Below are 119,360 nucleotides of genomic sequence, written 5' to 3' on the forward strand. Positions count from 1 at the left end.
ATTTTTGCCTTTCTCTTTGAAAATGTTTTTGAATTGCTGGAGAAAAAGACTTTTCATCGGAGCTCCGGAGACCCATTCGAATCAGCTCGACGAGATCGGAAAATGTTATTCATTTTCACGTTTTATTTTAATTTTTTTCGTATGGTGAAAAAGAAAGGTAAGACAGATAATTGTTTTTGATAAATTTCCCATGGAAGGTAATTATTTTAGATTACTTTAAAAAAATCTTTGCCCTTGCGAGCGGCCTTCCGGCAGTTGATCGCAACATTCGTCATTGCGAACGAAAACATGCTTTTGAGTTCTTTCTTCGTTTTATTTATCAATTCTTACTCAGTTATTGCGATCACTAGTAGTGGGCCGACGCCAGATTCGGCCAGAACACCGCGTCTTCGTCCTTATGACATTTCTTGATGAACGACGCAACTTTCCCTTTGCCACTGCCTGCAGATCCGAAACCAGTGGACACGACTTCCGTTTTCTGACATGTATGTTCATGTACCCCTATTCCCTCAGTTTTCCTCTTCAGTTTTCTTTAAAGCTTCTTGTCGCTCAGGGTCGTCGGTCATCCGGAACTGTTTCCTCACTATTTTTTCTATCACGATTAGAGTTCGACTGATAGAGCTGTTAAATTTTGTCTGTTGACTCATTGGTTTACAATTTGTGCTGCATGGGTAGTTTCATCAGCTCTGGTGAAACCCATGAAAAATTAACATTTTTTGTCAATTCTGTGTCAGTCTGTGGAACAAGTTCTTCGAGAAACTTTTGGTAACTTGGAAAGCACAAGCACAGACTAACAGACAGGAATTACCTGTAATGTATTGATTTGTATACGTCCATGCAAATTTCATGCAGGATACAGATTTAATACATATTGCCAAAACTATATACAGAATTGTGCTTACTTCTCATCCTCCAACGCAATACAAAATCGAACCCGTTTTGTTACAATATTTACTTGCTTCTTGTCTGCCGCCACTTAATTTCGGGTGAAAATTACCAACACAATAAAAAATAATCTAGATGAGCAACGTTGGGAAAAATTAATGGTTACCTTCCTACATCGCTAAAAAGTTAAATATATTATCAACGTAATCCAATAATTTATTATGACGATTCATTTTCAAATATTATGATGAAATCAAGCATCACTGCAAGCAGCTGATCGGTGTTGACAAACGAGGGAGAACCAACTAGTAAAAAAATTTTTACATAACACAAGGGGTGTACTGATAATAAATAGTTTGCGCAGTACAATATAGGTGGAACCAGTGCATCACGAAAAATTATTTTTTTAAGAATTTACTCATACTGTCATGTCTGTTAGTCTGTTACACAATATTCGAGCGAACTATCTCGTTGCAATCAACGCAATTGCGTGGTAATCGTTATCATTATCTGGCCACCTATAGGATGGTTTGCTCACCCGGTAGCAATTTTATCTGGGGAAATTGGGATCCCAAAGTTTAAGAGAGTCCCGAGTTGGCAAAGCTTTGTTTCGTGTATAACATTTTTTTGTATGGGAAAAATGGTTGAAATTGAGAAAAACTAGTGAGACTCGGATCCGTTTTTTTCTCCTATTCGGAGAAAATGGGTGATGTTTCAGAACATGTATAAATTCGTTTGATGAAACTTATTCATTTTATAATTGACTTCAATGTTTAATATTTTAAAATTCACCTAAATATTTAAAGAGAAAAGTTTTTATTATATAATATTTTTTTAGTTTCGGAGGGGGTTTGAACCGCTAAAACACCCCTCTGAACTGAACGGTTTAAAGCTTGCTTCATTTAGAATTGGAACAAACTTTTGCCTATATTGTGGCGCTCCTGGTGGAAGTTCTAGGCGCCCACGTATCGGGAATTTTGTCAGCTTCACGTATGATTTTTGACATTCCGCAAATCGATTGTACTTTGTAAATAATCAACATGGAAGCCGAAAGAAGGGAAAAAATTGTGCACAGTTATTTGGAAAATCCATTGTGGTCTGCATCTACGCTAGCTAAACAGCTAAAATTGCCCAGAAATACCGTATGGCGCGTTATCAAACGGTATAAGGAAACATTGACGACGATTCGGAAGCCTCAAGCCAATCGTCGGAGTGGAACTGTCGACTGGAAACTGCGTGGTAAAATTTAGAAGACGATTAGGAGGAATCCTAATCTGTCGGATCGTGATTTGGCCAGAAAATTCGGTGCTGCTCATAGTACTGTGAGGAGAACTCGACTCCGGGAAGGAATCAAGTCGTATCGAGCTAGCAAACAGCCAAATCGGACCAAAAAACAGAATAGAAAATTTTATTTGGCAACGGCTCGGGGGATGTTCCAGCCAAAATTAAATTTGTTTTTGCCGACAAATTTGCAAGACAATTTATGGTTTGGCAGGGTACCATCTCTGAAAGTACCTTAAATAACCGTGAACTCTAAAGTGGAACTTACTTCGACATATCATGAAATGTTCAGTCGATTTTCACACTTTTAGATTCAAATTCGATCCAATTTGCGGGTTCGACATTACAGAGTAATGAGTGATTAAAATCTTAAATTGCCACTTAAAACGACAGTCATTAGAATAATGGCCTGAAAACTGAAACACCGAAGAATATTTATGCAAAAAAAAATATGCGGATTGATAAAAAAAGGTATCATCTCACTGATAGGTTAAAATTAAATTTATGTTAGGTTAATGATAGTAGTTGTATAGTAATAGTCTGTGCGACAATTTTATTTTAATCGAAGACAAATTTAAATAAATAAAAATGTTTTCAAATTTTCAATAATCAGAATCAATAAATATACACACTTAAATTTTCTTGCTGAATCTCGGCAAAAACATGCCGAGATTTGCACAGTCGAGTGCTCGATAATCGTCTCGCAAAATGTATAACCACAGACTAACAGACAGGACACTCAAATTAGATTCTTCAACCATTTTAACGGTCATTTTGAATATTCCTTTATTTGGGACAGTACTCACAAGTGTCATGATGGCGCCACGTTACCCTATCAAAAACATCCTGTCTGTCATCTAGACTGTGTTTATTTTTTTCATTTACCAACAGAGTTGCCATTCATACAGAATTACCTGTAATGTATTGATTTATATACGTCCATGCGAATTTCATGCAGGATACAGATTTAATACATATTGTCAAAACTATATACATAATTTTGCCTACTTCTCATCATCCAACGCAATACAAAATCGAACCCGCTTTGTTACAATATTTACTTGCTTCTGGTCTGCCGCCACTTAATTTCGGTTGAAAACTACCAACACAATAAAAAATAGTCTAGATGAACAACGTTGAGTCAAATAAATGGTTACCTTCCAACGTCGCGAAAAAGTTAAATATATTATCAACATAATATAATAATTTATTGTGACGATTTATTTTCAAATATTTTGATGAAATCAGGCATCCCTGCAAGCAGCTGATCGGTGTTGACAAACGAGGGGAATCCAACTAGTAAAAAAAACTTTTACATAACACAAGGGGTGTACAGATAGTGAATAGTTCGCGCAGTACAATATAGGTGGAACTAGTGCATCACGAAAAATTATTTTTATAAGAAATTACTCATACAGTCATGTCTGTTAGTCTGTGGTATAACTACTGAGAATCTCGGCCTTCCAAAATTTGTTAACTGTTAATTATTGCCAAACTTGTCAGTAGACCTTTTGCTGTCAGCTCGGCAAAGCTAAGTCGCTGTTTGAAATTTTGGCAAACGGTTTTGCTGATATCAGTATATTTGTTGTTTACTGACACGTTCAGTATAATATTTTGCCAAACTTCAGTAAACGAACGCACTTTACCGAAATATCAGCGTATTACTTTAACGATTTTCGGAAAAGAGCATGTTAATTACTGAATAGTCAGTAAAATTTTGTGTTGCCGATATAATTCGACATTTCATTATGCCGAGCTCTAGAATCGGTTTTAAGTGTGTAGTTTTATTTTCAAATATTTTCAAAATGTTGAATTGGTAAATTGATGTGGGATTTCAGTGCTCAACTTCAAATACTAGCACCATTTTAAGATATTCGATATCAATTTGTGGTTCGCATATAGTTTACGAAAAATTTATCTCGTCACTATTACCAAAAGCGGCCTTCACACGAGGCAATACTATTGTCAATACAAGGAGTATTGTCAATACTATTGATCGTGTAGTGGAAACCTAATCGGATTGATGAAAATATTGTCAAAAAATCATTATCAAATCATCAGCAATTGCTCATCAATCCAACACTACTTTCTCTCCAGAGTGGAAACTGTTTAATGTTTGCAAGATTTTAATATTCAGTACAATATTTAAAGCTTCAAAAGCTAGATTTTTTCGAAAAATGCGAACACAAATTCAAATGACTAAAATATGTTTGCGGCCATAAAGTCGTAAATTCGTTTTCGCCTGAGACGTCAGGATAGACATAGCACTTCGGTGTAAATAAGTGCATTGTAAATAGCAATGACTTTACGTCTGCTTAACGGATTATGCTGATCCGCGAGGTGGCATTAGCAGTCAACATAAACTGCTAATGCACTGATGAGCTGAATGCGAAACGTAAAACAATCAGAACACAAATTACCAATCCAGTTGGATGACGGTATTTACAATACTTTAGATTGAGAGTAATATTGTCACGTATAAGGGCCGCAAAGAGAGCTGAGTCGAAAAAAAAATTGTTTTTTCCAGTTTTTTTTTTTGAAATCTGTATAAATCTGTATTGAGTTTAGGAAATCTTTACAAAATCTGTATCCTGTATGAAAACTGTATGCGTATGTAAAAATCTGTATAATACAGATATATCTGTATAAATGGCATCTCTGCTCGCATCCATCAACCGACAGCGTAGAATGTGAACACAGCCGGTTTGCGTACAAGTGTCAAATCGCGTGCGTTTACACGAAGAGCGCAGATTCTCGCCTTCTCTCGCTCACAACGCCTCAAACGGGTCTTGTAGTTCCCACGGTTGCTGCATGTAGTGGTTAGCGGCTACAACCGTATTTTCACAAAGCAGACGCAGCGCAACGTTTCATTCATCGATTCGTAGTGGTTCGCTTCGGCTCGGGTGCTGGGAGCACATTTTAGCAGTTTTCCTGAGTTTTTTCGTGCATGTTTTCGGTGCTGAATCTCGTGACACACGTCTCGTGTATCTTGGTTTCCTTGTGAAGTGAAGGCAGGAAGCTACGTTCTTCGATTAGTGTACAGTGACGACCTGGCATTATCCGATCGCCGCTCGACCAAATTATCGACCCGTCCTGTAATAATGGTCATAGTTCCGCATATGTCCCTTAAAGTTTGATTTTTGTGTTCGTCCAACCATTTTCGGTAGCCATTGGGATAGTGTGTGAGCGAACGTAGCAAAGATTGTCGGCACGTTTCGATTCTAAGGTCGGTTCCCAAGCTCGGTTTGTACGAGTGAGTACGAGTATGAAGTTGTGAATAATACTGCAACCCAGCCGCTGGAGTCTGGAATTTTGAGCCATTTTTTTTTGTTACACCTGTATTTTTTAATTTTTTTGCGAAAGCCATTACCTATTTTTGCACGATCAATCATATAAGGAACTTGTTAAGGTAAGTGATGGTTGCTCATAACCCATTATTTTATACGTAAAATACCAACCGTTCAATTATAGTTTCGAGAGGAAATAAACCTTCAAATCAACTCTTACACCATGCGGTTTTTTTTGGCATAAGGCTTGATAACATTACTAATTACCATTTCTCGTATCATCGATGCGTGACTACAAAGCACTTATACTTACGCAAATTCCCCGCTTCAGCAAAAATGAGCTGCACTGGTTGTCATTCAAGCGAATGTGCAAAAAATGAAACAAGATGTCCTGAAAAATCATGTCTTTCGTTTGGGTTGGGTATATTAGTATAATAGTTTTTTTTTAATATTTCTCAATGTTCTATATGAATAATACCAATGGTAATAAATGTTATCTTCTTTTATCAAATTCTAACTCTATTGGAAGAAACGTTTTTAGCAATAGGTCCGATATGCAAATGATAGCTTTCCATTTCGATTTCATTGTTCCGTTCTCTAATCGCACTTTTTCCACTTTCAAGCAGAAAGTGCAAAATAATCACCGTATTCCATTGACACGATTTCAAAACAAAACTAACACCCTGCTGCAGCGTAAGGAAGGAAAACTGTTTCTTTTGAATATTATGGTGTCATCATAAACTATCACCTTGGTTTTTCAGTGCGATAGTGCTTTTGTTTTAGCATATTGCGTAAATAATGTTTATGATGACATCATTGTACTCATCATTCAGTCAGTAAAAACCATTCAAGCGAAGAGGTTGTGTTTCGATTGTACTGGCTCGTGAGTTAACGGCTGCTACCGAGACAATTCTAAGCTTCAGGTAGTTAAACTGCCCATAGCAAACGCAATATTCGGGGCGTTTCCCGACTGGAAAGCTAGCAACGAAGGCCATCCCGTTCATACGCACAGAGGTGTAGAGACACAGAGGTGCGAGAGCATAGAAGTGACGAGTCACAGAGGTGCCATCGCATAAAGGTGCGAAGACGAAGGGGTGCAAAGGCACAGAGGTGCTAAAGCAACCCAGTGCTGATCTACCAGGTACCAGAATTTGTACGCTGCGTAGGATCAAAAGAGACGGCATATATCGCGAGGTGCTACACTGCAAGCATCGCATTTGATCGCCACCAAGAGCAAAAGCACTGTACCTGGGGTCAGGTACAGCAAGTGCAGTGGTGTTCACAACGACGGCAGAGCAACTGAGATAGCAGTAAACGACAGAAGACTGCCAATTGGAAACAGCAAAAGACTGCCAATTGGAAATCGTTGGAAGAGCTTCACGTCGTTCTTCACGATAAAGGAACAGAGACATCAGCTACAAGGTAGATTTAATTTAATTTATTTTTTATTTCTTATATCTGAAATTTTACTAAACATAAGTTTTTATTTTGGTATTATTAATTTACAAAAAAAATTTAATGTAATGGATGATCTCATGGAAGATCATCCGAATCCGATTCCGGATACTAGTAAAAGTTTAAATACTCCGAGGGCTAAACATTATCCACAGGGTACCACTGGGCCATGGATAGTCTATCTTCGAAAAAAAGAAAAGATTTTAAACTTGATGCAAATTACAAAGGATTTGACATCACATTTCTCTGAAGTTAAAGAAATCTGTAAGGTTAATAGAGATAAAATTCGAGTTGTAGTTAACGACTTGAAACAGGCAAACGATATTGTAACCTGTAAATTATTTGCTATTGAATATCGAGTTTACATTCCATCGAAGGAGGTAGAAATTGACGGTGTTGTGACTGAAGCAAGTCTGACAGCAGATGATTTACTTAAAAATGGAGTTGGCCGTTTTAAAAACTCCATGCTTGAGGGAGTTAAGATACTCGAGTGCAAACAATTGTACTCAGCATCTATTGTCGATGGAAAAAAGTCTTATCGTCCCTCAGATTCGTTTCGCGTAACATTTGCCGGATCTGCATTGCCTAGCCATGTCTATATCGATAAAATTCGTCTTCCTGTTCGGCTTTTCGTACCGCATGTTATGAATTGCACGAACTGTAAAAAATTCGGACATACAGCTACTTACTGTAGTAATAAGTCCAAATGTATCAAATGTCAAGGGCCTCATAAGGATAATCTTTGCGATAAAGATGTTGAAAAATGTGTTTATTGTGGGGAAAGCCCTCATGATGATCTTTCAGTGTGCGCTGCATTTAAGCTGCGTAAAGACAAAATGAAGCTTTCTTTAAAAGCACGGTCTAAGCGCACATATGCAGAAATGCTCAAAACGGTCATACATGTCTCCCCTTTGGAAACCGAAAACGGTTTTTCAAATCTTGCGGAGCCAGAGGAATCTGACTCTGACGGAAATAGTGAAGATACCTCGTTTGTCACTCCTCAAGGGTCTGTTAAGAGGAGATTAACAAACCACAAAATACCAAAAAAGACACCTAAAATTATACCTTCAAAAAAAGATCCCCGTGTTAAAGCTAAAAAGCCAAATTTAAAACCAAAAACTGTGCCTCCTGGTTTGTCAAATTCACAAACCAATCCAGGAACTAGCTCAAGAAAAGACAATAATCCAGTGGGCTCCATTTCACATTCACCAACAGGATTACTGAAATTTTCGGAAATTGTAGAATGGATTTTCGCTGCATTCAATATTTCTGAACCTCTAAAGACCATCATAACAGCATTCCTTCCAATAGCTAGAACTTTTTTGAAACAGTTATCAGCTCAATGGCCAGCTCTTACAGGTTTTGTATCATTTGATGGATAATTTATCATCCGCCGCAAATGATTCAATCACTGTCCTGCAGTGGAATTGTCGAAGCATCATGCCAAAACTTGATTCATTTAAAGTTTTGTTGCATAGTCAAAAATGTGATGTATTTGCTTTGTGCGAAACATGGCTTACATCAAACATAGCCTTAAATTTTAATGACTTTAACATTATACGTCTCGACAGAGACTCCCCGTATGGTGGAGTGCTTTTAGGAATTAAGAAATGTTATTCCTTTTATAGATTAAACATTCCTTCGACTTCTAGTATAGAAGTTGTTGCTTGTCAAATAAACATTAAAGGAAAGGACATTTGCATTGCTTCGGTATATATTCCTCCAAGAGCTCAAGTTGGACAACGACAGCTTAATGAAATTGTCGAAGCCCTTCCTGCTCCACGTTTGATTTTAGGAGATTTCAATTCGCACGGAATGATGTGGGGTTCCGTTTACAATGATAGCAGATCATCTCTAATATATAATATTTGCGACAATTTTAGCATGACGGTACTAAATATGGGTAGCATGACACGGATCCCAAGACCTCCTGCACGTCCAAGTGCATTAGATTTATCTCTTTGTTCGACTTCAATTCGACTAGATTGCACCTGGAAAGTATTTCCTGATTTACATGGTAGCGATCATTTACCAATCATCATCTCAATTAGCAGTAACAAAGGCATTGCTAATTCAGTTAATATTCCATATGATTTGACAAAAAATATTGACTGGATTAAATACCAAAGTAATATTTCAAGTGTCTTAACTTCAATGGAAGAGCTTCCCCCACTTGAAGAATATGACTTCCTCGTTTGTTCGATTCTGGAGGCCGCAGAACAAGCCCAAACCAAACGATTTCTTGGTCCATCGTCTAACAGAAGACCTCCAAATCCTTGGTGGGACAAAGAGTGCTCAGATGCTAAACACGCGAAACAAAATGCTTTCAAGACGTTTTTAAAACGAGGAGGAGGAACTCCTCAGAATTTTGAAAAATTCTTGGTTTTAGAAACCAAGTACAAGAACATACTTCGGGTTAAGAAATGCAGCTATTGGAGACATTTTGTGGAAGGTTTGTCAAGAGAAACCTCAATGAGCACTCTTTGGAATACGGCCAGACGAATGAGGAATCGTAACGTAGGAAATGAGAGTGAGGAGTACTCGAATCGATGGATATTTGATTTTGCGAGGAAAGTTTGTCCAGATTCCGTTCCTACGCATAGCATTGTTAGGGAGTCTTCTTCAAATGATGATTCCATTGATAGCCCCTTTTCAATGATGGAATTTTCCATAGCACTCATGTCTTGTAACAATAACGCTCCTGGATTGGACAGAATTAAATTCAACTTGGTGAAGAATCTGCCCGACCTCGCAAAAAGACGTTTGTTGGAATTGTTCAACAAGTTTCTTGAGCAAAATATTGTTCCACCTGACTGGAGACAAGTGAAAGTTATCGCCATTCAAAAGCCGGGGAAACCAGCTTCCAATCACAACTCATATAGACCCATTGCGATGTTGTCCTGCATCAGAAAATTGTTCGAAAAAATTATTCTACGACGTCTCGACACTTGGGTCGAGACGAACGGTTTGTTGTCAGATACTCAGTTTGGCTTCCGTAGAAATAAAGGGACGAATGATTGCCTTGCATTACTTTCGTCTGACATCCAAATTGCCTTCGCTCAAAAGCAACAAATGGCATCTGTATTTTTAGACATTAAAGGAGCATTTGATTCAGTTTCCATTGATGTTCTTTCAGACAAGCTCCACCAACATGGACTCCCAGCGGTTATAAATAATTATTTGCACAACCTTTTGTCAGAGAAACGCATGCATTTTTCACATGGCGATTTGGCAACAATCAGAATTAGCTACATGGGTCTCCCGCAAGGCTCATGCCTCAGTCCGCTCCTCTATAATTTTTACGTGAATGACATTGACAGCTGTCTAGTAACCCCATGTACACTAAGACAATTGGCAGATGATGGCGTGGTTTCAGTTACTGGATCCAAAGCTATTGATCTGCAAAAACCATTGCAAGATACCTTAGATAAATTGTCCGTTTGGGCTGTTCATCTTGGTATCGAATTCTCTGCGGAGAAAACAGAGCTGGTCGTCTTTTCAAAAAAGCATGATCCCGCGCAACTTCAGCTTCATATGATGGGAAGAATAATCGAACAGGTTTTGACTTTCAAATACCTCGGGGTGTGGTTTGATTCCAAATGCACGTGGGGAGGACACATTAGGTATCTGATAACGAAATGCCAACAAAGAGTAAATTTTCTTCGAACAATAACAGGGTCTTGGTGGGGTGCTCATCCGCAAGATCTAATAAAATTGTATCAGACAACGATACTTTCAGTGATGGAATATGGATGCGTTTGTTTTCGTTCCGCTGCAAATTCTCATATTATCAAACTTGAGCGAATTCAGTACCGTTGTTTGCGAATTGCTTTAGGCTGCATGCATTCGACACATACAATGAGTCTTGAAGTTCTGGCGGGAGTTCTTCCATTAAAAGATCGATTTTGGGAGCTTTCATCACGCCTGCTAATAAGATGTGATGTGCTGAATCCCATGGTAATTAATAATTTCGAACGACTAGTCGAGCTTCGATCTCAAACAAAATTCATGACAGTATATTTTAACCATATGTCACAGGAAATCAACCCTTCAAGATATATTCCTATCCGTGTCAGCCTCCTAAATGTACCTGACTCAACTTTATTTTTCGACACATCCATGCAGCGCGAAGTGCGTGGAATCCCGGACCACCTACGCTCTATGGAAATCCCAAAAATATTTTCAAGTAAGTTCAGGCATATTAACTCTGAGAAAATGTTTTACACGGACGGATCGCGAATGGAAGAAGCGACAGGGTTTGGTATGTTCAACAATAATGTTTCGGCCTCATTCAAGCTTCAAGAACCTGCATCTGTTTATATAGCAGAGTTAGCAGCAGTTCATTATAGCTTGAATGTAATCGTCACATTATCTCCAAACCATTATTTCCTCTTCACAGATAGTCTGAGTGCAATTGAAGCCATTCGCTCAAACGCTGCTGGCAAAAATGAACCGTTTTTCTTGGGTAAAATAAAACAGTGTCTGAACGACATATTGAATAATAATTATCTAATCACAATAGTTTGGGTTCCGGCTCATTGCTCCATTCCAGGCAATGAAAGAGCCGATATTTTAGCCAAACGTGGTGCTATTGAGGGTGAAATTTATGAGAGACCGATTGCTTTCAACGAATTCTATAGCGCGTCTCGCCAAAGAACACTTGCCAGCTGGCAAGCTTCTTGGGATAAAGATGATCTGGGTCGGTGGATGCACTCAATTATTCCTAAAATATCGACAAAGGCATGGTTCAGGGGACTGGATGTGAGTAGAGATTTCATTCGTGTGATGTCCAGACTCATGTCCAATCACTACACGTTAGATGCACATCTCCTTCGAATTGGACTTTCCGAGACTAATCATTGTGCTTGCGGCGAAGGTTACCGCGATATTGACCATGTTGTTTGGACATGCGTGGAGTATCGTGATGTCAGATCTCAACTAATAAATTCCTTGCGTACCCAAGGTAGACTATCCAATGTCCCAGTTCGCGACATTCTTGCTTGTCGTGACCTTCCATACATGAAACTTCTTTATCATTTCATTAAATCCATTGGAGTTCCAATTTAAATTTTATTTTATGTTAAACTGTTTTCTCTTCCATGAGTTCAACCAATAGCCAACTATAGGATATTGAATATAAGTGGTGAACTGATACAAACAATCCTGAAATAGTTATAAGATCATGTACAAAATAAATGTATTTTATTTAATGTAATTTAAAATAGCAACTCGCTTGATAAAAACAGTGTTTAGATTAACTAATGAGTACCAACATACTAATATGATATTCGAAATGTATTAGGTTTAAACTACTATGTATTGTGGATGCCACGGCGAAGAAAAACTTATGTATATTGCCTATGAAATAAACGTATTTATGAAAAAAAAAAAAAAAATCATTGTACTCATAAACAAAGTGAGTTTCTCACATTCTGTAAAGACCTTTTGGGGGAAAAAAACTCGTATCGAACGAAACTAAATAAAAACAAATGAAATACCAAATATCAGATAATCTATGGCAACTTTTCATTATACTAAAAACAAAAACAGAATTTCATGATTAAGATACTTGCATTGCTCTACATTTGATCTAGATGACTAGCCAGTCTATTTTTACTATGGAACAAAATTAAACGAGTTTGCTTGAAATTTTGTGCTTCAAATGGCTACGGAATCTTTAAAAATGTTGCAGAAGTGTTTTGAGGAGTCTACTCATTCAAAGAGGGTCGTGAGATCGTAGAAAATTTGCCTCATGCTCATGCTCGCCAATCCATCTCTATTAACTACAATAACATAAAAAAGTGAAGGAAATTGTACTTGAAAATCGTCGTGTTAGAATTAAAGAGATAGCAGAGGATCTTGGTATCTCTCATGGATCGACTAAGCACATTTTGATAAATGTTTTGGGAATGAAACGCATCGATGCCAAGCTCGTACCGAAAGAATTGAACGCGCCGTCGCATTTCAGTATGATTGTGACTGAATTTTTAGCTAAACACGAAACGAAAGTCATCGCGCTCAATCATCGTATTCGCCAGATTTGCCCCCCCTGTGACTTTTTCCTATTTCCAAAACTAAAATATCCACTCCGGGGAACGACTCCATCGAGGACATAAAAAGTAAATCTTAGAAAAAACTGCAGGGATCAGCCCAATGGGGTGGTTGTTCGAGCTATCGATGTGGAACAAGGCAAAAGAATTTCTAATGATTGATATTTTCAATCAAACAGTTCAATCGATCGTCATACTTTTGAGTGCGCAATCGCACGAGAGTTTCCTTTCCTTAGATTGACACATATTAGGAACCAACATCGAACACGCAAACCCAGAACATAGACTCTGTTTGCCTTGATTTGCATTTGTCTTGTATCCGACGAAATTATATCAATTATATCATGATTTTCATTGCCTATCTTGTATTCAATATTGCATGCATGCAGTTAGTTTTATAGCATTAAGTTTTCAAATGTTCGGTATGAGCGAACATTAAGGTGAAATTCAGTGCCAAAATAAGGTGCGCAAAATTCCAAACACATGATTTGAACGAATCATCGCATAGAGAGTAGCGTGCAAAACCAACACATAGAAATATGAAATATTTCCAATGTTTGAGTGCAGTGGGCTTACGACCTGTTTTGTTTGCTAGTAAAACAGACACGTGAGTATTTTTAATTGACTGATTGATGAGGAAGACATATTTTTGCATGTTGTTTAACACGGTCAATTTAGTGCTTCAATTTATAACCAAAAATTATATAGTTGATTTCTTCACCTTTTGCCAAATTGTTCATTTTTGTCATAGATCGAAACCTTTGGCATGATACAGAATACTGCACCTAACTGATTTCAATCATGCATCATTTTACAAAAGAACTTAATAATATTCAAACAAGAATTTTTATAAATGGAATTTCAACTGGCTTGTAAAATGTTCATTAAAATATCTAGTTTGTGAAGTGCATATTATATCAATATATAAATGAATAATATTTTCTCATTTCTCATGACTTTTTGAAGGAATTATAAGAATCATAATTTTTGTCCACGCTTATTGAGTGTATATTAATAATTTGTAGTTTAGAATTCATAAAACCGAAGACGACGGTTTTCGGTTTGTGGATATCAAGTCGCCTAAAAATTTGTATATTCAAGACGGTTTTAATAGAAATTAATGTTATATTAGTCAGTGGCGTCTCGTGACAAAATTTACGGATTGTGCACGGCTTATGTGGTATGAAATCAGTTGTAACAGTTCGCTGTAAGTGAAAACTAAAAATTGAAGAATGGATATTCGCTTGTGTTTTTAATTACAATAAAATAATATACTTTCGAACGGGAATTTTCTATTAAACTTATTTTGTATCATCAATGCAATAGATAATTCAGCTCTGTGCATGTCGAGCAAATCTGGCAATAACTTCATCAATAAAACCGCTTCGATGTCGAAACTGAGACAGCAATTTGTTTTCAACTGCCATAAGCATAAGCCAGTGATTCCTCTCCTGAAGGTGTGCATACAAGTTACTCGCGCTCAGCTTGAGTAATTTCTTCTTTTCTTGAATCTGTGCAGTAACTCATGTGCATGGAAAGTACACTAACACAGTGACAAGAGGTACTTGAAATTTTAAGTTGGATGAGATGAGTGTAAATATAAATTTAAGTGCACAAGACGAAGTGCTGCGATATGAATAGATCGTTTGGCAGTCATTGACCAGCAAATACGAGTTGCTTAATGTGAATTTGTGCATATTATACTGTGGAATCGCTCATTATTTTATATTCGGTACCTAAAATCTGAAAATCAACAAAATTATTGAATGCGGATATGGGTGCAGTTAATTCCTTTGATTTGGCCGATTGTGCAGTGCACGAGGTACACATGAGGACGAGACGCCTCTGATATTAATTCTTAACTTACATTTTGAAATCTTAGATGGCTAAAAAAATTTGTGTGGGATTTTTCAATTTATGAAGAAATTTGAACATGTTTCGTAAATGGGGGGGACAACCCTACACAACACCGTAATTTTTTGCATTCGTGTGCTCCGCCTTATAATTGTACCGTTATAATTAAGCAAGTGACGCATTGAAAGCTTGCAAAATTCACACAACCAATCAACTAGTACAGGCGATTATCATTATTCGGATGTGTGGAAAAAGCATGTCACTTTTATTCGTAATCACATGATCCAGAGATGTCTCTGACATTACCCACCAACTTTTTCTGCCTAAGAATCTATTTAATTCATCGATGTAATTCTTCAAGAGTACTACAATCATTACCACGCTTCTCGACGTCGTACTTGTAGAAGAATTGATCCTGTGCCTCAAATTTGATTTCACATTCAGCAATTGCTTCTTCATTTGAGTTGAATTTCTTACCGGCTAGCGTTTTTTTTAGTTCAGCCGATAGCTAGTAGTAACTGGGAGCCAGATCTGGGATGTATGGTGGATGAAGAAGCAATTCGAAGTGTAAAATTCGTTCAATTCAACCATCGATGCAGTCGATTTGTGAATCGGTGCTTTGTCTTGTTTAAAAAGTGTTTTTTTATTCGACATGTGAGGTCATTTTTCCTTAATTTTTACATTCAAACGATTTAGCAACGTTATGTAGTATTCGCTATAGTTTGGTTTTCCTATCTCAAGATAGTCTATAAAGATTATACCACGTACATCCCAAAATATTGAAACCATAACCTTCCCAGCTGACTGTGGTGCCTTTAGACTCAGACTTCGAATGTAGTTCGCTGATTAGTGTCCATTCAGATGATGATCGTTTTGATTCCGGAGTGAACTGATCGATCCATGTTTCATCCATTGTCACATATCTTCGCAAAAAATCTGATTCATTACTTGTAAACATGTCTAAATACTACTCTGAATCATCAACACGTTGTTGTTTTTGATCGACTGTGAGTAAACACGGATTCACTTTGAAAAACGCTTTCTCATGGTCAAATGTTCATGCATAACACACTGCACTCTGATATCACTACGGCCTCACGCAATTTCAATTTATGATTAGATATAACCAATTTGTGGACTCTTTTTAGGTTTTCTAGAGTAATAACCTTATCAATTGGATTATCGGTGTCTGTACGACCACGTTTATGGTTTTTTTCAATGTTGCAAATATTCTTCGTGTAACTAATTCATTCACGCATCCTTGCTGTGATTATACTGCCTTCGAATATGCCAGTCTCGAACAACGATGAACTATTCACTGCTCGAAAGAGAGAAGGGTGCAAAAGGAATTAGGTTTTTTATCGTGACGACACAAATGAACAAGTATTCATCCTTGACAGTTCAGCGGTACTGTTTACAAACAAACTTAAACAAAAATCGAAGAGCACATCTAAAACAATCATCTTTACACTTTGCAACTAGTCACTTTTATTTAATAAATATTAAAAACGAACCGTATTCAATCGTGAACAAATGTTTTAAAACTTTATTTAGGCGATACGGACCGTAAATGGTCTGATCCAATTTGTCAATAAACAAACAAAAGAAATTTCTGTTTACAAACAGTACTGCTGAACTGTCAAAATGTGTTCATCCGATTGAGGTTAGCAGTGACGGTAAAAAACCTAATAAGCAATAATCGTAGAGAACCCGAATATACTAATCCATTCTTCGCTGCTGGTATACATCGTGCATGTTCGTTTTATACATTCGTTTGTCATTCGTTCATTTATTTTATTCTTCGAATTGGTTCGAATAGCGTCACGGCGAAGATCGTTGGTTTCCATTCTTCGCGAAGCATTTTTCATCTAATAAATTCATCATATCTCGTTCGATAGCAGTAATGGGAGAATGCTGGAATATGGTTCATCACATACACATAAGACTATGGTAATAGTGCGGGGGGAAACATCTTAATTTGCATGTTTCAAAGACAGCACGAACGATCATCGCGATTTAGGTTTGGCGATGATCGCTGTATGAATATTCATTCGATATTCGCGTTGAGTCATTCGGGGGTATGTCCAATGCGAATAACAACTGCAAGGAATAGATATTCGTGCAAGTAACGAAGCAGCGTCGGCTTCGTTCGCGCCCGAATATACGGACAAGTCCGAATTAGGTTTTGCACGATGACGACACAAATGAACTGCCGATGAATCAAGTTCATCTTTGACAGTTGCCGTGTACTTGTTTTGTTTTGCGACTGCAAGTTAAAAATTGAAAAAATGACGAAAAAGTGCCTGTTAAAAACGTATTCCACAGTGAAAATAACTAAAAAGATTGCCCTGTGTGTGTTTCCAGCATCAAGGAGCGATAAATGTATGAATCTGTTGAGTGTGAGGCGACTTGCAATTTTTACATTCGAACGATGAAGTTCTGATGAAATTTTAAACTGTAAACAAGTACACGTCGACTGTCAAAAAAAGTTCATTCTGTTCATTTTTGTGAGGTTATGTCATGTTCGTGCAACACCTAATACCAGAACGATTATCGAACAAAGGCGAAGGAAAGCGAGCGATGATTATTGAACAATCCAATCAGCGTGGTCACCACGAGATAGCGTTATGGTGATTGTTTTGACATATCCCATGTATTTAGAAAAATTTTTGACGAATTTTTCAATTTACTTGAGTTTACAAGAATGCAGATGGCAAAACCTTACAAATATGGTAAAATGTTCATTAAAATATCTAGTTTGTGAAGTGCATATTATATCAATATATAAATGAATAATATTTTCTCATTTCTCATGACTTTTTGAAGGAATTATAAGAATCATAATTTTTGTCCACGCTTATTGAGTGTATATTAATAATTTGTAGTTTAGAATTCATAAAACCGAAGACGACGGTTTTCGGTTTGTGGATATCAAGTCGCCTAAAAATTTGTATATTCAAGACGGTTTTAATAGAAATTAATGTTATATTAGTCAGTGGCGTCTCGTGACAAAATTTACGGATTGTGCACGGCTTATGTGGTATGAAATCAGTTGTAACAGTTCGCTGTAAGTGAAAACTAAAAATTGAAGAATGGATATTCGCTTGTGTTTTTAATTACAATAAAATAATATACTTTCGAACGGGAATTTTCTATTAAACTTATTTTGTATCATCAATGCAATAGATAATTCAGCTCTGTGCATGTCGAGCAAATCTGGCAATAACTTCATCAATAAAACCGCTTCGATGTCGAAACTGAGACAGCAATTTGTTTTCAACTGCCATAAGCATAAGCCAGTGATTCCTCTCCTGAAGGTGTGCATACAAGTTACTCGCGCTCAGCTTGAGTAATTTCTTCTTTTCTTGAATCTGTGCAGTAACTCATGTGCATGGAAAGTACACTAACACAGTGACAAGAGGTACTTGAAATTTTAAGTTGGATGAGATGAGTGTAAATATAAATTTAAGTGCACAAGACGAAGTGCTGCGATATGAATAGATCGTTTGGCAGTCATTGACCAGCAAATACGAGTTGCTTAATGTGAATTTGTGCATATTATACTGTGGAATCGCTCATTATTTTATATTCGGTACCTAAAATCTGAAAATCAACAAAATTATTGAATGCGGATATGGGTGCAGTTAATTCCTTTGATTTGGCCGATTGTGCAGTGCACGAGGTACACATGAGGACGAGACGCCTCTGATATTAATTCTTAACTTACATTTTGAAATCTTAGATGGCTAAAAAAATTTGTGTGGGATTTTTCAATTTATGAAGAAATTTGAACATGTTTCGTAAATGGGGGGGACAACCCTACACAACACCGTAATTTTTTGCATTCGTGTGCTCCGCCTTATAATTGTACCGTTATAATTAAGCAAGTGACGCATTGAAAGCTTGCAAAATTCACACAACCAATCAACTAGTACAGGCGATTATCATTATTCGGATGTGTGGAAAAAGCATGTCACTTTTATTCGTAATCACATGATCCAGAGATGTCTCTGACATTACCCACCAACTTTTTCTGCCTAAGAATCTATTTAATTCATCGATGTAATTCTTCAAGAGTACTACAATCATTACCACGCTTCTCGACGTCGTACTTGTAGAAGAATTGATCCTGTGCCTCAAATTTGATTTCACATTCAGCAATTGCTTCTTCATTTGAGTTGAATTTCTTACCGGCTAGCGTTTTTTTTAGTTCAGCCGATAGCTAGTAGTAACTGGGAGCCAGATCTGGGATGTATGGTGGATGAAGAAGCAATTCGAAGTGTAAAATTCGTTCAATTCAACCATCGATGCAGTCGATTTGTGAATCGGTGCTTTGTCTTGTTTAAAAAGTGTTTTTTTATTCGACATGTGAGGTCATTTTTCCTTAATTTTTACATTCAAACGATTTAGCAACGTTATGTAGTATTCGCTATAGTTTGGTTTTCCTATCTCAAGATAGTCTATAAAGATTATACCACGTACATCCCAAAATATTGAAACCATAACCTTCCCAGCTGACTGTGGTGCCTTTAGACTCAGACTTCGAATGTAGTTCGCTGATTAGTGTCCATTCAGATGATGATCGTTTTGATTCCGGAGTGAACTGATCGATCCATGTTTCATCCATTGTCACATATCTTCGCAAAAAATCTGATTCATTACTTGTAAACATGTCTAAATACTACTCTGAATCATCAACACGTTGTTGTTTTTGATCGACTGTGAGTAAACACGGATTCACTTTGAAAAACGCTTTCTCATGGTCAAATGTTCATGCATAACACACTGCACTCTGATATCACTACGGCCTCACGCAATTTCAATTTATGATTAGATATAACCAATTTGTGGACTCTTTTTAGGTTTTCTAGAGTAATAACCTTATCAATTGGATTATCGGTGTCTGTACGACCACGTTTATGGTTTTTTTCAATGTTGCAAATATTCTTCGTGTAACTAATTCATTCACGCATCCTTGCTGTGATTATACTGCCTTCGAATATGCCAGTCTCGAACAACGATGAACTATTCACTGCTCGAAAGAGAGAAGGGTGCAAAAGGAATTAGGTTTTTTATCGTGACGACACAAATGAACAAGTATTCATCCTTGACAGTTCAGCGGTACTGTTTACAAACAAACTTAAACAAAAATCGAAGAGCACATCTAAAACAATCATCTTTACACTTTGCAACTAGTCACTTTTATTTAATAAATATTAAAAACGAACCGTATTCAATCGTGAACAAATGTTTTAAAACTTTATTTAGGCGATACGGACCGTAAATGGTCTGATCCAATTTGTCAATAAACAAACAAAAGAAATTTCTGTTTACAAACAGTACTGCTGAACTGTCAAAATGTGTTCATCCGATTGAGGTTAGCAGTGACGGTAAAAAACCTAATAAGCAATAATCGTAGAGAACCCGAATATACTAATCCATTCTTCGCTGCTGGTATACATCGTGCATGTTCGTTTTATACATTCGTTTGTCATTCGTTCATTTATTTTATTCTTCGAATTGGTTCGAATAGCGTCACGGCGAAGATCGTTGGTTTCCATTCTTCGCGAAGCATTTTTCATCTAATAAATTCATCATATCTCGTTCGATAGCAGTAATGGGAGAATGCTGGAATATGGTTCATCACATACACATAAGACTATGGTAATAGTGCGGGGGGAAACATCTTAATTTGCATGTTTCAAAGACAGCACGAACGATCATCGCGATTTAGGTTTGGCGATGATCGCTGTATGAATATTCATTCGATATTCGCGTTGAGTCATTCGGGGGTATGTCCAATGCGAATAACAACTGCAAGGAATAGATATTCGTGCAAGTAACGAAGCAGCGTCGGCTTCGTTCGCGCCCGAATATACGGACAAGTCCGAATTAGGTTTTGCACGATGACGACACAAATGAACTGCCGATGAATCAAGTTCATCTTTGACAGTTGCCGTGTACTTGTTTTGTTTTGCGACTGCAAGTTAAAAATTGAAAAAATGACGAAAAAGTGCCTGTTAAAAACGTATTCCACAGTGAAAATAACTAAAAAGATTGCCCTGTGTGTGTTTCCAGCATCAAGGAGCGATAAATGTATGAATCTGTTGAGTGTGAGGCGACTTGCAATTTTTACATTCGAACGATGAAGTTCTGATGAAATTTTAAACTGTAAACAAGTACACGTCGACTGTCAAAAAAAGTTCATTCTGTTCATTTTTGTGAGGTTATGTCATGTTCGTGCAACACCTAATACCAGAACGATTATCGAACAAAGGCGAAGGAAAGCGAGCGATGATTATTGAACAATCCAATCAGCGTGGTCACCACGAGATAGCGTTATGGTGATTGTTTTGACATATCCCATGTATTTAGAAAAATTTTTGACGAATTTTTCAATTTACTTGAGTTTACAAGAATGCAGATGGCAAAACCTTACAAATATGGGTAAGAAAAACGATTATTCACGTGTTGTCATCAAATATATGATTTCAAATTGTCCTATACTCTTGACAAACTCGGATGAAATTCGAAATTTTCAGTTCACATACAGATTTGATTCAGATGATAAAACATGAGTAAATAGACTAGTCATAAAACTTTTTATCATAATTTATCAATTATTATCAAAATTCAACCCAAAAAACGAAGAATATCCCAGATATAAAAACAGTACCCAACCTCACTTCTTCGAATTTGGTATTTCATGTTACGATTTCTCCATAAATATCAATCAAACATACCACGGAAAGTTACTGAATCATTATTGATCGATTTTTTTACCAAATTTTCACACGTTTTGTATGTTAGTATTCGATTCATAAGAAAAAAAATGAAAACCCTGCATTTTGTTCGAATCTTCAAGCAAAATCTAAAAATTATCACCATCGCTTAGTACAAAGCTTGCCACTCGAGCAGCGCAGCGATCGCAAAAGAGTTGGTTGGATTCTTCAATAGACATTCGTTGTATTTTTGATATTCGAGCAACATTGGTTTTTTTTTCGATGGATAGTCTTCGACTCATCAGTGCATTAGCAGTTTATGTTGAACTGCCAACGGAAACCGCTGAGCAGACTTAAACTAAATGCATACGTAATTTGTACAATTCACGACATGCGTCGTAGTCAATACAAAGGTGAAATTTTTACAACAACGTAAATCCGGAAATACTAATTCAATTAGTATTGTATGACGTGTCGTAATTATTGTATGCTTGTAAATTACTAAAACAAATCTGACGGCTGGTTTCACACCGATTTCACACCCTTCGTGAACTACTTTTCTCTACTGTACGCTGCATATGAATGGTTCCAAGGCCGTCCCTGTAAAAACCGCCATACGGTAGTCGTGATCCATCAAGTCTGTCTGTGTCGGTTCAATGGCCTTTGGACCATTCTGGATTTCATCGAAATTCACAGCGTCCAGCTTCCCGTGTGCGGTTCGCGTCGGTAGATTCTAACGGAAGGTGATTTGTTTTTGCGCGATTTTTTTCCCAACTGTCGGTTGATTTATTTTGTTGTAGTTTGTAATTCGTACCTTCGAGCCATTGAGCTACGGATTTCTGTCCTTGAAAGCAAGCAAATAAAATGGATGAATAAGGCGTCTCGTCTGTTATCAGGCCTGTGTATCCACGTGATTCCGTTCGCCTCGTGGTGTCGCATTAAGTGTTTGGATTGTTCACGTGGGTTCCACGATCAGGAATTCCAGACAAGTTTTCAAATCCGTTATGATGAACGAGATTTTCTACTTCTTTATTATTACATTTTTTTGTGAAAAAAAACTTCGACTTACTAGCCAATTGCAGTGGGTTTCAGAATACTGACGCAAACGTAGAAGCTATTTAAAATTGGACGCTTCTGTTCTGTGGAGTGGTCAAAATGTTGAACGCCCTTGACGGTAATCAAACCACACACTACAAATAGTGGGGACTTCATCGTACGAGTGGTTTGTTTATCAAGCACCGTAGACTAATTGACTCGACCGTTTCTCTGTGTATTTATCAACATCGGTTCCCATTGGAATTGCTATGCTCATCTACAGCCACGTGCTCGAGCGGTTCGACAGCTCGGACTGCCCAGTTGAAAAGTTGTACTTGAATTAAGCTCTAATATATGTAATATAATAATTTCAGTATAACGCAAAAGTTTCATTTTCAGTATGGTTTCATGCTAAAAAATTAAAAAAAGACAGTATTAGGTCTGTTTGTCTGTGATTTTGTTATTGTCATTCGTCAATAATAAATAATGCAATTCAAGTCCACTATCATTAGGCTATAATGGACACAAAGTAGTTATCTCAGTCATAGTAATTTGTGATATATCACGGTGATAAATTGGAACACTTCAATAAAATCTTGAAAAGGAAAGGAGAGCTTTGTACTTGAAACAATAGTTTAAATTATTATCTGAATCGCGTTTAAAGAAATTCCATTTAATTCCTCTATATTAAAATTTCTTTACTGAATGGTAATTTTTTAAGAGGAATAGGATTTGATTTTCAAAAAAAAACAACAAATTTAAAAATTTAGCACTAAGCAGTTCAATTTGAACTGCTCTGCACTGATGAGTCAAAGACGAAACGTAAAAATAATAAAAACGGTTATGTGCCCTAGCACAAAATTTGGCTAACCCCTAAATGAAAAAAATGAATAAATTGATGAAATCTTTATTTTAATCGATTTTGGAATGCATTGGTAGCTCTTGCAATGCTTCACTCCACATACGGCAATTTTGCTTGTTGACGTATCCACTCAACCAGAAATGAGCTTCGTCGCTTCCTCCAACTTTGGCAACGCCCATTCATGATTAAATTATAAACCAAACGACGGTTCATGATTAAACGATAGACCACACTGAACAAGTTTAACAGTGGCACAATATACGATTCACGCGTGATCTGTCGAAGACAGTGTTGCCAAACCCTCTATTTCATCATCATTTTTTTCCAAATAAAAAAAGACAGATACTTGTATTTCGGTATGTTTTTAATATTTCTTTTGTAAATATAAAAAATAGGTATAGAATTCGCTCAAACTTTAGAAAAAATTCTGTGGCCCGAAGGTGTGTGCATGTGTGTTGTCAACAAAGCGGTCGAGATTTTGATCAAACTAGCTATTGAATAGTTTTGATGTCGGATGTTTACTTTTTCATGACGTTTCGATTTTAGCACGGTTCGTTTTTGGCAACATAATCGTTCGAACATGACATATGTATTAGAAAGATGGCAGTATTTTCAAATACAAAGCAATTTCAGATTTATATTGATTTATTCTGCTTGCAGCAATAATCGCTGGAAGAACACAACTTCTCACACCCTCATACCATTCGAAGAAGTTCGGCCTGATAAGCAAATTTGTGTGTGAAAAAAAATTTCATTAAATTTTCTCGGAAATGGCTTAACTGATTTCGACAAAATAAGACTCATATGAACAGTCTCATGCTCCCATATAAGGTTTCTGAATTTCATTTGGATCTGACTTCTGGTTCCGGAACTACAGAATGATATACATATGTAATGAATTCAAAATAATGTCACTCATTTCTCTCGTAGATGGCTCAACCGATTCCGTCCATCTAAGATTCTAATGAAAGGTCTTAAGATCCCATAAATACTTCTTGTCAGATCCGACTTCCGGTTCAGGAGATACAGGGTGATTAGTGTAAAAATTTCACATAAATTCGATTTACGTTTTACGGGTTTACGGGTTCATAGATTTTGAGAGTCTACGACCAAATAAACTTATTTCAGTTTTACCGGTATTCGGTTTTCGATCCCGGAAGGTATCCAAAAATTTTATGTGGAACACACTACGATTTCTCTAAGATAGCTACACTGATTTTCAAAAATTTCGAATCTAATGAAATGATTAACAATCCATTATGCGAATTCAACTTACTTCGGCTACACCGATCTCAGAATTCCGTTTCCGAACGTATAGAGAAATAGAATAGAAGAATGGAAGAAGAAATAGAGAAGCTAAATGAAGACCAAAACGAATTTAATAAACGAAAATTCAAATTAAAATGAACTTATGGTCCCATTCAAAATAGGTGAATTTTACCCGGCTCCGTCTTCCAATTTTGGAATTACAGAGTGACAAGTTTTTAAAACTCAAACAGTCGTAGAACATGACGATACAGCAAATTTTCAAAGTTGGGCTCAAAACTATTTCAATTTTTTAGTTATGCTGGTCTCTGAATACCCTTTCTGGAAGTATCAAAAATAATGACAAAAACTTTAAAGAGGAATTCACTTCTACATCTGATGGAATGCTTAATCGATTATCACACGTTTAGATTCAAAGAAATAATTTTAAGGTTTCATACAAATTCTATCTTCGATTCGTCTTGCAGTTGAAAATTTTAATTAAGTCGACAGTTATTAGAATAAATTCATGAAAACTAAGCACAACGAAGAATATTCCCACGAAAAACACATGCTGATTGAAAAAAAAAGTATCGCCTTACTACTAGGTGGATTAAGCACGTTTTTCAACTTTCATCAGTGTATCAGTTTGAAGTCAGACTTTTCTTTATTACCTGAAATTGGAAATGGTGTTCATCTCCATAGTTCGTAGATGAATACGAATTATAAATAAAACGATATTATTTCTAGAACTTCCGAAAAAAGTGGAATCCACACATAAATCCGATATAATACCAGGTGTACCGGCTAATAATGTGGGATTTTTTGGAACAGAAAGCAATGGTGAAATTGGATTGGTCCACCATCCCCCGTATTCTCCAGATCTGACTCCCAGCGACTATTATCTATTTCCAAACCTGAAAAGATTTCTCCAGGGAAAGAAGTTTTTGTCGAATTCTGAGGTCATTGCAGAGACGGAAATCTATTTTGAATGCCTTCATAAATCTTTTTTTTTTTAAAGGTCATCGAAGTGTTGGAGGACCGATGGGTTAGATGTATCGATATAGATGGAGATTATACTGAAGAATAAAAAAGTTTTCACGGTAAAAAATCGACTTTTTCTTTGTTAGTAGTATTTTGTCCAACGCTATACTGTTATCTTTTGAAGTGATAGAGTCGCAAAGTAGTCATACAGTGAAGTACTTCTCAGCAATGATAGTCGGAAGGGGCGGACTCTGGGGAGTATGGCAGAAAGGAACAAAAATTCCCATCTGTGTTATTAAATTATGTTTTTAACTGCTTCCGCAATATGTGCGAAGATATTGTCATGCTACAAAATGGTTTTGTGATATTTTGAAGAGAATTTTGGTCGTTTTTCGAGCAATACTTGGTTCAATTTCATCATTTTCTTCTGGTTTGAGGAACACAATACACCTTTTTGATACCACAAAACGCAGATCGTGGTTTTCTTTCCGAAGCGACGATTGACCAAGATCGACCCATACTTTTGTGCGCTTAGAATTTTCAAAATGAATCCATTTCTCATCTTCAAGGTGAAGGAAACCTCTTGTTTCATGCCAAGAAAGCATCATTTTGCTTTCCTTGTTGGCTATCGTTCAGCTCATGAGGAACCCGTTTTCCTTCTGAATCTTCCCCATGACATGCGAACGATCATATATGGCATGGAGACTAACGTTTAACCTCTCCACCATTTGTGTTTGAGTTATAATAACACCTGGTAATATTCAGTAACCTGGAAGATACCATTTAGATTACCAAATATCTTCTAACTTGGTACGTAAACGAGGCAATCTATTACATTAGCGGGTGTTTCCTTTTATCCTAAAAACGCTTGGGAAAATCGTCTCAACTAAGGTTCGAAAAGTGTAAGGGTTTGCGGTTCGATAGGAGATTAATTCCGGACAGGACCAGCCTGAAGGCCGTGGTAATAAAACATAATCTAGAATAGATCCACTGGGTTCCTGCTTCCATGTCGGAAAAGGCGACAATTGCAGGAGTTGTTTTTTCTCCGTTGAACAAACAGTTTTTCTCATAATTGTACGACAGAATGATTTTTGATTTATCACAATCTAGATTCTGAAAAAGTTTTGTTTGGTATTTTTTCCTTCTTGTCTTTCAAGATTATGAATTTAAATATCGCGAAAATTCGTTAATATTACTATGCTAATAACACAGATAACATAGATCGCTATTTTGTATAAATATTAGGAAAATACTTGTTTGTTTGATCACCTAGCTCCTGATAATCGATAAGAGAGGGTATGCATCACACTCCGGATTAAAAGTAAATAAATTAATATTGTTTTCTCGGCAGCCGGCTGCACAGATCAAACAATATGATCAATTAACCATTTTTTGTTGTAAATAGTAATAATATAGTGGAAACAATAATCGTGAGACCAGGAAAACCAGGAAATAATTTCAATTCAGAAACAGATATTTGACCTTTACTTGGATCTGGACCTAGACTAGAACCTGAACCCCAAAAGAACCTGGACCTGGATTCGGATTCTGCACCTGAATTCTATTTAATGACAAAATCAAGACATGGGTTTGTTTTGCCAACGCTCTGCGATTGAAAATTCACTTTCTCCCGTGAACTGACTAATGTATGTGATTACTGTGATGTGATTGTTTGTATCGTTTCGTATTTCAAACGTTCTCACTGTGTACCTCCCTATTATACTAAATTAGTATATTTTCAACGGATAGCACAAAGCGCATGTGCGGCATCGATCCAAACATTTGACTGGGGAAGCAATCGAGCATGCCGTACTTTGTTTACAATCACGAGTAAAGAAAGTAATGTAGGTCAGGCGGGGGTCACACAGCCAGCATCAGCAATTGGAACATTTACGTACTACCCGTCGCTCTGGATACCTGTTCAACAGCGGCATGGTGACCCATTATCGCTTGCGATTGGTCGCCAGCAGGTCAGAACTTTCTGTCAGAAATCTTTGGGATTTTTTTTAGAATGTATTAGAATAAAAAAGATTCGTAATTACTATGGAATTTTGTTTGATAGCTGATAATATGAATGCTTTTCACACGATCTTTTCTCTACATATTTCTCATATATGTATTATGGAAATAAATCGAAAGTTTTAAAAAAGCATGTAACATATTAAATGAAAAAGGTCTCCAATAAAATGTCCTAAACGCTACCATTTTATCGAGATACAGTGGTTTTAAAATTGAAATAAATATTCACTCCAGAACTCCAAGAACAAAGTATGAAGGAACCGAACGTTTTCGGCAAACGCATTTTCTGATTTCGGAATAATTAAAAAACACCGACGAGTTTAGCACAATCACAATTGTGTTATCCGGAAAAAAATTTTTTTTTAATTCGACTCCCTTGGACTTGAAACAATTTTGAGATTAGACTAAATCGAAATTTTTTGTTGTAGTCAAATCTGGCATAAAAAAAATCGATTTAAGAAATCTCAAAGTCCCAGAGAGTCAAATAAAAAATCGAGAATAACACTAGATCTAGACGTTTCAGACAATTCTAAGGCATTCGACATCAAATTTTTTTTTCGATTTTGGAAAACTCGACGTTGCATGCAATTCTAAGACTTTTTGTGATTTCGGAAATGGTGATTTTTCAAGATCGAAAATATTCAAATTTACCTCTTACTCATATCCGATTTAGCTGAAATTTTGCATAGAGAGCTTTTTTAAAGTTGCTTAAATTTTCGAGCACTACCGCTTTACGAAATTACAGATGACCCTTAAATATTAGCACTGTCACGAAATGTTTTCGGAGCAAAAGACAGACCGGTTTCCAATCCTTTAACCCAATATATTTATCAACGCCCGTGCGAAGGGTTAAAAAAATCCTAGCAAGAAAATGTAGTTGTTTACAATTTGAAACTTATTCAGGAACATTTACTTACGTTTAGTGTTTTTCTATTTGCTCTTACTTCTAAATCGTTGCACTATCGTACGCTGAAGGGCTTTAGCAGCTTTTATAAATTCAATCCGTAACTACTATTAAATAAGAAATACACTGTTTGCCTAGCTTCTACCTAGCTGTTAAGATGACTTCCACTTTAGGTTAAGATTTAGCAACTGAACTACTATGTCTTCCACTAATCTTACTGTCGTTCTTTTATCTTATAAGCAATCAAATGTGCCTACTCATGCAGCTGACATTTCAGACCAAGATGTATGATTCAAAGGTATATATATCCGTAGCTCAAGGTTTTCAAATGGAGGTTCACCGCAACCAAGTTTGCGACAAGCACCCTAGTGTATATATTCTTGAATATTACTAAGAGATTTATCAAACAACCGTTCATTCAATGTTGAATAAAAATAAGAATAAAGTGAATTCCGTTTTCGAAGTTTTCGACCCTTGTTTCCGACACTTCAAGAACCGGAAACCCTAGGATATAGCCAAAATCGTTTGACCAACAACTAAAACAGATTTGAATTTGAAACAGTTTCGAGCCAAATTTAGAAGAACTTTTCCGTAATTTGTATCGTCGATGTAAATGACGGTATGAGATTGTAAACACATTTTACGCTGTAATTCCATTCCGGAAACGGAATCGGTTTTTTTACCGCTATTTCCGATACTTCCGGAACAGGGAACCGATTTACCGAATATCAACTGTTTTGGCCATCAACTATAAAAACACATACAAAAAACCTTTTTCAATCCACCTAGTGGTGTAATGATACCTTTTTCGTATTATTTATGTTCTGACAAGATTTTTTTTCAAACTTGAATAAAATCAAAAACTTTCTTTGGTAAAAACTACTATCTTCTTTTCAATTTGTAAACAGCTATGGCAAGTTGTCCCGGGTTGGCGGTTCAATGCATAGGACGCTGGTCTTACAAGCCAGCTGTCGTATGTTCGAGCCCCGACCTGGAAGGATTCTTAGTGTCAGTAGGATCCATACTACTAGCCATGCAATGATTCTGTACGCTAAGAATCGGCTGCGAAGTCTGTTGAAACAGAAAGGCCAAATTCCATGAAAGGAATGTAATGCCAAGACTTTGCTTTTTTGTGGCAAGTTAATATTGATTTAAATGTGGCAACACTGCACGCTATACAAAATTGAACATAGCACGCTGTGTGTTAGGCGGGTTCGTTTTCTTCTTCCGTACCAGCACGTACCGATACATACCGATTTTGCATAATTTTGTATGACAGTTTGAAAGTTTTGATACTTATTGCCCTAAAACTTCGGAACCGGAAGTCGGATCTGGATGAAATTGCACAAGTGTCTTTTAAGACACTAACAGCTTTAATTTGAATCATGATTTGTGAAAATCGGTTTAACCGTAGCTGAGAAATCGAAGTGAGTTCCGGTTTTGAAGCTTTTCTTCACTATTACCGGTGCGTTTGGAAGGAGAAACCGGGGACTAATAGTCCCAAAGTAGATTTATATATCCACCAACTAACAAGGTCTGCCAACTAGATGAATTAACCAGTAATTTAAAAAAAAAATATGCACCTCGTTTCGCCATCGCTTGTGAAAAAATACACTAATCGCACTGTAACTGCGGAACAGGAAGTCGGATCTGGATCAACATCTCGGGGACTTTTTAAACAATTTCAAGACCTTTCATTTGCATCTTAGTGTGTAAAAATCGGTTGAGAAATTTCCGAGAAAATTGAATGCGCATTTTCTCATAAATTTGTACATATTACCTTGTAATTCCGAAACTGGAAGTTGGATCGGAATAAAATTCAACAGCGATCTATGGGATCATAAGATCTTTCGTTTAAATCTAAGTTTGTGAAAATCGGTCACGCCATCTCTGAGAAAAGTGAGTGACAATTTTTTTTCATTTTTTCGGTGCATATCACTGTAATTTCGGAACCGGAAGTCGGATCGGGATAGAATTCAATAGCAATCTATGGGACCGTAAGACCTTTCATTTGAATCTGAGTTTGTGAAAATCTGAGAGCCATTTCTGAGAAAATCGAATGAAATTATTTGCCACATACTCGCACACACGCACACACACACATACAGAGAGAGAGAGAAACATTTACTGATATATGGCATTCGTCGGTTCAAAAGTCGGTTTTCACAGTGATTGCATAACCTTTCTATATAAGAAAGGCAAAAAGGATTTTATGGCTAGCTCAAATAATTTTATTCGATGATTACTTAACACCTTGCAATTCCGGAACCGGAAGTCGTATCAAAATAAAAATTTATAGAGTTCTATGGTATCTTTCATTTGAATATTAGTTGAAATTTGTTAAAATCGTTACAGCTTTCACTGACAAGATTGAGCTCATATTTTTTGCAATTTTCTACACATATCACCCTGTAATCCAGTAATCGGGTGTCAGATTTAAATTTGGAAATAATCGGTTCAACCAGGAAAATCAAGCGCATACCCACTTGACAGACATTTTGCGATCTCGACGAACTGAGTCGGAGATCGAGCATCGATTTAAAAGTCGGTTTTCTCTGTGATTGCATATTCTTTCTATACGGGAAAGGCAAAACCATTTGAAAGTTTGAATCATTTCCACAAAGTTCGGCTGTTCATTCATCAAGCATAAATATGGGGCTCCTTTTAAAAATTTACTCTGTTCAAGAATGGGCAGACCTTAATCATGAGTATCTTTTGTTGTGAATAATGCAGCAACATTTTTTTTGTTCATATCATCGGAAATATGTTCAGCAATTAATGATGAAACTTTCAGTGGGATGTGATAACCACAAGTAACTTAAAATTGAAGTTTGCTTAAATGTTTGGTATGAACGAGCATTAAGGCGAAATTTAGTGCCAAACTAAGGCGAGCAAAATGTGAACCGCATGAATTGAACGAATCTTCGCACAAAGCGGATCGTGCAAAATCGATACATAAAAATACGGAACATATTCAGTGATTGAGCTCAGTGGGCTTACGACACGTTTTTTTCGCTAGTGAAACAGGCACTTATAAATCATGGTTATAAAACATGAGTGTTTTAATTGACTTATATGAGAGAGACACATTGATGCATGTTGTGTAAGACGGTCAATTTAGTAATTCAATTTATAATCAAAGCGCTCTTATAATTAATTTTCTCGCCTGAATTCTGAACTTAATTTCAGATTTAGAGTTTAGTTAAAATGGAAGGTTCAAAATTTAAAACTAAGTTTCTGGAACTAAATTTTCGGAACTGAACAGAGCTCTTATTTAGGAAACAAAATTCAGGATATGAATTTTAGATCTGGATTCTGGAATTAATTGTTAGATATGAATTCCGAAACTGAGCTTTGGACTTCTGAACCAGAATTTAATTTCCTGAATTCGTATTCAATTTCATAATTTAACTGCTGAGTTTCAAGAATTCAAGATTCAAATCTGCTGCATGCAGTAACCAAACTTGGATTCTGGAACTTGAAATTTGGAACTAAATACATTTAAGGCAAGGAATGGAAAAAAGTACACAACAGTTGTATCGTATAAATTTCGCAAATCGGTTCTTTGTCATAGAACCAAAAGAATATTACCAACAAATTTATACCAGTTTTATTTGTATTCACGTTCACCAGTTATGTCTATTACATTACCCACCCCTTTTTTTAAAACAAACTTCATATATCTAATAGCATTAGCATAGCTATTTTCGGTCTTCCTTTTTTGACTTTGGCGAATTTCGCGCTAACTCGAACAAATGTTGGCAGCACCCAGTCAGATTTTAATGAACCTTGCTATACATGAAGACTTAGTCTGAAAAAAAGTAAAGTGATAAACTCGGTGCACTGCAATCTCGGATACACGGATCTATGGCATACGTACCAAATAAAATGTACGTAATACACAATTTACCAACACAAGTTAACTTGGTTTACTCTTGATCCTTAATATATCAGGTGTACAACTTTGCTTCCGCCGTTTTCCGATAGATGGCTGTACCGGCTGAGGCTGGTCAAAATACATAGATGATAATGCCTTTGAAGTGAGTGTGTACAGTGCCTAACGAATTGTCATCGCCATTTCAGTGACAGTTGTTCTTGTTTTCGTATTATTCACGCTCGAAAATGTCTGTTTAGGTGTCCAATTCTCGCCATTTGCGGGAGTTTTTATTTTTCTGTTACAATTCGAAAAAAATGCAACTGAAGCGCATCGAATGCTCTCAGAAACTTACGGTGATGCTGCTCTGAGTAAAAGAACGTGTCGGGAGTGGTTTCAACGTTTTAAAAATGGTGATTTCGATGTGGAAGACAAACGTGGTGGTGGAAGAGAAAAAACTTTCAAAGATGAACAACTAGAAGCATTGCTTGATGAAGATTCGTGCCAAACCCAAAAGAGCTTGCCGAATCGTTGGTAGTGAGTCAGCAAGCTATTTCAAAACGTCTTAAGGCCCTGGGCATAATTCAGAGAGAAGGAAACTGGGTGCCGTACGAGTTGAAACCGAGGGACATCGAGTGCATGTAAGCAACTTCTTCAAAGACAAAATCGTAAGGGGTTTTTACATCGAATCGTAACCGGTGATAAAAAGTGGGTTCGATACGATAATCCTAAACGCAGAAAATCACAACCACAATATCAAGAGCGACATGACAAAGTCATCCTCCAACACGACAATGCTCGGCCTCACGTCGCAAAAGTGGTCAAATAGTACCTGGAAACGCTGAAATGGGAAGTCTTATCCCACCCTCCGTATTCCTCAGATGTCGCCCCTTCTGACTTCCACCTATTCCGTTCGATGGCACACGGCCTGGCAGATCAACATTTTCAATCCTTCGAAGAGTAGGAAAAATGGATTGCTTCATGGATAGTGTCAAAAGAGGACTCCTTTTTTCGAGCCTGGATCCGAAAATTGCCGGAAAGATGGGAGAAAGTTGTCGCTAACAACGGACAATACTTTGAATAACACATCTGTAAGCACTTTTTCGCAATAAAGCTTATAATTTTGGAAAAAAAACGGCGGAAGCAAAGTTGTACACCTGATACAATTCTAGGTCAAGATCATTCCACACGTGCTTCTGAAATGTCTACCTACATATACTTATTGAATCAGGACACATTGTCAAGCAATCAATCTCTGTATTGTTACAGCTAAAGATTGAACTTTTTATGGTTTTATATCAGCTTTACAGTAGCATATCGGACTGATGAGTCTTTAATGACATTTCTGTATTTGCTTGAAAAGGTGAAGTTTATATCTCTCGTTTAATACAGAAAATGGGAAAATGATTCAATTCCATTGAATTAAAAAGCATCGTCGTCGTTCGAATGCTACATGTTTTGTAATGTTTTTGAAATGTTTACTTATTATATGTGGAACATTGAAGATTGTACAGGCCATGACCAGAACTCTTATTTTTGACAGTCATTCACGGTGAGCATGATATAAAAAAGCATTAAAGCAAATTTTCGCCAAATTCTTCGTTCACTGACCAGCTATAGTTATGGGAACTAAATCTAAGAAATCGATTCGCAGTTTTTCATTTTTTGTTATATCGTGGTCATCCCAAATAACTACAATAAAACATGTTGGAGCAGGGGTCGTACAATCGTCAATTTTCACGGAACGTTCACAAAAATTTCACCAACACAACAAAAAATGTACCAGAATAATCAATATTTACTTCTTTTCTCGAGTCGGAAAAAAGAAATAGTCAGTTGCTTTTAAAACATAAACTAAAATGTTTCTAAGAGACCATAAACGTTTGATACATTTGTTAGATATTTTTTGGGTGACTCTTCAATTTTAGAGTAAGTTTCAGTTGCTACAATCCACACTATCTTCAACCTGAACCATTAGCAGTGAATTTATCGAAGAGAAAGAAATCGCTGGAGAATACTGATAATGACAGAGTAACAATTTTATAGTACCTTTAGTGTATGCAGTACTTATTCTCCGAGAGCAATAGATACCATCGGAACTGTCATTGACGTCACAGTTTTTTTCTTCTTATGGTTAACCTCAAGTCAACACACTATAAATCATAATAAAGGAAGCCATGGCGAATCGTGTCATGAGTAGTGCTTTTGAACCGAGTGAAATTTTGATCTATCGTTAAAAATTTCATGATTGTTATTACAATTTACTTGCGTAGTTGCTGCAGTTTTGTTTTTGTTTTTTTTCCTCCAACTGCACTTTGGAACATCCTGTCGAATGTCGATTACTGTGAGACCAGTGGTTATCACAACACGAACCATGTCGCGATGAGATGGCCGCCCGCCAGCAAAATTGCAAGTGCAACAAATACGATGCGATACGACGATGCTGGTGCTAGCAGATGAGAGGATCGCGTCCATCGGCAGTGCAGCAGTCGGTGAGCGGAAACCCGACCGCGGCTTGGTTCATCTGCCTGCAAAATAAAACTTTCTCATTCAGTGTTTATCAGCCGTGTGGAAAGCATCCAGTCTCGGTTCGGAGGGCGGTTTTGAATTTGATTGGGTGTGTTTTTTATCTGGAAATTTAAGCAAGGCTTCAGATCGATAATTTTATGTTCTTTCATACAAAATTATCAGAAGATTGAAGTGTTTTTTTTTATCCCGCTATATTATATCCAGTTTCCAGCGGTGGAGCTTTGCGCTTGGTTACTGTGACGAAACGTCTAGACTTTTGTGTGTGAATAAACAGACAGTGCAAGCGTCTGTGGCGTGAGGTGGACAAGCTGGAATCAATTCGAATAAATAGTAATAAGAATTGTTGCGCATTCTAGCAATCCTTTGTGGACCAGTTGTATGGAGAATCACAGCGTAAGTCTATCGATATACGTTTTTTATAATCTCTGTATTCTCTAATTTGACAAGGAATTTTGAGGTTATTTACTTTCAATGCATGTTTTATTCCAATCTCAACCTGGAGCTTGAAATAATGGAATCTCTGTTCGTCTATCGAATATCATAATTATGGTATGGATATTTACGTATAAGAATTTTGATAAGTAAATTGATTTTTTTGTCTGCTTAAGGGCTTAACTTATTTTGCTAAGTTGCATTAGAAGCTTAAGATAAAACGTAGAAAGATTGAGTAAAATCATTATCTAATTTTCAAGATTTAATTTGTCACTCGCCTTATCGGAAGAAACGATCTCCAGCGTTTACATTAAAAGTAACTTCCATGATGTACTATTCGATTCAGTGCACATTGCAAAATAAATACTGAATCGTGTATTCGTAAGGTTTTATAAGCAGTAAATATAGATAACTCAAGGAATGAATGCATCAACTTAGATATCTATCTTAGATATATCTCTAGCGATTCAGTGTTTTATTGAAGTTCAAAAAACTATGCTTGAAAACGGAACATAAAGTATATGGGGCATTCCAAGCAAAATCAGCCTCCCAAAAAAATTTTTTTCAACTAACTATTTTGTTCGGTAAAGAACTCGAAAATCTTCGAAACGTTTTTTTTTTATTTCAATATGGTACGTGAAATTTTCGAGATACGAGGTCTGTTCAAAAAGTTCCCGGAATTTTTTAATTGCGCGCGTCTGGAGAGTCCGGAGGTCAAAATTTTTTTTATTGTGTTGGTACATATGTCCCTAATGTATGGTGAAATTTTCAGCTGTATTCATTGTTCACGTTCTGTCTTGTAGCGGCTGGTATAGACGTGTTTTTTTGAGCTCGGCGATTTTTGTTAGTTTAAACAATGGAAGAATTGAAGAGTCAAAGAATTTGTATTAAATTTTGCGTGAAAAATGAAATAAAGTGTAACCAAGTGTGCGAAATGTTACTGGTGATGAAACATGGGTGTACGGTTATGATGTCGAAACAAAAGCACAATCGTCCACGTGGAAGCACCCAACGTCACCAAGAGTGAAAATAGCACGTCAAGTTCGATCAAATGTCAAGGTTTTGCTTACTGTTTTCTTCGATTATAATGGCATATTGCATAAAGAATTTTTGCCAAAAGATCAAACCGTCAATAAGGAGTATTACCTTGAAGTAATGCGACGTTTGCGTTAAGCAATTCGAAAAAAAAACGCCCCGATTTATGGAAAAACAATTCATGGGTTTTGCACCACGATAACGCACCTGCTCATTCATCGTTGCTTATTCGTGATTTTTTGGCTAAAAACAAGACTTTAATCATGCCCCAACCTCTTTATTCACCAGATATCGCTCCGTGTGGTTTTTTCCTGTTCCCAAAGTTGAAGAGACCCATGAAAGGACAGCGTTTTTCATCGATTGAAGAGATAAAGGCAGAATCGCTGAGAGTGCTACAGAGCATTACAAAAAGTGACTATCAGGGGTGTTTCGAAGACTGGAAAAAAACACTGGCATAAGTGTATTATATCTAGGGGGGATTACTTTGAAGGGGACCATATAGATGTAGACGAATAAATAAATATTTTTTTTAGAAAAATGAGAATTCCGGGTACTTTTTGAACAGACCTCGTATGATTTTTTGAAGTTTCGCGTTTTCGAAAAAGCAACTTTTTGCAACAGCCCCTTTACTGTAAAATTTAATAAAGATACAAAAATTCGTCCAAGACATGAAATGTGCGTCTTTTCCTTAGATTTCAAATAAGCGATTCCATAAAACAACCTTTAAAGGTAGTTTCTTGAAAAAAGTTAAAAATTAATAAACAAGTAAAAAAATTTCAAACGTGGGTCTCATTTTTTTTTTCTTTTTTTGGTTTTAAAAATAAGCTTTTGGGGCTTAACTCAAGGGTTATGATACGATCAGTGGCGCGACATGTGTCGACATGTTAAGCTCGTATTCGAGTGAGTTGCACTGCGGTACACTTCGCGCGTGCGGGTCGTGATTGAAAAATTCACTGCTCCGAAAGTATTAATCTTTCCACTCTGAAACTTTGCCAAGATTGAGTTAAGCCCCAAAATTTCCTTTTTCAACTAAAAAAAGAAGAACAATTAGGCCCAAGTTTGTTTTTTTTTATTTGTTTAATAATTTTTAACTTTTTTCATTAAATAAACTGTAAAAGTTGTTTTATTAAATCTCTTATTTGAAAGCTAAGGAAAAGACGCACATTTATTAGATTTTCCAGTACAGGCTGTTGAAAAAAGGCTCTTATTTGAAAACGCGAAACTTCAAAAAATCATATCTCGAAAATTCCACATACCATATTGAAATAAAAAAAAAGGTAAAAATACGTGAGCAATTTGGATGAAACTTTGCACATAGCTTCAGTATGGCAAACCATAAGTTTTGAACCAATGGAGAGGTCAATCCGACTCACGACTGATTTTTGAAAAGGGCGTATGTATTTTTGCATTTCACAAAAATTGTCTTTTTCAAATCGTTGTAACTTGGAAACCGTTAATTGCACAAAAATGGCGTTCAGGAAGGAGTTGTAGGGAATCGATTGGGCACTCTAAAAAAAATATACACTGAAAAAAAAATTTTAATTTTTTCTCAATAATTACAAAATAATCCGTAAAAGTTAAATAAAAAAGGCATGGTTTTAATTTTTTTTGATAATTTTTATTTTAAAGCTGTTATTAAAACCTACAGATTGATGGCTATCCCATCCGTGCCTTGCGAAAAATGAATAAGTTACAGCCCCAGAAAGTATGGACGCACTTTGATTTCCCTGCAAATAATTCACAAGTGTTAGATATTCAAATTTTATTCGATATACTGATAATATTAGACTACAACAACAGAACATTATTCTCAATATTCGCTACTTGGCCATTGTAGAATAGCTGGCGCACCTTCTTGCGAACGTTCCTCATTAAATTCCGTACAGACTTCTTGGCGACAAGTTTTGACACTTTTTTCCTATCTTTTTCGAACTGTTGAATGGCTTCGGCTGCCGAGACATGTTTCCTAGGATGTGCCTTCGTTAATGCCCAAATTTCCTCAATTGATCGAAGTTGTGGGCAATTTGGTGGATTCATGTCTTATGGGACGAAAGTGACATTTTTGGTAGTATACCATTCTACCGTTGATTTCGAGTAGAGGCAAGAAGCAAGATCTGGCCAGAAGACAACAGGATCCTTGTGGCTTCTAATCATGGGTAGAAGTCGTTTTTGTAAACATTCCTTGATGTATATTTCGCTGTTCATTGAAGTAGTGATGATGAAGAATTCCGAAATCTTACCGCAGCCACAAATTGCTTGCCAGACCATAGCTTTCTTACCAAATTTTTCGACTTCAATCGATGTCTCGGACTGGTTTAACACTTGCCCTTCTTGCACCGTATAATATTGTGGTCCCGGAAAGGATTTGTAATCGAGTTTCACGTAGGTTTCGTCGTCCATGATTATGCAGTTCAAATTTCCTGCAAGAATCGTATTGTACAGCTTTCGAACCCTTGGCCTGATCGATGATTCTTGTTTCGGACTACGTTTTGGTTGTTTCTGCTTCTTATAGGTTCGATGATTCAAACGTTCTTTAGCACGAAGAACATTTGACTTCGAAGTGCCCACTTTTTTGGCCACATCCCGAACGGAAACCTCCTTCTTTTGCTCGAACGCCTTCAGTATACGTTTATCCAACTGAGGGTTAGCAGGACCTTTTTCTCGACCCGTTTTCGGTTTATCCTCAAAGGTGTTATCCTCACCGAACTTCCTGATTGCATTTCGCACGGATTTTTCATCTACTCCTTCCATTTTTGCTATCTTTCTCAGTGACAGTCCGCGTTCTGTGCACCATTTGTACACAATTTTTTGACGTTGTTCTGTTGAAAGTCCACGCATTTCGAAACAAACTAATGAAAACGAATAAACAATTGCACAAGTGGTTAGAGAAGAGTGTAAACAACATGACGCAGCCATAAAAATTGACAGATTCTGAACCATTGCAAAATGGCAGCGGTTTTTGGTTGCGTCCATACTTTCTAGGACAGTCTTTAGCTTCGAAAATCCGGGTATCATTGGAAATCCGTGTAAAGAAAACGAGTAACTTCGAAAATCCGCGTAAAAACTGAAGAAATTTGTTAATGCCAAATATCTTAGAAATGCATGAAACGTCCAGATCTGGTGCAATCTCAAAAAAAAAAAACATTTGAAAAAATCTTTGGGACTTGAGATTTTTGGAATTGAAATTTTGTATGCTTAATGTATTAGTAATCCAAACAATTTTTTTAAAAATTGGATATTTTCTAAGCACCAGAGAGTTAACCTAAAAAAAAATCGGGATAACACCAGATCTCAAGATTTCATGTATTTCTAAGACAAAACAAAAAAAAACCGTATAACTCTGTAAAATCGCGTAAAAAGAACCACGTAACTTTGGAAATTCGCGCTACTTCGGAGATCCGCGGGAAAAAAACGTGTAACTTCCGAAACCTGCGTAAAAAAATCACGTAACTTCGGAAATCCGCGTTAAAAAAGCCGCGTAAAACGCATAATAAACCGCGTGTTAAAAGACCTCAGTGTAGTATTTTGCTCATTAAAGACAGTGATGTCAGAAGGATGTATCAATTGAACGCTAGAGAGATTTTCAATTGGTGGCGCTTCAGACCGGGGACTTCATAACCGACGTGTTACGTAATAATCGGTAACATGGTTGTCATTCTCAGATGACAATGAAATTAAACTCGGTACTGAATATGTATAATTTAATATTAAGTTTTGTTGAGTAAGGAGTGTATCGAAAATAAGCTATCCACATACATTTGTATTGTACGCATGTATTTGTGATGGTTTTTTATGCTCAGATCACAGTTTGTGCGGTTGAAATTCTGCGTTTTCAAAATGTCGCGTATTGAAAAGGAAGTGAAAATTAAGGTTCTGGATACATGGCTAAGTGAGAAGGGTATTGCTATGCGAAAATTGGCGAAGCGGTTTGTAATTCATCATGCCAGTGTTAGAACCATCCTTAATAATTTTGGGGAACACTATTACTTGGATGATCTACCAGGAAGAGACAGAAAACCCGGTTCTTCAAACCCGAAACTGGACCAGAAAGTGGTATCTCTAATCATGAAGAACAAATCGATGTCAATACGTGATTTGGCCAAAAAAGCAGGATCGAGTGTCGGAATGATCCAGCGTATCAAGAGGGGAAATCACCTGGAGACCTACAAGAAGCAGAAAATCTAGAAACAAAGTGTAGAACAGAAGAAGCGAACAGCAACAAGGGCTCGGAAATTGTATTCGCGTCTTTTGCAGTGTCCGGATGCATGCGTTTTAATGGACGATGAGACTTATGTAAAAAAGGACTCAAAAACCCTTCCAGTTCCACAATACTTTACTGTCGTCGTTGGGGAGGATGTGATCGATGCGGACAGGTCGATTCAAGTAGAGAAATTCGGTCGAACTGTACTGGCATGGCAAGCAATATGTTCCTGTGGTTTGAAGTCAACCATTTTTTTACACTACCGAAACTATAAATGCAGAAATCTATCGATCTGAGTGTCTCCAGAAGAGATTGCTGCCGTTATATAAGAAGCATAGTACACCTACACTGTTTTGGCCGGATTTAGCGTTGGCTCACTATGCCAAAACCACTCTCAATTGGCTTGCGGAAAAGGGTATAAATTTCGTTGGGAAAAATATTATTACTGGGCAATCGTGAAGAGAGTCTTCAAGAAGACTGGTAAGGCAGCTGGGAACATGCAGAAGTTAAAGAAAAATATGGACTGAAGCGTCCAAAAAATGCGTTGCAACACTTGTCCGGATCTTGATGAAGAGCGTTCGATCAAAAGTTCGGAAATTCGTGAAGAAATAACTCAAATTCCATCCGGTTTTCATTATGCTCAAGTTTAACATCGTACAATAAAGAATCAATTTCTAGTTTGAATAAAATATCGTTTTTCATCATAATTTGAAGGAAAAATTTGGGGATAGCTTATTTTCGATATACACCTTATTTGGAATCCGGACAAATTGGCTTAAGTAGCACGTTCCTCGTCAATAGAATTGTAGCGCCAGCCATGCAATGGTTCTGTACACTCTGAATCGGCTGCGAAGTCTGTTGAAACAGAAGGTCAAATTCCACTACAGGAATGTAATACCAAAGCTTTATCACGTTCCTTTGATTATTTTAGGAATTATGATAGGTCATAGTTAATATAAGGAACGCGCTGCTTGAGCCAACTGAATTTGAATTTTCATATAAACGATTTTTACATTTCCTTTATACGTTCGACCTAAGAAACTATTGCATCTACACACATTTCGAAAAAAACATGTGATTTTACATCTTATTAGATGCTCATAAATGGAGCGTCGTAGTTCATGCAAATTTACGTGGAAGAACATTCAATTTTGTGTCTTAAATTTTATGGCTTGAAACTTACTGAAATAAAAAAAATGAATTCGGATAGCGACCACCGCGACTTGAACCGAGAATCATTGGATCACAAAGTACGTCTCTTAATCGACTGGGCTACAGAAACTCATCCGCTTGACTGGTAAAAGGTGCATTTGAATGCATACAGTCGCACCCGCTAGCTGAATGCACATTACAGTCGAAACCAGTGAAATTCATGCCAATCTAACATGAAGTTATCACAAATGAAATTTTCCGTCATTTGACAAATTAGGTCTTTATGAATTACATCGTATGAGGGATTCAGTCACCTGTAAAATTCTTTTTTTTTGTGTGTAGTTAGCGGTTAAACGAGCCAATTTTGCTCTACATACATAACCAATTTGAATTTCTCGTGTTCGACACGTTCTGTTGCAGTGATCGTTCTATTAATTGTATTTGAATATGAATTTGAAACCAATATTTGATAAGTAATATTCAGGTAAAAAATCGACAGACATACTGAAATCTACTCTAGAGTGTTTACGGGTTCTACGTTTAAATAAGTAAAAATCAAAACGGAATTGATTGTCCAATTCTATTGAAACTAACAACATGAACTCTGAAATACGATGTTTTAATGAATGGTGTTAAAACTTTCAATTTAAATTTAAACTCTTAAGTTTTTCATAGCCTAAGCAATGTGTAATAATTTTATTTTGATCTATTTTGCAGGTCCGGTTAAACGTCGCCATTTTTGCATCCAGCCGTTTTCTTTGATACCGTCAAAATTCTACCCACCAGGAAAATGCGTCCGCGTATCGAGAGCTCAATTGGCGGTAAGTTTCCATTCGTGATGTTGTTGTTGTTGTTGTTATTGCTGATATTTGCCCATGGACAATTCGGGCTCAACAAATTGTACTGTAAATGGTATTTGAATCTAAAAACAAACATCGGCACGAGCCCCCGCCGTCGCGAGGATTTATTTTGGCAGAAGTGTGCTTCCTCCGAACGACGCGATCTGGCACAGAAAATTTAGTGTTCTATTTATTTACATACCGGCATACGAGATATCGCTTATCCACGACCCGTCGCCGTTGATCTAGCGTAAACCTTTCAAACGGAATCGGACGGGAATACCGACGGGATCGGAGTGTTATTTTTACGATTCCTCCGAAGCACGAGGTGCGGTTGAACGGAAGCGAAAATAAACTTCATCCTAAATATTGCTAGATACGAACTGGGAAGAACGACGTTCCCCGGCGGATCAGGACCATGGGGGAGGGAAGGGAGAGAAACTAGCTGCTAAAGTCACCTGTCGCGCTAGAATCGCGCTACTGCTTAATCGGTCGTGGAAGTCAATTTTGTGAACAAAGAACTGATTGACAGGTTTGATGGATGACTGACCCTGAGAATTTTTGTCTCTGCTATCCGACCGACATATGACTTTGTTTCCGTAAAAGCGTTCATCGATGACGGACTGCTGTTTTCTTCTTCGACGTTGGAATTCAGTTTACAGTACAGGCTTAAGTTAATCGTGCCAATTCGGTTACACGACTCCGCGAATCACGATGGTACGTACCGTGGGATACGGTCGGTGAATGTAAACAAAGTAGAAGGTGTATCGGCTAATCTAAACAGTGACTGCACGTGCGTGTGTGTATTTTTTGTTGTTTCACTGATCAAAATTGACAGAAGTCTGGTTTAGGAATCGACAACGCGCGCCCATTACAGGAATAATGATGGAGACGCACGGTGATTGAATGTGGGTTTCGAGAACCAGTGCATCATATTGGGAATATTCCAATGATTCACAGCTAGAAGCAAGCTCTTTTTTTTCGGGAAAATTATTCCACTTGGATGTAAAACAAATCCTCTTGACATAGTTTTATGTGTCACTACTACCCGTTCGTTCGAGTACGATTCGGTTCGCGTGCTCTCCACTTCTCCGAGAAGCACCCTGTACGGTGACGGAAACAATGCATGAAAATTTGTCGGACACAATGTTTTCATAAATCAACGCCTGTCATACCGTTGAACGGGCTACTCACGCAAGGCATGTCGAGAGGTATTTGTAGAATTTGTACTGTGAATGAAGACTGATTGACTTGTGGCAGTGGAGATTTTTTTCTTTCGTAGCTTCGCATCATCGTGAAGATTCAGCATCCTGTTGGTTGGCGGGAAATATTAATGAAATCATTTTGATAGCGGTCGTGAAGTAATTATCGAATTGGATGTTGAAAAATAGATACATATATTTATTTAATTATATCAGATTCTTATGTGTCTAGGTCAAAATAAAATGTGATGAATGACGCATGGAAAACCTATTCATTCTTATAGACGAATTATATTATTGTGGGGCTAATTTCACTGTGCATTTATTGTGGTAACATTATTTGCTCTTCAGTATTGCATGAAGCACATCAACACTAATTATTAATACTGTGGCCATTAATTCAAAGTCGGGAGTGTTTGGACGTGAATACGAATTATTTTCAAATTTCCAAACCTTTCTTTTGCACTTGGGCGATGTAGTGAGCGACATTTCATTCTCGCATTACCTACTCATTCAATCTACCTGAGCAGGAAGCCTCATTTCGGTCGAGGTCCAGATCCAAATCCAGAATCCGGGCTCACAATCTTGGTTCAGATTTCAGGTCCAGTATCCCGATCCAGAATCTAGCTTCAAAGGACCAGAATCTAACTCCAAAATTTGAGAAAAATTATGAACACCCGAGTGATTCAATCAAACTGAATCAGTAAATTTGTCCCTATGAACTAACCACGACATATTCATTCATTGAAATTGTCAAATCTTCCTTTTTTGCTTTCATCAGTTCCGCCTGTTTTAATTGTGTGGTAGGGTATGCTGGTCATGAATAAACGATAACGCTATATGAGTGCACCGTTACAATTCAAAAAGCAATGAAAAGAAAGCTTGTAGAATTGACGCAATCTTTTGTGACGCAATCTTTTGTGACGCAATCTTTTGTAACGCAATTCACAAGATTGTCATACTTAGGAAGTGTGATGAAAAAATGCCAGTTATATTATTATTCACGTTATCCGCTAATTAGTTATGTCGCTAATATTACCCATCCGCATCTATTTTTTCTTTGAATAACTTCAAAATAGTCTTCAGTGTGTAGTAGCTTTCCCTTGAAAATATCAATCTTGGTTCGCTTACAATCTGAACACAAAAATAAACAGTTTATTATCGTCGTACAACCGTATCACCTTTCGATTAAAGTGGTAACTTGCCAAATCGAGCTAGAATTTCACAGAGTGCTTGGTTTTTAAATTCGCAGCTATATCATCGGTTATCAGAACCTATATGAAATCGCTCATCCAGAAAAGACAAATGTGTTTCAAAATCAAAAAAAAAGCTTGTCCATGCAAATCCGTACAGCTATATCAAGTGTTTTTTTCCATAAATACGTTTATTTCTTAAGGCAATTTACATAAGTTTTTCTTCGCCGTATCATCACTTTTACAAAGAATTCTTAACCTAATATAATACTAATATAGTCACAGCGATTTGAGTTTAATAAAACATATTCCTCTTATTTTTGAAATATCATATTAGCTATTTCGTTATTTATTATTAAATCAACTTAAGAACATTATTTGAACCAAGCGATTAACTGCTAAAAATTATAAAATGAGCTGAAATTTTTTATAAATTTTGTCGTTGATTTCGTAACCTATTTTGAGTTTGTTTGTATCAGCACATCATTTTTATTAAAATTTTGCTATTGGATGAACTAACGAACGCAGTAGGAGTCAGAACTAACCCTTAAAAAGGGTCAATTATTAAATTTAAACTTCAATTGTTTTTATGAAATGACAAAGAAGTTTCATGTAAGAAAGGTCACGACAAGCAAGAATGTCTCGAACTGGGACATTGGATAGTCTACCTTGGGTACGCAAGGAATTCATTAGTTGAGATCTGACGTCACGATACTCAACGCATGTCCAAACGACATGGTCAATATCGCGATAGCCTTCGCCACAAGCACAATGATTAGTTTCGGAAAGTCCAATTCGAAGGAGATGTGCATCTAACGTGTAGTGATTGGACATGAGTCTGGACATCAAACGAATGAAGTCCCTACTCACATCCAGCCCCTTGAACCATGTCTTTGTCGATATTTTAGGAATAATTGAGTGCATCCACCGACCCAGATCATCTCTATCCCAAAAAGCTTGCCAGCTGGCAAGTGTTCTTTGGCGAGTCGCGCTATAAAATTCGTTGAAAGCAATCGGTCGCTCATCAATTTCACCTTCAATAGCACCACGTTTGGCAAAACTATTGGCTCTTTCATTGCATGGAATGGAGCAATGAGCCGGGACCCAAACTATTGTGATTTGATAATTATTGTTCAATATGTCGTTCAGGCACTGTTTTATTTTGCCCAAGAAAAACGGTTCATTTTTGCCAGCAGCGTTTGAGCGAATGGCTTCAATTGCACTCAGACTATCTGTGAAGAGGAAATAATGGTTTGGAGATAATGTGACGATTACATTCAAGCTATAATGAACTGCTGCTAACTCTGCTATATAAACAGATGCAGGTTCTTGAAACTTGAATGAGGCCAAAACATTATTGTTAAACATACCGAACCCTGTCGCTTCTGCAATTCGCGATCCGTCCGTGTAAAACATTTTCTCAGAGTCAATATGCCTGAACTTACTTGAAAATATTTTTGGGATTTCCATAGAGCGTAGGTGATCCGGGATTCCACGCACTTCGCGCTGCATGGATGTGTCGAAAAATAAAGTTGAGTCAGGTACATTTAGGAGGCTGACACGGATAGGAATATATCTTGAAGGGTTGATTTCCTGTGACATATGGTTAAAATATACTGTCATGAATCTTGTTTGAGATTAAAGCTCAACTAGCCTTTCGAAGTTATTAATAACCAGAGGATTCAGTATCTCACATCTTATTCGCAGTCGCGACGGAAGCTCCCAAAAACGATACTTCAATGGAAGAACTCCCGCCAGAACTTCAAGACTCATTGTATGTGTCGAATGCATGCAGCCTAGGGCAATTCGCAAACAACGGTACTGAATTCGCTCAAGTTTGATAATATGAGAATTTGCAGCGGAACGAAAGCAAACGCATCCATATTCCATCACTGAAAGTGTCGTTGTCTGATACAATTTTATTAGATCTTCCGGATGAGCACCCCACCAAGATCCTGTTATTGTTCGAAAAAAATTTACTCTTTGTTGACATTTTGTTATCAGAAACCTTATGTGTCCTCCCCACGTGAATTTGGAATCAAACCACACCCTGAGTTATTTGAAAGTCAAAACCTGTTGGATCATTCTTCCCATCATATGAAGCTTAAGTTGCGCGGGATCATGCTTTCTTGAAAAGACGACCAGCTCTGTTTTCTCCGCAGAGAATTCTATACCCAGATGAACAGCCCAAACGGACAATTTATCTAAGGTACCTTGCAATGGTTTATGCAGATCAATAGCTTTGGATCCAGTTACTGAAACCACGCCATCATCTGCCAATTGTCTTAGTGTACATGGGGTTACAAGACAGCTGTCAATGTCGTTTACATAGAAATTTTACAGGAGCGGGCTGAGGCATGAGCCTTGCGGGAGACCCATGTAGCTAATTCTGAATGTTGCCAAATCGTCATGTATAAAATACATGCACTTCTCTGACTAAAGGTTGTGCAAATAATTATTTATAACCGCTGGAAGTCCATGTTGGTGGAGCTTGTCTGAAAGAACATCAATTGAAACTGAATCATATGCTCCTTTAATGTCTAAAAATACAGAGGCCATTTGTTGTTTTTGTGCGAAGGCAATTTGGATGTCAGACGAAAGCAATGCGAGGCAATCATTCGTCCCTTTATTTCTTCGGAAGCCAAATTGAGTATCTGACAACAAACCTTTCGTCTCGACCCAAGTGTCGAGACGTCGTAGAATAATTTTTTCGAACAATTTTCTGATGCAGAACAACATCGCAATGGGTCTATATGAGTTGTGATTGGAAGCTGGTTTCCCCGGCTTTTGAATGGCGATAACTTTCACTTGTCTCCAGTCAGGTGGAACAATATTTTGCTCAAGAAACTTGTTGAACAATTCCAAGAAACGTCTTTTTGCGAGGTCGGGCAGATTCTTCGCCAAATTAAATTTAATTCTGTCCAACCCAGGAGCGTTATTGTTACAAGACATGAGTGCTATGGAAAATTCCATCATTGTTGAGATGAAAAAGGCAAAAAATCATTTTCTATGCCTACTTGTCCAAACCTGTCGCAGCTCGCTTCAATCACACCGACGACATCGCACCCCACCGAACCCTGCCGCACCATACCGATTCGCTCGCGCGGGGCACTTTGCATACAGCGCGCGTATACAAAAAATCAAATATTTCAAAAACCCTATTTGAGCACAACATTTTTTTGTAGATTATGAAAACCAGTAACATATGCAACATTTTAGCATTTAACAAAAACAAAAATCGCGTGAAGAAGGTACTGTAATATCGATTTCTTTGGAAAATTTAAGTAGAAAGTTTAGTAAAATTGAACATTTATAAACAAATTTTTCTTCATTCTATGACAAAAATAGTTGTTTATCCAATTGCAAAGTTTCGTATAATTCGAAAGAGAACTTGAGTTTCAGGAAGCATTACAATGGAAAGGTACATAATTGTAAATGTAACTAAAAATGTTATAAAAAATTCGAATATCGAAGAAAAATTTCACAAACATGTTCGTAGATACTAATACTACAAAACAATAATACTTATTGTAAAATCGTTTACTTCGTGAAAAAGGGGGGTGGGGGGGGGGGGGGGGGGGGGTGGACACTTCAGAAATTTTTACTCTATTGGAATAAAAAATATTCAATATTATTTTATGTTTTTTTTTGTGACAAAATCTTCTTCATGTACAACAAATTTCATTAAAATCTGAGAGAGTGCTGCTAACATTTGTTCGAGTTGGTGCGAAATTCGTCTTTTTTATCTGGTACAAAGTGTTCGATCATACCGTGATCATACATCTGGTAGTGCGACAACTTCTTCTGGACGAGTCCTGTTGAAGGAGGAATCCCTAGAGAAAGGATTTGAATTAAAACTCACTTTAGCAGCAGCAACAACAACTTATTTCACTACCAGGTGCAGCGTTGAGTGAATTTTCAATTTGTGTAGCACGGCTGTTTCTGATCAATAGCGATGCTTGCTCATCTGGTTGGCAGCAGGAAGCTTTTATCTAGTTCCGTCATCCTGCATCGATACCACAATCGCAACCTTATATGTTGTCCACTTCTTCCTCAAACCTTGTTCTGATTGGCTCTTTCCGCAATTTAACTGCTGTACCTGTGAAAGTTAAAAGTTCTCGAATCGACAGGAAAGTTAAAATCATTCGACGTTGATGTTTTGAATGAGAATGATCCAGACTCTTTCTGTGAGCTCAATTGCCGCTGTCATTTATTTTCCGAGTAAAATCGTGCATGAGTTATCAATTGTGCATTCACTGACCAGAGGAATTACCTTGGGCGTAAATTAAATTGGGTTGAAACTGGATTGAACCTAAGCTCGAATATATAACGTCGCAGATCCATTGGTTAGCAGGTTCAATCAAAGTGCTACGAGGATTTTTTTTGCCAAAATCGGCAAACCAAAGATCACACCTCCATTCTAAATACGTTGCGAATTAGAATGAAATGGTTTCGGAGTTTTGAATGATTACTTCGTCTTGCTACAAAATAGAAATTTTATTTTCGTGCTCATTCGGTACCATTTTACTATACTATCTTTTTTCATTACAGAATATAACAAGTGAGCTGTGCGAAAAGATTTACAACAATTTTATTGTTTGTAAATGATACGCTTGTGAAGTAACGTAATGTATCTGACCCTGATATTTTTGGCGTTCAAACACCCCATCATTTACCATCAATTTTATCACATTAGTGTGAAATACCTATCGATCTACGTTCACTATTGCGAAGCAACGAAAGCTCAATAAGTTGCCGAACAGCACGGGAAACACACCAATGCAGTGTCGACGAAGGAACACGGAACAGTGCCACACCATGATAACAGAATCAGATGGTCCATTTTTACCGACATATAACGGCTCCCGTAATCTAATTTGTATGTGATTTTATTCCTAGACTCCATCAGTGAGCTTCTGTATGGGTTCATCAGTTTACTGGTTATTCCTGGATTTTAAATATGTTACTGTCCCCATCACACATGTAACCTATAGGCAAAAATTAACCCTCATTGATAGCTACTCTATACATTCAAAGTACTACTGATAACTAGGACTGTAGAATCGATAGTTTTCAAACAATGTCTGCATGCATCATAATGGCGGTGTTGTCCATAACTTTCGTATTCACGAGGGACGATTTTGCCGTTCCATGAGCACCAGAAAAAAATACCGATAATATCGATTTGGAAACCCTACACTCGACGGGTTACGACAACAGTTCGCAAATCTCTTTCACTGTTTATCGAGGAAGTTCCCCTAGTGCTCTTGACCTAGCATGCGACTTCCACGTTTCCCCGGAACCTAACAGCAGCAGCCCCTTCGCCTCTCGATTCTGATACTGCTGTAGCGTGTCACATGGAATCGAGCACGTCGGTAGCCGTGGCACCAATACCACCTCAGGCACCCACAAGGCTCGAGGTAGTCCAAACCCGCTAGATACCGAAAGTCAGTCGTCCGCAGGCAACCGGCACGATGGGACAGTCGTTCTTCTATTTAGCACCGCAACTGCAGTTCGCTAGAAAAAAAAGAAACAAGAAGAATCCCCGCGCGATGAATCAGTGAGTTTTGGTACTGAATAACTGTACAGCTCTCGGAGGGTTTTCGAAAGTCGATTTCGGGACGGGCTATTGAGCGAATGCTTTTGCGTGCATCTTTTCCAGAGCAGTTAACGCGCGGCAACGAATTCGTCTTCGGTTTCAGTGGACGTTTCGAGCGGTGTCAAGTGAAAGTTGGTTCCCCTTCCGGTCATCAGAAGGATGCTTGGGCTCAGTGAAATACCGTTCTGCGGACCGTTCGTTGATTGATTGAATCTTCCTATTTGTGTACACGGAAAATACTACGTTTATTAATTATTAATATAGCTAATATTTAATGTTAAACGCAAATCTGTGATAATTTGAACAGTTCCATTAGAAATGGATAAGGGCAGGATCATGAGAAAGCACCTTTATAACATAACATACGAAAGCGGTAAGTGTAATCTCCGGATTAAACAATGTTGCGGTTTAGTGTGACACAGGTGCTTAACGATTCAAATTGTGGCATCGATTATCGGTACTAAATTGACGTGTAGTTTTGTAAATTGGCTCAAGTTAATTTACTCGTTCTTGTTCTGTTATTTTTGTGCGAGCGTTTCAACGAAGAACTACTGAAAACCTGCTTTAATCCACCTAGTGGAGCAATGGGGCTTTTTTATAATAGTTGATATGGAAAATTTAAACCAATTCCATTTGAGAATGTTTCATGACTACTTCCGCTATTGCCGAAACATGACTCCGGAACGGGTATAGCCGAAATATTTCCTATTTCCAGGAGGAGTTTAAAAAAATGGAGGTTTTCGTTCCTTCATTTCGAGCGTGCAATAAAACAAACTATGAGTTGGCCAATCTTCAATTTTTATGTAGTTATTATTCTTCATTAGAGACTGCTACAAGTGTAAACTTTATGTAATCATAACGAGGATAAGGCGGATAGGGTCTAACACTTTCGAAACTTCATTTATTTTTCTTTGTATTTTATAATAGTAAAATAGTATATTTTGTCAAATTTACAAGTCTATCGGAACAAAATTCTGGAAGTTATGGACCTTTATATTTTCTTATCTCATGCTGCGAAGAGGTAAGAACTTGACGCACGGACACAAGAGTTCTGCTTAGATTGACATAAAATTTTGACAAAACATTCTTGAAATATTTTATAATGACAAAATTCAAAGTAATTATATGATTTTGAGAAAGTCGCCCGCCCGCCCTCTAGATTTTATAAACTAAAAACTTTAAACGCCTTTTTCTCGAAAGTAGGTCGAAAACTACCTTGCCAATTTTCTTCAAATTTCGCACACTTTTTCTACGTGTAAAATACCAGATCCCAACGTTGGACAGGTTTTACAGCTACAAAATGGCGGATTTTTTTCGTGAAAAATCGTAGTTTGACTTCAAATAACTACCAAAAATCCAAAAAAAAAAAGAAATTAAAATCATGATTTTCAAGAAGCGTCTTCAAAAAATCTCCTTCACCGGCCTATTTCTCAATATATCTTTAATCCCGAAAAAAAAACAAAATGTTGTTTAAATAATGCTTTTTGTTATGCGAAAAATTTGCATTTATTTTTTTTACCGATTCCTCTAAAAGAATTTAAGCGTATTAAACTTTGAATTGTAGTATAATGTATAGTTCCGATGTAAAGCGTATGATATTTGATACTAAACTTACAAAGTTGGGATTAGTGTGTAGGATGTATTGACAAATTGCCTGTTCAGAAACAGAGTGTATGAAAAACTGTTCTTCCTAGCAACACTGTGCCAAGGAAGTGGTGCCTACGTGCAAATCGGTAGCATTATTGTACTGTTAACCTCGAAGGAAATTTAAAACTCAATTTTCGAGCTTCGTTTCAATTTTATACTAATATATCGTCAGACACATAAAGACTGTCCCAGAAAGTATGGACGCACTTTGATTTCGCTGTAAATAATTCACAAGTGTTAGATATTCAAATTTAATTCGATATACTGATAATGTTAGACTACAACAACAGAATATTTTTCTAAACATTTGCTACTTAGCCATTGTAGACTAGCTGGCGCACCTTCTTGCGAACGTTCCTCATTAAATTCCGTACAGACTTCTTGGCGACAAGTTTTGACACTTTTTTCCAATCTTTTTCGAACTGTTGAATGGTTTCGGCTGCCGAGACATGTTTCCTAAGATGTGCCTTCGTTAATGCCCAAAACTCCTCAATTGGTCGAAGTTGTGGGCAATTTGGTGGATTCATGTGTTTTGGGTCGAAAGTGACATTTTTGGTAGTATACCATTCTACCGTTGATTTCGAGTAGTGGCAAGAACCAAGATCTGGCCAGAAGACAACAGGATCCTTGTGGCTTCGAATCATGGGTAGAAGTCGTTTTTGTAAACATTCCTTGATGTATATTTCGCTGTTCATTGAAGCAGTGGTGATGAAGGGTTTCGAAATCTTACCGCAGCTACAAATTGCTTGCCAGACCATAGCTTTCCTACCAAATTTTTCGACTTTAATCGATGTCTCGGACTGGTTTAACACTTGCCCTTCTCGCACCGTTTAATATTGTGGTCCCGGCAAGGATTTGTTTATCGAGTTTCACGTAGGTTTCGTCGTCCATGATTATGCAGTTCAAGTTTGAAGCAAGAATCGTATTGTACAGCTTTCGAACCCTCGGCCTGGTCGATGCTTCTTGTTTCGGACTACGTTTAGGTTGTTTCTGCTTCTTATAGGTTCGAAGATTCAAACGTTCTTTAGCACGAAGAACACCTCCTTCGTTTGCTCGAACGCCTTCAGTATACGTTTATCCAACTGAGGGTTAGCAGGACCTTTTTTTCGACCCGTTTTCGGTTTATCCTCAAAGGTGTTATCTTCACCGAACTTCCTGATTGCATTTCGCACGGCTTTTTCACTTACACCTTCCATTTTTGCTATCTCTCTCAGTGACAGTCCGCGTTCTGTGCCCCATTTGTACACAATTTTTCGACGTTGTTCTGCTGAAAGTCCACGCATTTCGAAACAAACTAATGAAAACGAATAAACAACTGCACAAGTGGTTAGAGAAGAGTGTAAACAACAGGACGCAGCCATAAAAATTGACATATTCTGAACCATTGCGAAATGGCAGCGGTTTTTGGTTGCGTCCATACTTTCTGGGACAGTCTTCATTTCAACGAATTTCTGTAATTTTCTGAAGGGATTGAATTTGTTTCTACAGAAAATCTCATCTCATAACCAATTCGATTAAACAACGCTCCGTACATGCACACTGTGTAAAAGGACTGTAATGTTTTCTGTGTGGCGAAGGGTTTTGATTTGATATCTGCATTTTTTTTTCGAGATGCACATGCAGAGAACATGGATTATCAGTTCAAATTTTGCAATTTCAGAGTGACTTTACTCATATTCATACTAGTGTGCGTGATCTGCTGTATCCGTTCAATCCATTCGCTCAAGTATTAGATATAGTTTCTTAGAGCCACGGCAAAGTTATTGCCACCGAAAGCTGCGCAATCCGGTTGGCTGTAGACTGAGTTGTCAGTGAAATAATGTGAGGCCTCGACTAATGAGATAAATATAGGTAAAATTGTCCTATGGTTGATAGTTCGAGTGTTCAGTTTCTCGTTTGGTGTTTCCCCTGGCGAGAACCGGTTATGGGCTTAATTGGTTGGTCTGCGCCGTTTGTAATCATCTTTTCAGTAGAACTTTCTTGATTGGTCGCGAAGGTCACTTTCGTTTATTCGTTTCACGTTGTGTGGAAACCAAGCGTTTAACCGAGAACCCATACGTCATATGAGCTTACTCAATCTGTAGGTACGCTGGAAGTACGTTCGACATTCGAGATCAGAAATTTCTCTACACTCCTGTTCAAGACTATTGGAATTGAGTAAAACTTTTCCGCTTCCGTATGTTATAAATTAAGGAAATTAAGAAAGGTATTTAATTCCAGTTTTTTTCAACTATATTCTTGATAACATAGGTGCTATTTAATTTCTGATTTGATGTGATTGACAGCTTGATTATCGATGAAATTCCATGATGTCGAGTATTGGAATTCCAATATAATAACAGGACTTCATTTCATTGCAATATTTGTTATATAAAAGGCTTTCGTTAAGCATTTTTTCGATTCGAAATGCATTTACATATGTATCATTTACCTAACAGCTCGATTGCAATTTAATAACGTTTGAAATTTGAATGTCATGGAATGCCAATAGTAGATTCACGGGAAATGAAGTCAATTGTTTTTTTTTCTACCGAATTGCTCCGCACAAGTAACTTGTGAGAAATGAATTATTACTGTGCAAGTATATGAATTTAAAACATTTGAAACATTCGAGAATGTGAAGAGCCATGACCGAATAAAAGTTTCTGTTTGGAAACTAAATTATTGATAATAATTTACAATAAGGCTACGTACAAACTTCAGATTTTCAGTTTAATTATTAGCCGTATGAACAAGTTTGGGCCATTTTTTAACAGAAGGCGGAAAAAAATTGCGTTGGAAATCTACTGTCATACAGGTTTATAATTAATATGTGTAAACAACAATACTTCTTTTACTATGAAAATGTCGAATTTTATGGCGAATAAAGTTATCGTATTTTGGTGGAAGTATATGCTCTAGGCGAGCAAACGTGTCGAAAGCGGTTTGAACGGTTTAATAGTGGCAATTTTATTTCGGAAGGCGAAAAAAGAACAGGAGCGCCAGAAGAAGATGAAGATGAAGAATCGGAGGAATCGCTCTATCAAGACATTGTGTCGCAAAGTTACTCAGCCAGCCATTTGCCAACGTTTTAAAGTAATGGCAATGATTCGAAAGGTAGGCAATTGAGTGCCGTATGATTTGAAGCCAAGGGATGTCGAACGCCGGTTAGTCACGTGCGAACAACGGCTCTAAAGGCATAACAGAAAAGGAATACGATAGGCAACGTATTGATACCCCGGCTATGCATCATCATCGACGGCCGTTCAAACTATTCATGAATGATGCTCTGTATAACGTGGGACCAGCTGACTGTGTATTGCAAGGAAAACGGCCACAGTTCACCGATAGACACGACTAAGTTATTTTGCAGCATTAAAACGCTCCCCCACATGTTGCACAGCTGGTAAAACGGGTGAGGGCCATTTCGCCGAATGCCATCTCGCCGAATTCTTCAATTGTCTTAATATCGCAATTCCAATTAACTTAAAATGAAGACAAATGAAAGATGATAGCGTTAACACCAGTTTTGTTGACCTACTTCTGGAATATCTTATATTTAAAATAATGAATATATTCATTTAATCTCGAAAGACTACTCTTTTGAATAAAGATTGATTCATGATACTCAGAACTATTCCGCGAAATGACCTATACGGCGAAACGACGTTCGGAAAAATGGCTGTCGGTGAAATGACCCGCTTCCGGTAAAACATACTTGAAATCGCTTAAATAGAAAGTCCTACTCCATCCGCCGTATAGCCCAGACATTGCTCTTTCCGATTACTATTTGTTCCGGTCGATGCAGCTGGGCGTGGCTGACCAGAACTACTGACCAATTATGATGAAGTCAAAAAATTAATCGAATCGGGGATTGCGGCCAAACCCGCCGAATCTTTGAAAAGAGTATCCGTGAATTGTTAGAAAGATAAGAAAAAGTAATGGCCAGCGATGAACAACAATTTGAAGATGGAATTTGTAATCTGTCGTCGTCAATGTTTCCTTATACCGTTTGATAACGCGCCATACGGTATTTATTTCTGGGCAATTTCAGTTGTTTAGCTAGCCTAACATAGATGTAGACCACAATGGATTTTCCAAATAACTGTGCACAATTTTTTTCCTTCTTTCGGCTTCCATGTTAATTGTTTACAAAAGTCAATCGATTTGCGGAATGTCAAAAATCATACGTGAAGCTGACAAAATTCCCGACACGTGGGCGCCAAGAACTTCCAAATCCGTCCACCAGGAGCGCCACAATATGAGCAAAAGTTTGTTCCAATTCTAAATGAAGCAAGCTTCACGATTTTTCTATGATAGCTACACTGATTTTCAAAAATTTCGAATTTGGTAAACAATCAATTAGACGAATTTAACTGACTTCGGCTACACCGACTTCCGACTTCGGCTACACCGATTCCCGAAAGTATCGGGAATAGAGATGTTAAAAGAAGGCCAAAACGAATTTAATAAACAAAAATTCAAATTAAAATAAATTTATGGTAATAAATAATACAAAATCGGTGAATTTGATTCGGTTCCGACTTCCAAAGTTGAAATTATATGGTTAAGAGTTTTTAAAATTCAAACAGTCATAGAAGATGATACCAACAAATCTTCAAAGTTGGGCTTAAAACTATTTCAATTTATTCGTCATACTAATTCATACGATATACGAACTATTTTGGGTTATGCTGGTCTCTGAATACCGTTTCCGAAAGTACCATAAATAATGACAAAAACTTTAATGAGGAACCCACTTCTACAACTCATGGAATTCGATTGTCAAACGTTTAGATTAAAAGGAATAATTTTAATGTCGTTTTCGCTTGATGCCAAACCTAACTCAGTTTCTACCCTGACTGCTGTCAAACCATTTGTTTGAAGCTAGTTTCGAACCTAGTTTTAACGTTGTTTAACTGAAAATCGAGTCAGTTTCGAACCTGGTTTTTATATCAGGTTTGCTCAAACCCCCGTTGCTAAGGGCGAACCCAACACAGTTTCGTGAAAAGCGTTTGTTTGATGAAACTACCCTGGGTCAGTCTCAGTGTTCTCAAGCGCAAACGACATAAGGTTCATACAATTTCTATCTTCGATTCGTGTTGCAGTTCCAAAATTGTAATTACAATTCATTCAAAATGACGGTCATTAAAATAATTTCATGAAAACTAAACACAACGAAGAATATTCACGCGAAAAACACATACTGATCGATAAAAAAAAGGAATCATCTCACTGCTAGGAGGATTAAGCTCGTTTTTTTATCGGCAAAGTTACCAATGATCAAGTTCAAATATATTATTGCTGATATTTTTGGTTTCGAGAATGCTCTTGAATGTGCGATGTAAGCGTTGCGTCACTCTTTTTTTAACCAACTGAAACAATCTGAATGACTGTGTGTTAAGAATCAGGCCAAATCGTATCAGAAATTATTCTAACGAAACAAATATATTTCAATAAGACTACTTGAATGACAAGAGAAAGGCATTAGCATACCACTTCTATTGTGAGGTTTTTTCTTTAAATGTCTTTTTTGACAGATAACATCTGAAGGATGCCGATTTATTAATTTTTAGTTGGTTTGACCTAACGTCGCCATAAATAAGTTCAGTTTTTGCAATGACTGAGTGGAATCATATACTGGAGAAGCGAAACGAATGAGAAACTCATAGTAAAGATGATATTTTGGAAAAAGACACGCTCAGAGTCAGGAGTCGAACCTGCGTTTTTATGCATTCCGTGCATACGCGCTACCATTTCGCCACCACTAAACTTGTGATAGACACAGCTCTAACACACGATTAGGCATGATATTGCGTACATTGAACATGGTTTACATCCTAGCCACCTCGTGATTGATATCCAACCATTCAACCATCCTTTTTGTTAATCTTTCAACATAAAATTTCAAGTATCTCTTGTCACTGTGTTAGGGTCTTTTCCGTGCACATGAGCTTCTGCGCAGATCCAAGAAGAGAGGTTATTACTCAGCTCAGCTCTAAGATTTGTTGTTCGCTCAGTCACGTTTAGCTCTGTGAGAACTTGAATGCACACTAGGGTGGGACAAGGTTGTATGGGAAAAATTATTTTCTCGCTCCACCAAACTTTTCGTGTTCCTTTTGGGTCCCATAAGCACCATGCAAAATTTTAGCTTGATAGGAGAAACTATATTTTCGCGCCCGCGGTTCAAAGTTTGTATGGGATTTAGTATGGGAAAACTAACTTTTAACAAAAAAATCATCTGGAGGTCACCCTACATACTCAAAAAATCAGCGGACATGTAATTTTTGTAGGAAATTTAATGAGGGAGAAAACCTTCGAAGACTGTAATATAATCCGACATCTGTAAAAAATGTTATTAAAGAAAAACCGACACAAGGTCCGAACGATGGCTCATTCCTTAATACATCTAGCACCACTGCTGCTAGTGGTGGTAATATGAGTTTGCTTTCTTTTATTATGCTACAACGGTTGATCTGAGTTGTTTGATGTCTTCACAATAGTTGCTCGGTGTAGTTTGAAGATTTTTTTAAACTTAAAAACCATGTTCCAAAACTCACTGCAAAGACACACAAAAAACTAACTTTTTTATTTGAAGAAATTCAATTTTGAAGTCTTCAACAATATTGTTGATAAGCTCAAATAGTATAACTTTGTCGAAGACATAAACCATCTGCCTCATATGGTTTAGAAGATATGGATGATTTCATTTAATACTATGAAAAAAACATTGATTCCAAATTTTTCTTTTTCTTATTTTTCTATCGTCCATATCTTCTAAACCATATGAGGGAGATGGTTTATGTCTTCGACAAAGTTATACTATTTGAGCTTATCAACAATATTGTTGAAGACTTCAAAATTGAATTTCTTCAAATAAAAAAGTTAGTTTTTTGTGTGTCTTTGCAGTGAGTTTTGGAACATGGTTTTTAAGTTTAAAAAAATCTTCAAACTACACCGAGCAACTATTGTGAAGACATCAAACAACTCAGATCAACCGTTGTAGCATAATAAAAGAAAGCAAACTCATATTACCACCACTAGCAGCAGTGGTGCTAGATGTATTAAGGAATGAGCCATCGTTCGGACCTTGTGTCGGTTTTTCTTTAATAACTTTTTTACAGATGTCGGATTATATTACAGTCTTCGAAGGTTTTCTCCCTCATTAAATTTCCTACAAAAATTACATGTCCGCTGATTTTTTGAGTATATAGGGTGACCTCCAGATGATTTTTTTGTTAAAAGTTAGTTTTCCCATACTAAATCCCATACAAACTTTGAACCGCGGGCGCGAAAATATAGTTTCTCCTATCGAGCTAAAATTTTGCATGGTGCTTATGGGACCCAAAAGGAACACGAAAAGTTTGGTGGAGCTGAAATCAATATTTTGTCCCACCCTAATGCACACCTTCCGGAGAGCCATCAGTGGCTTATGCTTATGGCAGTTGAAGTCAAATTGCTGTCTCAGTTGCAACGTCGAAGCGGTTTCATCGATGCATTATTGACATATTGTCGAATAAGTGAATTATCGTTGTGCAGAAGGCCAAATTATTATATCGATGATACGAAATAAGTTTAATAAAAAATTCCCATCCGGAAGTATATCGTTATTTCATTGTATTGAAAAACAAAAGCGAATATTAATTCCGAAATTTTTAGTTATCACTTACAACGAATGATTACATCTGATATCAGAACACATAAGCAGTGCACAACCCGTAAATTTTGTCACAAGGCGGACGCAAAAGTATTAATTTAAGTCGGAAACGTGTTAATAAAATAACACACGGAAAGGCCGAAATCAGCATTTTGGCGAAAAATTAGTTGATTTTCTGATTTTAGTTAGTTATTTTTTGAAACCACTAAAAAAATCTTACTTTTGCTAATTTAAATTTTTAAATTCTCATTCCCTTAATAATAATCAAATATTTGTTGAAATGGCTATTTTTACCTTTTTTTATATATATAAAAAATAGGTATAGAATTCGTTCAAACTTTCGAAAATTTTTCCGAGGCCCGGAGGGCCGAATGACATATACCAATCGATTCAGCTCGACGAACTGAGCAAATGTCTGTGTGTGTGTGTGTGTGTGTGTGTATGTGTGTGTGTCTGTATGTGTGTTGTCAACTAAGAGGTCGAGATCTCAGAGATGGCTGGGCCGATTTTGATCAAACTAGTTGCAAATGAAAGGTCTCCCCGTCACCCAAAACGCTATTGAATGGTTTTGAGATCGGATGTTTACTTTTTGAGTTATACGAAGTTTTATGTCAAAATTTTCAGTTTTTTACAGTATCTGTCACAATTGACCTTGAAAACAGAATATGTTTTTAGACTTAGATTCCGCACGATAATACCTATCCAACAAGCCATAGATTGTTAAAATCCGTCCATTTTTAACGGAGATATCGAAATTTTTGTGTAAACGACTTTTCCCCCTATTCCAGCAGTAGGAGTTTTGAGCGCTGTATGACAAAGCAATGCTTGGGAGCAACGCAAAACACGATTTTTTATTCTGTTACATACAATTGTTTCTAAGTACTAAAAAGACTGTGTACAGCATCCTTTTCCATGACATTTAGCCTCGGACCGATTTTGGCACGGCTCGTTTTTGGCAACATAATCGTTCGAATATGACATATATAAACCAGATGATGGCAGATTTTTTTTAAATTATATTGTTTTAAACTACTTACAGCAATAAATGCTGGAAGAACATAACATCCATATACCATTCGAATCAGTTCGTCGAGATCAGCAAATGCGTGTGTAACAAATAATTTCACTCAATTTTCTCGGAAAATTTCTTTTCTACAAATTCAGATTCATACGAAAAGTCGTATGCTCCCAAACAAAGTTCCTGAATTATGTTTGGTTCCGACCTCTGGTTCCGAAACTACAGGATGATATATGAAACGAAATCAAAATTGTGTAACTCATTCTACTCGTAGATGGCTGAACCGATCTAAGATTCAAATGAATTCTAAGAATCATCTAAGATTCAAATGAAAAGTTTCAAGATTTTATAAAACATTTTGCTCTTCAGCCAGATCCAACATCCGGTTTCGGGGATACAGGGTGATTGGTATAAAAATGTCTATTCCACATAAATTAATCAGGTTTATCGGGTTAGCAGATTTGGATAGCCGATAAAAAAAATTAACTTTTTGTCGATTCAGAAGGCACCTAAAAATTTAATTCGTGCTATGATTTCTCAAAGATGTCTTCACTGATTTTCAAATATTTTGAAACAAATGTAAACTATACAGCTATTCAGGTGAATTTATCTGACTTCGGCCATACCGATTTTAGAATTCCGGTTCCAGTATAAATTCGTTTCACAAAGCTCAATCGTTTACTCAAAAAAAGCCTAATCAAATATCAGAAACAAAAATTCAAATTAAAATAAACTTATATACAAAATTAATTAATTTTATACATACATACAAAAATTAATTAATTTTATCCAATTATGACTTCCGGTTCTCGAATTACATGATGATGAATTTTTAAAATTCAAACCGATATAGAAGATGACAATCCCGAAAAGCTTCAAAGTTGGACTCAAAACTGTTATAATTTATTCGTCATATGGCCATACGAATCGGTTTGGGTTATACTGGTTCCTGAATACCGGCTCTAGAAGTACCTTAAATTACCGTAAACTCTAAAGTGGAACTTACATATCATGGCATGTTTAATCGATTATCACACTTCTAGATTTAAATTCGATCCGATTTGCAGTTTCGACATTACAGAGTAATGAGTGAATAAAATCTCAAATTGTCGCTTAAAACGACGGTCATTAAAATAATGTCATGAAAACTTAAACACCGAAGAATATTCATGCAAAAAACACATGCAGATTGGTAAAAAAAGGTATCATCTCACTGCTAGGTGGATTAAACACGTTTTTTAAGTTGAATTCACCAATTCAACGTGCAGTCATTTCTTAGCTAAGGCACACTTCGTTTCCATTCAACTCATTTTTTAGTTGAATTAGAGAAATAAAACGTTGTTTTCAACCAACACTACTACCGGAACAAAATTTCAGTCGCGGTTGACTTTTCTATATTGGCAAGTATAAATACGATAAAATTTGAGAAAAAGACATAAACTTCTTTTTGAAAATTTTTCTTCTAAATCGACTTCGCGAAATCGACTCTCTCACTGAAAACTTTGAGCGCTCGGAAAACAAAATCCGAATACAAGTAGTACACTGGGCGGCGTGGCCCGGAAGGTTGGAAGATACGAAAAACATCATTTGGCATATACAATTAGAGTGCAACATTCGAAACTCACTGTTTCGCGTAAAAACATTATTACGCACAATCGCTTCAAATGCGCACAAATTCTGAATAAATACACTTTCCACTAAGAGTTTACGTCATTTTTACATATCGGTTTAGAAATTTGTATATGAATATATCGTAACACATGCGAAAAACATCAAAACAATTTGCAAGCAGTTTTAACAAGACTGTCCCTTTTAGCTTTTTAATGGATTGTTTTGCTTTGACACTTCTCATGAGTTTTTGGCTAATAAACTTGTTAATAAAACCAATATTTCATTTTTGTTTTTTTTTGTGCTGTCCTTCAGCAATGATGGTGATAGATAAATAGAAACAAATTTTCTGATTTTAATAACAAAATTAGTTGTCAATAAGAATCTCGTGTTGGATTGAAATATTGCTGGTTTGTGTCCAGGATATTCGCCAACTAAACACATTCTCTAAAAATAAGAGTTTTTTTCAGCAAAGTAAATCCTCAATTTTAACTAATTTCATAGTTATTTTGGAAATTTTGTTGTTAAAATCAACTAATCCAAAAACAGTAATACGAATTAGGCGCAGAGCTAATTTCGGTCGTTCCGTGCAATATTGTATACTTAAACAGTTAGAGTATTTTAAAGGAAAAATAGCGACACAAATTTAATCGTAATCTCTAATTTTTCTTCGAATCCCACTCATATTTTGAGTAACAGGGTGTACAGGCTAACTTGTGCGTTCATTTCGTTCCACCATCTCTTCATCTCTGTTGCATCCCAGATCACCTTTCCATTTTTCTTCGACTTCTGTTAGGTGATAGTTTGCCCAATTGTTATCAAATGTGCGGAACTCCACCTCGTTTTCTCAATACCACTGTAGCACTTTTCCCCTGTAGTGACAGCTTGCCAAATCAGACCAAAACATTACGGGCCCATTATGAGAGCTGTAATGTATGGAAGTATATCCTTACACGTTTGGGAATCTATAGCCTTTTTATTTTGAAAATATCCTGCCTCGGGTTTATCGTCCGCAGCTGCAAGTTGCTTGTCAGATCATACGCTTTCTCACGAATTTATCGGCAAAAACAAATTTGAACTTGCTAGGGACAGCTCCTTGATCAATGGCTTTATAGACCTACCCGTAATCTGGAACGTTTCGTCGTCCATGAGGATGAATCCTTTGTACTTTATAAGAACCTTGTTGTACAACTTCCGGGCACGTCTTTTGGTTACTAGGATTCTGTTTCAGCGTTTTGTTGTTTGATTACTGATCAAAAATATAAAATCTTCTGATTGATGCTTTGGCTGTGCAATGGCGATTTCATAATCTGACAGCGTTGAGTTTGCCCTGATCGTTCTCAGACCCTTCAAATGGCGCGCCCGATTCTTAGTTCCACTACGACTACGATCCTTCAAATGTCGATCGATAGTATGGAAAAGTTTGAGAATGCTGCAAAGTCTCGATTTCGACCATTTCAACGACTTCGACGTTTTTTGAATCTGACTACATCGGATTGTTGTTATAGTTGATTCGCGGATTCCATCAAGTATAACTTCAGCGCTGACATAGAACAGATTTTCAACTCATTCCAGACTCGACAATTAGGAGCGCTACAGTAAAATAAACAGTGTGTCCAGATATAGGATTACACAAACTAAAGCTTTAAAATTATCGTAAATTATTTTCACGTAGCTGACGTAACATTCATTATTGACTTTCATCATCCGGAAATTGTCACGTTGTTGCTAAATCCGATAGTACGTGAATGAAATAAAACTCGTACGATGCGATAGCGTCTTACCAAAAAGTATCTGTTTTCAATTCCGGACTCCACCGGCTTTCGGGAATCGTTCCCGTTGATAAAGTATGAGTTCAAATTCTGAAATTATCATGACTTTATCAGCTCTGTTCTTTGTTATTTCGATCGTAAACGCGCCCATATTTGATCACGCTTTTCAGCACAACTTCTAGCTGCTCAGCATTCTCGCTTCGCTAATCGTTCCACAATTGATAATGTCTTTCGGGCTCATGGCAAGCCCGGTTAAAGGGTAGTTAGGTGCAAATAGAACCCGTTTGAATGCGTCAATCTTCGTCAATTACGGACAGTTGACAGCTTTCCTGTATTTGATTACATGCAATTTTTCCATTCGACAACTGGTTTTTATACATCGAAAAATTGTTGTTTTTAGTTTTTGGAGAAGAAAACACGTGTCCGAGTACTGTCATAGCCATATCTACTGTCATTAGTGTCGAATGTTCGCTGAATCAGCTGCTTAATCTATGTCCGTGACGCTTTTGCGCATGATAATCTACTTTAAATTGCGCTCAATTCGCACGGTTGGTGATTTTGAAGTTCCGCGCAAGATAAAAGATTTACCAATGCTTAATCGAGAAATCGGTTCGTGCGATTGACCGTACTTTACATGCGATCCCCATAAGCTACGGCGACGAAAACTTCGCTAGCGGTATTAGTGCCGGCTATAAATGGTTTATCACTTAATCCAGGATGTTTCCACGTCTCAACCGTTGATAAATCTTTATCCGATTTTATTCCCAGTGTGCATTGATCGCAAAACGTGAGCACACACACACACACACGTAGATCTTGTAACCATAGTAACGAACACAAAAAAGCTATCAATATGACTTAGCTATCTACCCAATTTCCTCACGCAAATGTTATTGAAATGAGTAACTAAACAAACATACACTGCCAAAACTTGTTTGTAAATAAAATCCATTGTTTAGTCATATTGTCGTCTAACGTTATCGGGTGAAGTCACAGAAGGTAAATATTTACACATTTGCTAAAGCGCTAAAAATCGCCTGCTTAGTCGGCCAAACAGAACTCTTTGACAAAACAAAATAGATAACTTGCTCTTTGGTATCGGAAATTTTAGCGATGATTATAGATTTGCCATGTCACTATGACAGTTCCATTCGAACTTTTTATCCGATTGTGGAACTTTTGAACTTTTTACTTGGAATTCATTCAACTTCTGCTTCACCGGTCAAACCCACGCTCCATTTCTGCTACACCTGGCTGGAGAAAATATACGATCGCTGCAAACGCGTGACAGCTTTATCTGTTTTACGTCATTTTATGATCGGCTGGGTAATTACAACGTGGTGGCGGCTGTTGGCGAGATTTCCGCATTTATTGCACTGCGGCTTGATCATCATCTTGCCGGTGCAAAATTGTTAACTTTTTTTTCTTGCTCTCCATGCGAACGAAAATTCACCCAATAAAATATAATTCTTTCCTGTGTGGAAAATTGTTTTATATATGCTTGGTTTCATTTTAGTTCGCGTGGCTAAAATTCTACTAAATTTGCACACAAGAGAGTAGGAGAAAATTATTTTCACTGCTCAGTTGAATACGACATCAAAATAGTAGCAATGTTCAGTTTTACGTATTTCTACAGGCCATATCCTGTCATCTCACCGGAAATTATGGCATGGTTTTGTTTACGTCATGCTTAATACTCATCATATTAACAAGTTTTTAAGTTTTCGATCTGATCTGGCAGAAATGGTCAGAACAAGATCACTAATTCAAACGGAATAAGAAAAACATGGGATCAGCTGTTTCTTTGTAATGTTTCGTCTTTGACTCGTCAGTGCCTAGCAGTTAAAATCCAACAGTTGGTGCAACTTATCAGTTTCCTGTTCAACAAAAACAAAGTGACGACTGACTGGTTGCCAACCGATAGTGTTAGTTACCAGTAAGTCGTCACAATCACCCGTGCAGCTCGATTTAAATTGATATATACGCTCGATATTATCGGAAAGTAGAAAAACCGTAACTAAAATCATAATCGAATGTTTCGCGCTACTTAATCAGGTTGCCTTCTCGCGTGTACCAGAGCAGTCAGTGAAAGTATGATGACGTGGCAGAGAAATAGTAAAACTCATGGGTGATAAAAAATTGTTACTGTTATCAAAATTCTACTGTTTGAAAAGGAGTGACCAGTTTTAGCGCAATTTTATTCCGTTATTCTGAATTATCGCGCTAAATAACGGGTGGCAATTTCATACAAACTTCACCCTGCAATTCCGCAACCTGAAGCCGGATCAGGATCTAAAGACTGTCCCAGAAAGTATGGACGCACTTTGATTTCGCTGTGAATAATTCACAAGTGTTAGATATTCAAATTTTATTCTATATACTTAATATTAGACTACAACAACAAAATATTATTCTCAACATTTGCTACTTAGCCAAATAGCTGGCGAACCTTCTTGCGAACGTTCCTCATTAAATTCCGTACAGACTTCTTGGCGACAAGTTTTGACACTTTTTTCCAATCTTTTTCGAACTGTTTAATGGTTTCGGCTGCCGAGACATGTTTCCTAATGTTTTTAATGCCAAAAATTCCTTAATTGGTCGAAGTTGTGGGCAATTTGGTGGATTCATGTCTTTTGGGACGAAAGTGACATTTTTGGTAGTATACCATTCTACCGTTGATTTCGAGTAGTGGTAAGAAGCAAGATCTGGCCAGAAGACAACAGGATCCTTGTGGCTTCGAATCATGGGTAGAAGTCGTTTTTGTAAACATTCTTTGATGTATATTTCGCTGTTCATTGAAGCAGTGGTGATGAAGGGTTTCGAAATCTTACCACAGCTTTTCGACTGCAATCGATGTCTCGGACTGGTTTAACACTTGCCCTTCTCGGACCGTATAATATTGTGGTCCCGGCAAGGATTTGTAATCGAGTTTCACGTAGGTTTCGTCGTCCATGATTATGCAGTTCAAATTTCCAGCAAGAATCGTATTGTACAGCTTTCGAACCCTCAGCCTGATCGATGCTTTTTGTTTTGCGTATACGTTTATCCAACTGAGGGTTAGCAGGACCTTTTTTTCGACCCGTTTTCGGTTTATCCTCAAAGGTGTTATCCTCACCGAACTTCCTGATTGCATTTCGCACGGCTTTTTCACTTACTCCTTCCATTTTTGCTATCTTTCTCAGTGGCAGTCCGCGTTCTGTGCACCGTTTGTACACAATTTTTCGACGTTGTTCTGCTGAAAGTCCACTCATTTCGAAACAAACTAATGAAAACGAGTAAACAACTGCACAAGTGGTTAGCGAAGAGTGTAAACAACAGGACGCATCCATGAAAATTGACATATTCTGAACCATTGCGAAATGGCAGCGGTTTTTGGTTGCGTCCATACTTTCTGGGACAGTCTTTACATCAACTTGTGGGACTACAATACAGTTCATTTAGATCTATGTTTGTAAAAATAAGTGCTGACGTTTCTGAGAAATTGAAGTGATTTTCGGTTTCGAGAATACGATCACTTTTCCTTAAGCAAAGCCTTGGTATTAGTTTTCTTTGAAATTTGGCCTTCTGTTTGCAGCCGATTTTATAGCGTACAGAATTATAGCATGGCTATAAAAAATGGAAAAATAAAAATTTCACAATCATTTACATAGCTTTTTAGTGAAGATAAATGCACTTACCATCGAAAAAAATTAACAACTCGATCTTTTTTTAGAACCAATGAATTCATCCTCAAGAACGGTTCACGATATTTTTTTCCCATTGAGAGAAGTGAACCTACAACAGAATAATCAATGAAGACATTCTGTTTGTGAGCTCTCGTTTGTATAGACGAAAGTATTCAAGGAAGATACTCAATTCGATGTTTTCCTTTCCATATTGTAAGATATAAAATTACTGAAAAACCCGGCTTTAGATCGGAGCCCAGTAGACTTCTAGTGTTATTCACCATTCGACTCAGCTCAACGGGATTGAAAAATATATGTGTGCTGTATGTAACTAACTAATTCCAGCCTTTTCCAGCTCTGTTAGGCAAAACTTGCGCCGAAAAAAATCTGCGACAGGTCTGTTTGGTCGTTTTTCATGGAAAGAAACAAATCAATGGTCTGAAAAGAAGCGGGTTACTTTTATTTGTATTCATGACAGAAAGGTTATGTTCCTGCTATTACACCATCAACTTGTCAGAAGCAATCAATTGAACAAAACTCCGTATATGTGAACTTTGCACGGTTAGTGAGATTCTATCTTAATGTTGTTCTTCGTGGCCCTATAAGACAATCAAGTGTTGTTTATTGCAATTGCTTAGATGTTTATGTTGAACCGTTGAGTGGTGAGGTAATTAAACATGAACTGCTATTGGTGAGCCGAAGACGAAACGCGAATCATGTGTGTTCAGTACAAATCGGTTATTTGTAGCCAAACTTTTAGATAAAGTTTTCATTGGTTATTGTGTGATCGACCAACTTTTTCTTCGCTTTCCTGATAATTTTGATCGTTTTCACTATTCCATTGGTCTATAGTTTGACTGGCAAAAAAACGTTGGAATAATTTTCAAAATAATTTGTGTGAGGAGAAGAAAAGAAAAATGGGCGACTATGATGATGTTCTGAGAGCAGATTGTTTGGAAAGTTCTCTACTTTCAGTGGCAAAAATTGAGTAAGATTTAAAAACACAGTGACATTCGATAGAAGGAAATTTTTCTTGAACACATCTTAAATTGTTGGTGGGAATTCGCTGTTCAAAAATATCAAAGTAAGTGTAGTAGACAATTTGAACCATCTCAAGGACATCATTACAATATAGATATTTTCGGAGCGAATTTTATGAGTAGGCGTCAGAAAACGATGTTCTAGGACTGTTCATTAATCAATATGGAGACTTATGATCCGTCGTTATTTCTTGAGAACCCTTTCAATATGTAAGAGTTTTCAAAAAATATCAATGAACCAGTAGTCTTGGTTTTCGAAAGGACCTCAAATAAAATTTCCCGGCATCTATTTTTCAAATCTGTTCCGAAAAAACCCATATTATAAGGGTTTCAAAAATATGTCAATAGACCGGAATTCGCCATCTTGTATCCATCTTGTATGCCATCTTGATCGAGTTCATACATCGCTTTTCGGTACCTACAACCGGAAGTCGTCATTTTCGATTTCAGGATTATTTCAAACCTCGTTTTCCGACATATACTCATCAAAACCGCAAGTCGCCATCTTGGACTTCAGAACTATCGTTTTCCGGCATCTGTTCATCGTATACGTTCCGAAAGTATCCTCATTGTAATAGTTTTCAAACAATATCAATAAACCGGAAGCTGCCATTTTGGATCTCGGAATCACCAGGAACTAACTCGATTTACGAGACCTCATTTAGTTCGTAAATTCAGGATTAGGTGTATGATAAAATAAACTAAAATAAACTTTTGGCAGCTTACCGTACAAAAGTTTTTTTTTGGCTCGATGTGATCTCAAAAGAATCATTAATTCTGGATAATACATAACTTTGCTAGAAAAAATGACTGGTTTAACAAGGAATTTGCAGCTTCTGATACATAGAAAATCAAGCTATCGTTATAAATGAATCAATTAATTCATTCTCCGGGCGCTTCTCTGCCCAATAAATTTTTGGTAAGATTTGGCTAGCTGCCACTACAGACGAGAAAACACTTCAATGATACTGTGCAAATTTTCCTTTGATTGAAAAATAATGTGCAATCTTTAAGCTTGAGCTTGAGCTTGAGCGACCACCCCTGGTTGCTACTCCGTTACTGAACGGGATTAGCTGAAATTGTACAGGGAATTTTTAGATAATCCAACCTGGGACTGGTAAATCATCCTTCAATGTACATCTCCTGGTAATCCCAGAAATCATTGATCAGTACCGGCGCCGGCCAGGCCCGAACGTAAATCGTCTAAGGAATGGGAAGGGATGTTAGTCCAACACTTATTGTTACTAGAGGCCGTATATACTACTGCGCACTCCACAAGTGTCACGGGAGAAGGATATTTGTTAGTAAAAATTTCAGTATTGGTATTATTCGCGCGCGAATTCAGGATGCTCGGATGCACCACTAAACTCACTGACTTCCCGAGTGAACGTTTCTACAATAACCTAAATTGAACTCAGGGTAGTCCTGATTCACAGCTCTTATTCGAGGAAACTGAAGAAAAATTTGCAATACTATCGCGTAAAGAATAAAAACTTTCCTATTTTTTATGAATGAAATTACGTGATACAAAATAAACGAGTGAATAAGATTTACACAAAATAGTTGAAGCATTGCATTGACATATTCTAAACAGTTGTTGTAAAATCATTTAAAATCACCAAATAAAGGTCAACAGATTCCACGCGCGTCTTGATTCTTTATTATTTCCGCTTTATTAATTTAATTATTTATTAAAATTAATAATCGAGAAAAATATTAATTTATTGTTTGAAATACTAATATAAACTGTTTTTTACTATGTATTCAATATACCGATATAGGTTATCTCTGTTATTAACTTTGTAATATCAACGGATTTGCGCAATAGTTGATTTTTATCATTCAATTTATAATCCTGAAAGACAATCAGTAACATGGAAGAAGAAAACAATCCAAATAAAACTTTTTTCCGAAGTTAGACGGAAATTGATAGGTTGAATGAAGAGATAATAGTAAGTAAAGTAAGGTAATAGTAAAATAGAATAATCAGAAGTGAAACATCGAAAATATCTGATAACTGAAAGGAAAAAGAAACTCCTGCAATTGTCGCCTTTTACGACATGGAAGCAGGAACCCAGTGGATCTATTCTTGGTTCATTTTTTTCCGCCGGATTCCACACGGCATCTAGGCTGGTACTGTCCGGAGAGAGCTAATAGGTACTATCAATCTCCTAGTGGACCCCAGCCCCTATAATGTGCAATCTTTAAGCCAATAAACACTGAAAAATGATTCAGAATGCTTCCGAATGAGAAGACGGCGAAAAAAAAAATCAAGTTTCTTTCTGCGCGTTTTTAACAATTCAAAGTTTTGATGTGAATACAAAGTTAAACGGTTTTTATGCACAATTTTCTGAGTAATCCAGATTTTTTCATGTAAACTTTTAAAATTATGCGGTTCTTCATTTCTGTTTTAGTTTTGAAGTTAAAGTAATGCGTTTTTGCCTTCATCTATAGAAAGGTATTAGAATTGCTGGAAAAACCGACTTTCGAACGGAGCCTCGGAGACCCATAGTATTATACAGGGTCCGGCACTCGAAGTGTAACCAACTTCAGACCGCTCGCGCAGCTGACGCACGGGCATCAGCTCTCTAGAAATTTGCTAAATGACAGTTCGGAGTTGTATTGTTTACAAGCGCAGGAAAGCATTTTGCCAAAAGTGAACGCGAAAAAAAAATCTTGACTTGAGAGAGCGAAGGAGTTGCTTCGTTTGGCCGAAAGCGGTCAATTTCCGAACATTGTATTTTCTGACGAGAAAATTTTTCCAATTGAGCAAGTCGTAAACTCTCAAAACGATAGGGTTTACTTGACCGACCGTTCATACGAGAATTTGAGTCATCGATTGGCCACCAAGAGGCAGCACCCGCAACAGATAATGGTTTGGGCCGCTGTAACCGCAGATGGGCGCTCTCCAATCGTTTTCATCGAGCCTGGCGTCAAGGTAAATGCGACATATTATCGGGAAAGTATTCTGGAGGTTGCTTTGAAGCCGTGGGCAGACAAACATTTCGGTGGCAGACCATGGACGTTTCAGCAGGACTCGGCACCGTCTCACAAAGCTCGAGTGAACCAAGAATGGCTGAAAAACAACGTTCCGAACTTCATCACGTCCACACAATGGCTCTCGAATTCACCAGATGCGAATCCAATGGATTATTCTCTTTGGGCCATTTTGGAGAGCAAAGTCCGAACTAAAAGATACACCAGTCTCGAGGCGCTGAAAAAAGTTATTGTCCGCGAGTGGGCCTAAATACCTGCAAGTCACATTCGGCAGCTTGCGATTCGTTTTTTGACCGTCTCAAGGCCATAGTCAAGGCAAAAGGTGGTCATATCGAGCAAAAGTGAATTGATTCTGAATTTTGTATTATTTTTACACATTTTGTACTTTGAATTAAGTAAAAGTAATTTTCCAAACTGAATTTATGGCCTTTTTAATTGGTTACACTTCGAGTGCTTGACCCTGTATACCATTCGACTCAGTTCGACGAAATCGGAAAATGTGTGTGTGTGTGTGTGCATATACGAAGATATTTATACGCGCTCAATTTTCTCAGAGATGGCTGAACCGATTTTAACAAACTTGGGCTCGTTTGAAAGCTACTGTAGGCCCATTGATCAAGTTCAAAGATCAAATGGCTGTGACTTTTGGTTCCGGAGATATGATTGTATAAGTGACGTAACCGACAAAACGCGTTGTATTTGAACGCGCTCAATTTTCTCAGAGATGGCTGAACCGACTTTAACAAATTTATGCTCGTTTGAAAGCTACTTTCGGACCATTGATCAAGTTCGAAGACCAAAAGGCTGTGACTTTTGGTTCCGGAGATATAATGGTATAAGTGACGTAACCGACAAAACACGTTGTTTTTACCGCTCTAATGTATACTGCCCATACTTGCATATCAGTCCCATATGATGGCATGTCGAGAAAAAGACGATTAAAATTTTATTTCCGAATTTTTTGATTTATTGTGCAACCTAATGCTAAATCATGGTATTATTACATGAAATATCGGTAATACACCTTTGCTATTCCAATATTACAACAAATGAAATTGTTGAAATTTGCACTCAATGGGACTGATATGCGGGTACTTTGCATATGGGACAGACAGGAGTCGATATTTTTTTCACATTTTACTGAACAAACCCTCAACTTTTATTGCAATTTCTGAGAGTATATTGAGGACAGATTTCATTCCTCAAGCTAACTCAATATTGGCGAAAATCGATATGGGACTGATATGCGAGTATGGGCAGTATACAAGGGTGCCAATATTTTGGGATCATCTCTAATTTCGTAAAGCGCTACTGTTCAAAAGTTTAAGAACCTCGAAAAAAGTCCTCATGCTAAATTTGAGGTAAATAGTATAGGGAGTACATGAAATTTCCGAAATTAAAATTTTTTTTGATTCCAAAAATCTTAAAATTACATGAAACGTCGAGATTTAAGGTTATTTAAAAAAAAAAATTTTCGAAAAAAATTTTTTTTCGAGATGACACTAAATCTCGACGTTTCATGCAATTCTAAGCCTTATGGCATCAAAATTTTTTTTTACGATTTCGGAAATTTTATGTACCCATATGGTGATTTTTCAAGATCTATGAAAATTCCTCTAAGTGGACTAAGAAGAGTTTTTTTTAGATTAGCATCACTCTTCTCATACAAATAGGCAACGCAAATGTCAAGCACTAGGAAAAATGATGCATACTGTGTGATATAAACACTGAAGCATGCTTTTGTGAACTACTCGAATCAATCTGAATCAATTGGTGTCAAAATTAGTATCCGAAATTATTTAATAAAAGTATGAAATATATTTTCATGAGACTGTTATGAAAGAAGAGAAAGGCATTATCACACCACTAGGTGGATTAAGAAGGGTTTTTATATTCTTTTTATGTGAATTCTCAAAGTTTTGCTTTTTTTATATCAATTTTCAAAGTTATGCGGTTTTTTATTGCGAATTTACAAAGTTATGCAGTTCATTTCATGGCAATTTTCAATGTTATGCGGTTTTCAATCAGAATTTACAAAGTTAGGCATTTTTTAATACAATTTTTCTTAATTAGCAGTTCTTTTGAACGAATTTCCAAAGTTAAGCGGTTTTCTAAGCGATTTTTTATGCGGTACGTTATTTACCCGCTTAAGTAAAGACTTATGTACCACACACTTAGAAAAAAATCGTGTAAATTTACGTCTTTATAGATGTACAAAAAAGTTTACATCGATACAGACACACAAATTTGTTTTATATGTTAATAGATGTAATATTGTGTCATCTCCGAATAAATTTCGGTATGCTTGAATTTACGTCAAACGTGAATTTGAGAATGTAGTGAATAATTTCAAACACACTCAAATAGAAATCAAGAAGCAACAAAAACTGGTTGTGAAATTTGAAGGAATGGTTCTTAATAAACAGAGATCGAGATGTATGTTTAATTTGGTACAAATAATTGCTCTGTGATTTTTCGACAAAATATTTCGCTTACCCACCTAGAAAAAAACATGTAAATTTACGTCTTTTGAGACCGACGTGTGCTAGCGCAAAAATTACTCAGATATAGATCTAACACATATTTAATGCATTCGGACATATTTTTGAAGGCTGAAACATGAAAAATTTATACGTCTGCTTTAAAGATATATTTGACACAGAACTAAATCATTCTGGTAAAAATCAGTAATTTAACGAGTTACGTTCTTTTATTTTTTGTCATATGTTGATTTGTGTCGTCTGTAATTTTCATAGTTTTTGCTGTGTAGCAGGGTTTGGAATATTCATTCACCGGTGAATGAATATATAGTTTCCATTGCATTGTGAGCGAACAATTCCACCGCTCACAAAGAGGACGCCTTTCCAGCCTAAAAGAACCACACAAACAAAACGCTAGTGGAAGCAAATATATTCCACATATGCACAGATGGTATAGTGTGCTGGTGTTAGAGTCTTCATGAAGCACAGTAGCCGTGAATATAGTTTGCTCTCTCGTGGTCCTGAACGTCGTTCTTCTCACAAACACTTCATTGCAAGCTAACGATCTTCACGTGGCTAGTAAGTGATGAAGATTATATACTCAGTTTTCGCTAACAGGCTGATGACTGGCTCTCCGACGCGAACAGCTGTTAATGATGACTTTATGCCTCGAAAACTGTTGCATATCACTTATTCAACTCGTGTCAAGTTAGTAGAGGGTAAGAATTCTTAGTAATACTTGAATATTATAAACAGAAGTAACAGGAGCGAAGCAATTCGCAATGGCGATCTGGTGATCTCACCAAATACTGCAAACAAACAAACGCTTCGTTTGCTGGCTGTTAGAGAGAAACTAGCTCCTGAACTCTTGTTACTTGTGTAAATCAAATTCCTGCTGAATAGTGTTTAATTGGGTTTAATCGTAGTAGTGCATGATAGGTAATCAACCAGTAGGATGAAAAATAGGTCTTTTAATCAGTATTCCGCGTTGAACATTTTTTCATTGAATTTTCATTGTGTATTGCTATAAGCTTCGAGAGCTGTAAGAAACACATGTTACCATTACAGCAAAACCTTTACTCTAATAAACGCTCGAGCGGTGGCAGTGCACACCTGTATGTGCAATTCTGTATAAACAAATGTGAATCGCGTTCGGACCTCGAAGAAACATGCGACAGTTAAGAACCAGTCATCAGTCTGCTAGCGAAAACTGAATATTCAATCTTCATCACTATCTTGCACCGTGAAGCTAATTTGCTTGCAGTGAATTATGGGGCTAGAGCTTCTCTCTTACCTAGAGAAGGAGAAACAGTAGTAGGGGTGAATATTGTTCGCTCTCTTCTATTCTCGTGCATGGACAGCCACTTCAATAAAGCAACAAGGCTCACGCTTCTTCAAAAGCGACATGGTTCATAAAGCAGGTATATTCATGAATATCATACACCGTGAAGCATGTATACTCATCTTCACTGCTTCATTCATCCAAACCCTGCTGTGTAGAGAGAGGATCAGGGTCATTTCGCCGAAAACCATTTTGCCGAAAGCCGTTTCGCCGAAAGCCATTGCGCCGAAATGGTTATTTCACCGAATGACATTTCGCCGAATACCATTTCGCCGAATACCATTTCGCCGAAAGGGTCATTTCGTCGAATCTTAAAATCGTCTTAAAATCGTAATTGAAATTGATTTAAAATAAAGATAAATGAAAGATGATAGCGTAAACGTTCGTTTTGTTGACCTACAATCGTACTTCTTGAATGAAAATTGATACTTGTACTCTTGAATAAAGATTGATTCATAAACCTCAGAACGGAGTTCCCTAGAAAACTTTAAAAAAACCGTAAAAAAGCTACCACAGAGACGGGAATCGAACCCGTAGCAAGCTCTTATCCGGGGAAATCGTTTTGATAATTAAGCTACCCTGCATGTGAAACACACGAAAAAACGGACTAGTTGAGTTCTGAAACAACTGGCGGAGGAAAAAATTACTACAAATGAACGCCGTGGCGCCCGAACACAGCTAAACATACTCTGTTCTTTTGTTCAATTCGACTGTTTATTCGTGTGTTTTACATGCAGGGTAGCCTAATTAGCAAAACGATTTCCCCGGATAGCTGCTAACTACGGGTTCGAGTCCAGTCTCTGTGGTGGCTGTTTTGCGGTTTTCATTATATAGCTGTATCCGCATGTCATTTTTTCATTTTGTTCTTAAGATGCTGAGCAAATTTATTTGTTTTTGTTTTTTATTCACTATTTTTAGAAAAATGTACTGTTTTTTCATAGCCGATGTACTGTATTTTCTTGATTTTTACGCCGGCGTAGCAGCACGTAGAACTTTGGTTAACACTTCACTGCCGAGTTTGAATTCTATTTTTTTTTCTTTGCGAATTTTTATTTTTGGTATGCGTTCCGTCAGCCCTTTTCCAATCAGTATTCCCATTTAGTGCTGATAAAAGTTATTCTGACATGACTTTCTACTACCAAGCTACCAAAGCAGAGAAACGTTTCGGTGCTACATTGTGGTGTGGAACTTAGTCTCACCTTCTGAAACACCGATTTAGGTGTCTGGCAATCTAAATTATTTCATTTATAGAAAAGTAACTGAACGTCTTCTGAAAAGTCGCAATTAAACTTTCTTCCACGCAAAAACTAATGTCAGCATATTTTGTGCTCGAGGATCGATGTTTCGAACACGACTGGAATTTTCGCCTGCTGGTCCACTACCGACCAGCAGTTTCCAGTGGAATGGATTTCGCAATGAAAACTAGTTTCGAGACGTAGAAGATGATTCAGCGAGCTGCTCCATTGCGGTTCGGTGCGCAGCTGTCTACATTACGATTTATAATCGTAGAACAATTTCCCTTCTGTGTTTATAAAGGTAAACCATTGAAACACCGATTCGGGATACATAAATCAATAGAGACGTTTAAAATTTAATACAACTGGATCTATTGATCTATTACAAGGCTCCTATGAGACTGAATGAGAATTGTTTGTACTGTTTTAAGAGGATAGAAAAATGAAAATCGCATGAAAAAATATTTTATTCTATGTGAAGCTTTTAATTATTGATGCTTTCAATGGTTGAACAAATAATTTGTAGACTATTTTTATGAATTCGAAAAAGGAGTCAACCCAATTATTATTTTTCCCACTCATATTGCACCCCCACCCACCGGACGCATTCGTGTGCTGATGATTTCATGCAACGAAAATGTTATCGAAGAAACCTGGCATCATCAAGAGAGACGATTGTAATTACTTTACTGTCTCCAATAAATCACTATTTGACATGAAATTAAGTGATCTATCTGTACAGTATTAATTAAATGAGAATCGAATTATCGGCACGCAATATAAAAAGGTGCCATCGGGAACAATGGCAGCGGTTGGTAGATATGACCTTCCGGCACTGTCGATTATCATCTGCTCCAGTTGATAAAATGTGAGCATTATATTGCGTTACAGTAGCTAAATGAAACAAGCTTTGGGAGGAAATTTTCGACTAATGAACTACAATTTTTTTTCACCAAAATTTTCGGATATGTTAGTAATTTGTAATTAGAAAATTGTCATAAAAATAAAAACAACAGTTTGTAGGAAGTGTATACTAAGCATCGGAAATTAGTTCATGTGACATTTCCCATTTAAACAATTGTATCTTGCTATAGCTGTTTTTTATTTATGTAGAAAGAAAATGTTTAATGGTATTGTTTTTGCGCAAAGAGAATAGATAATAGAAATACAAGTAGAAACAAATCATTCTGCTCCCATGAAATAGTTCTAATGATTTTTAGGTCCTGGAACGAACTTCTACAATAATCTGTATTTCCTGAAAAGGAAATGAGCTTTACATAACGAGATCCAGCCTACAAAGCAGCAAGTTTATTTCATTAGAGATACCGAAGACTTATTCACTTTAGGAAGAATGATGGTATTAACAATATTTGGTCGCCGAGTCCTCCTTTCGCCAGTTCCAGTGTGTTGATCTGGAATTACAAAGTAACACAGCACTCAATAAGTCGTGTGACTAAATCACATTCAGCAAGTGCTTCTTCCAGGCCCGTGCGCAGGGGGGGGTTTTGGGGGTTTTAACCCCCCCCCATGAAGAATTTTTTTTAAATTAAGTTTCATGAACAATGGAGTACTTATTATATTAAAGTGCAAATAACTTGACAATTCATACTACGTTTTCAGAATTTTTTTACAGTTTCAATATTGTGGATGACGCAACTTTCTTTTTCAAATTTTGACGCCTTTCCCACTTTCTGTCAAGTGTTACTGGAAATGCAGTCATCGATGTTACGCATTTGTATAGTGCGTGCCCGAAGTACCGACTACCACCGCTCTCAATAACGCGCATCTTTTCTCTAGAGTAAAGCCCAATACTCACCTGCAGGGGAACGTCAGAAATTCACTTGAAGCACTTGATATTTGTAATGAAGACGCGTTTCCAAATGTCCACCAAATGCTTCGCGTTCTGGCAGTTTTGCCGGTAACAACGGCGACGAATGAACGGTCTTTTTCAACATTGCGTCGTCTCAAAACTTACCTCAGGTCGACAATGGCTGAAGAGCGGCTAAATGGTTTAGCCTCACTCAATATTCATCGCGATGTCGAGGTGGATACCCAAAGAGTTCTTGAAAAGTTTTTTTCAGTACCACGCAGAATTAATCTATTGACGAATTGTAACTGAACACTTTAATACAATAGAATGCCTTCATTTGAACAAAAAAGTTCAATTTTTTATCAATTTAAAGGGTGATTTTTTAAGAGCTTGAGAACTTTTTTAAACAATAAAACGCATAAAATTTGCAAAATCTCATCGGTTCTTTATTTTAAACGTTAGATTGGTACATGACATTTACTTTTTGAAGATAATTTCATTTAAATGTTGACCGCGGCTGCGTCTTAGGTGGTCCATTCGGAAAATCCGCTTTTTTATCGACAAATTTTGTTCAGCGATGAGGCTCATTTCTGGTTGAATGGCTACGTAAATAAGCAAAATTGCCGCATTTGGAGTGAAGAGCAACCAGAAGCCGTTCAAGAACTGCCCATGCATCTCGAAAAATGCACTGTTTGGTGTGGTTTGTACGCTGGTGGAATCATTGGACCGTATTTTTTCAAAGATGCTGTTGGACGCAACGTTACAGTGCCACACAGCTCGCGATTCTATGGCCATTTTGAGGGAAAACTTCGGAGAACAATTCATCTCAAGAAATGGACCGGTAAGTTGGCCACCAAGATCATGCGGTTTGACGCCTTTAGACTATTTTTTGTGGGGCTACGTCAAGTCTAAAGTCTACAGAAATAAGCCAGTAACTATTCCAGCTTTGGAAGACAACATTTCCGAAGAAATTCGGGCTATTCCGGCCGAAATGCTCGAAAAAGTTGCCCAAAATTGGACTTTCCGAATGGACCACCTAAGACGCAGCCGCGGTCAACATTTAAATGAAATTATCTTCAAAAAGTAAATGTCATGTACCAATCTAACGTTTAAAATAAAGAACCGATGAGATTTTGCAAATTTTATGCGTTTTATTGTTTAAAAAAGTTCTCAAGCTCTTAAAAAATCACCCTTTATAAACTGACATTATTTTAGCCCCCCTCCCTCTTTTAATGATTTCTGCGCACGAGCCTGTCAAAATTCGTTTTACATTATCAATATAGTGGATGAGGCGCCTTTTCGCCTTTTGGACACCCCCTCTCCCCTTGAAACCCCCCCCCATGGATGATTCCTGCGCACGGGCCTGGCTTCTTCAGTTAAGTGGAATTCTTTACTGGCGAGCATTTCTTTAAGAACAGCAAGTGGGGACCAGATCTGGACTATATGGTGGATGAGGAAGTGATTCGAAGAGTAATTCGATTTATTAATCGATATATTCTCTTGATGAAACAGTTGTTTTTTTCTTCGACATTTGAGCTAGTTTTTCCTTGATTTTTGCATTCAAACGATCCAACAATGCTAAGTAGTATTCGCTATTGATTGTTTGATTGATTTCTCAAGATAAGCTGACTGTTGTGTCGTCGGATACTTCGGACGTGGTGGCTGCTGTCCACTCACATGATGATCGTTTCGATTCCGGATGAATGAAGTGATGGATCCTTGTTTCATCCATTGTCACATATCGTCGCCAAAAATTTGATTGATTATTTGTAAACATGATCAAATACTGTTCTCAATCATCAACACGCTGTTGTTTTTGACCGACTGTGAGTAAACACAGCACCCATTTTGAAAAGAGCTTTTGCATGATCAAATGTTTATGCATAATTATAAACACATTGCCTTCCGATATCTTTACGTAATTTATAATTACGATTAGGTATAACTAATCAGTGAACTTTTTTGATGTTTGCTTGAGAAACCACCTCAATTGGACGAAAAAGTGATTGGTTTTTGTAAGACCTCGTTTAAATTCAGGAAACCAAAAAAACAAATTGTTTTTTTTTATAAAGCAGAGTCCGGATAACACTTTTTAAGCCATTCCTTGTCCAATTTTTCATCAAGAAATAATAAAAAAATTTCTGACCCAATGTGTGGGGTTGGGGATCGAACTCAGGTGGGCAGCCTGAAAGGAATCGACTAACCCATTGCGCTATACCCGTCCCCCGAAGAATGGTATGGTTTGTTGAAAAAGTGACAAAAAACTTTCAATAACTTTCAAAATTTTTTCAACGTTCCTTTTGGAAATTAATTTCAATGATCAACTAGAACAAAACTCAAGACACTTGAATACACATTTTTACGAATTCTGACCCTATTAAAAATGTAAAAATTCAGATATTGTATTTTGGGCCAACAAAATGAATTTAACACCAACATCTTTCGTGAATATGAATGCAATTGTATGATTCGGTGAAATAATACTTTCGGCAAAAATACCTTTTCGAAGAAAAAGAGACGCTTTTGATAAAATGACCAAAACCTGGATTTCCAATCCATCGCATTTGATAGACTTTTTTGTGAGCAGAAAACTACTGTTCGGAAGAATCACAGAACTTGTGATCGGAAATCGTATTGAGGAAAATTAATGCCAACCCAGGACTTTTGAACATTACCGTAAAATATAGTTCCAAGAAAAAACCGGTGTTTTAACCAGAAACATGCCAAAACAGGAACTCTGCAGGTTTCCACAAGGTACCTAGGGTGCACAATTTGTAGGGGTATAAGCTAAGTTTTTCTGAAAAAAACAAAAACATCTGAAAAAATGTATGATTTGGCAAGCGATTTACAGTTTCGAACATGGATTTATTGTTCGTTGTCATGACAAAGCTTTGCAAGAAAGAGTGCCTGAACGCATTCCATTAATTATCAATGCATCCAATGGTCACTTCCGGATAGCTGAATACTTCATCGAAAGAAGTTCCATGGTAGTCCGTTTACTGGTGACTTATCAAGCTCCTGTTTTGAATTTAGTCATCGGTACAGAGAACTTATACCTCCGGGACAGATTGTACGTATTGATAATCTTAGCTTATTGAGATGCCGATTCTACTAGATTCCAGGCAGAAAAAACGTAAAACTTGACTTTGAAAGTAATCTTTTATAATCTCTGGGCCGTTTTAGGCCAATTGAACACTGCAGGATATCCAATTGAAGCGAATATTATACTACATTATTAAAACCTTGCTTAAAGGAAATTTGAAAGGTTTATTTTTCGAAATGATAATTTTGCGATTCCACTGTCTCTGACTTTATTGGATACAAAATCGCTGGGATTTGAATCTGTTTTCCCTATAGTAGTGAAGGACACTAAAAGCATCTAGATAAATCTGAATATTGAATAATAGAGAAGGTCACTAAAAACTTCTAGATAAATCTGAATGTTAGACAATTCACTAGACATGTAAGAAGATCTCTAAAAAGCAAAGTCTTGGCATTACCTTCATTTTGTGGAACTTAGCCTTTCTATTTCAACAGACTTCGCAGCCGATTCATAGCGAATAATTGCATGATTAAGGAGTGTATCGAAAATAAGCTATCCACAAAATTTTCTTTCAAATTATGATAAAAACTATATTTTATTTAAACTAAAAATTGATCCTTTATTGTACGAGGTTAAACTTGAGCATAATAAAAACCGGATGAAATTCAAATTATTCCTTCACGAATTTTCGAACTTTTGATTAAACGCTCTTCATCAATTTCCGGACAAGTGTTGCATCGCATTTTTTGGACGCTTGAGCCCAAATTTTTTTGAACTCCTGCATGTTCTCAGCTGCCTTACCAGTCTTCTTGAAGACCCTCTTTACGATTGCCCAGTAACGTTCGATGGGTCGAAGCTGAGGGCAATTTGGTGGATTGATATTTTTCTCAACGAAATTTATACCCTTTTTCGCAAGCCAATTGAGAGTGGTTTTGACATAGTGAGCCGACGCTAAATCTGGCCAAAACAGTGGAGGTGTACTATGCTTCTTATATAAAGGCAGCCATCTTTTCTGGAGACACTCAGATCGATAGGTTTCTGCATTTATAGTTCCGGTAGTGTAAACAAAAAGTTGCCTTTCAACCACAGGAACATATTGCTTGCCATACCTTTCAACCGAATTTCTGCACTTGAATCGACCTGTCCGCATCGCTCACATCCTCCCCAACGATGATAGTTGAGTATTGTGTACCTGAAAGGATTTTTGAGTCCTCCTTTACGTAAGTCTCATCGTTCATCAAAACGCATGCATCCGGACACTGCAAATGACGCGAATACAATTCCCGGGCCCTTGTTGCTGCTCGCTTCTTCTGTTCTACACTTTGTTACGAGATTTCCTGCTTCTTGTAGGTCTTCAGGTGATTTCGCCTCTTGACACGCTGGATCATTCCGACACTCGTTCCTGCTTTTTTTTTGCCAAATCACGTATTGACATTGATTTGTTCTTCATGATTAGAGATACCACTTTCTGGTCCAGTGTCGGGTTGGAGGAACCGGGTTTTCTGCCTCTTCCTGGTAGCTCATCCAAAGAATAGTGTTCCCCAAACTTAATGGTTTTAACACTGGCATGATGAATTCCAACCCGCTTCGCCAATTTTCGCATAGTAATACCCTTCTCACCTAGCCATGTGTCCAGAACCTTAATTTTCACTTCCTTTTCAATAGGCGACATTTTGAAAACGCAGAATATCAACCACACAAACAAGTAAACAAACGAAAGCTGACAGCCAAACGCACTACTGACACTAAGAATCCTTCCAGATCGAAACTCGAACCTACGACAACTGGTTTGTAAGACAAGCGCCCTATACATTGAACCACCAACGCAAATTAATCTCTTAATGACTCTCGATGAACCTAGTGGCCAGAAAAGTTTCGATATTTTCGTTTACAAATTTGACTACATCAATCGGTCGAATGGGATTGACATATATAAGCATATATGCTACCACTTGTTTGGCAGCCTTGGTGAGTCGATTTTATTTCTGTCTCATTTTTCGTTACGTTACCAGGAAACTGGAGCCGAAAAAAATGTCTCGTCCATAGAAATCGACTTACCTTCAAAAAAATAACATTCACTTAATTTTTATCGCGACATGTTATATGTTTTTATGCACTAATCGCATCTAAATTAAATTATCTAGACATTGTCAGGATAGATTTTCGATCCATACTTTTGAAGGCAAGATATTCAATGAATAAGTTGAAAGACGGCGTTTTCAGCTATGCAATTCTTCCTTCAGAAAAAAGACTTTCCCGACCGCTAAAGTCAATGGATAGTCCTGAAATTTTCACAAAATAATCTTAACTAATTTTCTAGAGATTTTCATTTGAGTTTTTGAATATTCGTCACCGTTTCTGAGAAAATCAGATTTGAAGCGTGAAAATTGCCCTCTAAAACACACTGGCCTCAGACCTTAAGAAGGTTTATAGGAATCAGTAACGTTATGAAGCGAAAGGCAAATTATATTTACAACTATGATAGATGGCATGTTACTCTTCAACATTTTTGTCTAACCTCACTTGTAATATTCAGATAGTGTTCCTTTTTCTCTCTTAACTTGAACAACTTGATCAACTCAACATCAAAGCCCTGTATTGTATAAACGATTGAGAAAAATGTTCAGTAGATTGTTTCGAAAAGTTTATCATTATAATTTTGGTCTAGATCGGTGGTTCAGCGTGTAAGACACCGATCTCGTAAGCCAGATGGAGTATCGTCATATAATAGTTCTGTCGAATCAATTCTAAATCTTTTGAAACATTTCATCAAATTTTCATTGCTTTTATTATCCTATTAAAACCACTTTCGTCACCAGTGAACTTCTTTTTATCTTGCTCCAACAACACTTCGGCTATGCAGCATCTCCGCTCGACATCTCTCGGCTTCTACTTAACCGGTATCCGATTTTCTACCTTTCAGATAATGATTTTAGGAACCGAGATTTGGCTTCTTGTGTATTTAATCTTGTGTTTGATTCCGCGTGAACAAGAGAAGTTTGTCCTTTCAGATCGTTGTAATATTTCATCTCAACTTCACTTGAGGCAAAAGATAGGTTAACTTCGGAATTCCGTTAACAAAGGAAGCCTAAACTGATTGTCTGTTTTGAAGTGATTTTCAGAGGGGAGATTTGGTTCCGGGTAACCAAATCTTCCTTATGAGAAACACACAAATTCATTCAATTCTACCGCATGTTTAGCAATTCACCGAATGAAATCGGTAGACCTGTGTTTCTCAACCAGGCACGTTTCACTCGAACCCCCGCTAGTCATCGTTTAAGTGTTATACCAATTCCTTAATTGAACATTGGTCTAATGTTACAAATAAACCTCAGTTGGTTATTATTTACCCCAGAGGCGTTTGAGTCAAGGAATTTATACCTTTGATCATTCGTTTCTGTGAAGAATTTCATAATTCTACTGCACCGACAATTTAAATCACCAAATGTTAAATCATTCGATCAAGGTTTTGCCAGAAGCCAAACAGTCAGCAAGGCTACCATTGAAGGATAAAAGAACTCTCTTGTCCCTCCCCCTAGGGACGGATCCGGACAAAGCGTAACGCAATCCTCGTGAAAAGACAGAAAATACAAACCTAATATCGTAGAAGCCGACCAAACAGTATGCACTACTACATCCATTGAATTAATTTCCAGTTGCATGCTGCAACTATATAGGCACGGATGAGCATTCGTGTGCGGCACTGATTCTGCGGTGGGTAATTTCCATTGACTCCCTGTCGAGTCGACTGGTGCCCGAGCATGCCGTTTGTTTGCCTGCTGAGCCCACGTGCCGAATGGCCGGATGGTGGAAGCTAATATTGAACAATGTTGTGGGGGTGGCAGTGGGTTTTTCTCCCAGGTAACCAATATTTGCTTCGATATCAAGCATCGATGACGTGTTCGCTTCTGTTCTGTTGTGTCACGGATCGGTTTTTGTTTGGCATTCCTGTTGATAGTTCAAAATTAGCGGCAATCGGTTGCTATAAGCTATGGCGGAAAACGGTTTTCCAATGCACTCTGCGATTTGTAAAATCGTGCATCATTGAAAAACAATATCGTTTCAAATGGTTTCTATTCTCTCGGTTGGTTTCTATTTAGCTCGAAACTAAAATTCTAGTTTCATTCCATCCAAAAACGTTTCATTTTTTTTGTTGCTTCCGATAAAACCACACCAAACAATCAACTATCGGAGTTTTCGAAACTTTTGACGTCAACGATTTCTTTCTAGTTATCCGTACAAAGTTACGAAAAAAATAACCAAAAGAACCTGGTAAATGTGTTTAGTAATAATGTATCGATTAAACATTTCAATATCGTTGGAGGAAGGAAAAGCCGGATTTACAATTTCGATCTATGCAAGCGATAAAGTTTTTAAATATCAATCACTCACACCGTTGCTTGTTTTCACTTCCTTTTAGATCTAGACAAGCTGCTGACGTCTCGTCGACAATATCCGGCAGTTCGAGGCCGTTTTCTTTTGCTTGATTATCGTAAAGCAGTGGAGGTTGTTGTGGGTTATCATTGACTTCCTAATGATAAGACAACGTACAAGAGATTCCAAGTATCTAGGAATAAATTTCGTTTCAGAATTTATAATCGATCGAAGATTCATATCAATAATGTTACATTTTTTCCTCATATCCACTATCGATAACTTAAGAATAACTGTTTTTCTCCACTTGACTTGAGGCACTTAAAGTGATTGTCTAGAGCTATTCTGTTCTCTCACTCCGAAGTCTGTGAAGGAGAGGAGACGAGATCAGAGTAGATAAACTTCCCAGCAGAATCTAAATTTTGAAATTCCATTATTATTTTTATCTAAATTCCAAAAATGTGATTTTTAACCTACATTCTACGAGAAAAATCAATGGACTGTTCAAAGGATAAATGTAGGGGCGTTGCATGTCTTCTTTCGTACTGCACTTGATGCTACTTTCGACGCACTGTTTCCGTGTTCGATCACCGTTAGGCTCCATTTTCTCGTTCGACGTAGTTATTCATCTTTCTGCAGCCGAATTCCGGTACCAGAAAAAAAACCATCACAATTTTCTCGAAGATCTCTTTCTCTTCACAAAATTGTGTTTTCTTCTCAACGAAGCTGCAGCAGCTGAGCTCCGGTCAGAATATTTCTTGAACGAAAGAATTATTATTATAATATCATTTATTTACACCCGGCTTTAACTTAAGGTACGATTACATTAACCAGTTTATCTGCACAAACTTGTGCAGTTTGACTGTATCATAGTGTAATCGGTTCGCAGTTGTCTGCAAGCAGTCAAAATCGGCTTGACTGTCCATCTGTATGCAGTCAAAGTGTGCAGATTATCTGTGACAATGTAATCACTGTGTGATCATAGTCGACAGACAAACAGTTGATGACTGTACAGACAAATTTGACTGTTTCTGAAACTGTTGTGCAGAAGTTGTCTGCCACAGATTCTATGACAACCAAAAACTTGTTTATTACATCCAAACACAAAGCAAAACGTTCCAGCACTAGTGTGAGAAGTGAGTACACGTGGTTTTCCCCAAGAGGGTTGGTTTCGTGATCAATTATTTACTAATGTGTAGAAACCAGATAGTAATAAAAAACCTGTTTTAATCCACCTAGTGGTGTATTGATGGCTTTCTCGTATTACTCATACTGTCACATTCTCATATATGTGGTATTCTTCGAAATAATGTGTATTGCTTCTAGAAAGAAAAAAAATCAATTAGCACAACCAACAACCAACAAAATGAAACAGTTTTGATATTGCAAGTATTTCTGCAATCGGTGTAAATGAGGTCGGTTCGAATGAGCATCTGTTAACATGACTTACAAACTGTATTGATTTTAGTCAATTTTATAAGATTTTATATGATTCGGCCATCGTACTTTAAACGACGGTTTAAATTTTAAATACTTATAATTTTAGAAATGGCAAAAATGAAATTTTAAACACTTGCATCCGCGCAAAGTTCAGAAGCTCAGGAGTTTTGGCCTTTTATTTGAACCTAAATTTGTGAATATCGGTCAAGCGACCTCTACGAAATGAGAGTGAGTTCCATTTTTGAGTATATGACCACTATTTCAGGAACACTAACAGGAAGCCGGGAATAGCCCAAGGCTCTTTGGATGTGATGCTGTGGCTCTTTAGTTTTATACACAAATATTGTTTATTTTACTAAAAAAAGTACTTAAAATCGATCGAAATCGATTAACGAGTATTGGACCCCAATTCTATGGCTTAACCACGTGTACTAACTTCTCACCGAACCGCGTTGTCAATGTCGTCATTTCCGGTAGAAATAATGAAGCTTATCGCATATTTCGTAGAATTCTTAATAGAAATTACTACTGAATTTTCCTAGCTCCTCCTTCACGATAAAATGCAATGGATCTCCAGAAGCATAGTACTGGAACGTTTTGCTTTGTACTTGGATGAAATTATTATGAAAAATTAAACAATGAATTAATGAAAAAAGTTAATTATGATTTATGCTTGCATTTGAAGAAAAATACTGCAGAGTCAAATCAAAATCAGTTTCAAAGTTCAGGAAGGATACGAACAATGCACTTGACTGGGAGCTTCTCCCTCTCCGTCGTATTCATTTATTTCCGAATACTATTTGTATCAAATGACACTAAATCAGTGAACACCAAGATACAGATAGAAAATAAGAAACAGAACAACCAAAGTACTGTAACAAAGATGAAATATTTTGAAATGAAATATGAATTTAAATGAAATGACTACCATTTGTTTTTATCGAATAGTCACGCATTGACTTTGTGCACGGAGCACATACATATTCCTTCTTTAATTGCTTCGAAACAAACCAAGTAGCAACGCAACAAACTTCCGTTTGTGAGATCAGATCGATATTTTATCATAATGCAATATTCCGTGAAAAGTTCTCTGCCCCACAAACTTTCTTCCAATGTGATCACTTTGTGCAGAAAAACTGCAATAAACAGCCCACTCCCTATATTTAAGTCTGTAACCACTTTGATTTCTCTGATCAATGTAATCACAATACAAACATGCTCAAAAAGTCTGTCACAGTCAAACATCGGCACTGTCGGCAGTCAAACTTGACTGTTGCAGTCATTTAACTGTGAATAGTGTAATCACATTGCCAGACCAAATATAAACTGCCGAAAAATTACTTGTCTGTGGCAGATAAACTGTGACAGATAAACTGGCTAGTCTGATCGTAGCTTTAGTCTCAGTTGTTCGTCAGATTGAACGGAAAAAGAAAAATGCAAGGAGATTTTTCTTATTTTCTTAATTTAAACTTATTTCTTAATCAACAAGTTCAAGAAGAATTTATCTGATACTTGAAAAAGGAAAAAAAATCATTTAATCTTTTTACGGTTCTGCGAAATAATTTCCAAAGGACAGTTCTTTTAGTGATAAAATTCAGCAAAATTATAAAAAATACAAAAAATTACATACAAGTTATGGAGGCATTATTTGTGCAAATCATGATGTATTTTAATTGAGGCAAAGCGGGTTAAACGGGCTAGTACTGTCATTCCCATAATGTGTACTTGAATCACAGAAGTTTTCTACGTAATATGGATCAATATTGATAGATAGGTCGTATTGGATCTGCTTGTGGATTGTAGATCAATATTCATCAAAAGACTCAGTTAAAGCACAGTCATCTAAGCTAGTACAAACTTTATAAAAAAAAAGATGTGTAAAGCAAAAATCCGCTCAAATTCACCGCTCATAAGGGATTACTGGGCGGCTCGAAGCCCCTCTACTGGAGAATTGCTACTTGGTGATTGCTTATTAAAACAACCGTAAAATTTCTTACACAAACTGAAATCTCCACTTGGATGTCTGTTCTCTGTGGTTAAAGGATGAATTGGGGTAAAGCGATACAACATGATTCGTGGGGTCATTGAGCCTATTTGTAATCTATATTTTAGGGCTTTCTAAGTAACATCAATCGATTTTCATCAACCGCTATCAGCGTCCTTACGGAATGCGAAAGAAAGTTTAACCGATGAAACGATTTCTTAAATAAATTAGAGTAAACCGGGTTAAACGGGCTACTACTGTCATTCCCACTATATTTACTCGGATCACTGAAGTTTTCTACGTAATATGGAATAGTATTGATAAATCGTATTGAATCGGTTTCTGTATCGTAACACATGGGCTGGAAAGTCCTAGGTCTAACACATAGATGGCGCTAGTTTTATTGCAGCCAGACAGCTGTTAAAAATTCATGATATTCTATTCATTATTTTGTGATTGATTGTGCTAAGAGTGGCGCTACTTTGGTATTACGTCCAAATGAGGCGGTAACACCAGAAAACAAAAAAATCCACAAAATCGTTTTGAATGATCGAAAACTGTAGTTGCGTGAGTTAGCTGATATCGTAAAGATATCAAAAAAATGTGTTGGCTTTATATTGCACGAGCATCTGACTATGAGAAATCCAAAAAAAACGAGAACGTATTGATGATTCTGAGCAGTTTTTTCCCATGATTAAACGTAACAAATCGGAATTTTTGCGTCGATATGTGACAATGGATGAAACATGGATTCATAACTTCACTCTAGAATCAAAACGATCGTCATCTGAGTGGACAGCAACTGGTAACCTACTTCTAAAGCGCCCGAAAGAACAACAATGGACTGGAAAGGTTATTCCCTCGATATTTTGGGATGCGGGTGGTGTAATATTTATCGACTATCTTGAGAAAGGAAATACCATTAACAGTGAATATTATATAGCGTTATTAGAGCATTTGAAGGGTGAAAATGCAAAGAAACGACCGCACATGGCATAGAAAAAAAATTGTCTCAAGTAAATCAAAACAATGGCAAAACTACATGAATTGAACTTCGAATTGCTCCCACATCCACCATAGTTGCCTGATTTGACTCCCAGCGATCTGAAAAAATGCTCGCCGGTAAGAAATTTTGCGCGAACGACGAGGTTATCGTTGAAACTGAATCCTATTTTAAGGCAGAAGATAAATCGTTCTACAAAAGTGGAATTGAAATGTTACGTTGATTAATAAAGTTAATTTTGAACCAAAAAAAATCATGTTCTCTTTGTTGGGCCCGCGTCCATGTTGTAAATCAAATTTCAACTGAATATTATAACTAGAAAAATAGGGTAAAACAGTACAACGAGTTTGCTGCTGTCTCTAAATCTACAGATAATCGATTTGTTTGACTTTTTACATTATTTAGAGTGTTTTATCTGATCTTCTGCAAGTTTTTCGATTTTATTTTATATAGTTAAGCTTGAATACAATCCAGTACAAAAAAGGTGCTTGGGGTAAATTGAAAATAATAGCGTTTCGTGTTCTCCTTATGAATACGTGGAATTGATTTTACTGATTGTTTTACACCCGAAAATACTTTGTGGGCAGTTGTATCATGTCACCAAAAAGATCGTCACGTTTTATTCCATTTTACCCCACCTGTCCTAACACATGAGCTGAAAAGTTCCTGGCCTAACAAGAAGAACACGATTTTTTTTTTGTTCAAAGTTGGCTTTATTCATCAACGTAATCTCCACCAAGAGCAACGCAATTCAATACCACTTTTGTAGAACGATTTATCTTCTGCCTCAAAATAGGCCTCAGTTTCAGCGATAACCTTTCATTGGTGCGAATTTTCTTACAACGAGCATTTTTTCCAGGTCTGCGAACAGCCATAGTCGCTGGGAGTCAAATCTGGCGAATACGATAGATGTGGGAGCAATTCAAAGTTTAATTCATAAAATATATAAAATAATAAAAAAAATCTTTATTTTAAGCCAAAGGCCGACGTTTCGAAGGATAAGCCAGCAGGCAAACTTTCAATCCAGGACAACAAAAAATTGTTATTTCCGTTTCTTGTTTCCAGTTTAGGATGATTTGATGCTGACTTCATGGCATAAATTTTGATCACCAAATTTTTATTTTCTTTTGGTCCCATAGCCTGCTATTTTTTTCATCAACCAAAATTTAAATTAAAGGCCTCAAAGTCCCATAACCTGCAATTGAATTTCATCCTATTCTGATTTCCGCAATTCCGACGCTGCGGTGTAATTTGGGCTAAATAAATTAAAAAACTGCACTCGTTTTTTCTGAGACCGTTCATCCAAATTCCACAAGCTTAGGCTAAAATGAATCTCATATAATACTACTGAATTTCATTCGAATACGACTTCCGGTTCCAGACCTACAGGCTGATAGGTATTAAAATTTCATTTTCAGGAGCGTGTTTTTATACATGACACAGAAAAATCGAGCAAAATATCTTCAACTAGCCTTATAATACTTCAATTACATAGAAATGGCTTTTCACAAACCTAGATTCAAATGAAAGATATTATAGTTCCAGAAGTTGATGTAGAATTTTGTTTGAACCCGACTTCCGTTTTCGGAAGTATAGGGTTAAGTGTGTATCAAATTGCAACCCATCATTCAAAGCGATAAGGCAGAAAAAGAAATAATTCTCCTAAATTTTACTCAAAATTGTTTCAATTTGTAGATTGTGCTAGTTGCTGGTCAGACGAACCTATCTCAGCTATGCCGGCTCAGGAAGTAACGGAAATATTGGTAAAAACTCAAATAACGGAACTCTCTTCATCTTCTCAGAGACTGAGGCTGTGAAAGTTTTCACAAATCTAGACTCAAATGAAATGTTTTATAGTCTCATAGACTGCTAATGACTTTTGTTCAGGTGCGACTTCCGGTTCCGGAGCAACAGGGTGAAATGTGTTTAAAATTTATAAAGAACTAGCGGACCCCTGCACACTTCGTTACGCAATAATATTAGATTAGATGTAAAAAATCAAAACTACTTATCGATAAAAAAACTCTAAATTTACGCTACAGACTCATAACGATTATTGACGGTAATACAAAAGTTAAACGGATGAGAAAATGACATTCAAATTGAAATGGCATAGCAGCGGGCATCATTGGAATGCGTGAAATGAAAACTTTTTCTTCTTCTAATTTGCTATTCAAAATTGTTGTCTTGACAACATTTGCGATTAACTTTTGAACTTTTAACTTTTGTCTGTACTTGTTCCTCTAGTGTCTGCATTTTATTTTGTACTTCGTGTGCTTGTTTCTGTAATTTGTGTGTTTGTACCTGTACTTTCTGTGCTTGTTTCAAAATTTGTACCTGTACTTGCTGTATCTGCTCCAGTATTTTCTGTATTTGCTCCTATAACTTCTGTACTTATATCTGTACCATCTGCACATTCTGTACCTTTTTCTGCACTCAATTGTGCCAGTACTTTCTATACTTGTTTCCCTCATTTATGTACTTAGTTTTGTACTTTCTGCACTTGTTGATGTACCTTCTTTATTTTTTCCTGAACTTAGCTTCTGTACTTGTTCCTTTTATTCCTGTACCTGTAGCTGTCCCGGTGAATTTCTCACAACTCAAAAATTATCTTTGGATGGAAATTATTTCGAAAACTCTTAAGTTAGAATATTCGAACGACCCTCGTGATTGCTCGCGATCTGTGAAGTAGAATGGTAGAATGTTCTGTAAAAATGAATCATCTGACAATTGTTTTTGATTCGATCTCAACATTTTTCCCCAAATAAGGTACATACGTACACTTCGTACGCACTTTGAAGCAGTTTTTTCCTGTTCTTAAATGATTCAAGCAAAATACAACCAAAATCAGTTTGACGGTTTATGAGCAAGAGAGTGAATCATTCGAATAGGTAAAACATGTCGATGAGTTCCCAAATCTCGGATCAATCGATGTAATTTAAAAACAGAAACAAACGGGATGGTTAGAGTACATTGAACGAAACTGTTCATAGTTACTCAAATGCAAACAATTTAAAATTTCGGAATACTCTGGGTTTATATAATTCGAATCGCGTTTGGGCCAATTGACGACGTTTGGACTCAAATAAAAAACCGAACTTGCAGTTTGAAGCAATTGACGAAATTTTTAGGTCGTTTCGAGAAAAAATTACACAAAATCCCTTCCAAAAAATCCTTCAGAGGTATAGCACGGGAAATACTTATGAAAAATTTAAGCCGAAAAAAAAAACAGAAAACATCCTTCTAATTCGAATGGAATCGTTCCAAAAAGTAGAGAGCCGAACAGTTTTGGTGTTTGAGTTAACGGTCCTAATTTGAAGTGGCAGCTGAGGTGTGCTGATCCTGTTATCTCAGTGCATTGTGAAAGCAATAATTATATCTATCAAGAAGATACAATTAACATTTCTGGAATTTTAGAAAAACAACGAATAATAAAAAAACGTTAATCACTTTCTTTTCTTATAGTCGTTTTATAATTTGACTACACGGTATTAAACCTAATTTTATATATCGGAAAATGGAAACCTGTATGCTGTTCATTTGGCGCCCTTACTTAATTGAACATGTGATTCGAAATATAGAAACACGTGAATCAAGTAGGCTCAGAGCAATTTTTGCACAAATCAGCTCGTTTGGCGCCAAACGGTTTTATTAATAATCTAGTATTCATATTTTGCTCTTCAGCGGGCAGCAGCATTGCACAACTCGATACGCGCCAAACAATCATCGAAGATCTAGCATGCATTGAGTGGAAAATTTCCAATTCCATACAAAACGATTTTCTGGATTTTCTCCACTTTCCTGAAGGATTTTCTTAATGTAATATAGCCTAAAACCTCCGCATAAACGTCACCTTACGAACAAAAAAAAATCGTTCGTAGATCGGTCTCCGCATACCAGAGAACATTAGCAACACACACTTTTTTCGCTATTATTTTATATATATATATAGATATAGATATAGATTGCTATAAACTTGACTCAAAACTTTTTATCAAACGGAAAGATTATGCTAGTGACTGTACCTTATGATCAAAAAAGAACCGGAATTTTCATTTTTAAATTCCCGCGCTTGTCCAATCGGTAAACTTTTATTCTCTCAACGTTGGCAACACTTTTATACATATTCTGTCAAATTTTGACGCATATCGTACGATTAGTTTTTGTTTGGCGTCTATACAAAGAAGTTAAAAAATTTTCGTGTGGCGATTTTTATAATGGATGAAAATTTAGAACAACGGCTCGCCATCGAAGCGGCATTCGGTCGATTGTTGTGCGGTTTCGACGTCATATTCATAGATCCACACCTCATCACCAGTTATGATGCATTCGATGAATGTGGGGTCACTATCTGCGTTGGATATCATCTCTTTGGCCACATCAACACGACGCTGTTTTTGAATGAAATTAAGCTTTTTTGGCACCAGCCGAGAAGCGACGCGTTTCAAACCCAAAACATCAGTTAAAATGTGTTCGGCTGACCCATAAGAGATGCCCAACAACACAGCAATCTCTCTAATCGGTACAGAACGATTTTGAAACACGATTTGCTTCGCCGATTCAATGTTTTCTTCAGTAACAGATGTTGTTGGGCGGCCAGGGATCTCATCATGATCCAAGCTTGTACGACCACCTTTGAAGCGTTTATACCACTCGTATGCCTGTGTTTTTCCTAGACACGATTCACCAAAGGCCTTTTCTAACATTTTCAACGATTCGGAACACTTAAATCCATTTGCAACATAAAATTTGATGCACGCACGTTGTTCTAAATTTTCATCCATTATAAAAATTGCCGCGTCAAAATTTGACAGAATGTGTATAAAAGTGTTGCCAACGTTGAGAGAATAAAAGTTTACCGATTGGACAAGCGCGGGAATTTTAAAATGAAAATTCTGGTTCTTTTTTGATCATAAGGTATGCTCCAACAAACTTTTTTGTTTTAATTCAGGATTCCAATAAAAGAGTTTTTTGCAGAATCCCTTAGTAATAGTTATTAAAAAATGAGCTGTATAACTAGGTTGATTGAAATAGGCATACTGTACACTTTGTGTTGTTTAAAAAAAAAACGCATGGCAAAATTAAACAAATTTGTTCACAATTCGTTGGTTTTCGATGGTTTTGTAACAATAAATTTTACTGTTTTTCTTCAATATAAAAATCAAGAAAATATTTGCGGCATACCGTTTACGTCGTTCCTACGATCAAACGTATGAAACATGCAGTTTGTCGGTTCCGTCACTTACACGATCACATCTTCGGAACCGAACCTCAAACTAGGTAAATGGAAAGTTTTCAAACTATGTTAAAGCCGTTGAAATCGGTTTCCCCACATTCGAGAAAATTAACGTATAATAAAGTGTGCTTTGTCGGTTTCGTCACTTTTACGATAATATCTCCGGAAACGGAAGAAATCAATTTCGGAGAAATAGTTGTATAAGCGACGTAACCGACCAACCTACTTCTACTTTTCATTATTCGATCAACTCTCTCGGAGATAACTCAATGGATTCGACAATCTTTTATTCACGTTTTTAAGCTACTTCGAGCCATAAATCAAATAAACATAGATTTCCCATTTTACGGAGACACTAACAGCGCTTCTAGTGAGAAACGGTTGTACTTTTTCCCATTAGCTACTGTCATAAATCAAATAAACATAGATTTCCCAGTGTAATAGTAATGTAGGTGAGAAACCCATGACAGCAAAAGCGCCGTCTGGTGGAGAATGGGTGCGTAAATGCTCCTAAAATGCATGCATAAGGTAACCTGCACATTCAACACAACCACAGTAGCTATTGGAAAAAAGGACATCCGTTTCTCACTAGAGGTGCTGTTAGTGTCACCGTACAGTGGGAAATCTATGTTTATTTACATTTTATACCAGACGGCGCTATTGGTGTCACGGGTTGCTCAACTATATTACTGTTATACTGGGGAATATAGGTTTATTTTATTTATGTTTGAGCCCATTGTTGAAGATCGAATATCTAATTACCATCATATCAGGTTTATGAGATATAATCTTTTAAAAGAGGTACGACAAATTGCACATTATCTTCACCAATTAAATTTCTCGGCGATTGTAATCTCGCTTGAAAGCTGCCAACGGTTCATTTGATAAGTTGAAATTGTTCATGGCGAAGACCTCCTGTTCCGAAAAAAAAACATAATCGTACAAATGACGTACAAATTTTATATTCGCATAATTTCTACTAGTGTATGGACGGCTTCCTAATCATCAAACCATCGAAAAACTTATATACCGAACCCAAATATTTCGTTTCAAGAAACGTAGAATAATCGGAACACGAGGTTCGTAGTTTTTTATCATGACAACATTAGGCCTAATGTTTCGGCTTCGGTAAAAACTTCATGGGATAGTTCAGAATTTTGTTTTCCAGTTCCGAACGCTTACCGAGATATGCTTCTTGCAATAGAAGAACTTAAAAAAAATCGTGTTTGATGCCCAGATCGTGACGAGAACACTTTTGACCATAAATTATTAGAAACATTGCAAAACGTTATAGTTTTCGACGGACAATAACTGAAATCATCTACCAATTTTCCACAAAAAGTCTCAAATTTAGGATAACTTCTGGAACCTTACGTCTAACTCCGATATCTTTTAACTAGATGGGACATTGGCTAAAGTTTCGGTTTTTGAATACAACATGAAGTTGTTTGTAATACATGATACCAATACAACATGAAAGTTTGGGAATTACTTTCAGAAAACAAACTTAGTCGCAGATCAATCTATTCACACTAACTTGATCTTTTTGTTCGAACCTGGTTATACGTTTGACATTAGAAATTGTATCGATTTCTAATTCAATTGACGTCTCGACACTTTCATGTTTTACCCGTCATTCTAATGTTAGTATGTGACCAGAATATCTGATTATCTCTGGAACCGATTCGAATGGACAGACACGGTATGACGGAATGACTAAGCAACAGACAAAGGAGAATGCCAAAATTTATAATCATTTCAGCAATTTCAATTGTTATTAATGGGTCATGCGTCATCGCAGTTCCCGTTCTGGCAGTGAACAATTTAGAACCGGCTCATTCTCTGCTCAACCAACCTCGGCCACCGTACCCGGGGTGTGATAGAATGCCGGTTCTAGAAAGTTACTGCACCACATTCTCGCACACCACCGGCACATAACGAAACTTCCGCATGTGCGGCAACGCTAGCTGACTCCGCACGGCGTGTCTCACACTAACCCATTCGCCGTCATGTCCCATTGGTTGGTATTTTTAGAGAGCGTCAGCTTTTCTGAAGTTTTGCAATCCTAATAAACATGAAGTGCTCTGATTGGATTCCAATCTAATGATTGCTTTTGTTTCGGTTTTCTTCCGTAGATGATGCCATGGAGAGCTGCGGGTATCTCAAGTTCACCGACGAGAACATGAAGTCCAACTTCCTGCAAAGCCTGAGCACCATGCGTCGCCATCGCTTGTTTTGTGATGTGATCATTCTGGTAAGTGGTTTCGATCATCCCGATCGTGCTGAGCCCGTTGTTTTGACGACGATCCGACGCGCGGCGTCGTAAAGTAAGACTCGTTGCGTTGCGTGGTTGGAAACTCCCCGAAAAACTTTCCATCGAACGAGTTTTGCTTTTCGTTTTGTGATTGGGTTCGTTTTGATTGGCCTCTGTTGGCTTGTAGATAATCATATGCAGAGGAGCAGATGTGTGTATGTGTGCGAAAGTGTTTGGCCAAGTGCCTGGGTTTCACGAGATGTTTGGTGGCCGCGTCTGGCCATTCACCATTCTTTCGATTGGTCAGATGCGTGCTGCTGTTTGGTGGTTGTTTCGAAATAAAGATGCTTGCAAACAGGGCCGCCGATGGAAGCGGGTACAGGAGTTTCGAAACTAGTTCTACCTGCCGGCAGCGTTGTTTTTCTGTCTTTGATTGATAACATGTTGATATTGACCGCAATGAGGTGTGCTCTGGAACGCGTTTTTGTGTCTGAATATTGAATAAGCTTCATGTGCTATAATCAGCGCAAATTAAAGTAAAACCCTATCAATTAAACAGAACCAAACATTTAGAATGCTTCTACCTAAATGTTTTTGTTTTCGTTCCCTCATTACATTGTTCAATTTGAATGCCATACTATTAGCGACTATTTGTTGTTACAAAACACAATTCTTCAAGGATCAGAACTATTTCACCAAAAGTCAATTCTCCTTTTTACCGAAAAACACTTCGACTAAAGTGTCATTTGACTGAAGAAATCATTTCGTCGAATAATATAGCAAGCTTGAAATCCTCTTCGGTGTATTGCACAGTTCACATTAAAGCAAACTGCACAGTATGAAAGCGTACTGAATCAAAAGTGATTCATACACACTTAAATCCAATTCTCGAGCTCGGTAAAGTAAAATGTCGAGACAGATCGGCAACACACAATGTTACTGATTGCTCAGTAAGCAATATCATGTTTTCCGAGATTTACTGATCTTTCGGCAAAGTGCATCTTTTTACCGACATTTGGTAAAACCTTGTGCTTGGTAAAACTCATCTGTACACGGAACGACCGAAATTAGCTCTGCGCCTAATTCGTTTTACTGTTTTTGAATGAGTTGATTCTAACAACTCTCTTTCCGGTCGTCCAGTACAATTTTATGTATTATTATTTATATTATTGTCATTTAATTTACCCCGGTTTCATCCTCCATCCCCCCTTCCTCTGGGTACGTGGCAGTCGGTAACAATTAAAATATTGAAATCGTTGAATCATGTGAAATTACATTTTAATTTACTGAATACTCTCATATCACGAAAAGAACTAATGAATCCTTCATGGATAGAATAGAACAAGTTTTACTGAACAGAAGATACAGGAAGAAATTTTAGTTACGGGAATAAAAGTTATGGATCTTCTTGCAATAATAATTATGCTCATTTGCCTTCAAAATTAGACACAAGTTTTCGTTTCGATAAGATATGTAATCGTGTTAATTTTGATCAGTGTATTCCATGTCGTTGTAGAATCATTTCCAATCATTCCATACTTTTGACATTTCCAGTAGATTTTGCAAATAAGTGACTCCTGAATATGTTGAAATTGGGATGCCGAAACTCTTGTAACGCTTTTTAATACCTATAATTTACAAAAAGTAACACATATCACGCTTACTAACACAAAACATAAAAAAAAATAACGGATGTAACGCCTCGGAATGCCTTTTAAAAATGTAACGTTTTTGTAACACCTAAAACTTACAAAAAAAGTTATGCTTGCAACGATTTGTAACACCTAGGATTTACGGAAGCGAAACGCATGTAATGCTTCGTAACTCCTAAAACTTATTTAAAGTAACGAATGTAACGCTTCGTAGCGCCTCTAACTTACAAACAGTAACGCGTGTAACACTTCGTAACGCCTGTAATTCACAAAAGAGTAACGCAGGTAACGCCTACTGCTCACAAAATACTAACGCATGTCACGTTTCGTAACGCCCGTATCTTACGAAAAATAACGCTTCGTAACGTCTGTAAATCACAAAATGTAACGTTTGTAATGCCTAAAACTTACTAAAAAGTAGCGCATGTAACGCTTGTGGCTTACAAATGAGTAACGCTTGTAGCTTACAAACGAGTAATGCATGTAACGCCTATAACTTGCATAAAATAACTCATGCAACGCTTCGTAACGTCTATAACTTTCAAAAAAGGAGCGCATGTATCGTTTCGTAAGGCCTATAGCTCACAAAATGTAACACATATAAGAAGTAATGCATGCAACGCTTTGTAACGGTAATAATTTACAAAAAAGTAACGCATGTAACGCTTCGTAACATCTATAACTGACGAAAAAGTAACACATGTAACGCTTCGCAACGTCTCTAACTTACAAAAAGCTGCGCATGTAACGCTTCGTAACGTCATATCTCACAAAAAAGTAACGCATTCAACGCTTCGCAACGCATATAACTTACAAACAATAACGCATGTAACACCTTTAAATTACAAAAAAGTAACGCTTCTTAACGCTCTGTAATGCTAATAATTTCCTAAAATGTAACGCTTCGTTCGTAAAGTCTATGATTTACAAAATACTAACGCATGTAACGCTTTGTAACACCTGAAATTTACAAAAAAGTACCGCATGTAAAGCTTCGTAACCCCTATAACTTGTAATGAGCAACACTTCGTAATGCTCCGTAACGCTTCGCTACGCTCCGTAATGCTTATAACTTACTAAAAAGTAACGCATTGTAACGCTTCGAAATAAGCAACAAAAGTAACGCATGTAACGCTTCGTAACTTCTATAACTTACAAAACAATATCGTTTGTGATGTTTCGTACCGCCAATAACTTACAAAAATGTTACGAATGTAAAGCTTTGTATCGCCTTTAATTTACAAAATGTAACACATGTAATACTTCGTAACGTTATAACTTACAAAAAATAAAGCAAGTAACATTCGTAACGTTTATAATTTACTTAATAGTAACGCATGTAACGCTTCGTAACACCTATAACTTACAAAAGAGCGACGTATAAACACTTCGTTATACCTATCACTTCTTTAAAAGTAACGCATCGTAACTTATAACGATTTTTAACATTCATATTTTCCACAAAAAAAAAGTAATATGATTTGTAACCCTTAATTTATGAAAATTGTCGTATGCAACGCTTTCTAGTTTCTTTAACTTAACGTAACGCTTCCCATCCCACGATAATATCGAGTGAAACGCTTCGTCAATTGGAACACTTTTTCATATATTGGGGATGAGTATAGCGTGATGGGTAAGTCGATGCCTTTCACGTAACCCGCCTGGGTTCGATTCCCAACCTCGCGAATAGCGTCAGAATGTTTTTCTAACCCGAAGAAGCGAATGGCTTTAAGGTTAAAAATTCTATAATCGGAACAAAAATCTTAATCTTAGTACCTTTACTCAAGTTCAGTTGACTCAGATAGATGTAAAAAAACTTCGTAACGTATATAGCTTCAAAAGCTAAACTACTATTTTATTTATTTTATGTATTATTATTATTGTCATTTATTTTACCCGTACTTCATCGGCAGTGGAGTTTTGACCATCACGTAACTCTCAAAACCTCTATCTCACGGTGCAATCTACAGGACCAACAGTTCCATAAACTTTCTCAATATTGTTTTTCGTTTCCGTTTCTGATTTCTGATCTAACAAACAAAAAAAATGCAATCACTGAATAGTAATCTTCATCTGCCAAAGCATTAACTGCAACCATTGAGAATTGGGAACATTAGTCATTTAGTAATCTAAAAAATGAAGAACTTATCACGTTTATATTTATAGGCAATTATATCCATTTCCAGTCAATGATAAGAGTGGAATAGTAGTTTCAAAATTGTGTTTTTTTTCGTATGCCCTTTTAGTCATTTTCGGGTTTCAGTGAAAACCGTATACTGTGCAGTATCATTACTCAACCTAAGAATATATTTGAATTTGGAAGTTTTGGATTCCAAAGAGGTTGTGCGGTATAATTACTTTGATTTATCATATTTTAAACACTCTTTGTAGTATAACTTCACAGGTTTTCATTACATCGAAGAAAGAATGTGAACTGAAATTCGACTGATTCTTCCTGCAGACGTCATTTTGGTTTCGTCTTGTCGTAGGGGAACGAGTAGCGTTGGCATTTATACTCACTTTTGTTGCAGTGAGAGATGAAAATACACTGTCATTCTTCGTAAGTTTTGGATGCGATTGTTTTCGAATGAAAAGTAAAAAACAAATATGGGGCTGTTGGATTTGGTTCTTTCATTACAAATACTTGACAATTTTAAGCTCCTTACACAAAATATGTCTAGTTTACCAGATCAGGAGAACTTTCGTTAGACGTTCCATCACATTTTACACCATTTTGATTGAATACTGCCTGTATGCTTATGTTCTTACTCAAAGGTTTCTTCATCTTCTCCCTAACTTTCACCAGGTCGGCAGCACCGAATTCCACGCCCACCGAAACGTTCTGGCGTGCGTTTCGCCCCACTTGATGGAACTGTTCAGCTCGGATGTGGTAAGTGTCGTTCCATACCTGCCCTCGCACTAATCCGTTTTGCTCTCTAGGGGTTTCAGATTCTGGCCTTACAGCTCCCGTCGGTTTGAAACGGAAGGGACCCATCCGGACACCATAGCTATAGCTGAATGATCTAGAACCGTTTTGTTGGTCTCTCTCTTCCAGGGCAACCTGAATGGGTCCGCAGCCGAGGGGAAAACGCCCAGCTACCGACTGAATGGTCTCATCACGACGTCCGGGCTAAAGTATCTGGTCGAGTACGCTTACACTGGCTCGCTGGAAGTGCCCAACGATATGGTGAGTTTAGAGTAGTAACTCAAAAACAAAAAAAAAAACAAGAGGCGTTCCTAGACACCCCGCCCCACTTTCTATCTCCCTGTGTGTGTATGTGTTCCGAACCGGAACAGTTACCAATGAAAATTTTCTAGATACGCGATGTGTATCTTGCTGCCTGGCAGCTGAAGATTGACAACGTGGTCAAGGAATGTGCCCGCCATATGGTGGGTGAGCTGGAACCGGAAACATGCATCGAAACTCGCTCGTTGCCGGGAATCGCTCGGAACAACAACTTCGTGCAGGAGGTTGACAGTTACATCGCGAAAAATTTCACAGAAGTCTCGCAACAACCGAGCTTCCTGCAACTTCCCTGCATATTGATTGAAGTTCTCTACCAAACCAAGCAGGAGATGTCTGTTGTAACGGAAGCTTCCCTATGTCGATTGGTTCTCGATTGGATTCGTCGTCAGATGACGGAAGATGGTGTTTCGGTAAGATGGGTTTGTTTGTAGGATAAACAAAAATTCTATCTAATACCTCACAGGTTTCGAATTTGCTGGAACGATCACATATGCTGTACTTGGCGTTGGACAACTCCTTACAGGATTGTTCCGATCTTCCGCCGGGTCAGGAATCAGAAAGTGATTTGGTTCAAGATTACAAACGATTAGCGCAAAAATGCCCGAACGGGAAAAAGCATCGGAAAGGATTGAAAACACCCGGACGTCCAAGGGTTCTCGTGTACAACAGAGACATTGGAGAACGAGTTGAAAACAGTGCACAGGATTGCGATTGGAGCCTGATCGGTAGTTCAAAAGTGGCCAACCATACATTCGTCTCTCTGATCACCCTTAACGGAAGTCTCTCGCGGTTGTCTATCCAGTTGAGATTGAACATACCGACCACTCCGTCGCCCATCAATACTCCCGACCCGATTAGTGCCTGCTCTAGCAATGAAGAAGATGCAGGCGAATCGCAGAAACCAGAACTGTTCTGCGAAGTGGCAACCATGTCGGGTCCAAAATGTGGTCTGGGGGTAGCCGAATTGGAAGGTAAACTGTTAGTATGTGGAGGTTACGACCGAGCGGAATGTCTACGGTCAGTGGAATCGTACTGCCCGGACACCAACAGTTGGACCCAGGAGAGTAACATGGGTGAAGCACGTGGACGAGTGCAAATTGCTGTGATTAACGGAACGGTTTACGCAGTTGGTGGTTGTAACGGTAGGTGTTGTGTGCATTTACTCCAAAATGTTACTTATGGTTGATTGCTGATTATTACTTGCAGGTACCACTGAATTGGATTCCGTGGAGTGTCTTTCCAAGATCGACAACAAGTGGAAGAAAGTGTGTAAACTGCCGTTGGCTCGAAGTAATGCCGGAGTGTGCGCCCTGGATGACAAGATCTACTGCATAGGCGGTTGGAATGGTCAGAGCGGTATTCGACAGTGTGACGCGCTCAAACCGACGGAGAACAAATGGTTCTCGATAGCTCCACTCAACACTGGCCGGTATCAGGCTGGTGTGGCACCATACAAGGGCAAACTGTGGGTTGCCGGCGGTAGTGATGCCTGGAATTGTCTGGGTTCGGTAGAAATGTACGATCCTGAGAGTGGCCAGTGGATTTTTGCACCGTCTCTATTGACGCCAAGGTAAGTTCGGGTGCTCTTTGCTTCCATATTTCCTGCATGAAAGTGGCAGTTTACTGAACGAGACTGAGATCTATGATACAATCTTTGAACAAACCGGAGATTTTCTTTTAATTTTTTCGCGTGTCCATGAACCATCATGTCACAACTTAGAATATAACACGTCAACCCTGAAAACGGAGTCTTTTCTCAAGTTCTTTGATATTTTTCATAATGCGTACCTCGCAACTTTCTTGCCGTTTAAACATCAACTTTTTCGAATAGCGTCTGCATTATATTCTGCCTTTGTAGGTGAACACAGAAATATAACCGATGTTAACTTAATGATAATTTTAAAGAGCTTGCTGATTTGAATTTTTGATTAAAAACACTTGCCAAATTATGAAATAGCAAAAATTAAATTTCTAAATGATTTCTTGGAATTTAATATTTAAATATGATTTCGGGCATATAGCCCGAAGGAGGTCCTATTTTCGATCACTTTTTGAAGCATTTCAAGCATATTTCAGCAATGACGCGTTGAATATTGGTTTCCAAAGCATCAACCGATGCTGGTTTATCCACATAAACCAATGAATTCACGTATCCCCACAAAAATAATCGAGTTGCATCGTATCACACGAACGCGGAGGCCAATCCTCCGGTCCATTTATCGAAATAATGTTGCTGTTGAAATGTTCTTCCAATAAGTCGATTGTTTTGGACGCAGCACGACAAGTGGCACCATCATGTTGAAACCGAATTTCGTCCACATCCATAACTGGAAGATTTGGCAACAAAAAATCATTGATCATTGTTCTGTATCGATTCCCATTCACGGTTTAAAGAAATAAGGACCGATGATTCCACCCGCCCATAGACCGCACCAAACATTACATTTATCGGGATGTATCGGTAATTTTTGAACGGCACGTGAATTAGCTTTGCTCCAAATACTGTTAGATTAAAGAGGATTCAGTCTTCAGCTTAGCTACGCCATCGCATGGCATCTCATTGAACATATAATGTCAATTGTGTGGGTGCGCAGTGCTGCTATTTTTGCGCGCACAAATTTGGCATTTCTCTCACCTACTTGAATGAACGAGATTCGATGCGGACTCGCCTGTTCGTAAAAAAAGTGTGTCGCTTATGACTTATTCGTAGAATGTGAAAGGTGTATATCTTGGTAATATGATGTCTCCTTTTGCTTTTGAAATGTCAGTCAGAAAGATTATGCTTACATCTTCCAAACCATCGTCTCAAAAACATAGCAGGCGAAATTAGACACTGCTTGCTATTAATTAAAATTTCAATCATGTACAATTGAAAATGCACGGTTTTAGCTATTTCAATCGATGCGTAAGAATATTTCCAATCGATAGACGAAACAATATTAGTGATTGAAATAAAATAGATTGATTAGAAAGTGTTCAAAACCTGACTACAACACTGTATGTTTTTTTAAATTTTGAACTTTTACTCTTATAACAGTTCGGCTGAAAAGTTCGTATCGTTTAATAGAAACACACATTTTTTTGCCAAAATTCGTTTTTATTATTCAACATAATTGTCATCAGAGGCGATACAGCGATTATAGCGATCGAACTTTTCGATACCATTTTTGTAGTACGATTTGTCCTTTGCCTCAAAATAGGCCTCAGTTTCAGCGATTACCTCTTCATTGCTTCTAAATTTTTATACCAGCGAGCATTCTCTTGAGGTCTGAGAACAGGAAAAAGTCACTGGGGGCCAAATCTGGAGAATACGGTGGATGAGGGAGCAATTCGAAGCCCAATTCGTTCAATTTCAGCATGGTTTTTATCGACTTGTGACACGGTGCATTGTCTTGATGAAACAAAACTTTTTTCTTCTTCAAATGAGGCCGTTTTTTTTTAATTTCGTCCTTCAAACGCTCTAATAACGCTTCACTGTTGATGGTTTTTCCCTTTTCAAGGTAGTCGATGAAAATTATACCATGCGAATCCCAAAATACAGACGCCATAACCTTACCGGCCGATTGTTGAGTCTTTCCACGCTTTGGGTTCGGTTCGTCGCGTGCAGTCCACTCAGCTGACTGTCGATTGGACTCCAGAGTGAAGTGATGGAGCCATGTTTCGTCCATTGTTATATATCGACGAAAAAAATCGGTTTTATTTCGATATAACAGCTCCAAACACAGCTCAGAATCATCAATTCGTTGTTGTTTTTGATCGATTGTGAGCTCACGCGGCACCCATTTTGCACAAAGCTACTCATATCCAAATATTCGTGGATAATATGTCCAACACGTTCCTTTGATATCTTTAGGGTGTCAGCTATCTCAATCAACTTCACTTTACGGTCATTGAAAATCATTTTGTGGATTTCTTTCACGTTTTCATCGGTAACAGCCTCTTTTGGACGTCCACTGCGTTCATCGTCTTCGGTGCTCATATGACCAGTACGAAATTTTGCAAACCACTTACGAATTGTTGCTTCGCCCGGTGCAGAGTCTGGATAACACTCATCAAGCCATTTTTTGGTATCGGCGGCACTTTTTTTCATCAAAAAGTAGTGTTTCATCAACACACGAAATTCCTTTTTTCCATTTTTTTCACAATAACAAAAGTAGCTTCACTCAAAATGCAATATCTCACAAACTAATAATCAGACAGCTGTCAAATTTATACACGTATCTTTTGAAGGTTGGTACTAACTGAAAATGGTATGGATTTAATTCTAGTGGCACCCTCTCATAGAAACGATACGAACTTTTCAGCCGATCTGTTATATATATATATATATATATATATATATATATATATATATATATATATATATATATATATATATATATATATATATATATATATATGTATATATATATATATATATATATATATATATATATATATATATATATATATATATATATATATATATATATATATATATATATATATATATATATATATATAATATATATATATATATATATATATATATATATATATATATATATATATATATATATATATATATATATATATATATATATATATATATATATATATATATATATATATATATATATATATATATATATATATATATATATATATATATATATATATATATATATATATATATATATATATATATATATATATATATATATATATATATATATATATATATATATATATATATATATATATATATATATATATATATATATATATATATATATATATATATATATATATATATATATATATATATATATATATATATATATATATATATATATATATATATATATGTATATATATATATATATATATATATATATATATATATATATATATATATATATATATATATATATATATATATATATGACACTCGGCCCTCCGGGCCTTGGTTCAAAAAATTGCATAACCTTGCTATATGAGAAAGGCAAAAAAACACCATCACACATAATCTTGTATCGAATCCATGTCGAATCCTGATAAACATCAATAACAGTAGATAAGATCTTTGCTTTGTAGCTTTTGAATTGATCATGATTTTAGGAGACATTTTTCAAAAAATGTTTGAACTACTTACACTTTCAGGACTCAAAGTTCGCCATTTTCAATTTGACGTTTGAAATTATTTTGCGAGATTTTTCAAGTAACTCGTACGTGAATATTTGAGTATAGAAAAATAAGATGTGTTGCGCACATAGGGTAACGGCACCCCCGTTCGTCTCAGCTTCAGTAGTCGTCTCATATGATATACGAAAACCATTAGTTAGAGTGAAATCTGCTGTCTTTGTTCGATAGATTGACTTCAAGGATAAGATCAAAATAGGAGCATTCGTTTCGAGTTTTCTCGTCGCTATGACAGCAGTATTGAACAATTTCCAAACTGTTTTTCTGTGGTATCACTTCTCATAACCGAAGCAAAGACTATACGTAGATTGAAATTCTAGTAATCGACAAAATAATATGACGACTCTACTAATGAGATGGCTATTGGCACAATAGTCCTAAAAAAATTCATATCTCTAACATGGAGAACCGACGCTCGGATAAGTTCTCTCTCTGAAATAAGAAGCCCCTTTTCTCTGTCAACATAAGACAAAGGTCTCAACGGTGTTAGTTACCAGATTTTTCCTATGATTAACCGTACCCCAGCAGGTACCGCGGGGAGGTAGAAATAGGATTTGCTGGACAAGACACCCGGTGGATTTTGTCGACCCGCATCGGTCCCATTCCCTGAGTATCAAGCATCCGTCGTACTCCTCGCTTCTGTATATCTTCACTCTTTGGTTCAAGTGATACACAATGTTGCTCGAAACGCAATCAAAAGTTTCTGTGCAGGATACATCCGATTTTCAATTTTACTGGGTAAGGATCACTTTGGGATCAATATTACGCATTGTCCAGTCGTTTACCGAGGCTTCGATAATACTTTGTGTCATTAAATTTTGCGTGTGCATGCGAAAACAATTGGCAATTTAACGCAGAACTAATTTTACCTAGCGTGCCTTCAAAGTTTCGTTATTTGAACTTTTCTTAGGGTGAATATTAAATCTTATACGGGAATTTTAAACATTTTAGACAGAAACTCATTTGATTTTCAATATTTTGTTAAATTTTGGGAGCGCTGTTCATTGCTTTTCATTGTTCAGTTGCGGTTGTTTTGGCGATAAAAAGCAATTTTTCACTGTAACACCACATATTTGGTTAAGTTTCCGCATCTAAACGTTTAAAGTGACATTTCATATAATGTACGCGATAAAAAAAGGTGGATGGATAATGTCAGAGACATAACCGAATGATGTGAATACAAATGAAATTAATGGTTCGTTTTTTTTAACGTTGAAGAATCAGAATTCTGGACCGGGAACTCAGGAACGGAATTTCGGAGCCGAAAACTTGATTTGAATCCCGAACCTGAGTTTTGAAGCACAATTTTGATGATAGATTTTGGAACTGAATTCTGAACCTGAACTCGGGAACTGGATCCTGAATCTGGATTGTTGAACTTATCATTGAACTTGTGTGCTGGAACTGAACTCGATATAAGGATTCTAGATCGAAACTAAATTCTTAATCTGAATTTTATAATTAAACCTGCCTTCTGAATCTGGATTCTGGAATGCATTTAAAAACTAAATTCTGGAATCACAGCTGTATTTTGGTACTGAATTCTGGTCCTGGATTTCAGTCTGAAGTTTCGGACCTTTGTTCTAAATCTGAATTCCGGACAGAAATTTTGGAACTAAATTCTGGACTAAAACTTAATTTCATTTCAAGAATTCTGTTTTAAAATTCTGACTTAAGACCAGAATTTGTTTCCGAAATTTTGTTCCACGGTCCAGGTTTAGAAACAAGATGCTGATCTCAGTTCCTGATTTCGGTTCAAACATTCAGGCTTAGAATCAAGTTCTGAACTTCGGTTTCAGTTACAGAGTTCTGGAACTCGTTTCGGACTCTGGATTCTGGATAAAGAATTAAATTATAGATCAGGATTCTGGAAACTAAAAAAAAACAAATCTGGTCTTGGATTCTGAAACTAAAAACTGAACTACGAAAGCTAGAATGAAGGTCTTTTTATCTTCTTTATAACTCAAACATAGTAGAAAACTTTGTGCTATTTTTGATTATCTCATACTACTGAAAATTCTATCGAAAATTATTGATCACATCTCCGCGGACGTGAAGAAAAAAATTATGTTGATACGATAAATAAAACAATATAGTGATAATAACCTCTCAAAGGGTAAATTTTGAAAAGGCGCCCCATAGTAAAGTAAGACGTATTCACGTCAAAATCACTTGAAAATGATCCACATAACATTTTCTCACATGTTGAAATCGGAACTGAAAATTTTCATTGTTTGAAACAGAATTTTGGGTGCTGCAAAAAAAAATCAGAGGAGGAAAATTAAACTTCTCACAGTAAAATTAACTTTTCGCTCGAACAAACGACGTTGTAAATAAGTTATACATAATTTTACAGATGGAAATTTGTTTTCCCTTGCATTTTGAGAGATAAACGTTAGATTACCCATAGTTGTAGAATTCAATTCAGAGTTTGAGAACTTAGTTCCAGGAAACATGTCCAGAATTCAGTTTCAGTCCTGAATTCCAGCCCCAGAACTGAAACTGAAATTTGGGGTTCTTGATCTAAATTATAGAAGTGAAAACTGAACCTGAATGAGAATCCAGATCATGAATTCTGTTCAAAAATTCAGACTCAGAAATCGCTTCAGAATCTTTTATATCTAAAAAATCAGGTCAAAAATTCAGTTCCAGAATACAATTCAGACTTCAGATGCCGAATTCGAGAACCTGAGTTGTGAAATAGGCTTCTATAAATGAAATCTAGTTCCAGGATTCAGTTTCAGAAGTCAGGTTCAGAATTTAGATTCAGAATTCAGGCCCAGATTTCAGTTCCTAAAATCCAGGTCCACAATTCTAGAATTCTGGAGCTGAAACTAAATTCTGTACCTGGATTCTGAACAGAATTCTGAATTTGATTCAGAGGTGGAAAGAAGCCATTTTGCGCATGAAAATGTGAATCAAGATTTCCGATTGTGAATCAAAAAACCGAACACCGTGAATTAAAAAATTGGGCAACAAAACTAAAATTGCGATTATGCTTTAAATTGTGGGAAATGAAATTGAAGATCTTTTTAAAATCTTAGTAAAACCAGAATTTATCTAATCAAAAATCATTCATTTCAAAATTCATTATAATATCTATAATAAATATGCGATATGAAAAGATAATACTGACTATTTTTATTTACTGTGAATCAAAAAGTTTGCTTATTTTCACCCCTGATTCAAAATTTTTGAACTGAATAATAGTTTAGGTTTAGAGTTCAGTTCTAAAATCCAGGATTAGAATTCAGCTCTAGAATTTAGTGTCAGAATTCAGTTCCAAAATACACTTGCAGGATCCCGGTCCAGAATTCAGGTTCTAGTCCAGAATCTAGATTCTGATCAAGGTCGCCGGATTCAGATCAAGGTCTAGGTCGTGATTCTGGAAATAAACATTCCACATTACTGGTTCAGGTTCAGAACCTGATATTGGACTGGGAGCTACAATATTACTGATCCAACACCTGGACTTGAAAGTTCCTGAATCAGGATCTGAACTAGAGATGGGATGGGTCTAAGCCATCAACAGTCTAACTGTGACATCCATACTGTCACACATTTACAGTTGTTAGCTCTGGCATGCATCGATAGTACTATTTCAAGTATGCATGCTCGAGGCATTCCACGTGGATTAGTCATACCAATCCCGTTGAATTGTCTCAATCCTCTTTTGGCAATATTTTATGAAAATTAACTAAAAAGAAATAATCACAGTTCAGGATTTCGCTTATAGTATTCCAGCTGCTACTATCGTTTCAATTGTCTATGCAAAACCATGTTCTAACATTATCGTTTCCCCTTTCAGACGCGGTTGTGGTTTGGCCGAATTCAACGGAAAACTGTACGCCGTCGGTGGCAGTGATGGAACGCATTCGCTCAACACGACCGAGTGCTACGACGAAGCCAACAAATGCTGGGTTGCCGGACCGAACTTGACCTCGCCGCGATCGAACGTTTCGGTTGCTTCAGTCCAGAACCGTCTTTATGCGATCGGTGGTTTCTCCGGAAAGACTTTCCTGAATACCATCGAGTACCTGGACGCTAGCTCGAATGAGTGGACCACTTTTGTCCCGCAAACCAACCAGAATATCGACAGTTTGTTGCAGTCATCACTGCACAGTAACCGAATTTTCGGTCGGCCTGGTTCGTCCACTTCGTCTTCGCCGGATAATCTGAGTAGTCAGAACGGCGAAAATGAGCATCTGTTTAAACCGATTCAAACGGCCCAGGTGAACGTGTACAATTTGGAAAAGTCCAACAGCAAGGCATCGTCGACGGATAAGGAGGTGACAGAAATTCTAGCAGAAAGTGAGCAATCGATGAAAAAGTTAGCAATCGGTGATGCTGAAGATTCCACCGAGGCCACAAATGGTACTAACAACTCTCATGATACCAGTATTAAACTGCAGAAAATTGTGGCCAACAACTGTGCGGAAATTGCGAACGAAAACGACTGCAGCTAACTAACAGAGGCCACAACAGCGAAGCCAGATCACCAGTCGGCTTCGTTGCCGTCGATCTCGGTACCTACTGGGTCCGCGCTGGACTGAACTACAATTTTGAAAGGCAAAACAAGAATCAAGGGTTCAAGAGATTTCGCAGATTTTTTTCCCATTGTGGTTTTCTGGAACATATATAATTATACAATTGTGAACTCAATATATTTGATAAGAAATCTTTTTTAATGCAGATAAGATTGTAAGTGTAGTTTACACCTCTATCCACAATAGCTGATATGAAGTAGCATGTATTGGCAACCTTGTATAAGTACTATTGCGGTGAATGTATTTTGAACGTAATAAAACAACAGCACTTGCGTCAGGTAACAACTATTACTACTACCACCCCTACTATTGTGAATTTTTTACATGAAACTAAATATTAAAAGTCTTACGAAACGTAGCTCTACAAATGACATACGGTGCAGTAACTTACGGTAACATCCATGCCCACGACTCTTGCTCATTTTGATCGTTCCAGCGATTGAAATCGCAAGGCGGTGATGAATGAGAGCTATTTAGATGGTAGGTAACATTATTTTCTTGTTCTTCTATATATACACTGATATGTCACACGATATGCATCGAAGTGTGGCACCTTACAAAACAGGTACATTGCAATTGCGGTCCATAACATTCGATAAGTCCATTTTATATGATTGCATTCCGAGAGAAGAAAATTTCATCTCGATTTGCAAAATATCTCTTCTGGTAAAAACCAAAAAGAAAAAAACATTTTGAACATTATGATTGTCTACTCCATACATTTCGAGCAAAAGCAATTGCTTATAGAACGTAGTCAAAAAATAAAGACAAATACAATGCGTCAAGCATCTAGGTTTAAGGAAAAATACGATTATCGAGAAAAAAATCTACACCCTATCAACGTAAGAACAATTACATAACAACACAGTACCGTGTAGATCTTATGCTAAGCTTCTTTTAGAGATCCTGCAAACTCTAGAATGTCTGAAAAACTTCACATCATATCGAGGACTCAGTCGGGTTGAATGAGTAAAGCAAAGAATATCCCCCCCCTCTCCATAACACCATTTGCCAAAATTCATTTATGTTCTTTAAAGTGTTTGCCGATTACTTGTCATCTCGTTACGAGACTGAAATTGATCACGTTACAGTGCTACTTCAGATATTTTATTCAGCCGTTTCGAGAAGTTTTGGCTACATCCAATATTGATTCTTTCAGTTTAAGCCATTTTAAAAATTGTGATTTCACGCTAAACAACAGTGATAAACCGAATGCATTTTAGAGATCACTAAATAACGTAGCGTAATGGTGTTATGTCACTGAATACGCCACTGCAGTTAGCTTATCAAGAAGCACTTTGATTGCATCCCACTATGGTGAATTCCTTAAAAAAAAAACAAAACAGCTGTACAACTAGTGATAGTTTTTAAAAAAATTCTAAATTTTTGAAGCAACATTTCAATTTACATTGTGATTTCAATTTAGGTTTTTAAACTCTACTGCAACTATGCCATTCATAGTCATAGTCTTTTTTTTTCTTGGTTCTCTTCCATCGTCTCTGAGCAACATCAGTTTAAGTTATCAATTCTACTGTTAACAAAACAAATCTAATGTATTAACATTCAAAATGCACGCGATAGATTATTTGTTAATGTAAAAGTACAGAATTGTGCAAAGTGAACAAGAAATTGTTATGGAAGAATCGTTGGGAATAAAATTTAAGACAGTACTTTCCTGGTTGTTCATTATTGTTCGAAAGAAAGCACGTTAGAGCCAATGCAGAATCGGAAAAGAAGTCAGAGTGCTGATGATATTATAATTCCCAAATTTCTTGGTCGAATGCCCATTTTGAATATATTATTCTTCCTATTGCCCCCTGGTAAAAAAAATCAAAATATCCTATATCAATCTATTTAGCATTTTTGCAGTTAACTTGGTAAAAATATTAATTGAAGACCTTATCGAGCAAACATAGGCTAAGAAAAAAGAAAGCTTGATAAGTGTTTATGTGCAGTATAAGACTAAAATTTTAACCATACCGACCATGCACAGTGAGATCTATTCTACCGCTTTCTGATCTTCGTTCCATCACATCCACAGTAGTTCAATTGGCAGATCGATTTCCTCGAATTGATGAAGGTTGAAAATTAATAGCTAAGACGCCACTTTTCCTATTTCTTTATTTAGTCATACTTTTATTTTCACTCCTATTCTGTATTTCGATCGAATCGGATTTGAAAATTTCGTATTAGATCGAAACAATCCGATTCGAACGAAATACAGAGTCGGGGCGTTTGTCTTTCCGTTGGGTAGTGGAGAAAATTTCTACCTAGAATGTGTTTTCCCCCATTGTAATTGTACCAATTTAGAGATGAAGACTTTTATTAACAAATAATTCCACTCATCATTTGGAATATCTTATCACACTTCAAAATGCAATAAATTTCATGGTGTTTGCTTAAGGAGCAAGACTCTTTGCAAGCGTATGAGTAATGTCAACAATGTATGCGTAAAAACAAATTCCGGCGCTTCTTTTCCTGATTTTAATCAATAAATCCTCCATATGGTTGAAAAATAAACCAATCAGTTCATTCTGCTTAAAATTGCAATTCAAGAAAAGCGAAAATCTTAGTCTAAAACTTTTCCGTTTTCCTTTAAACTGCTCGAGAAAAATTATTACAGTTTCAGCCTTCTTCCACTGACACATTTGATTAGCAACAAACACATTCCTATATGGATTTCCTCTAGCAGAAATTATTGCGATATAAAGATTTACGTACCTTGTATAAGTAAACCCGCAAAGTAGGAACCTTTAATTAAACACGCGAAAGGCAATGGGTATGGATTTGATAGCCTCGGTGCACTGCATATATGAAAATGAATACATAGATCGATGACATACGTATACCATATAAAATGTACGTTATACACAAATTACCAACACAAGTTAACTTGGTTTACTCTTGATCCTATGGCTTGCACGATTGAGTTTCAAACAATCTCTTTTAACAATAATTTAATCTCAAATGAATGTTAAGCTTGACATTTTGGATGAAATATCAGTTTTGATCAATTTTCCCCTAACGTTTGATGGAAAATTGCATACATTTTATAAATGTAGATTTTAAGGGCATATTCAGTAGTGTTCTAGTTCTAGATGCATAATTTATGTCAGTTACAAAATTTAAATTTGAATTTTATAACTGGCAGCCCCAGCAGTGTTTAAAATATACAAAAAATAGAATGGCATCGTAGGCCACACGCTTAAAAATAGTTACTCAAAAATGAGTAAGATCCCACTCATCTATAGAAAAAGTTGAACAACTCTAATTTAGAGTAACTCCTTAGTTACTCAAATTTGAGTTCTTCCACTGGGAACGATTTTTGGGTAAAATCTACTCATTTACTGAGTAATGCTTCATTTGCCCATGTGCCATAAATAGAGTAATTAGTTAAATTCTGAATGAATTTTTATTCCACATATACCAAATTTGCGTAAAATTGTTCCTTTTTTAATTGTATTGTATTAAAATATTAAGTAATTGACACGCAATACATAAAATAATCATACTGTGTTTTTTATTATTCCGTTTACAATTGATTTCTAACTTCGAGATATCATATCAAGTGGCGATCGCTTGGAGTAGTGTGTCAATCGTAGCTTAACACACATATCAGTACTGCTCAGACACCAATCAGACACTTGGTCCTCATAAATGACACACTTGATCATATTTGTTTCCATTCTGAAGCACAGTACGGGTCCTTTCTGGACACAATAACTGCGTCGATGGCACAACCAAGAGGACAGTCTAGAAATTGTGGTTTTTGCAGACACAACACCGTTTGTGTTAAGCAACTCACTCTTGAAATACGCGATCTCACTAACAAAAAATAGAACCTGTTGCTACAAATGGTTATTACAACTTTTAGACTGATCTTTAGAATAGTAACATAAAAACGAGTTTTTGCGCTAAACTCAAATTTAGAGTAAGAGTTATAGTATGTTCACATTAGCGCTGATATCAAGTGATATACGGATATACTTGATATCCGATGATATCATGTGCGATATCACATGATATCACATACAATTTGATGTCAACGCGTATCACCATTTTGGCATGATATCCGGGATATCATGTCGAGTTGTCAAAAATCGCAACTAGCAACACGGATAATGGCATTGAACGCACTCGTTTATGAACGTCACTTCGAGAGTGATAATAAACAATCATTATAATTTCGAATTTTTTAACGAATGCTAGCGTTCGGAGACCATTAAATGCAAGACTTCAATTATTGATTGAATTGTAGCAGAGAAAAGCAATATTATTGATCTTACTCCTAATGGGAACATTCAGTATGACAACTTGATTGTCAAATGATATCATTTCGATCATATGTGAACACTTCCACGTGATATGCATATCATCTCGGTATATCAAGTGATATAAGCACTAATGTGAACATGGTATTACTCATTATTATTGATGGTAACTACTCACTTTTTGACGTTTCTATGTATCATTTGAAAATAAGTAACTAGTACTTAAACTCTGAGTAACCTTTTCTAAGCGTGCAACAATTTCCCCGGTTAGGAGTTAGCTACGAGTTCGAGTCCCGTCTCTGCGGTAACATTTTCGCGGTTTTCATTACATCATTGTGTTCACATGTCGGTTTTCTAATCTGCTTCTCCGTTAGATACTGATCATATTAAAACTAGCTCAAGACGGCTCTACGTATTAACAAAAACTAAAACAAATCGTTGAATCTAATATTGCATCTTAGTGAATTTTCACATAAAATCTTAAAACAAATCGCTTTGGTTATGCATTGCAATGAAAAAGCTACTTAAATTGAAGTGATATTTACATATGCATCGATATCGATCGTGTAAATTTTTATTAAGGTATATCGATATTTGAAATTTGGAGCAAACTGCAACTTATTTCCACACAAGCAGCGCCTCTGTATTTCATTTGGAAGAAAATGTGTCAATTGGCACATAGTCGCAAAGCCGATTTACCGATAGCGACACCTGCGAATGATACATGGAACCAAGAAAAGGAAGATTCTTTCGGGAATTTTCATATCGGCAGTAGTGATTTGCAACGTTTTTATCGTTTATTCAAGAGTACAAATAGATATCAGCAATAAAAGTACACACGGAGTAGAAGAAAATTGATTTCAAAGTGATTACTACTACTTTTTTTTGTGTAGACTGCTATTGAACATGGAAAATCTTCAGAAATGTTTAAAATTGGGTAAGGTTAGGTATTTTCGGATCAATACTTTTTAAACAGAAACCTATATGAGCTCTGTGGTTCAGTCGAGTAACCGATGTGCTTGTGATCTAATGTTTCCCTCCCTTTGGTTGGTGGGCTTGACGGTATTGCAAACATCATCACATACAATCAATTAGCGTTACAATTTGATAAAGATATGCGTTACAGTTTTTAGTTTCATAATTGAATTAAATGAATAATATATGGAACGTCTTGAATAAGATGTTGATTGCATTACGCTCCAACATTCGGGGTTGGAGAGGCCGGTAGGGCTTAACTGAGCTCTTTTTTATGTTTTATTTTCATACTACGAGCCCTTATTACCAGTGTGAAGTGAAAATTAAGTAGAGTAAACGTATCCCAATTGGGTTTCACACGATGACAATAAATGAACGGTAAATCGAATCCATCTTTGACGTTTATTGGTGGTTTGTGTACCATGGAAAACTGTGGAATGAAATAGAATATTGTAGAATATAATAAAATAATAATGACCGAAACAATGAGAAAACCACTGATAGCTGTCAAACGATGTTCATCCAGTTTGTATTGTGAGGATGTATCGTTTGGGACCTGATGGGTGAGATGATGTGTGAATGAAATGTAAAAGTGAGTGCATGCAAGAACGGTAATAAAGGCCACCGTTTCAGCTCAGGACTAACGATCGACCAATAGAAGAGATAGAAATTAAGTAACGGTACCCCCATTCATCTCAAATCCATTAGTCATTTCATGTACGAAAACCATTAGTTAGAGTGAGATCTGTTATCTCTGTTTGATAGATTAATTTCAAGAATAACATGAAATTTGGAGCATTTTTTTTTTGTTCGTTAAAACAGCAGTATTGAATCATTTCCGAACTACTTTTATGTGCCATTGCTTCTTACAGACGAGGCAAAGATTTTGTATTCGATTTTATCTCAATAAATTTATTGAAAGTCGAGTAATCGGTAAAATAACATGGTGACTCTACTAATGAGATGACTATTGGCACACAAATTTTAGTTAGAATCTATTAGAATAGAAATAGTAACTCAATGTTGTGATGCTTGCTTGTGGAATACATGTAGGTATGTATGCATGTGTGTATGCGTGTTTGCCTGTGTGTATGTATGTGTTTTTGTGTGTACAACATACATTATACCGTTCCCTCGGGTGTGTTGTATCAGATTGGTTGTGACACATTTCGATTGCGAGTCAGTGTACCAGATGTTCAAAAGTGCCTGAGCGGATGGTAATATACTGTCAAGGATCAACCGAAGATAACGAAATGTGAACATG

The 119,360-nt window shown here is 36.9% G+C and overlaps 1 protein-coding gene across 3 annotated transcripts; it reads left to right on the forward strand.

Annotated features, from left to right (window-relative positions):
- The first annotated feature begins 5,031 nt into the window (after positions 1-5,031).
- On the forward strand, positions 5,032-114,520 carry LOC131432335 (influenza virus NS1A-binding protein homolog). 3 transcript variants are annotated; one of them, XM_058598544.1, is made up of 9 exons: positions 5,032-5,575; positions 42,524-42,627; positions 98,105-98,223; positions 102,682-102,765; positions 102,931-103,062; positions 103,194-103,532; positions 103,586-104,264; positions 104,329-104,692; positions 112,112-114,520. In XM_058598544.1, the coding sequence occupies exons 2-9, from the start codon at positions 42,597-42,599 to the stop codon at positions 112,767-112,769; spliced, it is 2,406 nt and encodes an 801-aa protein (XP_058454527.1). In that variant the 5' UTR covers positions 5,032-5,575; positions 42,524-42,596; the 3' UTR covers positions 112,770-114,520. The 3 variants fall into 3 exon arrangements, with proteins under 3 accessions (XP_058454527.1, XP_058454528.1, XP_058454525.1); XM_058598545.1 differs by lacking the exon at positions 5,032-5,575 and adding an exon at positions 35,003-35,379; XM_058598542.1 differs by lacking the exons at positions 5,032-5,575; positions 42,524-42,627 and adding an exon at positions 50,466-51,012.
- Positions 114,521-119,360: the final 4,840 nt, after the last annotated feature.

Source organism: Malaya genurostris, chromosome 2, assembly GCF_030247185.1.
Source record: "Malaya genurostris strain Urasoe2022 chromosome 2, Malgen_1.1, whole genome shotgun sequence".
NCBI lineage: Eukaryota > Metazoa > Arthropoda > Insecta > Diptera > Culicidae > Malaya > Malaya genurostris.

Bases quoted from the DNA above. Each gene is read 5' to 3' on its own strand.
- LOC131432335 (XM_058598542.1), top strand. From the start codon at position 50,958: ATGGATAAGGGCAGGATCATGAGAAAGCACCTTTATAACATAACATAC. The intron at 103,063-103,193 runs GTGAGTTTAGAG...AAAATTTTCTAG, and splicing joins TGGAAGTGCCCAACGATATG to ATACGCGATGTGTATCTTGC. The intron at 104,693-112,111 runs GTAAGTTCGGGT...TTCCCCTTTCAG, and splicing joins CCGTCTCTATTGACGCCAAG to ACGCGGTTGTGGTTTGGCCG.